The sequence below is a fragment of the Euprymna scolopes genome, chromosome 34 (genome assembly GCF_053919585.1).
Source record: "Euprymna scolopes isolate OS-2025 chromosome 34, ASM5391958v1, whole genome shotgun sequence".
NCBI classification, from domain to species: Eukaryota; Metazoa; Mollusca; class Cephalopoda; order Sepiida; family Sepiolidae; genus Euprymna; species Euprymna scolopes.
The window spans coordinates 27,969,500-28,098,696 of record NC_136515.1 but is presented as its reverse complement, the minus strand read 5'-3'; the positions used below and the strand labels follow the sequence as shown (position 1 = coordinate 28,098,696).

General features: G+C 33.0%; 1 protein-coding gene across 2 annotated transcripts; it reads right to left on the bottom strand.

The window, feature by feature from the left end:
* Positions 1–10,427: 10,427 nt before the first annotated feature.
* Positions 10,428–101,325, bottom strand: LOC145259147 (dnaJ homolog l(2)tid, mitochondrial-like). 2 transcript variants are annotated; one of them, XM_080116850.1, is made up of 13 exons: positions 101,110–101,325; positions 77,270–77,412; positions 63,219–63,302; positions 62,178–62,292; positions 58,545–58,684; positions 57,588–57,740; positions 54,611–54,758; positions 51,608–51,672; positions 50,184–50,312; positions 41,537–41,652; positions 38,674–38,771; positions 17,279–17,437; positions 10,428–10,702 (listed from the first exon to the last, which is right to left on the bottom strand). In XM_080116850.1, exons 1-12 carry the CDS (start codon positions 101,294–101,296, stop codon positions 17,319–17,321), a joined length of 1,497 nt encoding a protein of 498 aa, XP_079972976.1. In that variant the 5' UTR covers positions 101,297–101,325; the 3' UTR covers positions 10,428–10,702; positions 17,279–17,318. The 2 variants fall into 2 exon arrangements, with proteins under 2 accessions (XP_079972976.1, XP_079972977.1); XM_080116851.1 differs by lacking the exon at positions 17,279–17,437.
* Between the last annotated feature and the right edge of the window lie 27,872 nt (positions 101,326–129,197).

Below are 129,197 nucleotides of genomic sequence, written 5' to 3'. Positions count from 1 at the left end.
CGATCCTCATACTTACCTACCAAAACTTTTCTTTTTATTTTAACTAATTCAAAGCTAACACTGTTCTCGGCATCGCGCCGGGAACGTCCACAAGCAATCAACACAATTGCTATTCAATCTAAACAATCTCTTTTAAATGGGGAGCCGGTTTCCCCCCACCATCATCTTGGGGAAGCGAAAATTGACTCGCATTGAAACAAAGTAACAAACCCAAAAATGCTGTCCCGCATTAAATAAAATACTGCTACGTCATCGTAACGCAACCGCGATGACCTCATTTAGCGGCTATCTGTCAATCAAACCTCTTTCACTTGCTTTATAAGCTTTAACTTAACACTAATCAATTTCTCTTACTCGTGGCCTAGATGGTTAAGTGGTTGGCTTTTGTTTCACCTCCGCGTCAAGGCTTCCAGTTTCAATCCCGCCTCCCGACCATAACTATTTTTTTTCTTTTACATCTTTAAACACCCGGGCAACGTTTTTTTTTTCTTTTTACTTCACTTATTCTTTAGTTTACCCCCACCCCATACACACAGCGTTGTTATCCTAAGATTGCAGGTTCGATCCGACAGGGTTATTTATGCCATTTTTTTTCCACTGTTTTTTTTTTTGGGGGGGGGGGCCGATTTTTTTTAACATCATTTCAGGGTTATTACTTACACCCCCCCATACACACTCCTACAAACACCCGGGCAACGCTGGGTACCCCCGTTAATCACATTTAAAACCAACTCTAAACATTGACCTCCATTGTTTGGTCTTTTTGTTCCACAATTAACCATCTTATTTAGTTCCCTTTTGTGTGTGTTGGTAAATAACTTTCTCTCCATTGTTTTGCTGATCAACTTTTTTTCTTTACTTTCTAGAACTTGAAGGTGGGGGAGGAACGTTGATAGTATTACACATATCTACACCACAATGTCTGTGTGTTTGTGTCCCCATAGAAAGAAAAGTTAGAGAAAATCTAAAAGTATATTGTTATGTAAAATTTACCAGGGAAGACAATGGAAGCGTTCCAAATCGTTACGTGTGATCCTAATAGAGCTATGAGGGCACATCATCCTTAAAGCTTCAACTATATTCCATTTTTGTTAAATTTAAATATGTACAAAATTCTCTGAAGAAGGGCAATGAAATTGGTCCCACATCGCTATGTTACCATCTTTGTGGCAAATATCTACATCCCATCCCACCTCAAGTGAGCCAAAGGGAAACAACCCATTTCAAACTTCAAACATATCTGATTTTAATCAAATTCAAACCATATGTAAAAGACACTAATTTAAAGTTTTCCAAATTGAGACAGGCTCGAAGGTGCAGTAAACTGCAAGCTAAATGCACCCAACGGGATAGACACTGACAGCGGTAACATGCGACCGAGAAAAGAGGTAGTAGTGGGGCGGACGACAGGCGTAGAAAAAAAAAAACCCAGTTGTAAACAAAAATAAAAAATAAAAAGGAAAAAAAGGTAGATAGGGCCAGAATGGTATTTGTAAAGGATACTTCTTTTGGCCAAGAGAGCGGTAAACGCTAATTGACCATGACAGCCCGGCGCCAATCGCCAAATACGTGAGTGGTGGAAGGGTACCAATGAAATTCCAATTTACAAAGCGACCATTGTTGGCTGCTCCCTGGTGAGTAAGTGGCCTCTATTGAAAAGGCATGTGGCTTTTGTGGAGTTGGATTTGGTTCATTTTTATGATCCCTCAAAGTTAATTGAACGAGTCCATTCTGGTTTTAATGGCCCGTCAAATTCCATTAGGCACACGCCGGCTGAGATTGGGGGTCCGCCTATTCTACTCGATTGCCAACCGAAGAAGAAAAAACTGCCCCTTTTTTGGGCATAGGCCGCCTGGTGAAGATTTGAGTGACAGCGGTTCCGGCATCCTGATTGGGCCAAATGAGAGAAAAAAAAAAAAGAAGACGATCAGGAAGAAGATATAGTTCCCGCCCCCACAATATAAGCAGCAAATTTTGAGCGCAAGACACAGAGACAGGCAGACAGAGAGAGAGAGAGATCTGCTCCCCTGGGCTCGAACGAGCGAAAAACCGACTGCCTCATCGATTGATCCTGTCCCGTAGCTATTTAGTTTTTATCGAAAAAGAAAGAACTTTGCAGTTAACAAACGGCCAGTCTTTAACTTAATAGCGAATTACGAAACGACGATCGTAACCTTTCTGAATAACAAGGAATTTTGCATAAGAAAAAAAAAACAAATATCGACTTGTCTTTTTAATTTGTTTTGCATGATTGCAGAAGCACTCAACGAGTCTCTTTCAAGTACGGGCCGCTGACATTCTCATTAAGGAGACACGGAGATCAACAATCGGGGACCATTCCACCACTAGACGACACGCGGGTGACGTAAGTGTCACAAAATTATAGTAGTCCATTTTTTATTTTTGAACTTTTAGCTGGACATACAAACACACATACAGATTTATATAAAAGATATTTTTATCATAATCCTATGATTATTTTTTTTTTATTTCGTTAAGTTTCACTGGAAGCTCCAGAATGTCATTACACAATCTATTTTTTACTTCTACCTTAATAAAGAGGCAATCAAGTGGGTCAGTATATTTTGGTATAAGTCTAGATATTCCATAAGCATGACTATAATTATAGTATACGTTGGGAATCCCTATTTTATCCATGAATCGTTAGTAACAAAAATTGTCTGCTATGTGTAAATCAATGAAATGTGATGACTGACAAAAAAAAAAAAAAAATTGCTTCCTTCTGGATTTGTAATTTTTTCTGCAAAAAGTAACGTACAAGATGCGTGAGCAATACGGTTTAATGATTCATCTTCCATCTTATGTGCCGTACAATCAGTAGCTACAATGATTTCCAGATTTGGATTTTAGTGAGTCACTGATGTGGGGATATTTTTAATTTTTTTCAAATGCTTCCTAGCAATTTGTCATTCAGATCCAAACTTTTTTAATAACTGGAGTTGACAAATTGTGCATGTTTTGTATAAATACATGTTTGGAATAAATACAGGCCTTTATCACATCACCAACAATATTTCCAGAACATTGATCCAAACTCAATTGTTTTTCTGGAAATGGTGAGCAACATGCATAGAACATGCCACCAATTGTTATATTGTCCAAGATTGGCATCGATTCTCATCTACACAGCATGTGTAAATTAATGTCGAACACTGCATTCCACCAACATGGACAATAATCTCCAGGAGTGCCGCATTTACATCCTGGTTGAGGAGGAAAGCTGGTACTGATGCCTCAGTCCCAAGATATATTTAAGCATATTTTATGACCCAGCAGAGTTGGACGTATCTGCTTTCTCCTGCTTATTAGTTAATAATTGTACCACTTCAACAAAAGTATGGTTGCAGGTTTTTATGGCAACTGATAAATTCGGTATGTTTGTAACAGTGTGAAGCCGCCATTAAATGACGAATTATGTGCCATTATTATTGTAAGTTGTAGCTTGGACATGACGGCATAAAGATCGGAAGAAAGAGGAGAAAAAGGAAAAAATTGTGTGGCAAATGGAAAGTTCCACTCAACAAGCACCCAAGTCTCTGGCTCTTACCCCTTTGAAAACAAGGTGGCTCGCCTGGCAGCTGTGTCTAAGAGCTGGCCGACATGGCAGTCCTAGATGGAAGAACCTTTTTAAAATAAAGGTTTTCATATTGTCTAAAATATGAAGCAATCATAAATAAAATTATCAAGAGTTCCAAATAGTATTTTCTAACAATGCATACATTTTTAACATCAGATTTGGAAATTTGTATATTTTTCTGGTTTTGTTGAATATAAAAAGACATTTCCATAAATATTTTCATTTTTCCTATTAGTTTTTCTCAGAATTTCACCTGTCAGTTTTTGTTGTTTAATAATATCTAACATGGCACATTTAAATCCTTCCATTCTTATAAGTTATCAACTTTTTTGTGTATTATTTTGACTTTTTATACAGCCGTAACTTTTCTCACTGAAAGATGAATTTTACAAAAAAAAAAAAAAAAGTCTAACTTATTTTTGTGTCCCTAATTAAACAATAAAAAAAATAAAAATTAACAGACCTTCTGTTGTTTTCTTTTTTGATGGTCGAATGATTTAGGTTTTGCTTTCGAACTTCGTTCAAGTATTTTTTTTTACTTACGAAAAATGAATTGTTTAGAAAAAAAACAATATTTGCATGCACATGTCTGAGTTTCTGTATGAATTAAAATATAATTCATATGTGTATTTTATGTCCAAGCAACACTGGCAAGCCTGCTAGTCATATATAAAATCGATTTCATTTATCACAGTTCCACTCAACTGTATCTTTGCCATTGTATGTGGTTTAATGTCCATTTGAAATTTTGGCATGTGTTGGACAGCTTTTTAAAAACTAACCAATCTTATGAATTTCTTTAAGCCCCTGAAGAACTTCAGCATCTAAATATACTTTCAGAGTTCCGACACATAACCTACCAGTGCATGTATTACGCACTGAAAAATATTTGAACCAGACTCTTTCCACAAACTGAGCAGTGAACTTATTGATGACAGTAAGAATTATTCAGAATTTATAAAATGTAATACTCGAATAAACCTTAATTCTGATCAAAGTAACAATGTCAGTAATTTTAATTTTTCATTTGGTCTTTTAGTTCTCAGATTCCATGTGCAATGTTTCTGACAAAAGGGGAAGTATTGTTGTTTTCTGAGTCAAAATCAATGTATCAAAAACTTTCCGACTTTGAAGTTTTTTTTTTCTAGTTCTGTATATCAAGTGGCTTCACGCCATGTCTGGAATGATTTCTAATAAAAAAAATATATAACAAATTTCAATTTTTAAATTTCTATATTTTCCCATTATAAAGTTGTTCTTGTTTTTTTAATTTTCGAATCATTGTAAACACTTGTGCAATGTGCACATATACACAGGCGGCAAAAAGAAAGTCCGCACTTGTAATTTTTTCAAAAACTACAAATTTAAGCTAAATTAAATGTAACTATTTATACAAACTATACCTCATTTGATTCGCTTTTTATTATTTTATAATTTTACCTGTTCATATTGGACTTTTAATTGAAATATTCTAGTGTTCACATCAATTTGAAAAAATAACTTCAAATCAAGAAGGCAAAAAGAAAGTCCGCACAATCGAAAATTGTTATTTAAATGTAACTTTAGAACATTAATGCAACACAAATACAACAGGAACACAATAAACTAGTTAATATTTAGTAGTATAGCCCTTCTGCAATTTGACAGCCTGCAATCTTTTGGGAATTCCTTTGATTAGACTGCAGCAATACTCCAGGGAAAAGGCATCCCACTTTTCTTTAATTTTTGTCCAAAGTTCTTCCAAATTTGAAATTTTATCATTGCATAGTTTTTGCTTGATGTAATGCCATACATTTTCGATAGGATTGAGTCTGGAGATTGTGCAGGCCAATCCAAACACGGAATATCATTCTCTTCCAGGAACCTCTTGACATTGCCAGCTGTGTGAATGGGAGCATTATCCTGCATGATGGGATTATCATCCAAATTCCGACCAAAGTAGGGTAGAAAATGCTCAGTCAACATATTAATGTACTTAGTCGAATTAATTTGACATTGCAAGCGAACTATAGGCCCTGCACCATTGGTACTAATAATGCCCCACACCAAAACTGAACCTTCATCACCTTAAAGCATTGAAACTGAGCACCTAGGATTAAATTCTTCGTCTTTCCTGCCGAACATACTGCCTAGCGTATTGTAGCAAAATGTAGTAGGCAAAAATCAGGAACAAAGATAGGAAATAGTCAGTTTCGCCCTGCACCGCCCACCTCAAGAAGAGAGGGATTTCTTGGCTGTAATGACCGTAGAGAAAGAAGGAGAAGGAGACAGAAAAAGAAAAAGGCAGATTCGTTACAAAGAACAATCCAACTGCCAGAACAACCTACGCACAATTTGCAAAACACTGCCTGACTGCTTCCCAGCGTCCTGCCTTTATAGCAGCCGGGAATTATATATTTGCATAATCGCGCAAGAGCACACGCGATTCTGCAAGAATTACATGGGGTCAAAGCCAATAAAAACCCATGGGCGCCATCTTGGAACTTTCTTCCACTCAGCCCGCAACACAACCACAGACGTATCCAAGGTAAGCTCTTTACAAGGGGCGTGTAATAAGTAATGCCCCTGACCCACTTCTCATAGCAGTAGAGCAACAAAACTTGGCACAGTTATTAGTCTTTCCCTACATAGGAACCACCCAGAGTTATGCATTTCTCCCATCATTTGATGCAGCTCTGGAGACTGTTTTTGTAGAACACCCCAGGTTGGTCCTCCAACCACGATGTGACTTCAGAAATCAAGGCTGCATCATCTGGGAAACACTTTCCTTTCAAAAACAACTTCATGGCTTGAAAGAGGTGAAAGTCAGAGGGTGCAAGGTCAGGAGAGTATGGAGGATGGGGAGGATTACATAACCACACGCCCGTGCTTCTGATCTTGCAACATGCGAGTTGTAGACATGGAGTTGTGGAGCGTTGTCTTGCAGGAGGAGGGTACCTTTGCTGATCTTGCCCCGCCTCTTGATTTTGATAGCTTCCCTTCATTTCCTCTAAAGTGAAGCATAATAGGCTCCTGTAATTGTGGTATCCTTTGCCAGGTTTCATCCTGTGTAATCATTTTTTTGAAAAACTTTGACTCATCTTCTTGGCAAATCTCCAAATTCATCCTCGATCATTCGACACGTTCTCGCTTCTGGAATGGTGTGAGCAACCGGGGAATCCATCTGGCAGACACCTTATGCATATGCAAATGGTCATGTATCATAGTTTCCACAGACCCTGTACTAATCTTGACATCTTGGACTATTTGGCCAAATAGTAATGCACCGATCTTCCAAAATGGCAGTCTCAACTTGACGGACAGATGCCCCATCAATGACAGAGGGGGAGGGGGGTCGACCAAGTCTGGGAGCTGTTTCCACAGACTTCTGGCCATGTTTGAATTCACGATGCCAGCGTTTTACAAGGTCATATGATGGGGCATTATCACCATAAGTTTCTTTCATTTCATCAAAAGTCTCCTGTGGTGTGCGTGCTTTCAAATACAAAAACCAGATCACTGCTCGACATTCAACAGGCTCCATTTCACACCTGACTCAGTTCAAACACCTGTAAAACAGAAACCACAATTAGTTCAGAGCTGTAATTTGCCACATAACCCGTAGAGATATAAATCATTGCACATGCAAAATTTCAGCTACATCAGACAACTGGAAGTGGACAACTAGAAATGGGTCAGGGGAATTACTTATTGCACGTCCCTCGTTCCCCCCCATTTCGGTTATTGCCAATTCTGCTACACCTATTGAACTTGCTTTTGTTGCTAAAAAGCACTTGACCAATATGAAGAGGCATGATCTTCATTGCATCTGATGAAGTCCAGACGGCGCTTTCTGTTCTTTACAGAAGTCATTGGCTCGTGTCTTGCAACATATCCTCGCAAATTAAATTCCTTTAATCTGTTCGTGACAGTAGAAAGAGAGGACTTTTTAACAAGATTGCACTGTTGTTGGATTTGGGGAGCCGTTTCAAATCTGTTTCTTAGGCTGCGGATCTTTATAGCATTGTCTTCCCTGTTAGAGTACGACCAGATTTAGGAGCATCACAAACTCTGCCTGTGTTTTGGTGCTTTTGCAGTCTTTTGTACAGTTTTCTCATCACATTTCAATCTGCAACCGATTTCTCAATTGGATAAACCAGAAAGGTGGAGATTAATGAACTCTTGATCAATAAGAGAAAGTCGTGGCATGTGGACTAAATGTTACGTTGTATAACCTGGAACAACAACAATTATAATTAGAGATGCTTTGTTGCCTGTTGGTGGATATTTTAAACTGATTTAGTGTCGATAATTTAAGCTGGTTTTAAGTGAATTTGTTGCTGCAGACTTTCTTTTTGCTTCCTCAATTTGAAGTTATTTTTTTAAATTGATGTGAACACTAGAATATTTCAATTAAAAGTCAAATATGAACAGGTAAAATTATAGAGGAATAAAAGGCGAATCAAACGAGGTATAGATTGTTTAAACAGTTACATTAAATTTAGCTTAAATTTGCAGTTTTTGAAAAAATTACAAGTGCAGATTTTCTTTTTGCTGGCACTGTACGCTTTTGCAAATGTAACAATTCATTTAGCAGATACAAGTAGATCTAATTCTTTTTATGTATCTTCATAGTTGATTGAAAACAGTCAGGAAAATGGATTTATTTCATCATTAGTTGAAACAATTTTCCTATATAATTGAACATAGTCAACCGAAACCTATTTTATTAAAAAGTATAGGCAATATGAAATTTAGCTCCCTTAGTATTTTTTAAGAAAAGTTTTAGATTTGCAAAGTACAAAGTTGGTAAAATGAGGTTTCTAGTTTAAAAATCAAAAATTGACAAGCAATGTTGACCATATGTCATTTTGACAAATTTTTTAAAACATTCTCCCAATTATAAAAAATAGTAAATAAACTACATAAATATTTTGAAAAAAAAAAGAAGATATTCCAATAACAAAAAGTTTTATTTAACTATTTCTAATATAAATATTAAATATTGGAAATTATAAAAACCAATTTGATTTTCTTGTTAATGATTCAAAAAGAAATGGTGAAAACAAATTATTAAAAAAAAAAAATCCAATCTAAAATCTAATGGGTAACACTTTGATAAACAGCTTGTCTATTTCTAATTTTAAACCTTTTTTTTTCAATTCATTGAAGAAAAAACGGAAATCCGGGTTGTACAAAGAGAAGATTCAAGTCAAATACCTGGAAACCATTGATTTAAAAGACAACAAAAAATATTTACATCTTAATGAATAAAAACATGAAGACATGTTAACACCAAAAAAAAAAAAAAAATTTATATGGTCTACATGGAAAAGAGGAATACCGAGAGCAACATTGCAAGGATATTCTAAACCGACTATAGAATGGTTGGTCAGTTAAATATGAAACGGTTCATTGTTCATGTGTCCAACGGTTAAATGTTTTGACTGTGTATAGAAGAGAAGGAACGAAAGAATTTTTATGCAATCAAAAATCTGAGTTAGGTTCCAATTTTGGATTTAAATAAAATAATCTCGTCTCTTCAAATGAGAGCTCAAACTAAAAATGTAATTTGGAAGAAAATTTACTTTTTATTGACAAACTTTTAAACAATGTTTTTAATAATTGAGAAAGAGAACAGATTTTCTAACCAGACTGAATTTTTATTTTCAACAACAAGAATTTTTCAATAATTTTCACTATCTTTAGGGACCTTTATATATGTATGATATATAGGGTTTATATATTTGTATGATTTACTCTAAATTAACTATCAATTTTGGAACACAGCTGCAAGGTGTAAGAGGTCTGAATGTGGGCTATATCTATTTTAATTCAGTTTTATGGTAAGTGTAAAAATGGTGGAAGTACATTATGAAAATTTAGATATCTCTGATTTTTTTTTTTAACTTTAACACTAGATATATTGGACTAATTAATAAATATCCCACAAATTTCAGTTATTTTAAAGTATTTTAAATATATATTAATATAAAAGATCCCATTTGCTAAGAAAGCAAAATTCCTTGAATTTGAATTTCTTACATATATTAATATAAAAGATCCCATTTGCAAGATACTAAGCAAAATTCCTTGAATTTAAATTTCTTACATATTACTATAATCAAAATAGTGTAATAGATTCTGATCAAAATTCAAAGAAGTGATACAAAAATTTTGTTACAGAATTAATTTTACATTTTGGCCAAGGAATTCTTGTGTGTGTGTGTTATGTAAATTCTAATGCTAATAAGTAACTATTATAATCTGCACAAAAAAAATTTGTCAATTTTTAATTCAAAAAGTTAAAGCACATCATGTTGATAATTACTAAATAAATTTTTTTTTGATAAACATACCAAATGTTATTTCATGTTTAGGAGAGGCATATATCTCTTGCAAATAGTCAGCATTCAAAAATAGTTGCAATTGCATAAAATAAAGCTTAAGATTTTATTTTTATTAGTTAAAAAAAAACAAATTAAGAAATAATTTTTATAGAAAAACATTGTTTTAGATCCAATCTTTCTTGAAAATATTTTAAAATTATAATTGGAAAAAAAAATTATTTTTGATCATAAAATTTCACAGCCGCAACTAATTATGGTTCCATTTTGCATAAATATTTTCTGTTCTCTCTCTTCCATTTAGAAATGAAAAAAAGAAACACAGACCAAACAATCCAATCATATGTTGAAATTTCATATTTCATTTTTATCCAACAAAAAAAAAAAAAAAAATTTCTGGTGAAGATGAAATATAAAATAACAAAGTGACATTGTTTGATTGGTTCACTTTTCCATTTCTACACTGTCATATTTTATCCAAACTTTTTTTTAAAAACACAGCCTTTTATGATTTTTTGCCAAGTTTAATAGTTTAGAATCATTTTTTATCACCTGACCAAGCTTTAACCCGAACTTCAAAATGGCAGCTGAACTCTAAATTTCCCCTGTTTTTGAAAATGGGAATTGCTCATATTTTAAATCTAAACAAAAAAAGAAAACTGCTTTTATCATAGAGCATCTTTTTTCTTCTTTGGAGACTCTCCATCATCATGCAAGTCTTTCACAGCATCTCGTATCCGTGATATCAGGCCATCATCATCATCCATCACCTGGCGCCCTGGCAATACAAGAAAAAAGTGCAATGCTAGAAGAGGGACATGAACAAAACATTCTATGAATGCAATTATTAAGACTTTGATAAACTCAGAAATTATCAATAAAAATTAAGGTAAGAGAAACAGTTTACTTGATGATGGCTTCCAGTTTAGAATTCAGAAATTGACAAGCAGTGTTCCTATTTACTTGTCTCTCTACAAGGGAAAACTTTTTGATGTGGTAGAAAATTCAAATCTCCCTCCCACTCCCCCAAAAAAGGAGCACTTTAGATTGGAACAAAAATTTTAAAAATAAAATAACTTCAGTCTAAAAGGATTTATTCTTCATAATATTCTTCATTCTAAAATTTCAGATTTTTTTCATATATGGCAATAGACATGTTAACATATTGGATCACTAAAGCAACATTAAATCTGACCAGTACCAAACCTAAGTGTAACATTAGAACAGATACTACACTTTTTTCCAAACCCAAAGGTCACTAATTGAAATATTCTTTGTTTTTTGTTGATTCCCATTCAACTCATGAAATTAAATATTCCACCAAATGCTAAGCAGATGAAAACTATGAGGGATTGTTTTCTCATAAGCTACGCTTGTCAATTTCCAATCTTAAAACAGAGAAGCCATAGACAGTGCCTCTTTAAAAAAAAAAAAATTATATTGCAGAAGGAGCTTTTCAGTTTAAGACAGACATAAGTGTTTGGCAATGCCTAATTTTACTTCCTTGGTGTGATGACTGTCATCAGAAGAATCAGCTTTATATTCAAGAGGCGTAAAGTATTCAAAGAACCTTACTGGTTTACGAGCTGGCTGACAACATTCCCGTGTTAAGTTGGAATTTATGATGCAAAAAATTTTGAAGGATTAAACAAGAATTATTTAATCATTTATCAAGACGACTTCATATCTACAAAATGTTGTGATAATTAAAATCCAAGAATCATCCATACTTACTTAGTTATTCATTATCAGAATATATCAATAATAAATAACATTAGAATTTGCATGATAATATGTAAATTAGAATTTACAGAAGAGCAACAACTAGAGATGGGGAGGCAGGATTACTAATGAGTCGCAGGTTCTTATCTAGAATTCTCCTGCAATTTTGAAAAAAAAAAAAAAAAAAAGAATCATCAGAAACAAAAATTCATACTGGAGTTATGTTGTAATGCCTAGGAATTTTCATTAATCGCTTAAAACTGACATAGGTACATCAGATTTTTTTTTGTCTGTTTTTGTTTTTGAATACAGGAAATATTGTGGACAAGAACTAAATTATCACTTATCAAAAAGTCAATGAATGGGTTATTTTGTGCCTAAATCGTCCACATTTTTGTATACAATTGATTTTAATTTTCCGTGAGATTTTTTTGTTACCTTTGGTACTAACCAGGTTCATTGTTGTTTAACTTCAGTGATCTAATGGGAACCAATATATTGTCATATATGAAAAAGTCATCCAATATATTGTCATATATGAAAAAGTCATCCAATTATCTACTTCTGGAGATATTGTTAAAGGGGAGATAACCAGTGATAAATTTTAAAGAGAGACATCATCCTTGCTTAACCATAGCCTTTGATTTTCTTAGTTTAAAAAAATCTACTTGATCAATTTATATGATTTGGGGGAGGGAGGTAATATTTTCATTCTGGTACGTACATCAAAGATTTTTCTGCATTTATTTTTTTTTTCTTTAATTAGATTGAATTCTGGACAAGCTCCAAAACTTTAAAAAAATAATATTCAATACAAAATAAGATGTAATACACATAAACAAAAACTTCTATTTTTTAAAAATTTTATTGCCAAACATAAAACAAGAATTTATAGTTTTATTTCTATCAATTTTTTAATAATTCAGAATTTTAGGAGAAAATTTTGATAAATTAAAATAATAATTCCAATTTGGAAAGAAAACCAAGAGTATTAAAAAGATAAGTGCCAAACATTGCCGAGATAATGAAACTGCATTACATGGTCAGAAAATAATGAAACCATTTTAATGAAAACGAGAAAATCAACTATTAATGAATCAAAGACTGTTGCAAAGAAGGTGGACTCTTTACCGTGCTAGAAAAATACTCACAACTAAGACTATGCTATGCCTCTATAAAACCACTATTTGCCCATGCATGGAATATTGTCGTCACATCTGGACTGGTGCATCTGCTGCTAGTCTCTTCCTCTAAGACCGGATTAAAAAAAAAAAAAAAAAAAAGAGTAATGTGCTCTTATAAACTCACAACACTTGTGCTCCCTTGATGTACATACTCCTGATTAACACGATAAGCAACAAAATCTCATACCTTCATTGTTGAGGTCCCTAGATGCCAGAATGTCTTCTACTCTAATAGTTTTTTCCCTCAGACTGCTAGACTTTAGAATCCCCCCCCAGTTTCCTTGACTGTACTAACATGAAAAAGTTTAAATGTAATGTGAACTTGCTGCTTGTGTAGCCCCCATGATCCTTAATAGTAGCACCTAACATTCAAGTGGCAATACAACTTGTTTGGGGTTAAAAAAACTGTCAAAAAACATTCAATCTTTAACTAATTTTATGCTGGTGTGTTTGTTGTTTTTTTTTTGTTTTTTTTAGGTGATGATTTTCTTGGGGAGGGGGGGCAGATTTTACTATGATTCTCTGAATTTTGCTTCTAAGCTCAAATGAAACAGTGCACACACTAAAACAAGAAAAATGGTAGTAAGAGAATAGAGATCAATTAGCTAAGACAAGAGAGGAGACTCAGTAAACAAATTGTCTTAAAATAAATCCAACTGCAAACACATAAAACGCATTACTGCATACAACCTCTAAAATGTTTATTATACAAAACAAAAAGAAAACCTCACTAAAATCATTTCAGTTATTGAATTTTCAAATGTCAAAATACACTTTGTATATAGACAATAAATTCTTGTTCATGAGAAAGGGTTTCTTCAAATTTTTTTTTCAAAAAACTTCAGAGCTTTTTTGGAATTTCTTGACATTTGTCAGACCTCTGTAGAATTTAATGACATTTTTCTTTTTTCCGAGTTCTATGTTGGGAGGGGGGAGGGGGTGCATCCATATTAAATGTATGTCAGTGATTGCTCAATAAAATTTGTTGTATAAAAAATAAATAGAAAATTTGAAAGTATTTTAACACTAACATTTTTTTTAAGCTTTAAGTATTTTTTTTTTCAAATATTTTTCAGTTACTATATTTAGTGAAATTAATGCACTAAGTTACACTTTTGAATAATAAAAAATTAAAACTAAAAATATTTTTTTTTTTAAATTCATTTTCTATTTAACAAAATGGAGACTAGGTTTACAAAATACATTTGTTGCAAAATAAGCTCTGAGCAGGATAGGTGGGTGAGCAAAGGAGTACATGTATTGTCAGCACCTGAATCTATCATCCTGGCAGATTAAGGAAACAGGATTAGCATCTATAACGGCACTCAACCACCCTCCATCTTTCCAAATGTAAGCAAAACATTTTCAAATTAATTTTCTCTCAGAATAAGTAAACAAAGCATTTTAAAAGAGGTTTGTTTTTTCATTAAAAAATTGAAAAGAATTTATTTCTTAGAATAAAAATTACTTTTTTCTAATATATTGTGCATTTACTAAAAATAAGTCAAGTTCATAACTCTTGCAATGCATGAAAAGATGTGCAACTGATGAAGTACAACTGCCATGTTTTTCCACTCAATTTTAGTTCTGCTGTTGTCAATAAGTCTTAATTTTATTAATTTTTATTAATTAGCTACAAATTGTTTATTAGTAGGTACGGAGAAAACTGGGCAGATAAAGATAGAGGGACCTAGTTTTGAAAGCCGATTTATCAATTTTTTTGTAGGTTTCCAACTACTTTTTTGATTGTATTTGAAAGATTAGAGACTAAAGTTAATTTCATAAAAGGAAAAAATATTTGTACACGTGAAAAAAAAAAAAAAAAAAAAAGTTATGAAAAATGTTTTCACGGCGAGCTAACCAATTCAGCTAAATTTTGAAGTTAAATAAATTTGTTGTAAAAATCCTTTAAAAAGATAATTAGTGTTCTGGGTCTATTTCAAAGATAATTAGTAAAGTCCTAAGATATTGAATTAAATAAAAAATAAAAAAAACTTGTACAAAAATATAGCTTAATTAGCCCTCAAAAAGCAAGTAATTCTGCCGTTCACCAAAAACACAACAAATAAAGGTTTGTAAACAATTATACGGAAACCCAAAATTAGAGCCAATCGAAACGCTGTTTCAACATGAAGACATGATAGTAAAAGTGAAAATATTAAACAATGCTTAATTCAATGGTAATATCGGTAGTTCGAGAAATTCATTTTTTTTTTTTTTTAGTTATATCGAATTCATTAATACGGACTTTAGAGACTTTTTTTGTAATGTTCCTGTAAAAATTAAATAATTTTTTTTAATTTTTATAATTTACGATGCTTCAGTCATGTTTTTTTTTTTTTTTTTACTACAGAAAATTAACTTTATTAAAGGTATTTTTTGTTTAAACAAAAAAATACATTTTCCACTAAGATTTAAATAAAAATAATGGGTTCATTATATTCCGTGATCATTATTTTATAAATACTGAAAATAAAGAGTAAAGGGAGAGCTCAAAATGTTTATACATTTTGAGAATTGGCATTCATTTTGCCCATACCTATTAATTAGAAAATTAATAGAAAATATTTTCAGATCAACATTTCTTTTTAAATAATTGAATAAAAATACTTTTAAGTTAATTTTGTCAAATTGAAATAGAGTGCGTGCGCACACACGAACACTACTAGATGTTGGGTTAAAACCACTTCCTACTCCACTTTGATTTCATGTTAAATTTCATAAACTGTGACATTCTTTCATATTATCCTGATGGAAAATATAGAAATAAAGACACTTATTTTACAATATAATTTGTTTTACAGTGTGTACGAACACAATACATAAATTAGATGGTGAAATAAAGCAATTAAGAAGCGACATTGTTAACACCAATACTTTTTGACTTATGTATTATTTATGAAAGTTGTTTTTGTTTTTTTTCCATAATAAAATATGCAATATTTAAAGAATTTTTTTTTTTTTTTTTTTAAGTAAAAAAGTTTTGTAAATAAAACTGCATGGATTTTGTCTATAATTCCTCCAATATTAAAAATTAAAAAAAAAAAAAAAAAACGTATATGATGTACATACTAGTGATAAAACAAAAAATATACTTCAAAAGTCATGTAAATTGATCAAGTAGTTTTATTTTTAAATAAGAAAATCAAATTTTATGAGTAACAAAATGGCTGTCTTGTTTGCAATTTTGAAAACAATCTTTTAAAAAATAAAAGTGAAGAGATAACTAAATAATTTAAACTTGCAAGATTAATATTGTACTGCTTACGAATTCCCATTAATCACTTAAAAATGATTTTCTTTATAAAAATAACACTTGATCAATTTATGATTTTTGGAATATGATATTTTTGCTTCATCACAGGTATTACATCATACAGATTTTTCCTTATTTTTGTTTTTTTTAATATAAAGGAGAATTCTGGACAAGAATCAATTGTTTTTCAATTTTCATAATCAACTATATACTTTTTTTTTACGTTATTAGCAAAATGTTTTATAAACAATCTGCAATGGTAAAATTATAAATATGCATTGTTCTGTTCATAATAAAACTTGGGATATAGAAAAATGTATTTATTGGGTTGTTGCTCAACAAGATGCCACAAATCCATTTGATCCAATTTATGAGTAAATATAAATTATGTTTCAATTCTCATCTAAGAATACAATTACAAATTACTTAAGCCAGGTCATGGCTAGTGGAATAACAAGCTACACCTGTAGATTATAAATAGTTTCTATATTCCATATAGATTCTGTAGTTCAACAAGATGCACCTCAAGAAGGTCAGCGGTTACATTAGCCAAAAGGTGAGAATAATATCCAAGATGAGAAGAGTAGTCCGAATAACCCAAATAAAATAAATTGATTTGAATTTTTTTAAATGGGGAAAAAAAATGTTAAGAGTTGTGTTTGAAGGCTATGACAATGCAGTCTTGTAAGAAAACATTGTTGGATACAAGAAAAGGCAAAACGAATGACAATATTGAAAGATTTCAAGAATTTTACATTATAATTTATTTATCAACATAATGTGTTGAATCTGGATGCTTATGTGGGGCTGTGTTCTTCGAATTTGAGATATACCTCATCTTCAGAAAGAAAAAGTATGTACAATCATTCGGTGGAGGTGTATTTATGTGGAAAAAACAGTTCTTATTTCTTTTAAATATAGGACAGCATTTGTTATATTTAAATTATTGTTATAATATCAGTAAAAATGTGTTTCACTTAATTTATTTTCACTTAAGTGAATTATAATAATTAGGATGCACATATGCATATTCATCTTGTTTTGCTTTCGTATATAATTTTGAGAAAAATTAAATTTTAAAATACTAATTTTGTTTATGTTGTGGTTTTTGATTCAATTATTAGAAGAATGAAGGTACTGAAGATACAGGAGGAGGGATGATAGAAAAAGAGGATAAAAACTTATGACTAACCCTTGTTTATTGTCAAGTGTAACTGGTCGTAGAGTCTTAATTAACCAAAGATTTTACGTCTCAGTCTCTCTAGCAAACCATCATCATCTGATGATGATGATTCGGATTTGGGGGGCGCTTTCTGTCCCGCAACATTTTCTGTGCTTTCCTCCTTCCTATCTGAAAAGAGAGAGGAAGGTCACAGGTTTATAATATCAATTCCCTTGGGTTTTTGTTTTTTTTATTTAGAAGAGAAGAGTTAAAGCCATAAGCACACGATTTTAGTATGAAAGAATAAGGATGAAAAGGAGAGGACGGACCAAGAAGAGGAAGCATTCCGAATAAGGCCAAGCAAACATTCAGAAAATGGTGGGAAATAATATGTGAGAATTGATTTTTCTCCTGCCTCCTATTTGAAACCGCATTTCATTTGTTAGAGCATCAGGGCAATGTGCATGTGAGTGTGCATGATTAATTTAAATAGAAATTATATTAGAAAACTCGAGCATGTTTTACTATGGACAATAAACTGAAAAGTGGTCAAGAAACAAAGATATAACAAATGTTACCAAAGGCAAGATAAATTACTTTTCTATCTAGCTGGATAAGTTTTTGATGTTTAAACTTATTTTGAAGCATTTATTAAGTATGGACTGCAAGAAGTGCCGAGCATTAAAGTTAAAATAATGGCAAAGTTGACAGACTTTGAAGTTGCCACAAAACGACAGTGCAATAATTGCTAAAAATTCGAAAATAAAACAAAATACTGAAAAAAAAAAAAAAAAAAAAAAAAAAATCCACCTAATAAATATTATGGCTATATTTATTTGATGGATTTCAACCATTATTTTGAGGATGAAATAAAAGAGAAATAAATCCTAATTCTCATCAAAAATATAGAAACAGAAAACTGAGACTTAAAAAAAAAAAAAAAAAAACTTTTTTATGAAGTACCTTTTCATTCAATGAAACAAACTTTTGCTTATTGTTCCTTTTATCCAAATTTTAAATTCTTCTGACCTGACTTTTAATCTTGGGATTAAAGAACCAAAATTATGCATAAGCTACTTTCATTTGTAATTTTTTTTTTTTTTTCATAACTTAGCTTTTTCATAACAAAAAACAAAAATTTTACAATTAAATAAATGAATCAATAGAACTTATCAATTTCATTTCTTTGAACTTGTTTAAATACTTTTTCACAGAGTACAAAAATGGAGATTGATCAGTAGTTGGAGAGGGAAGGCTAAAAGTGAACATGGAACATGAACTTATTACAACATATGGTGGTAACCATTACATAACTTGCACATACACATTATTTACTGCAAACCTATTAGTTTCCTCAAATCCAAGTTAAAAATTAAGCATAATGCTAAGAATAAGAAACAATCGACCATCTTGTATTTTGCTATTTTAAAGCTTTAATCTAGTAATCCTGTTGTGTTTTAACTGTTACTAACGCATCTCAAACAGTAATCATCTTTTAAAGTTTAATTATATTACACATATTTTTAGGATTCCTTTTTCAGAAATTATTGAGATCATCCCAGAAAAGGTTAGTTGGTTTTAAGGCATATCAACCTCTTTTGAGTTATTTAATGCCGAATCTAATAATTTTGGAAAAGATTTTTAAGCTTTAACTTCTTTAGATCTTCAAATATTTATGGTGTTTGGTTTGATTGTTTTGTTGAAATGGTTGTTTGTTTTTCACTTTGCAGAACATGGAGTTTGGCAAAGTGAAAGGAAAAAACAATAACATCAATGTTTGGGGCATTTTCGTTCAGGAAGCCAGTATCTTTAGACAGCCTGATCTGGTAACACCAGATGTCCCAATAGATATTACCATGCCGAGCCAAAGTGGACCTGGAAATGAGGTTTCATCACTGTCATTTAAAATCATACGCAGGCCACATAGAAAAGTATTTAGATTATTTTGATGTTCTCCCAAAGAATTAAAATATTTCTCATATCAGTACAAATAATACGATATTATATTTTCAAACGATCTAATTATAAAGTCACAAAGACACCGGTGTTCTAGAATTCCTCCCTATATTAAAAAAACAAAAATACAGAAAAATCTTTATGATGTACATATGTGTGATGGAACGAACAGATCATATTCCAAAAATCATGTCAATTGATCAAGTAGTTTTATTTTTATAAAAATCAGTTTTAAGCAATTAACAGAAAATCATACACATTACAAGGCTGAACTCATAAGTTTGAATTATTGCAGAGTTATCTGCCATTGTTTCTTCAATATGGCAATGTAAGACGGACCCTTTTTGCTTACTTACAAATTTTGATTTTCTTAGTTAAAATTGTTTTTAATATAGGAGGAATTCTAAACAACCAAAAAAACTATACTAAGTGAATACAGATAAGGGTCACAATTTATATCTCAAAACTATTTTCTTAGTTCATGTTTTTTATGTGAAATAGAGCTTAAATGTATTTTATAGGTATCAATCACTATTTTAAAATCAATATTTAATAAGTGTCAGAATTACTGATAATTATTAAGATATGTTACTTTTGGCAATAAAAAAAAAATTTTTTTTAAATGGATGCAAAAAAATAATACAGATGAAAAAATAGCCTTTCAATGTGTCATTTTTAAAAAATGTGTCATTTAAAAAAAAAAAAATCTATTAATAAATTTAAAAGACAACTATAAATGTTTGTGTACATTTTTCCTCACAAGTGATTATATATTTTATATATCTTATTTAGTATTGAGCAAATATTTATCAAAAATCAAGAAATACAATAGCGTAAAACCAAATTATTAAATTCTCCATAAAAACAACTTGATTATGTGATTAAATCCTCCAGTATGTATTTTGATCTAGTAGATCATTTTAACCTTTGGTTGAAAAAAAAAAAAAAAAAAAAAAATTTTTAATAAAAAATAGAACATTGTTTAAACTGTTTTTAATTTCTTTCCAAATTTATACAAATAAAATTGTAAGTTTTAGAAGAAGTAAAATTTGAAGTTTTACATCTTAAGAGATTAAAGATTAAAAATTAGTTTTAGAAAAATGCAATAACATAACCAAACCACAGTGCAAGGATATTATAAGCAAGGGTGTACTGATTAACCAGTAGGTAATCAGCCTAACTGGCCTCTTTGCCATTTAATCAGCTGATTAATTACTTTTCTCTTTCCTATTAAATTTAAATCATTTCATCACTGCCAAGTCACTTATCAGAGCTTTGACGCATTAACATAGTAACTGCTAACATTTAATTAAGTGTCTGCCACTATGATGGTTTTTTGTCTTTATTAAATAAAATTACAAAATACAATTTCTAATTCTTAAATAAATATAATTAAACAAGAAAAAGAAATTACAAACCAGCTACAAAGTACAAATTATAATTCATTAAGTGAATAAGTTCTGCACCTGCTGCTGCTCTACTTCCTCTTCTATTCTAGCTGCCTGTCTCCTCTGCTCTCATAGTCTCCTCAGTATTTAAAGTTGAATACTTTTAAGTTGTAATCTAGAAACATTAGCCTTTCTCTATTTTCATGACGCAGCCTGTTCCTCAGAGGTTCAAACACATTATCACTCGCCAAGATGATATGGATCATCACTTCTGACGAGTAGTTGTAAAGCTGCATAATGGTCAAGTTTCTTTTGTGCACTTAAGCATAAGGAATTTACTCCTTTTAAGTTTAGACTGTAATTCTTGTATTTCTGTTGTAGTTCCCAGGTTTAACTCCGCTTCTACTCTAAGTTTTGCATTTGTTACTGTAAGCTTATTCAAATCCAATTCATCAAACAGGCTTGAAATAGTTTTACTTTCACATTGATCTTCTTGACCTTCAACAGAGCTTGTGTATCCTGCTGATTCTGCTTCATTATCAGCAGTAGAAAGTAGAAGATGTAGAATCTAATTCTTAGTGTTTTCCATGTCATTCTTTTGAAATTTAAATATGAGTCTTGGATCAAGGAAAGTGGACGTACAAGTTTTATCATTTAGATAAGATGCAAATCTTGTTTCCATTGATTCATTGAATTGTTCAACAGTAGTAAGGATTTCACTAAAGTCAGAAATACTAGAATTAGATTGGACAGCTTTGGAAAGAAATAACCTCAAGGCTAAAATTGTAGGTATTATCGATATGGTTGAAATTCTGTGACTTGCTTCTTTGGTGATATTTTTCAAATGGATTCAGTAACTGAACAATTTTCGTACAAGTCCTCAATGGTAAGTTGTTAAGGTAGAAATCTTAACACACATTACAAGAGCTTTTCATTGTTCTTAATTTATTTTCAGCATATAATATGTTGAATTACACCACGTGGTCACATCTTGAATAAGTTTGTTTTTCCAAATCAAGCTGATCCTGTATTTCAGTTAATTTACTAATTGCTAATAGAAAGCGATTTAAGTGAGAAACTGTATTTCTGTTATGCATGTAATGGTTATCTTTACAGCCTGAGTTACAATGTATGATAGTTATTTGAAATCTCTTTCTGACATTAGCAACTATATTTGTTCGGAATCCTGCAAGACTAAGAAAACTTTAATGAAGATTTTATCCGCATCCAGAAAATTGTGCAATTCTTCACTTATTATTGCACCTGTATGTGTACCAGGGAATGGGAACCACTTTAAGCACAGCTCTGCACTGTTTAAAGTCATTTAAAAACCAATGAGCTGTCAAACTTAGAAAGGGAGCATCATCAGTTGCAACTGTCCAAATGTCTGTAGTTCATAAAATATTGCTAATTTCAGCAAGAAACAGTTGAATTTTTGTTTTATTTTTGTAAATATATTGAAAATTATTTTGCAGTAAAGTACATTTTTGATGAAATGCTGTAATTTGACCAATAATTTTGCAATAAGCCTATTAAATGCAATGTCAGATGTTATAAAATATGGCTTAATATCAATAGCAATCATCAGATAATGGATCTCTTGTGACCTGTGATCATTAATATATTTTTGGCCAATATTGATTCTATAGTAGTTTGGTGTTTCACTGGAGGTTCATAGTTACTGCCACTTGTTCTTGGAATGTCTGTTCCTGAATATTCATTTTGCTTCCTTTTCTATTTGCAACCTTGCTTCTTTTGAACGAACTTTTCTAAACTGGTTTAACATATTTGTTATTGTAAAAGTTTTTTGCTGATTTGCTACCTTTTGATGTGATGGTTTGACATAACTTGCAAGCAGCTGCATTCTTATTCTTGGGATTGACATCAAAATAATTCCAGCAGAAACTGGTTACTATAATGGTTGAAGGTTGTTAATATTTAGCTAATTGTTTATATATTTAAATTACTGTTTGATATCTAATTAGTAATTTATCTCAATAAAATATACATTATCTAAACCAAAAACATAAATATATATATGTAATGGTAACAAGAGCCCAAAAATGAGGAACAAGAATATGACTGATGAAGAATGCTTTATTTTCAGTTCACACGTGGTCACAATTTATTGTACAATTCCTCAACATGAAAACTGAAAGATGAAGTAATAATTTTCTTTGACAAATGATTTAAAGTAAAAAAAAAAAAAAATGAGAATTTGATAGGAAGAGAAAGGATGGAAATTTTTCATATGGTTACATCTAATTGCCTCAAATTCAGTGCAGTTGTAAAAGTCTACATGTTAACAGCGCGTCGTGCCTGTTATTTGATATGTCTCTTCAGTAAATTTTAACTGGCAAGCAAAAGAGTGAATTAACTTCTCTTCCTTTCCCATATAATTAATATTAATATCATTTATGACAATAAAATTTGCTGATGAATTGTCATTAGAAAATCTATTAATCGTTCGATTATCAAAGGTCGCTTAATCAGAAATTGGTCAATTTTATAATCAGTACATCCCTAATTATAACCAAACGACAGCGCCATGAACGTTATAACCAAACGACAGCGCCATGAACGTTATAACCAAACGACAGCGCCATGAACGTTATAACCAAACGACAGCGCCATGAACGTTATAACCAAACGACAGCGCCATGAACGTTATAACCAAACGACAGCGCCATGAACGTTATAACCAAACGACAGCGCCATGAACGTTATAACCAAACGACAGCGCCATGAACGTTATAACCAAACGACAGCGCCATGAACGTTATAACCAAACGACAGCGCCATGAACGTTATAACCAAACGACAGCGCCATGAACGTTATAACCAAACGACAGCGCCATGAACGTTATAACCAAACGACAGCGCCATGAACGTTTATACTAGGGCGATGAGAACAGAATATTCTTATTGTTTTGTCTCGAGTATATATCCGACACAGACAATTAACTGAGAACCACATCACTCTATATAAAAGCATATAAGATATCAACAGATACACACTTGAGAGTCAAAACAATGAAAAGAATATGCTGTTGTCCTAACCCTAGTTATAACCAAATGACAGTGCAATAATTTAACTTTGAAAATCTTATTTAAAAAAGAAAATGAAAAATTCCTGAGCTATGCTATAAAATTAAAGGCGTAATGGCAGGTGTGTAGTAGTGAGTGGAGGATTCCAATACAATTACCGATTCTGATTTTTAAATCTATGAATATTTAGCTTTAGAGTTATTTTATAAACTTTTAGATTACCAGAAAAACTCATGTAATATGTGCATATATTTCCGCAAACATAAAAATACATGGGGAGGGGGGGGGGATATAGTTTAAAATCAATAATTATTTATCATTAGTACCAGCAGTGGAAAACTTAATTTTTAATAAAAACAAAACAAAAATTAAAGAACTGTTGTTTTAGCAACGGAAAATCAGATTGTTTTTCAAAATCAGATTTATTGTCCCAACACGAGTTCATTAGAGCTAATTGAAGAAAAAAGGAATGAACGCTTTCATTGTTTTGAGCATATTTGCTGGTGAATATCAGCAAAGGATGCAAAGGATAAAAAAAGCATCAACTAAGGTTCTAAAACCAAATAGTTTTAAATATTGAATCGCTCCTCTTTTTTTTTGTTTTTATATATACAATTAGAAGATATTTATCTCTATTTATATAAAGTTAGGTTTGTGTTCCAGCCGAACATTATGAATTTTCGAGCACAACAGCTAAAATGTAAGGGTGCATAATTTGGAGGGCAGAAAGAAGGGGTAAATATCTTTCATAAAAATTTAGATATTTCCAATTTGTGTGAAATTTTAACAATAGGTATTAATTAATTCACCATAGTTCAGTTTCTTTGGAATTTTTTTTTAGGAGATATAATAGACAACTTCTCATTTGAAACTTGAAATATTCCAGATTTGTATTAATTGGATCCATAATCATTCTACACAAATTAAGCAAGATTCCTTGAATTTCGATTTATTTTTAAGACACCTTGAATTCTACACATTGTCTAGAATCTAAACGCAGTTAATCAAATTTGCAATTATTCTAGACATAAAATTAATATCATTATATCTTAACTTTAATCTTCATAAAAGTGGTGCAAAACAGTTCTGTGTAGAACAATTAATGTTATTTGTTCCAGGATGAGTATTAGTCTAGTTTTTATACAAAAATGAAAGAAATATCATTTTAAGTAAAAAGTTGTTGATTCTTCACAATAATGCAACCACGCAAAAGTTTTTATAGTCCATTTCTTTTTTTTTTTCTTTGACACTAATAAACCCTAAGAATATTTTTGCATTTTAAAGCATAAAAATGTAGTTTATATCTTAATTTTTATAATACACTAATTCATGTTATGTTTCACCCACATTTTAAAATATGTGATCGTCCAATTGCAAAAGATGAAATGGAATCAAAAAAAAAGTAAGAGAAAATCAACTCGGTATCATTAAAAAAATAATTCTGACTTTGCTCATTTTAAAATGAATTATTCCAAAATTGAATTGTTGTAAAAATCTCTTGAATTCTTTTTATTTTAATACACGTTAGTTTAAAAAAAAAAATTTTAATTACATTTATTGGTTCTTTTCCAGAATTCCCCCCCCCATATTATTAAAAACAAAAATAAAGAAAAATCTGTATGATGTAGGTACTCATGACAAAAATATATTTCAAAAATCATGTCAATTGATTAAGTAGTTTTATAAAGAAAATCATTTTTAAGCGATTAATGAGAATTCATAGGCATTACAAACTTGAACCGAGTTATCTCCCTTTTGCTCTTTAGATTATTTTCAAAATGGCTCTTCTGTTACTTTTGATTTTCTTATTTAAAAAGAAAACTAGTTGATGAATTTGTTATTTTTTGCAACATTTTTATTTCATCACAAGTACAAGCATCATACAAATTTATCTTTATTTTTGTTTGATATAGGGGAGTTTTGGAGAAGAACATTTTTTATTTTATTTAAAGAATATTTAACTGACAAAGAAAATAATTTTATGAAAAAAGACAATTTTTATTAATATTAAACTTGACATTAATTTCAAGGTAAATATCATCTGTAGTAAATTATGCAAATAGATGAAGAAAGTATGAAATGTTTACGTTTCTCACTAGTTTTAAATATTACATGTTGAAAAAAAAAAAAAAAGTTTCTGATTACTAGATGTAGAACAGTTGAATTAGCAGGTTCAGATTACAGGGGAAGGTCAAGGAACACATGGAAGGAAGTAATAAAAACGGACCTGACGAGAAGATAAAGTCCTGGCCAGAAATAAGTTATTTTGAAAGTCAAATTCTTAAAGCCGTTCAATGCATGCCAGCATGTAAAACAAATATTAAACTGAATATGCTAAGATTACATAATGCGTTATGTTAAAACTATGGTAGCACAAAATGCTCATTATTGTGCTGTTTATGAGGCTTCATGAACATTATTATTTGTGTACTAAACCTTAAATGTCTTGTGCAGTCACAATTTTTCATATGCATACAACACAACACCTAGAATGGCATAACATTTTTAAAGAATTGGATGCAAGTAGTCATTGAAAGTAAAAAAACATGTGGTGCTTGTGAAGTATTCCAGGTTTTCAAACATTTCAGATACAAGATTAAAATTGAAATTAGTATAGATTGTTAAAATTACCAAAAATTAATCCCGTAGAAGATGTACTAGATCTAATTTAAAAAGATCTTGATGAATTGCATTTGTTATTTACAACTGCATCTATTTGCATTTTAATCAATTTTTTTCCAGACAGTTTCCTAAATTCAATTTGTTTTAATAAAGAAAATAAACATTAAAAGACACTGAGTGTAGATGGGAGAAGGGGGGGGGGACAGGAAGTGCTTCTTTGATGAAAAGTCACCTATTTAATCCCCTCGTTAATAATTTGAAGTTTTAACTTTTACAGCAAAATCATTATTTTCAGAGTGAACTGTCGTAAAAGGGAAAAGGAAGGTAAGACTAGACAGTGAGAGGAGAGAAGGGAAACCAAAGAGAAAGAAAGCTAAAGCCACAGACAGGAAAAAAATGAAGTCATATAGCAATGAAAAAAATAATGAGATAAAGCTCTAAAACATTTTCAGAAATTAGTCTTCTTACTATTAAAAAAAATAAATAAATAAAAAAATTGAAGAGCTCTATTGATTTAAGCAGAAATCTGCTTATTTCTGGATTAAAAATGAAAAATAAGCAAAATTTCACTAAAAAGTGGAGATCCCATTTCTGTAAAATAAAAATTTATCAACTCTTCGAAACTGCATTTTAATAAAAATTAAGTTTTGAAGACAAAATTTCAATGACAAAAGTTAAAATTAATAAAACTTTGGTCCTTGTCTAAAATTCAGCTTATATTAAAATATGAAAATAAAATGATCTGTATGATGTACGTAGCCATGACACAACAAAAATTATCACATGCCAACTACTTGATCAATCTATGATTTTTAGAATATGATATATTTGTTTCGTTACAGATGCATACATCAGATTTTATTTTTATTTTTTGAATATTGGGAATTCTAGACATGAACCAAAATCTTTTTCATAGCAGTATTATTGTAAAAAATGAAAAAAAATTGTAATTGTTTGCATAGCTGTTCAATTCATATTAGATTTTGAAAACAAGTCTGACAGATTAAAATTAGTTATAATAAAAGTGGAAAAGGGCTGCACAACCATGCAACAATCAAAAACAAAGTTACAAGAGATGAAGGAAAGGAGCAGACTAGGAAAAATGTGTGACAAATGGAAGCAACAAAAATGTGTTAAAAAAAAATGTCAACTTGCATAAAGAAATACTGAAATGTATAACGCACCAAACAAAAATGTTTTTTTAAATGACAGACATACATGATTACTGAATTTCACTGTTTGATTTTTTTTTGGGGGGGGGGGTTGCTTTTCTTTAAAATTTCCGCAGTAAAATTATATATGTGTGATGAACTTGTGTCCATCTGTGGATATAGGTTTAAAAGGTAGCTGCCGATTGGTGATAATGATGGGGTTGGAGTAGTGAAAGATAGCAAGTCAGAATTTGGATTTGTTAGACTAAAAGTGAATCAGGTTAAAGTTATGTTTTTTTCAAACAAATCTGGGTTTGCTGGTTTCTGGCATATAAACCCTTTTAAGTTATTTAATGCTAAATTCAGTAAATTTGGTGATTAGTTTCCAAATCCTGTAGAAATTCACCAAGAGGAGATTTATTTTAAATGTAGCAGCATAAATTATCCATCTCTTTCTCTCTTCTTAAAGAAGAACTAAATGAAGAAAAAGGTTCATAATTTAAACTTGTCTAGGCATTGTTCCATTAATTTAACAACAGCTGGCATTGTTCAAGTAAAGAAAAAAAAATGCCTTTTTTTTGGGGTGATATAATCATTATCATTGAAAGAATAACCCTGTATAAAGAGATTTTTTTTTAAAAGATCCAGAAAATTACAAGCAAAGCAAAACAAAACCAAAATGAAGATAAAAAAACAAAAAAAGTCACATTGGCAAAACAAAGTCCGTTGAATAAAAATCACGCAGAAATGATTGGAAGATTCCTCAATAAGAAATGTTTTTCTTTTTAACTAGAGAGTCACAGTTTATCAAGGCCCAGAGGCTATTTGAGAATAAGAGAAATGAGAAAAGGCCATCCCACCAAATTTCAGAGTCTACAAATATGGAGATTTTCAAAATTGAAAAAAAAAAAAAAAAAACATAGATGGACTGTGGAGCAAAAGACTTTGTAATATCGAAAAATATACTAAAATATGTGAACAAGAGCAGATAATTGTGTTATTGTTTCTATTTACAAAGAGCTGCTACAAAGAAAAATAGAGAAAGAAACAAACTTTACACACTATTACTCCAAGAGGACGAAACAACTATCAATGAACAGAGTTTCATCTCCTCTACTTTTGCTGATTGTAAACATTACATTTGCTATTTTCTTTTATGGCATATCAAACCTTTTTGGATTATTTAATGTTGAACCTGGTCAATTTGAAAAAGTTTTATGGTTAAAAGTTTTTGTATATTCAAATGTTTATTTATAGTGTTTAGTTTGATTGTTTTGTAGAGAAAATTTGTTGTTTTTGCCTTTGCCAACTCGATGCTGACCGACAATTTGCAAGTCTTCTAGATCTTTTTCTAACAAGATACCCTGAACTGTGCTCATCCTCAGTTCAGTTTCCACTAGGATCTTCTGAGGACTCAAATACAAAATATAACAAAACTCCAAAATAATGGCTGACTGTGACAGTTTCCAAACATTTATATTGGAACTAACCCTACGCTATGTTTAAAAAGAATGCATCCACTATAGCATCCAATTTAACCGATTAGTTATACATCAGCATATACAGCTACATCCCCTTCAAGAAATTCCATCTGAAACCGAAGACAGCCATAGTACACCCCTGAATGTGTTGCCGCCATTGGACATAAAAATTACTTCAATCGAATAAAGAAATTGACGTTTTGAAACTAAAGCCATCTTCAAAATAGCCAGCAATCACTGCAAAAAGATTATAGAAAACACAAGAATCATATGCTCAATTTATCAAGTCCAAAGTAGAATAGAGGCTTGGCTCCCACGAGTTTTGGCGAATAGCAAACAAGGTCCTGATCAGATATGCACCTTCTATCCTGACCATCAATGGGTCTGAGGTGATTTTGTCAACATTTGATAAAGCCAAACTCTTTGCTAAGAACTTTACATCACTTAGCCCTATGCAATCAAGGCCACCTACCTCCTGAATTTCCTCTCAAGGCCGAAAATAATCTGAGCAACATCCACATATGTTCATGATGTTCCCACACTCATCAAGAACATGGATGCTAGCAAACCAATTCATCTTGACAATATTCCAGGCATAATACTCAAAAAGCTGCAACCAAAACACATTCTTGGAAAACCATTCAATCAATGCTTAAAGGAGAAATGCTTCCCAACACTACGGAAAGCGTCAGTTTGCCAAATATTCAAAAATATTAGAGATTGGTCATCTGCTTCTCAGTTCAGACCAATTAGTCATGTGTGCCATGAACAAGTTGCTTGAGTCTGCGTTCAATAAATTGCCAAGCACCTCAACAAAAACAACCTACTTAAGGACAAGCAATATGGTTTCCATCCTGCGAAATCTATTGATGTACTGACTGTAACGAATCTATCGAAGAGGGTTTCTACTCTAGAGCAATAGCCTTTGACATATGAAAGGCATTTGATAGGATTTGGCATAAATGTCCACTTTACAAAATTTCCAACTATGAAATATCTGGAAATGTATTCTCAAGCTTTCTCTCCGATAGGTTTTTATAATTGTAGATGGGCATAAGTATCGATGCTGGTGTGTCTCAAGGATCCATCCTGGGCCCAACCCTCTTATCTTCAATTTTATAAATTTTTCTGGCATCTTTCCTTTTTGAAGAACATTTGAAAGTTCAGTCCCACATGCTCCCCTCTTAGTGAATTGGCAAGCTGATCTTCCCTGGGCACCATTTTACAGACACCCAGTAGTTGTACTGCATTTCACACAGAGCAGCAATGTCAACCTGCAACCACATACCATCAAATGGTTTAGTTGACTGCAATGCTTCAATAATGCTTTTATTGTCTACAAAAGCTGTGACTGACAGGCTGCACAGCTCTAGAGTTAAGAGATTGGTTATCAGCTCTCTATAGTATATTGCTGCTTCTAAACCTTCTTGCAAAACTAAACCTGCTGCTGCTATTGTTGGTCTAACAACTCATCTTTTTAGCCTGCCAGCCTATAAGGTAGCAATTTTCAAACCTGTCCTTCAATCATAACAGATAAGCCCCAACACTGCCCTTTCCATCATTCAAGTTTTCAAGAGCAGCATCTATAAAAAAAAACAAAAAATTAAAAAAAATAAATAAATAAAAAACTCCCAATTGTTAGCCTCATTTCCCCTTAGCTGTGCGTACGGTAGGGTGTATTTGATTTCTTTTAAGCGTCCAATTATTTTTATTGCTCGCATCAAGCCATTGACTTATTGCTTGATTGAGCTTAGTGCTCATGTCAACCATTCCAAAAGCTAGATCTGGTCTTGAACCTTGCACGGCCCAGTTTAGTTGACCAACTATTCTTCGGTATAGTGTTTGCTCTTTTGGGTTGAGCTTTGACTGTGCATTCCTAAGGAGAGGAGCTCATTTCGGACACTAAAAAAAATTGTTTTGCACCATCTTTGAGGCCATATAAGCCATGCGTCAGTTTCCAAATGAAACCTTTAGGAGTGTTGCTCTCTACTGGTGGTTAATGTACACAACACGGTCAGATTTCTCTACCTGCAGAAATGCATATCTGTTATCTTGACTCTCCATCTTCTAGAGGCAATAATGAGAAATGTTCTTTTTTCGACTGTTGGGCTATCCTTAGCAAGGAAACAATGTTTCTCAAACTCACGAGCTATCAAACGTACCTTAACAATGCCATCTTTAGAAGTGGTTACCCATCTAGTGGATATGGTATTTTGGCCTTTGTCTCCAATATGTGTGCAGAAATCTAAAAGATTTCGTAATTCTACTTGTTTAGCAGAGTTACACTATGGTAGTTGTGCTTTATATGTGTCCTCTGTAACATGGACAAGTTCATTTTCATCCGGCTCTTCTGAAACTTTCTATTCAACTTTCTGCAAATCTAAACTCCTCTGCTCCCTACTGCTATTATCCTGAACATTGTACCAGTCCTTGTTTTTTTTTCAGTATTCTTTCCAGCCTTCCTTAAAATGGTAGCTGAAACCCAGTTTTCTGAACCCGATAACTTATACTGGATTTACATTTTTTTTTTTTTTTTTTTTTAATTTATTTTCCTGGATTCAACATCCTTGGTTTGGTTCTTTGGAGTTTCAGTGAGCAGGTTGGTGGGTGCCATATGGGAAGAGTTTCTGTTAACACAGTGGCAGGCACCACAGTAGGAGCTTCCTTTCTTTCAGCTACCACCTGATCTTCAGTCATAGATTTTTTTTATTACTTTCCACAGGTGTTTCACTAAGACCTGGTTTCATTTTGCAGAATCTATTTGGTGAAACTCTCACAAGTACTCCATCATGCCTAACGAAAATGACTGTCATCCTGGAAAACTACCTTCCCTGATCCGAGCCATCATTCTTTTCCATCCTGCTTGTAAAATACCAAATCTCCATTCTGGAAAACCTGTTCTGATTTTGGATCTTAAAGCATGTCTAATCCTTTCACCTACTTCAGATTAGATGCAAGCTTTAGGCGTTTCATGTAAAGCTTTCAAATGCTGAAAAAATATCTCGCTGCTTGTTGCGGTTACCCAGTTTGCATCATGTTGGGCAAGTTTGGATTTTTTCTGAATACTTGTTGATGACTGCTGAATCCAGTGTACATTTCTAAGGAGTTTCTTGTCATGTTAGGAGTGTTCTAGGCTGTATTCCACTATTCTCAGCTTCCAATTTTAGCTGCATCATATCGATTATGGCATGTACACGTTAACAGAGTTCATTCTGAAAAGGACTCATTCCAGCTGTGGTGCATACCCTGATGTTGAGGATCGAGGTAACTTCACATTTTCTGAGCTGAATTCCCCACCGTTGTCAGTCATCAATAATTCCATAATACCAAATACTCAAACGCAATATTTCATTAATGCATGAATGACAATTTTTTTTTGGTCAATAAACACTGATACCTGGACCACATGTCAACCATGTGCATTATCCAACAGCCTTTGTACTGTTTGAGATCCATCACAACTTTTTCATTATATGATTTTGCCATGGGCATTGACACCACTGGTCTAGAGGGTGTTTTTGCATACACCTGGCATAATTGACACTTGACATTATTTCCTGCAAGAAATCTTCATATTGGGTGAGCAAACTAACGATGGAACTTCAGGTGAGTTCATTTTCTGTGTCTGAAACATTTAGTTCTCCAAGCTGAATTCACTTCTGGACAGTATCTGTTTTATCAATAGGGATACAATAATGCCCTAATGATGTGAAGTTCAGTGAAACCTCTTTCCCCAAGATCATTGCAGTGTCATTTTCCAAGTCCATCTTAACTTTTGCCTTTTTCATTCAGGACCTTCACAGCAAAAGAGGGATATCTGAATGAACAACATCTGTTCTTATATATTGTTTCTGACCATGTGAACTGGTATCCTATTCAACACAAGATTTAAATTTTTCTCCGTCCCTAAATTTAAAAAACTTTGTACCCCTCTTGATGAATAATTTTGTTTTTATCAGTTCCATCTAAAGAATCCATGTAGCTGTCTATCGTGTTCAGCCACACACTGTACTCGAACATGCACAATCTAAAACTGCACAGGTTATAGCTTCAACACCAAGTTGTGATATTTTCCTGTTTGAACAGTGAACAAAACAGCATTTTCTTCTATAATATTTACCTTAGACATATTTTCCCAACAGTCAGGACATTTAGCTATCATGTCTATAAGACCCACATGATCTGCAAGTAGTCCCCATCAGATCCGATGAGATTACAGTCATCAGGGAACTTTTCCGTCAAGTGTCTATAAGATCCACATGATTTGCAGTTTAAAATATTCCAGTCGACATCTGTAGGATTTATAGGTTTGGTTCCTCTTTGGGAAAATGCAAAACTAGATCCTCAGTTATCTCTTCTAGGGTGATAACCTCTTTTCAACATAGCCAGCAGCCAACAAAGCTTCATTTTCAGCAAGGAAAGCCAGTTCAAATCTGACAATTTTTTTATAAGCACCGTTTTGCTTGCCCATATAGTGTGCCTCTATTTTCATAATCCATACCAGTAAGTACTAACAATTTTTCTTTGTCAGAAATCTTGGAATTTCATAAAAGTTTGAAAGCCAGAATTCTGGTGGAAGCTTCATATTCTTTTTTCTATTTTCCGGTATTTATCATCAAACAGGCCGTTTTCTTGCTTTAACTCATCGATAGATAATCGTGAAGAAACTTTTTCTCATATCTCAGACTCAGGCAGAGAAAGAGCCACAGCAATGCCAGCCCTTGTTTTATGTAATTCCGATATTTCAGACCAAGCCAAAATATCCACTTTATATAATTCATAGGATTTTGACTTGTAAAAAGTAAGACTAATTCTCTTAGTCATTTTGTTTATCTATTTATACCAGAAACACTTTTTTTTTTAAGCAAACCACTTGTTCAGAATTGAAAATAAATTTTTTAAAAAATGGAATTTACGAACTCCCATGTTGAGAAAACATTAAAGTTCCTTGTTTCATTTATTATTTTTTTTTTAAAAGAATGAAACTTTTTTTCCTTTTACGCATGTTTTTTTTCTCTGCTCTTTTTTTGTTTGTTTTAATCCATGCTGACTATAGTTTTTTGGGGGGTTTTATTGTATGCTCGAAGTGTTCGTTATATTTTCTTCACAAAACTACACTCTGCTACCATTTGTTAATCTATAGTATTAAAAGAAAAAACACAATGCTAGGGTTTAGAAACGGACATTTTATTTCCTTTACAACACAACACTATCTCCTCCAGATACTCTCTCCCACTTTACGGGGTTGGCTCCTCCTGATCCACTCTTTTTCTCCCAGCACCTAATTGCAAGTACATAATGTTGTCATTTCCCCTAATGTGCGACTGAAGACCATTTGTGAATTTAATATTCCCTAGACATTTCCTCTTTTAGGAGAAACCAATTAAACCAACCAGGGTGAATGTCATTAATTTATATGTCTTTATTAATAAAATTGTGTGGACATTTCTCAAGCAATACATTTCTTTCATCTGCATGACATTTTCATTTTACTATTAACTAGCGGGGGTACCCGGCGTTGCCCGAGTGTTTGTTTCCGGGACCGGGGGGGGGGGGGGGGGGAGTTTTAAAAAATGTTATGGTAGGTAAGTAGGAAGGATCAAACCCGGAGTAAAAGTAGGAAAATAAAGTGTGAAAAAAAAAAAAAAAAAACATCTGCAACGTTAACAGTTCAGCCACCAAGAAAAGTCCATTCCAGTTGTTTAGGAAAAAAAAAAAAAAACGACTATGGTAGGTCGGCGCGAACGTGAAAATATAATGTGAATTGTCCAGCATGCTAACCACTACGCCACAGAGCACTGCAGCTTAGTTTAGTGATTTTAAATAACTTCACATGAAAGAACTACGAAGCCAAACCGGTGTTCTCTTCTCAACTGTTCCTTGTGAACGATCCCCAAACGGTGTTAAGTGGTGGCAGGGGGAGGAGGAATTTATTAGAGAGAAAATATTTTACCACTTCCATTGATCTTAACTGATTTTGGCCGTGACTTCTCAGCAGAAAAAGTATAGAAATCTAAGATTATCGAGGAATTTGAGAAATAATAAGCCTATAACACACCTCAGATATTGTTCTGCCGTTTGTGCATATTATATTTGCATGAAATATCTTGATTTTTAATCCTATTAAGGTCAAAATCCGATGGGAAAAAATGAGTTTATTTTATTTATATAGAGATAATTTAAATATAAGATGCCGTAGTGCTAAAACTTTTTAAAAATCATTTGTTTACAAAATTAAATATACCACAATGCATTTCGATTTCTTAAAAAATAAAAGAGATAAAAAATAAAAATAAAAGATAAAAATGAATTACTTTGTAAGCCTTTGAAAGGAATTTGGAAGTATTTAAACTGCCAAATACAAAGTCATTTCTGGTTTTCAAATTTCTAGCCCAATTAGTTATAGTTTTATAACAATTTGGGGGGTTCTGTTTAGAATTCCCACATGTTAAAAAAACAAAAATAAAGAAAAATCTGTATGATGTACGTACCCATGATGTAAGAAAAATATATTTTCAAAAATTCACGTTAAATTGATCAAGTAGTTTTATTTTTATAAAGAAAAGAAGTTTTAAGCAAATAATGGGAAATCGCAAGCATTACAACATTAGTCATTATGAATTATTTTTGATCCACCTCCTTTGTTTTGTGATTATTTTTTGTTTAAAACAATTGTAAAATTCATTCTTTTTATTTAAAGCTACTTGATTAATGTATATGATTTTTGGAATATGATATTTTCGTTTCATCACATAATACAGATTTTTCTTAATTTTCATTTGTTAATATAGGAGGAATTCTGGACTATAACTTGGTTGAAGTAATAATTTAATGATCAAACAATATAACTAAATTTGAATTTTATTTTTAAAAATATGCATTAAAGTATTTATAGAATTTAAATTTATATAAATGTTTTTTAAATAACATCTGTGCATTGTTTTATCTATTCAAATAAAAAAAATTTTAAAAAAAAAAAAAAAAGTAAAGAGGGATGATGGAGTAAAAAGGGTAGGGAGGTTTTTTTTTTTTTAATTTTCACCCAAACATGCCACTTTGAAGTAAGGGGCTTCCAGGTAACATCAGATAAGAACAAGTAGTTTTATACGTAAAAACTAGCAATCACTATTTAAGTTACTATCACAATTAATTTAATAAGATGAATAGTTTCCCACTTATATTTTATAAGATAAATCTTTTAATTAAAAAGTAAAAATGTTTTAATTTTCTAAAGATTTGAATAGCATTGTTTTTTATTTGTCATATTCATTACTGATATAAAATGAATTTTAAAATTCAAAGAAAATTGCTGCCCTCATTTTGTTTCAGGATTGTTTTATAAAAAGATCAGTTGAGTTATTTTTACTAAAACAGTTTTGCAGCTTCAGCTCTCTTGTTTAGAAAAAGTTTTGTCAAGTTTTGACGCTGTTATAACAGAAAAAAAAATTATTTCTGATTAATATTATATACAGATGCACAAGCAGGTCACCTAGCGTTGCCTGGTCAAAAAATATGCATAAATTCATGCAGATTTCTTATTATTACACGAGTCAATTATTCTATGGATTATTATCCAATATATAATAATGTGTTTACAAGTTATAAAAATAACTGACTTGAGTATCATCCACTAATAACGAAATGAGAACATTTTGCACTCCAGCCTTAGTCGTTATTTACCTCTCCAGCGTTGTGAGCATCTGAACTAACGACAGATGAATAAAGAAAGGTTAAAAATTAAGCGACTTTGAACTATGAATGTTTCATTTTGCACATGTGCAAAACTAACAGCAGGAATAATGCTTTATTCAACTTACCCTACTAAATTCTAAATATTATAGAATATAGCAGGGGTAGTTGAATAATCTGCATAAATTAAAATATATTTAAGTGTATTTTACAACCGGGCAATGTTGATTAACACCAGGCTAGTACTTACATAATTCCAGTTTCATTTTAAAACTCTACATAAAAAGTCTTTGAAATGATTTTTTTTCAGAATCGTTTTATTCTTTAATAAAATATAATCAGAATATATTTTTTAAGTCCTTATTTTGAAAAAATATTTTCAGAATGATTTTATATAATAAAATATATTTTAAAAGTTTACATAGTCTTTTCTTTAAAATGAAAAATGAAAAAAATTTAAGTAAAAACTAAAATACTTGTAATCAAAATTTTTCTAGTCAAATTTTAAAATTTTTAACATTTCGTTAAAAATAAAAACCATCCTGAAAAAGAAGCATTTCAAAGTAAAGATTACTTTTTACATAGAATTTTAAAATTAAACTGGAATTTACATAAGCATTAATCAGAAGTCTTTTCTTCAGTGTAATACTGGTAAAACTTCTGCTAAACAAAAAGCAGAAGTTAAAAAGAAATTGTTTTAGTAAAAATAATCCAAATTGTGAAAATATTGCTTTTTGTTTTTATGAAAATATAATTCTGCACACGACTAATACGAGAAAATAATGGAGAAAAAGTTGAAAAACACTACTGATGGCAAAACTAATAAAAAGAGAGAAAAGGCAGTGTATTTAATATTAAAGTACTCTAGCCACAAATGGAAAAAGAGTTAAGATTAATCTCTAATAGGAATCCCCAAGAACTAAATTGGGAAGGTGCCAAGAAGCAGAGATCAATTCACATTTATTTTCATCATAAGTCTAGTAAATATCTATATTTATAGAAAAAAAAAAAGACTTTCAACAATATAATGAAAAGGAACAATCAATCATTTAGTCTCCAATTAAATGTTTTCAGAATGTTTTTATTTTGTACATAGAATTCAATTGTTTCAACTCAATGTTTTTGCTAACAATTTGGTCGATTACAGACTGCAATTGGAATTTACCAAAAAATCTGCATTCACGTAAATTCCATAAGGTTGATATCACCAAATTTCTTTAACATCCAAACAACTCGCCTCTTTGTAAAAAGTTGTAAATGTTTGTAAAAATACAAACGTCTAAAATTTTACCGATAATTTTCTGATCTTATAAAATAATTTAATACCTTATAAAAAACTCAAATTTTCAATTCAAATCCATTTGTGTTTTAAAAAATCAAAATGAATTTCTGTTGGTATTTTCCTAATCCAGGATTACTTATTTAACAGTAAAAAGTGCGGAGTCATTACTCTCGAACATTTTTACTTAAAATTATATTTTATTTAAAAAAATACTAAATAAATTAGTTATAGCAAGTTGACTGGAACATATGAAATGGTGAATGGTGAAAGGGGGAAAAAAAAAAATCACCAGCTTTGAAAAATCCAATATGTCTCGGTTGGGTTATTTCCCTTAGTTCGATATTATAATTTCATACTTCTCTCCCTTGTAATCTTTTCCAATTTCAGGATTCCATACAGTTTTTCTAATATGATCAGTTTTTTTTATATTCACCATTTCACATACACTTAGAAATAAACATTATACCGGTTGTGATAGGAGCAACTGACCTAATAAAAATGAATCTTCAGAAATACTTAGAAGCAATCCCTGAAAGACCAAGCTGTAAGAAATACAGATAGCAACTATAAAGGGAACAGTATCTATTCTTAAAAATCGTGACAAAATCAAGTGTTAGCTCCAGGATGATCTCTTAAAATTAACTTTGTTTTTTTACAATAACATTATTTTAAATAAAAAGTTGCTTTGGAATAATACAAAAACTCATTTCACTGTAAATAATTAACACCTATACTACGAATCTTACTTAATCTGACCCTATAATAGAAAGGTAAAACAAAGTTTCTATAAGTAAAAGTATTTACTTACCAGAGGTTGTATCAACCACACCACTAACAGTACCATTAACTTCCTTATCGATTTCGGCATAAGCTGAAATAAGGCTTTTCTGTGCAGGCGTTAAAAATCTGGAAAAAAGGGAAATAATGTCATCTCAAATTTTTAATAAAAATCAATTTTGAAAAATTTGAAAACCACAAAACTGAATTTCCAATAAAAACCAATGTTATTTATATAATTTGTGTTAATTTCAACTAAAACCAATGTTATTTATTTAATTTGTGTTAATTTCAACTAAAACCAACGTTATTTAATTGTCATGTCAATTAGTAACTCATTAGAATATTTTTACATAAAATATGTACTTTCACAATTCCACAATTTGTTCTGAACCATGAGGAAGATTAAACCTGAACAGTATAGGAAGATGTGTACAGAAGAATAAACACTGAAAGAATGGATGAGAGTTTTCGTGTTAGATGAACAGTTGAGGAAAACAGAGTAAAATATGGGAAGAAGCGATAAAACTGCAGAAAAGAGGGATAAATAAGAACATGACAGAGAGAGTTTATTTTGGAAGTCAATTTCTTAAACATATCCAACACAGGTCGGCATGTAAAACAATGTCAAACCGAATACGATGATTGGAAAAGGAGAGAATTTATTGGCTAGCGTGATCATATGACGTAAGAGTTTGAAATCAAATGCAACAAAATTTCAGCCAAACTACATATGTAATGTTCGGATAAAATATAGCAAAATGATCCCCCATTCCGTATAAAAGTAGTCCTAGTTAAAGAATTGAACCACCTTTAGCAAATAAAATCAAGTTAACATTAAAGTGTCAGCATCACATTCTTCAAGAGATACAAGTTCTAAGTCTCAAGAGAAAATCTAATTCCATATTAAAAAAAATAATAATATATATATAAGAAATTCCATATTAAAAAAAAATATATATATATATATATATATATATATATATATATATAAAGAAAAATCTGTATGATATGCACACACAAAGAAAAATATCATATTCCAAAAGTCACATAAATTAATCAAATAGTTTTATTTTTATAAAGAAAATAATGGTATTTTTTTACGAACTGCCCCAGCATAGTATAACCCCCCCCCCCCCCCATGTTATGAACGGTTTTCGGAATAACCCCCACTTCCCAATGTTAAGAACGGCTTTTGAGATAGGGGGAAATATTCCAAAAGTTGTTCTTAACATGGGGAAGTTGGGATGTTTATATTACGCTGGGGCACGTCGTAAAAATTTACCAAAATAATTTTTAAGCGGTTAATGAGAATTTGTAGGTATTATAACAAATCTAGAATAATTTGAATTAACTCCCTTTGTTTCTTGAATTTTTTTAAAATGGTAGATGAGAGTCACTCCTTTAATATTCATAAAATGTGATTTACTTGTTTAAAAATAAAACTACTTGATCAATTTAGGTGATTTTTGGAAGATGATATTTTCGTTTTGACATGCAACATAATAGAATTAGAAAATGAAATTATCTAACATATTTATTAATGAACAAATTTTTTATTAAAAGATTTTTTTTTTAACTTTGTTCGCCCTCCAAATATGGGGGGGGGGTACTGTGAAAGGGCCAGTCTTATAGTGAAGTAAGTGGTGGAGTCTGGAGCAAGATGTTTGTTCACATCACATTTAAATTGCTGCATGTTGATAGTGTTGAGGAAACATAGCAGGATAGAATTCCAAAGGTAAACAGTTCAAAAAAATAACTTTTAAAGTAGGAAATCTGGCACCTAGGAACCTTTACAGTGAAAGGGTGGGACATTATCGCTACTTGGCAGGAGCTGAAACCCATGAACTTCACAGTTGATTAACTTGGATCAATTCTCTTTGCTTCAAAAACAATGAGTTTGTTCAGAAAAAATTGGCAGATTTTTCAACTCCCAATTATGTTGCTAATTTTCTAAAATACATTACAATTGTTCGGCACTATTTAATAAATTTAATAATTTCTTTAGAATACAGTTTTAAAACATAAGCAAAAAATGAAATGGAAAAACGTGTATACTTTCTACTAGAAGTTCGATCTTTATCATAATTTTTCACCAATATCAAGGAAGTGATCAGTCAGAAGACAACCAATTTAGTAAAAATGTGGAATTTCCTTCAATAACTTATAATCTTGAGTTTTGTTTAATAAAATTAATCTTTTCTCTTCATAAATATACAATTCTTTCCTTTGTCCGATTATAAGTTTTTTTTTCAGGTTACAATTTTCAATAATAGACAACAAAGTCCTACATCTGATCGAATTTTTCCGGGTTGTACTCTGAACAAATCCGTCATGGTGGAAATTTTGACAGAATTTCAACAATGGATTTATTTCAAATCTGATGTCTGGATCTGATGCGCTTCAGTAAGCAGCATGTAACAATTTCTGCCTAACAGTTTTTGAGTTGTCGACATTTGCATGATATAACTTTGGAAGATATCTGAAGAAGTATGGCTCAGATAAGATTTTGTTCTATTCTTATGTTGTCAGACAAATGTGTGCAGGTCTCATGCACGGCTTGTGTTCTTGTTCTTTTATAGAAGTAAAAAAAAAAAATTAAAAAAAAACTGGTTATTTTGCCATCTAATTTACATTAATGTGTGTAGTATGTTTAGATACATGTAAATGAGATGGCAATGCTTGCTGAAAAATGAGTCAGTCTTTCTATTTAATAAGGTATTGGTAATTGCTTAGTTTGTATTAGGCTATAAGAATAGTGAACACAAGCTCACAATATTGTCCGACAACAGAATTCAATCTCACAACTGGCTGATTAGAATATAAGGTAATAAAAATTCTGATTGAAAACATTTAAAATCTTTTTAAAGAATGTTGAAAAATGAGCTACTCACCTTGGTATTGAAATCCGTATATGCACATAATGATCTCCAAAACCAGAGCTATTTACTTTAGAAATACCTTTTCGAGATAATGTGATATAATCATGCGATTGGGTACCTGATGGAATCTGAAAGAAAAATATGGAAACGTTTATGTAAGGTTATAAATTTTTCATTTAGTTGTTGCACACATGTTAGGAATATTTTATTTTCTTCACACATAACCATATTAAAAAAAAAAATAGAAAAATTAATAATACAATGTTCCACAGTACTGAATGAAATATTACAGAAATTAATACAAGTCTGTGAATGAAAATTTCAATATTGATGCAAAGAAATCAATCATATGAAGCATCATTTACACTATATTTTATATTAAAAATCAAAACAATGATAGCATTTGAAATGAATAAATTTTTTTTAGGCTAAAAATTTCAATAAATATATTCTAAACGAGACTTTCTTTGTTTCTCTTCATTTTGTTGGTATTAAGCCACATCATGGAGACAGAAAAATGTACGTTAAAGATGATAGTTTAAAGTTTGGGTTTGTATTTTAATAAAGAAATTGATCACATTTTATGAAGCATTATCCAAGTATAAACATTTTATATCAAAAATTGAAAACCTGAATTAATGATGCAATTTCAAAACTTGACTTTAACACTTTGACATATATATATACACAGGTTAATAATAATATTAAAAACAAAAAAAAAAAAAACACAATTTTGGGAAAGTTTTATTATAGCAGATCCCATAATCTGTGAGAGTATCCATTAAGCTAACAAAGAACACTTTACCCATTAACAATACACATGAAAAAATTGAAATTGTTTAAAATCTTTCAAGAGCATTATGATCTAAGAATATTTTTTAATTTTTTAAATCTAATAAAAAATAAAGTTACAACTATTTTTATGCCTCACACATTTATCTTTATGATTATATCTGATAAAAAAACTGGTAGTAGGCAAGCAGGCTCGAACCCGTGATGTGAAGGTGGAAAAGAAAGTGAAAGAAAACCTGACATCTTACCCCTATTCCATGACGCGACCGGAAACGTAGTGTTAACGCAGCCTATATATCTATAAAAGTGAAAATGTGTGTGTGTGTGTGTGTGTGTGTGTGTGTGTGTGTGTGTGTGTGTGTGTGTACATACATACATTTCCCTATCAAATAACTGTCAATTTTAAGTATAGAGACTCAAGATTTGACATAAGGAGTATTAAGATTTGGGAAAATCTTAATCAGTTTTTGGCCAGAAATTTGGCTGTCAAGGGGTCAAAGTTCATCCATTTGACCTTTGAGAGCTCTACCAAACTCCTCCTCCTCCTCCTCTAATTTGGGATCTAAACACTTGAAATTTTAAATGTAGGTTACTTGGACATGGATCAAACTTTATAATTTGGATTGAGCCCCAATAAATGTTATGGGGTTAAAATTGGAGTCAAAGTTAAAAAAAATTGACCTCTGCGGTTTCTACCAAATTAGTCTGCTTATTTCTGGTCTAAACATTTGAAATTTTACATAAAAGGTATTCACAGATAGGGCAAGCTTTTTAATCAGTTTGGGTCGAAAATTTGAGCTCCCAAGGGGTCAAAGATCGAAAGATTTGACCTTTGTGGTGTCTAGCAAACTACTCAGCCAATTTTGGGTCTAAGCATTTTAAATTTATATGTGACATGTATTCAAACATGCGGCAAGTATGGGGGGAAAATTTATCTGTGTAAAAAAGTCAAAGTTGAAAAGGTTGACCTTTGCAGATTCTACCAAATTTCTCCGCCAATTTTGGGTCTAAAACACTTGAAATTTTAGATGTAGAAAACTCTGATATGGGTAAAACTTTATTTTGATTTGAGACTAAAATAATAAATGTTCAAAGTGGTCAAAATTGAGGTCCAAGTTACAAAAAATTTACCTCTGCGATCTCTATGAAATTACTCAGACAATTTTTGGTCTAAACATTTGAATTCTTACATAAAGTGTATTCCCACATAGTTATGCTAGGGCCCGAGCAAAGCCGAACTGCTAGTTAATCAAAAAGATGACTTGCGGAAATGGCATTGCTTTTAAACCTCCCACAAAGATAGTTTTTAATATGGGGGGAAATTAACTCCCCCAAAAAGGGGGCACTCTGGCAGAATCCAAATAAATAGTAATTGTCTCAGTATGAAGGGTTTCTCCTACATTGACCAAGGACCAATTACAGAACAGATACTACTCGGCTGGAAGGCCAGGTACCAATCACTTTCGTTCGATTAGTTTCGCTTTATTTATACAAAAAAGGCAAACACTCGAAATGAGAGAATTTAAAAAAGATAGAAACAATGTGTTTGCAAATCTGAGATATTACGATCAGGGAAGTATTAGAAAATTTTTCCCTGAATCTGCCCGACGCAAAAAGCCCATTTTGCCTTTTATATTATTTTTTACATGTGAACACACTAAAAAGTTTGACGGAAAATGAGAGAGAAAGAGAGATGGATGGGTTATTTAACCAGCATATCAACCTTTGTGGGTCATTTAATGCTGAGGAGGTTATTTTGTTATGTTTGTTTGTTGTTTATTAGGTAATTTGATTTTGCTGGAAAGGTTGTTTGGTTGTATTTTGTTTGTTATTTGGGTTTTAGGTTTTTCTGAAGTGTTTATTTGGTTATGTTTGTTTGTTGTTTATTAGGGTTTTAGATTTTGTTATATAATCTTGTTTCTCTTAGGAATTTCAGGATATTGCCAGGGTCCACTACGTGAAAAAGATCTTTTAGACTACCTTCACGGTAGTACCTCATTCGTATCTGCTGGAGATCCACGCAGTCTATCAGGATATGTTTCACGTGTAAAGCTCATGACATGACACACAGAATGGGTCCTCTTCGCCTTTTAACAGGTATGAGTGAATGATCCTATTTGAAGTCTTGTCATTACTATTCCTTCTCTTCTTGTCTTTTCCCAGCTAGAGGTCCCGCCCTCTGTTCTTTTCCCGAGGTTGGGCTTCACCTGCTGGAGCTTGTTATTCTTGCAGGCATTCCATGACTCCTGCCACTTGGAAGTAATGTATTTGTTGATAAGAGGTTTGTAATCAGTGTGAGGTACTTTTGTATTGCTGATATTCATTTTTAAAATTTTTTTGCTGCTGTATCAGCTTTTTCGTTGCCTTTGAGTCCTATGTGGCTGGGAATCCAGCAGAATACGATGTCAGTGTTTTTGGAAAGGGAGACGATTCTTTCCAGGAGGTTTATGATTAAGGGGTTGTTCAAGTTTTTGTTATTTAATGACGTTAAGACTGAAAGTGAATCAGATAATATTAAGTATTTGTTTGACTTGTTTTTTTGGATGATGTCTAAAGCTAGGTCTATGGCTGTTGATTCAGCACTGAAAATTGAGCAGTTGTCTGGGAGACGTTTTTGTAGTATAATGTTGTTAGATATAGTTGCACTTCCAGCTTTGTTTAGTTCTTTGGAGCCATCTGTGTAGATGTGTGTCCAGTTTTGATATTGTTCTAATATATTATTGAAGTTATTTGTATAAGTTAGGGGATGTGTGTTGGATTTAGAAGATTTTGTTACATTCTTGAGTTTTAAATTTACCGATGGCTGTTTAATTAGCCAAGGTGGAGATTTTGGTTTGAGGGAAACATGGATTTCTGTGGTATCTATTTGGGCTTCTGTAAAAAGGTCTTTTATACGTAGGCTGTATGGTTTAATAATATTTTCTCTCCCATTGAAGAAGTTTGTGTGTTGTGGGTGGAAAACAATTATTTGCAGGGTTTGATGGACATGAGAGTTTTAAGCAGCACTGAAGGGCTAGATTTTCTAAGTGTCAGAGGAGGTTCATTAGACTGTGTATAGGCTTTCCACTGGTGAAGTGGTGGATGTTCCGAGAGCCAGTCTTAAGCCTTGGTGGTGTATTGCGTTTAGTTCTTTTATATATGATTCTCTGGTTGGCCCATATATGAAGCATCCATAATCCAGCTTGAATCTTATTAAGGAACGGTATAGTTTAAGTAGTGTGGTTTTGTCAGCGCCCCAGTCAGTGTGGGCTAGGACTTTGATCAGTTTAATGGCCTTGTGACATTTTGTTTTTAGATTTTTATGTGGAGGTATGAAGGTCAGTTTCCTGTCGTATATTAAGCCCAGGTACTTGTGTTGTTCAATGACAGGGATGATATTGTTATCCAGTTTTAGGATGGGATCATGAGGAGTTCTTTGGAGTTTACAGAAATGGACGCATTTTGTTTTTTCTTTTGAGAATTTAAAACCATTTTCTGTGGCCCATTCGTTTATTTTATTTCGACAAAGTTGCAGTTTTCGTTCAGCTGTGGTTATGTATTTTGATCGGTAGCAGATGAGCAAGTCATCCACGTATAGGGCACAGTTAGTACCAGGGTTTATGTTTTCAATGATTTTATTTATTTTTATGTTGAAAAGGGTGACGGATAAGATGCTATCCTGAGGTACCCCCATTTCTTGTTCTTTTTGAGCTGAGAGTGTGTTGCCTAGTCTTACTTGGAAGTGTCTATTATTTAAGAGATTGCAAATGAATTCTGGCATTCTGCCCCTAAATCCAAGTTCATATAGGTCTTTTTAATGTCATATTTCCAAGTAGTGTCATATGTTTTTTCTAGGTCGAAAAAGATTGTTATTAGGTGTTCTTTTCTGGCAAAAGCTTCTCTGATGAATGTTTCTAATCTGATTAGGTGGTCGATGGGGCTTCTATTTTTCCTGAAGCCTGATTGATATTCTGTTATCAGGTTTTTGCTTTCAAGATACCATGTTAGTCTTTCATTGACCATCCTTTTGAAGGTCTTGCATACGCAGTTGGTGAGGGCAATAGGTCGGTAATTTGTTGGATCTGAATGGTCTCTTTTTGGTTTAGGTATTGGAATTACTATGGCTTCTTTCCAGTTTTGGGGATGTTATTATTCATCCATATGTCGTTGTATATTTGTAGAAGGTAGTGGGGAGATGGTTTTGGTAGGTTTTTTAGAAATTGATAGTGGATTTTGTCAGGGCCTACTGCTGTATCATGAGATTTTTGGATTGCCTCTTTTAGTTCTGTTCTGTTGAATGGTTGGTTGTAATGTTCTTCGTTTTTTGATTTGAAGTTTAATTCTTTTCTTTTCTTCGTTCTGTTTTAGGGTTTGGAATTTCTTTGATTGGTTTTTTGATGAGGAGTTTATGGAGAATTGTTCAGCTAGTTTGTTTGCAATATTTTCTTTGTTAGCAATTTTTATGTTATTGCAACTAAGGTGTTTGATTGGGTCTTTATTGTTTTTCCCCAGATATTTTTCTTACCATCTTCCATACTTTTTTGATTTTGGTGTTCTCATTTATTTTTGATACAAAGTTTTTCCAGGTGTTCCTTTTTGCTTCTTTGATGATTTTTCTTGCTTTTGTTCTGCTGTTTTTAAATTGATCTAGGTTTTCCTTAGTTGGATTCTTTTTAAATTTTCTTAGTTTGGCACGTCGCATTCTCACTGCTTCCTGGCATTCTTTGTTATACCATGGTTTGTTGACTTTCGTAGGGGAAGAACTTTTTGGTATGTTTTCTTTTGCAATGGAAAGGAGTGTATTGTTGAAATATATTATGTGATCCTCAGTCTGGGTGTTTGCTTCTGGTATCAGTCTAGATTTGCAGGAGTTTTGGAATTTTTCCCAGTTTGCCTTTTTTAAATTCTAACGGGAGGGTTTGTCGTCTGGTCCTGGGTTTTTGTTTTCTAGTATAATTGGGCAGTGGTCGCTTCCGCATGTATCATCATGTGTTTTCCAGTTGTAGTCCATAAATAGAGTTGGGTCGCAAATTGCTAAATCAATATCTGAGAGAGTGCCTCTTGCTGGGTGTAGATGTATTTTCTTTGGTGTTGAGTAGGCATAATTGATTTTGGTTAAGTAGCGTTTCGATTATTTTACCACGCTTGTCATTTCTTGTACTACCCCATAGTTCGTTGTGGCCGTTTAGGTCCACCATTAGTATGAATGGTTTTGGTAGTTGTTAGATTAGGGCATTTAGTTCAGTTTCTTTTATTCTTTCACATGGTGGGATGTATAGTGAACAGAATGTTATTGTTTTATGGAATGTTGCGGTTATTGCAACAGCTTGCATGTTTGTTTTTAGGTTTATTTCACTGTGTGGGATGTTTTTGTTTATAAGTAGTGATGATCCTCCTGTAGCTATGTTTGAATTCTTGTTTATGTAGTTATATGAGCAGTAGTGTTTTATATTAATTGTATTATCTTCTTTTAGGTGGGTTTCTTGTAGGGCAATTATGGCAGGGCAGAAAGTTTTTATAAGGAGTAATATTTCTTCAAAGTTGGGTTTTGTTCCTCTTATGTTCCATTGAAGTATTTTATGAGCCATGGTTTGTCTTTTTCTGGTTTTGAACTGTTGGTGTTTATGTCTACGTCCATAGTTTTGATGTTTGCTTAGGTGTTTCGGGTTTCAGATCGTGAATGGGGTCGTGGTGGGTGATGGGGTCCTGATATAGAGGTTGAGTGGGATCTGTTTATTTTGCTTTTATTGGTAGCGATCTTGTAGGGTTCTTTTGGGGTCTGTTTATTTTTTCTGTCGTAGGGGTTGTTTCTATGGATGCTGTTGTTTGGAGTTTAATAGGTTTTTGTGGTTGAGTTTTAGTTTGGGGACTTTTATTTCAGTTATATTCTTTAAAAAATCTTTACTTTCTGTGATGGTTTGTTTCATGGTTTTTTTTTAAGTCTTCTATTAGTTCTCATTTCATTGAGTAATTTCATGAATACTTCAATTTGGGTGTTTGAGGGATTTGTTTTTGTTGTATTATTATTTGGTTCAAGGTTAGGCTGTGTATTTCTTTTTGTTAGCTCAGAGTATTTTGTGTTTTCTGCTAGTTTGCGGGCTTCTTGGAAACTTATGTTTTTGATGTATTTTATTCTGAGAGTTTCTTTTTCTTTTTTCCATTTTTCGCATTCTTTTGAGTTTGTGCTATGAGTTTGATGGCAATTGACACATTTTGGTGCGTTTTGACAATCAGTATGTGTTTCTTTGTCTCCACATCTCATGCAAGTTGGTGGTCATGTACATCGATCTTTATGGTGCCCGTATTGATGACAATTGTGACACCTGAATGGGCTTGATATGTAAATTTCAGTGTTTATTTTTTCATATCCTATTTTTATGTTGTTAGGTATTTGAGGAGTATCAAATGTTAATATGTAAGTGTTTGTGTCTATGATTTCGCCGGATCTTGTTTTTACCTGAATTCTTTTGATATCAATAACATTTTGATTTTTAAGATTATTTTTTGTTTCTTCTAAGGGGCACAGGGCTAGTTCTGGCACCTGATTACACCTTTGCTAGTATTCAATGTTCTGTGGAGGTAGGTTTTTATTTTTTGATCATCGAAAAGTTTCCATTTGTAAATTTCAGTTGCTTGTTTGTTATTTCGATTAACAGTGTGCCATTTTTTTTGTTTTTTATTAGTTTTTGGTTTGATTCCTTTTGATAGTATTCTATTTTGAAAGGAGACATTTTTGTTATTTGTTCTCCTTCAATTGTTTCTATTACAAAAAAATCTTGGGAAGGTTTGTTTGTTTATTTCAGTTTCTGAGTCTGAGCTAGTCAGATCAGAAACTTCTGAATGACTTCTTTTGAGGCTTATAGTGGGTCATTTTTGTAGTTCGTAATTTTTCTTCTCTCGTGCTCCCCACCCACCCGGAGCCCTATATGGCAGGTGTTGGGGGGAGGGGGGGCATTCGCCCCAACAGCAACAGGGATACACGGGAGGTATACTCATCTCGGTGGACCTAAGCACCTGTAGTTCGTCCATTTTTACTAAAAAAAAATTTTTTTTTTTTCAAAAGCCTCTTTTTAGTAAGAATATTTGTTTTTCAGCTGTGATTTGTCCAGCTAGTTGATTGACCCATGAGCCACCGCTTTCTAAATCTGTTTATTGTAAAAAGGTGGGGAGTGCGAGTGGATTTTCTTGTTATGTTAGTCAAGTTTAGAACTTGAGGTGACCAGCCGATTGATTGGATTGGGCCCGTCCAACCGCCCGTCTAGCCCAGTACGAGGCCAAAGTGGAGTGTTGCAACTGATATCTTTGTTTTCCCTAGGTATCAATTACTCAACCAACAGGATCCCTTTCCTAGGCATTACGGGTCGCCACCCACTGCCAACAGGTGGCCCCATTGAGAGGGTTTTACTCTCTGCAGGGGGACAGTTGGTGTATTCTTATGCCCCACCGACGGGGTTGGGTAGTAGCAATAGAAAAAGAAAGGAAAGTGGAGGTGGGGGGAATGGGGCTGTTTTTATTTTTATTTTTGCAGAACATAATTAAGTTTTACGAAGGAGAATAGAAAACAAAAACAGAAAATCGATGTAAGTGCATTTCGTCTAAGGAAGCCAATAGACAGCCTGATCTGGTAGCACCAGAGAGAGATAGAAGTCTTTGCAGTTTGAAATATGAATTATGTCCCTTGCATTCTTTTCTAATTTTAAAAATGAACAAATCATCAATCCTAAGCAACACTGGGTCGCTAACACTGATAGCAAATTTATTCATCATTAGATTTTATTCATTTATGAAAAAATAAATCTGATTAGAGGAGAAGAAATTTCCAGAAAATTCCATCAACTAAAAACAAGGTTATTTAATGCTTGATTGTTCCAATTTCATTTTTACTTACATTGACAATATGATTTGCATAAATTCCAGGAATCTTTATCGTTCCTCCAAGGATTGCTTGCGACAAACTGATATAAGCATCACTATGGATATCAGCACCTTCTCGCCGAAACAATTTGCTTTTGGCAACCTGAAAGATGAAATGGCAAAAACGAAAATATGAAGCAGGAAAATAAATCCTTTTTTATTTTAATTACAACCTAAAATCTTGACAGAACCAAAAAAAAAAGTTAAGCAAAAGGAGAGAAGCAAGCAAGAAAAAAAAAAAAAAAATGGTTTGTACTTTTTATTTTTTAATAAACATTTTCATCCTATATTTTTTGCCATTTAACTGATTTTAGATTCATCTATAATATTTTAGAGTTGTTTCTTTTCTTTTTATATATAGGCATCACCACTTATCAAGGCCTAGATGCCACTCGAGGATAAGGGTTAAAGAGTGTACAGTAGTCAATTGGACAATATAGTAATCATAAGTAATGGAAATTCGGTGAATTTGTTAACTTAAGTGGAATGGCGTTTCAAGAACTTGTTTATGTTGGACTTGAAGACAACCATATTATAGACAGCTGGAAAGCAGGAAAACGGAAGACAATTCCACAGGCGTGCAGTTCTAAGAAAGAAGCTTTGATCATGGAATCTATGTTTAGTTTTAGGCACAGATAAAGAGTGTGAGAAATTATTGATAGTGTTTTCAGCTAGACAAGTGTTTTTCGTGAAAGTTTGGCAAGGGGGGGCATAGATTAGAGCTCAGACAAGCACTTGCCATGAAAATAATGATAAAGCAGAGACAGACTCGCAACATCTCTTCTGTGAGAAAGGTTGCAGGGAAGAGACAAGGGCATCTCCTACAAGGCTTGTCTTGCATCATTTTTTTTGTATCAAGATTTGGAATTTATTTTTTAAACCAATTTGTTTTGAAATTTTTAGACAAGAATTGATGATTTGTATTATTTGGACTATTGTTCTTATCTTGAACTTTATTCCGACGTTTCAGCTGATGCAGCCTCCAACCTTGATCAGTTCATCAAATGAAGGAATTTGTATGGAATTTTTAACAAGACTAATCTGAGATGGTTTCTGTTCTTTCAGCAGTTGTGCAACGGATAAAAGTGTTAAGTAATAATCAGTTCTAAGTCGCAGTCTTCTTGGAGGTAGAGGCGAGATGAAGAATATAATTAAAATTTATTTAAGACTTTCATCCAGTCATAGCTCATTGGAGGGCAATCTACTACCCTTTTGGATTAAATAAAGGGTTCGGTTGGAAATTCCATACAGATTTCAGAGTTCAACAAGACGGACTTAGAGAAGTTTGAAGGTTAGATTGAAACATGGTGAGATTATCATCCAAGATGAGAATAATTCACATTATAAAAAAATTGGTATGCAATTTCTGTAAAGAACTAAACTGCATTTAATGCTTACCTTAAAGGTGATAAAAAGTTCTTGTGTACCAACTGACATTCTCACCGTCTGACCATCTTCCACCCCTGAAATAAACAAATCAATATCTTTCATAAATTGATTTTATAAATCTAAAAATCAGTTAAACGGAAACTACAGACATTCCTGTAAATTACTCCTACAACGGAAACTACAGACATTCCTGTAAATTACTCCTACAACGGAAACTACAGACATTCCTGTAAATTACTCCTACAACGGAAACTACAGACATTCCTGTAAATTACTCCTACAACGGAAACTACAGACATTCCTGTAAATTACTCCTACAACGGAAACTACAGACATTCCTGTAAATTACTCCTACAACGGAAACTACAGACATTCCTGTAAATTACTCCTACAACGGAAACTACAGACATTCCTGTAAATTACTCCTACAACGGAAACTACAGACATTCCTGTAAATTACTCCTACAACGGAAACTACAGACATTGCTGTAAATTACTCCTACAACGGAAACTACAGACATTGCTGTAAATTACTCCTACAACGGAAACTACAGACATTGCTGTAAATTACTCCTACAACGGAAACTACAGACATTCCTGTAAATTACTCCTACAACGGAAACTACAGACATTCCTGTAAATTACTCCTACAACGGAAACTACATACATTGCTGTAAATTACTCCTACAACGGAAACTACAGACATTCCTGTAAATTACTCCTACAACGGAAACTACAGACATTCCTGTAAATTACTCCTACAACGGAAACTACAGACATTCCTGTAAATTACTCCTACAACGGAAACTACAGACATTCCTGTAAATTACTCCTACAACGGAAACTACAGACATTCCTGTAAATTACTCCTACAACGGAAACTACAGACATTCCTGTAAATTACTCCTACAACGGAAACTACAGACATTCCTGTAAATTACTCCTACAACGGAAACTACAGACATTCCTGTAAATTACTCCTACAACGGAAACTACAGACATTCCTGTAAATTACTCCTACAACGGAAACTACAGACATTCCTGTAAATTACTCCTACAACGGAAACTACAGACATTCCTGTAAATTACTCCTACAACGGAAACTACAGACATTGCTGTAAATTACTCCTACAACGGAAACTACAGACATTGCTGTAAATTACTCCTACAACGGAAACTACAGACATTGCTGTAAATTACTCCTACAACGGAAACTACATACATTGCTGTAAATTACTCCTACAACGGAAACTACATACATTGCTGTAAATTACTCCTACAACGGAAACTACATACATTGCTGTAAATTACTCCTATAACGGAAACTACATACATTGCTGTAAATTACTCCTACAACGGAAACTACAGACATTGCTGTAAATTACTCCTACAACGGAAACTACAGACATTGCTGTAAATTACTCCTACAACGGAAACTACATACATTGCTGTAAATTACTCCTACAACGGAAACTACATACATTGCTGTAAATTACTCCTACAACGGAAACTACATACATTGCTGTAAATTACTCCTACAACGGAAACTACAGACATTGCTGTAAATTACTCCTACAACGGAAACTACATACATTGCTCTAAATTACTGACCAAAATAAACTAAAGAAACAAATAATAGCATTATGTTTTTAATTTTTTAACTGATAATTCATATTTTTTGGATTCTTTGGTCTACCATTTTTATCTTGGTTATTTTCACAATGTTCAAATTTCAATGTAGATTTCCCAAGTTTCAGAAAAAGGACCCAGGACAAAGTAGATAAAGTACTTGGTAAAATTCAGCTATAAGTTACACTCCAGGAAGTTAAAAATTTAATCCTCAGTGCGGGCGATACCAAAAATATACTTGCGAATTACTACAGATTTCTACAGCCATGGCTGACAGAACAAGATCAAGTTACCCCCATGGATTAAATAAAGGGTTTCTTTCCAAATTGTGTATGGATTCTCAAGTTTGACAAAAAGATTCCACAAATTTGACAAGATACACCTGAAGTGAAACATACTGAGATGAACATTCAAGATGAGAACAATATGAAGAATCATATAACATGCATTATTTGTTGTTTTTGTATTCCTCCAATTATTACAGTTAGCAGAAGCAAAGAAGAGATGTTTGTTGCAGTCAATGATCAAACACCATACAAGAATTACACATGGTGGCATATTAGTGAATGTTCCTTCCTGGATGTTTAAGACACAAGCCTTGTTCATCAGTTGTTGGTCTATTGCAGAGTCAATTGGATAGTTTCAGTTAGTTTCGCAACAATAAAATTCTCCCTTCAAACAAAATCAAGGTTATTTTATGATTATTACTGACCAGGAATTTACTCATGCAATACATGATTCTGGGATATACCCTAATTGGAATTCTTATTCGAAAGGCATTGCCATAACATGAGAGTGATGGTTCAAAGCATGCCATAACAATTATACATATATTAGAAGGATATTCTGGTCCTTAGTCAGACATAACCTCATAATTCACTTGAACGTCTATCCCATCGCTGCAAATGTCACATTCCTTTGCCTGTTTTGCAAGTACTTTAATGGAATGTGCTCTGATGAACTCATAGCACTTGTGACCCCTTGACGTACATGCTCTCAGCTAAACCCACAAGCAGCAAAATCCCACCCCTTCACTGTTGAGGTTCCTATAAGCTGGAAAGCTTTTTATCTTAGTTTCTTCTCTCAAACTGCTAGACTTTGGAATTCCCTTCTAATTTCCTGCTTTGCTGTCTTCATTTGCAAATAGAAGAAAAGGAACATCATTGTAACGTCATAAATAAAACCTTGTTACTTGTTTTAAAATTGGCGTTGATTTCATTTGAAGGGAAAATTCTTTTGTAGCGGAACTGACCGAGATCATCCAATTGATTCTGCAGCCAGTGTTGGAATCAACAACAAACTTTAGACTAACGACTGAATAACCGATTTCGAATAGTAGCCCTTTATGTCCAAGTGACAATATGAAAAAAAAGTTGGACTTACCAGCCGGAACGGGCACCATTACTTTCTTACGTAATATTGTTTGTCCTTTACCACTGCAATCTGTACAAGGAGTTTTGATGAGAATTTTGGTCCCATGACATCTCCGACAAGTTGTTTGCATCACAAATGGACCAGTACTCACAGTCTCCTAAAAGAAACATTAACATTTTATCTTTCAAGGAAGACAAAACATGAAAGAATTGCATATACAAAATTATTTTATAATCTCACATTTGTAGACATCACTTAAATTACTATGCACTAGTAAGATATCTGTTCCATGATGGGTAAAATTAATTCACTCAACAGAACAGTTTTGCACCACTTTTAGGTTATGAAGATTAAAATAAAGATATAATGATACAGAACCTTATCTAGAATCTTTATCGCAATATTTTTGATTCTAGAAAATCTATAAACTTTAAGGCTTAAGTGGTCTTAAGAAATTGAATTTCAGGGAATCCTGTGTTATTAGACACTGATTAAACAAGATTGTCTGCAATTCAAAAGGATCAAATTTAATGCAAATCAGAAATATTTGAATTTTCATTTACCTTCAAAAAACCCTCTAAAGCACTTCAAAGAAACCGAAATTTGTAGAATATTAATACATATCTGACTTCATATAGAGATTTCATGTGTTTAAACAAACCACATTTTCTTTGTTGTCTGAGAAAATGAAATGCGTTTGTTACTTATCCAAAAAATTCTGGTATTTATGTTCACACACATTGCAAAATCATATCTAAATTAGCAAAATATCTTTAAGTAATGGCTGTGATCTCATTTTAGGTTTGAAGTTTATAAACCTGGAGACTACTGGACGGGAAAAATATTTCAATTAGAAATCAAAAACTTTCCATAATTCTCAAATTTCTATCATCATAAGTCTAGATATAGATTCGACTTATTGAACTTTTTTGTGAAAGTATTTCAAAGACTATCATGTGTGTACACCCTGCACCAGGAAAAAGGAAAAGAAACAAGAAATGAAAAGAAACAAGAAAAAAAAAAAAAGAAAAAAAAAAAGCACTAATATTGATAAAAAGTAACATCTATCTGTGAAAAAGTAAAATTGTCTCAAACAGGAAAGTTAAAAAAAAAACTGTATCAATCGATATATGATGCCTCTGTTCAGTCTCAAGAGACAATGGATATTCCCTGTAAAAGGTAGTTGCGCGTGTAATTGTGCGGCAAGCGTTGCGCAATCCACAACCACACCTCTCCTGAATTGGCACTGCTTAAGTCCAGTGGTAAGAAAAAACAATGCAGAGATAAGCAGAGAGCACATACACCACATGGAATTCCTAAATGCTCACTCATTTCAGTACTGACCAGGCTCAACGCTCATTCACTCACCTGAAGCAAAATGAGTACAATGTTTGGTGCACATAAGCAAACATTTGCATTACGTAATTTATAAATATGTGAAATGTATGTAAATATTTATTTATAATACTACATCAGGAATTGGTATGCATTAGTATTGAAATGATTAATCGGAATTGGGAATCGGAAAAATCAGAAGATATGGGGGTATCAGAATTGGTATCGAAAAATTGATGCCTATTTCCCCGATGTCAAAAATAATTCTTTTGTCCTCTGTTTTTTTGGTTTTTTTTTTATTTTGTTTAAACCAAAATCTTCCATTGTTGGTAATAATGATAAAATAATAAATATTTATTGATTTTAAATTACCAGTAAAGCTAAAATCGATAAATCAACTCCTACAAGTGTATTTTGACGTTTAGGAAAATTTCTGTATATTTAACAGGTGTTTTTACAAAAATCAGGAGAAATAACAATCTTATAGTTAAATAATTAGAGATTTATAAAGAATCGGAATCAGGAATTTAGCATGGAATCTGTAATTGTATCGGAATCGGGAAAAATATTGGAATCGCCCCATCATTAGTATGTATGAATAATCGTGACGCCATACAGTTTAAACATTGAGTAAATAGTACAGTCAGTTCGTCTAACCATCCATTGCGACCTCCCTTAGAATTGTCATGTATAAGTCTGAGACATGGTGCAAACCAGAAAAGAAACTAACTCAACATAAGTCAGTCCATTTACTGTCACAGATTGCTTATTCTCAACTGGCAATGACGTTACAGAATAAGATATTCGTATGTTAGTTATTTTGTATATAATTATTATTCGTATGTTATTTTGTATATAATTATTATTCGTATGTTATTTTGTATATAATTATTATGCGTATGTTATTTTGTATATAATTATTATTCGTATGTTATTTTGTATATAATTATTATTCGTATGTTATTTTGTATATAATTATTATTCGTATGTTATTTTGTATATAATTATTATTCGTATGTTATTTTGTATATAATTATTATTCGTATGTTATTTTGTATATAATTATTATTCGTATGTTATTTTGTATATAATTATTATTCGTATGTTATTTTGTATATAATTATTATTCGTATGTTATTTTGTATATAATTATTATTCGTATGTTATTTTGTATATAATTATTATTCGTATGTTATTTTGTATATAATTATTATTCGTATGTTATTTTGTATATAATTATTATTCGTATGTTATTTTGTATATAATTATTATTCGTATGTTATTTTGTATATAATTATTATTCGTATGTTATTTTGTATATAATTATTATTTGTATGTTATTTTGTATATAATTATTATTTGTATGTTATTTTGTATATAATTATTATTCATGGATGAAATCTCAAGGTGTCAAGTTATTGAATTTGCACACGCATGATGGCTAGAGACTATAAAAGAAAGCCAAATTATGTTGACGGCAGAACGAGGAATATGTCAAAAGGGAAATGACATATTCCAACTACTTAGATGATAAAACAGAGAAGCAAGAGAAAAAATATTTTTGGCATAAAGTCATTTCTTGTTTTTCCTTTGTAATGATCCTGTTTAAATTTCAACCTCCTCTTACCAGAATAACATTAATATTACTTACCATTCCTGTACCATTACAGTGGTGACATCTGATAACTTTTGTGCCTGGTTCAGCTTTGGTACCTTGACATTTAGGACAAGTGTCCTTCACATTGACATTTATGTCCTTATTTATACCGCGTGCTGCCTCTTCAAAGGAGAGATTCATGAAAATCTGAAATCAAATACAGAAGAGAACACTTATCTAAAGTAACTTATACTAAAATGAAACAAAGCAAACTTAAACCTGCAAAAAATAAAATCAAAAAATCCAGCAGTTATAGATTGTTTTTCTTCAAATTTTGTATTTGTAATAGGAGTAATTTTCCAGCCAGAAGTTATCTCCCTTTATTATAATTTATTCAAGTTCTGTTAAAAATTAGAAACTAGGCAGACACGTTATGTTAATAAATTGTTTGGTTTTTAAATCATATTCTTCAGTTATTTTATGACATTATCAAAAAAATTTTTAAATGAAAGTTGGTTTTTCACTCTTGTATTTTTCTGCTACTTTTCTCCCAACCCCCATCGACACTAGAGTAAAATTTGATTTTCTTGAAAAAAATAAAATAAATAAAAAAAACTATTTGATCAAATTACAGAGTTTTTGGAATATTTTATCGTTACGTGACTGGTATGTACATCATACAGACTTTGCTTTATTTTTAATTGTTGCCATAAGTGCCAATTTGAATAAGCACTAAATAGCAAATATCGGTTAACATTTTCTTTTTTCAATGGCCGATTTCGAGGAAAGCAGGGGAGATAAGCCAATTTGTCATACAGAATTGATCGCACAACTCCTGCACATTAAAACATATAAAACGTGTTAATTTGAGAAATTCTGTTTTTTACTTGTAAGTTATGTTTTTTAACTGAAGAAAATTCAAAATTAACAAGAAGTTTTTTGAGAAGCATTTTCACATCAACTGAACATGCAATAAATGAGTAATACTTAAGATTATTAATATATTATTACCTCAGAGGCAGGTGCAAAGCCAAATTTTGATTCCTCAAAATCCTGAAAATCTGAAAAGCCAGACATTCGGAATCCAGCATCACCAAAGATCTTCCGGAACAATTCTTCAGGATTCATTGTACTTTGAAAGTTTTCAAAACCTTACAAAACAAAGACGAATTTCAATTAAATTGTCAAAAAATTATCACAGGGTTAGAACCACATAAAAGTGAGTTATGAAAAAGAGGGGGTTATATATGGGAGTAAGCATCCAAAAATCAGCGGCAACAATGGATTGAGCACTGCCTTTAAACTGTTTGAATAATTACAAATTGACTATGGCTTTTGTCATTTCACAGAAATCCCAACGAAACAAGAAAATCTACCAACAATTCAGTCCAAACCATCTCAGATAGAACTTTTAAGTTTCCATGAAGCCATTTTTGCAGGACTGGTATGAACATTATAGTTATTAAAGGTGAGGAGGAGGAAGCTGCCAACGAGTATAGGTTAAGGGCTTTCAGTTGTTATTCGTAGGAATCTATGTGGATCATCTGCATCACAAACTTCTGTATTCACTAAAAGGTACAAGATATCCTGAATGAGATGAGAGGATAAAGCTTGGGTACTATCTTTCAGAAGGAGTCACACCACAGACATGTATAGTGAGACAATGTAGGTTGTTATAATAACAAAACATTAGATGAGAGCACACTGCAGAACTTATTTACCCTCTGTATGCATTGGACAGTAAGAGTAAAGGATTTAGACTGCATTGTCATCGTACATAAATCATGTTAGGTAAAGAACCAACTAGAAGGTGGTTGCATTTGTTGAGACAATCTTTGACTTAGTGGAAGCATTAACGAATGAACAAGGATTGTCAAAAATAGCCTTTTGGAAGATGCTCTTTAGAAGGTCATTGACAAATACTAGGAACAGCCAGAAATCTAGTATCAAGCCATAACAAATGTTACATAGAAACAGAACCGTCAACTTGTACTAAAAAAAAAAAAAAAAAAAACTGATTCATCTCATTACATATAATTGAAAGCCATAGATTCTAGAGTTTGTAGTGCAGAAGTCTGATTCACTGAATCCAAGGCTTCAACAAGAAAGACAATATTAGCCATCACCACCATGTTGGATCATGTTGGAAATGAGACTTTGCACAGGTGAGCAAAACCGGTAAGTAATTGACTGGATCCTCTAGGTCACTTTTCTTGTCACTGTTCGTCAGTCTTCAGTTTGACAGGATAAATAAATAAAAAGCCAGTGTGAAGGAACCAGTGATACTGTGCCTGAAATATTTTTTTGGATGAAGACAATATGAATTCAGGTCTTATTTGCATTTAGCAACTGAAAAATATAAGTCATGCACGATTTGAGTTTCTCTAAAGAACAGTAATGTATGTCTACCTTTATAGTTTCTATAGATTTTAGAAAAGACTAGCCTGGGTGCCCAGCATTGCCAGGATGTTTAGAGGTGTGTGTGGAGAAAAAGAAAAAAAAAAAAAGCGATAGTAGGCAGCCAAGCTCAAACCTGTACCGCGAAGGAGGAAAAGAATGTGGAAAAAAAAAAGACGTCTTTGCTGTTGTGTCCATCGCCAAACCAGAAGTGACATAGATTTAAACTAAGGCTAGACAATCGAAAAGAGGGGATGACTTTCGAAAATATCAGCAGAAAAACTAACACCTCCCTGTAGAAAAGTACCCAATTGAGGGTGAAGGAATTAATGTTTTTGGCCAATTTTTCGATATTTGTCGTCCGAAGAGTCAAGCTTCAAAACGATACCAATCTCGCAAAAATCCATCACCTCTGTCGAAAGTTTTAGGCAGACATACAAACATACAGGTGAAATTAATATTATAGATGACAACAAAAATAGTGCTTTCTTTTTATGTTAAACAATGATGCTTATTTGCTTTTCAGAACATTTTTTTTTAAACGCAAAGTCATTTATTTGCATAAATGGGGCAAAAGTGTAGCATAACTTATTGTTCTGTTCACCCTTTCCTTTGCTTTCCTCCTCCCAAATCTCTTCCTCTCTCTGCAAGTACATATACAATTCAAGTCAATAAAAGAGAAATCAGTTACTTCCCTTTACATGATAACTTTAAAACGATGTGTTTACATCTTGATAACATTAATAGAAATGATCATTTAACCCCCCCCCCCCACCCGAATAATTAATCATTTTGTTTTTTTGTTTAAATATTATACATCCAGGATTACGCCGATCACAAAATACCAACTTGTTTGTTGTGTATTTTTCAAGTTTTAGCTTTGACATACAGACATTTATATAATAGACTAAACTCGTCAACAACAAATTTGTGGTCTGCATTTTTTCAGCTCATTTAGAAGGAATCGGATGTGCTGAATATAAAAATCACATTGGTTTTTGTTCAATCAGGTCAAGTTTTTGAACTATCGTCACATGTTTTTTTACATTTTTGTTTACATGTATACGTGGGGAGCATTTTAGGAGTTGGTAGAGATAAACTGCCATGTCAAATAATTGTTTTGATTAGACATTATTTTCATAAGAACTATTCAGATCTAATAATTCTGGATGATTATGTCAAACAGGGATCAGTTTGAAGTCATAAAAACTCAAACACTTTCAAAAATTGGTGCTCAGCACACACAAAGGACTGGCCTGTGCAGGAGAATTAGTGCCTTGCAAAGAAAGGGATGTCATCAATAACCCTCTGATGGACATAGACAGAATACTCTTCCCACAGCTGCACGTCAAGCTCGGCTTAAGTAGTTCACCAAGGCTCTGGGCAAGGATGGTGACTACTTGACAGGCTTTTCCTGGATTGATCATGGGGAAGTTGAAAACTGACATCTTTGAGTCCTCAGATCCAGCAGCTCAGAGATCCAGAGTTCAAAAACTTAATGAACAAAGTGGAATTAGAAGCGTGGAAGATATTTGTTCTTCTAGTGAAGAACTTTCTTGGCAACAATAAGACCAGAAACTATGCAGAACTTGTCAACGACTTTTTTTTTCAGAAACCTGGGTTGCAATGTGAGCATCAAGATGTACTATTTTCACATATGAATTGGTTTCCTGAGAACCTGGGTTCAATGAATGATGAGCAGGAGTAAAGATTTCATCAGGACTTGAAAGGCATCAGAGTCACTGGGACACAATCATGATGGTTGACTACTGTTGGAATCTGAAGAAAGGCCTCTCTGCAGCTGAGCATTCCAGTTCGACGAAACAGAAGTTCAAACATGAAGTTTAAACAATGGAATTTACGTGCACTTATTTTTATCAATGTCCGTTATTTAGTTTACAGTAATCAATGTTTCTATCAGGTAATGAATATAGGTTGTTAGCACAACACTCTTTTCTTAAAAACATATTTAGAATAGTATATGTCGACAAAAATCATCTGATAATGCCACAAAAATGTAATCGATTTTATCAAAAGATTTGATTTTTTTCAAATCAACTTGGCACAAAAACCTGACCTGATGGAGAAAAACAGATGTGATTTTCTGATTCAGTAGTGCAAAAATACCCTAATTGTAAGTTGTAGAAATTAAAATTTAAAGTAGAAAAATTGTTGCCCAGTGAAATAGATAAAATATAAAAATCAAATTAAACAGATAAAAAAAAAAGATATCTCTTAAGTGTTTACCTGCACTTGACTGTTGACTGAATCCGTGTCTTTGTTGATGTTGTCCAAAACCAGATTGCTGTCCAGACATTCCAAACAAGTCATATTCTTTTCTTTTGTTTGTATCGCCAAGTACCTGAAGTTTAAAAAATTTTATTTCAAAAATTTTAAAATGTTTATCCTCCTCACATTTATATAAAGCAAAGTTGTGTTCTTGTTCAGGAATCCCTTTATATTAAAAAACAAAAAGTTTGTATGATGTATGTACCTGTAACAAGACGAAAATACATTCCAAAAATCATGTAAATTGATCAAGTACTTATATTTAAGACAAGCACATTTTATGAATAGAAAAAAAGCAGCTGTTTTGTCTGCCATTTTAAAAACAAGGGAAGATAACCATAATTCAAACTTGCAAGATTTATGTTGTAATGCCTATGAATTCTCATTAATTAGATACGAATGATTTTATTTATAAAAATAAAACTACTTGAGCAGTTAGCGTGATTTTTGGAATATATTTTTGTTTCATCAGATACATGATACAAATGTTTTATTTTTGTTTTTTAATATAGGAGGAATTCTGGACACTAACGTAAAAAGTCTTAAACTTTTGTTAACCAGCTGGTGAGGTCCTCAGAGAAAACAAGTGTTACTAAACGAGACCATCTGATCAGTATTTTGATGCTTTGAATTCTATTAAAAAAATCTACCAAATCGTGGTACATTTGTCAATATCTGTGGATGACTACTTTATATATCAATTAAAAAGATATGTAAACAAAGAAAATACTTTTTGTGCTATGATTTATTGTTAGTGATGAGCTTTTGCTTCAGCAAATAAGACACTCAGCTGCTGATCATGTTTAAATGCAACTTGGTGCTCGCATTTAAAGTCTTAGCTTGTTACGTCTAGCCACACTGAGAAGATGTAGATGATAAAATAGCTTTTTGTCGATGACTGTATAAGAAAACAAGCAACAGATTGGGTCAGTTAACGCAGCTTTATTTTCTAAAAGTTAATCTTTTTGCCCTGTAATCAATGAAAAATACATATTTTACCTCATAAGCTTCCGATACTTCCTGGAATTTCTTGGCTGCTGTCGGATCATTTTTGTTGACATCTGGATGGTACTTTTTTGCCAGCTAAAAAGTAAAAAAAATTTTTTTTAAATATATTAATTTATGATTTGGTTAAACTGACATTAAAAATCAAATCATAAAAAATACATAAAATCTGTCAATGTAGAACAAAGGATTTCTTTTTAAATCTCACCACTGAAACAGCATACAGATTGTACGTTTCTGATGACTACATAATTATATATAATCATAATTATTAAAAAGTACATTTGTTCTAATGTGTAATTTTTGTTTTGAAATGATTTTTATCATTTTAGTTCTGTCTGCCCCCCGCCCCCGCATCTATTATTGTTTTTATTTATTTACAAGTTTTAGCCCCCACCCCCCTCACTGCCATTATTATTTGGCGATTTTTTCACTTTGGAAAGGTATGGTCTTTTGATTTTTTGGGCGCGTGCGCAATTTAAAAAAAAAAAAAAAAAAAAAAAAAAAAAAATTTAAATTTGTTCCATTTTTAAAACAAGCGTAAAACGGTGTTCTCCGCAAGTTTTACCAAATTAAAAATTATGAAACAAAAAAACAAATTTAAAATGAACCATGCTGAAATAACGTTATTTTAAAGGCCATTCCTAACATGGGGAGGAAAGGATGTTAGTGTCTTCAACGTAACTGTTTTTTAAATTATAAAATAAAATAGCCAATTTGAAACCATAAAAAGATTGGTATTATTTTTGTTTCGTTTTGTTTTGAAACTTAGTGACCAGAAAAGAAGATAATTCGTTTCTCATTAATTATTATGGTTACCAGCGACACCATTTTTTTTGTTTTATTAAACTCAAATGTTTATTAGCCATTTGGAATATTCTATTTTCAATCTAAGGGATGGTCACGGTGATAACAGTCAAAGCGACAAGCTTAATAATATATAGATCATTAGCTATCATTCCAAAACCAAAAGATGTATTTAATTTCTTTTTAAATCTCATCACTGAAACACGATACATCTCCAACTTCTAACGTAGACCCCTACTACCAGGTCTCCTTCTCTAACATCAGAGGTCTACGTTCTAACCTTCCAGAGGTTGAAAACCAATTACAGGAGACTAAACCAGACATATTTCTAAGTGAAACTGGCATTGGACAGACTATTCCCCTAGGAGTTCATAATTAAAGGATACTCTAATTTAACTTCCAAATCTGACCCCCAAGATCACCATGGGCATGGAATATGTGCCTATATTAAAGATGGCTTTCCATGTGGTAGGGACATCTCCAGAGAAGATCCCAACTTACCCTATATGTGCTTCCGGGTTGCACTTGCTCAAACTACTGCATTTATATTTGCTCTCTATCGCCCCCACAACAGCAGAGTTACTATCTTTAAAAGCATATCTGAGAAAATTGACCACGCCCTATCTGCTTATCCTTCAGCTAATATTCATGTCTGTGGAGACTTCAATGTTCACAATGTGGAATGGTTAACTCACTCAAACAAGACCGATGATGAGGGGAGGTTCTGTCATGATTTCTCCATTGCTTATGACCTCACTCAGATTGGTCACGAACCCACCCGTGTTCCCGATACTGACAGCCAGTATGCAAGTCTCCTAAACCTTTTTCTCACAACTTGCTCTGAACTGTGTTCAGCTTCCATTCTGTCTCCGCTTGGATCTTCTGACCACTCAGTTGTATCAGTTAAGATAAAAATGAAATGTAATAAGTCCCCAGATGTACCTCTCCATCGTACAGTATATCGATACTCTATGGCTGACTGGAATAGCTTCCGCAAATTTCTATCAGATCTACCTCTGCGTTCCATGTTTAAAAAGGATGTGTCCTCTATAGCATCAGATAAAATGGTTAATTGTAGGTATAGATCGTTTCATACTCTCGAAAAAATTCCTGCAAAAACCTAATAGCCAGCCATGGTTTTCTCTGGAATGTGCTGCTGCCATTGCGCATAGAAATCACTTCGAACATAATAGACTAAAGCCGCTTTCAGAACTGCCAGCAACCACTGTAAAAAAGTGATAAAGAACGCAAGAGAGTTATATGCTCAGTCCATCAAGTCCAAAGTAGCTGAGCAGCGGCTTGGTTCCCACCAGTTTTGGCAAATACCAAACAGAATCCTGAACAGAAGCGTGCGCTCTATTTTAACTCTCATAAATGGACCTGAGTTAAGCATCAGACAAAGCCAAACTCTTTGCCAAGAACTTTGCAGCTAATTCTAACCTTTGCGACCAAGGTTACCAACCTCCAATATTTCCTCCTGTATCAGAAAACATGCGATGTGATATACAAATATTTGTACATGATGTTGCCAAGCTAAACATAAACCTTGATTCCAGTAAAGCAACCGGCTCTGACAGTATTCGAAAAGATTCAAAAGACTTCAACCAGAACGTGCGCCCATCCTTACAAAACTGTTTAAACGTTGTCTTAAGGAGAATTGCTTCCCATCACCCTGGAAAATCTCATCAGTATGCCCTGTATTTAAGAATTCAGGCGATCATTCATCCCCCTCTCAGTTCAAGCCAATAAGTCTCCTGTGCGTCATGAGTAAGTTGCTGAAATTTGTGTTAAATAGAGAAGTAATCAACCATCTCAGCAAAAATAACCTTCCTAGTGACATGCAATATGGTTTCCGTTCTGCAGCAGATGTGCTTACAGTTATATCTCATAAGATCTCATAAGATTAGCGAGTCTCTCGACGGAGGCTACCTTTCTAGGGCAATTGCTCTTGACATATCAAAGGCCTTTGATAGAGTATGGCATAAAGGTTTATTTCACAAGATCTCCAGCTACTGTATAGCTGGAAATGTCTTCTCAATTATTAAATCATTTCTCTCTGATAGGTTCATAAGAGTAGTGGTTGATGTGCAGAAATCAAAAACTCTTAGTATTAATGCTGGAGTCCCTCAGGGGTCCATCCTGGGCCCAACTCTCTTTCTGATCTATATTAATGATCTTCCAAATCACATCCTTACATCATTCGTAGACATCTACGCTGATAACACTACTATCTATGGTAGCACATCTAAGACCATAAACAACCAAGTTCTCTGATTCTCTCTCCTCTGATCTTGAGCAAGTGGTACAATGGGGAAAGAGGTGGCTTGTTACTTTTAATGCATCTAAAACCAAGCTTTTATCTTTACATCATCAACGCTCGGATCCCCATCTGGCATCAATTGAAATGAGTGGCTCTCGTCTTGGGGAGGTCTCATGTTTTAACAAGCTTCTGGGCTTGACCTTTACTCCTAATCTTAAATGGAACACATACATTAAATCCATTGCCAAGGCCGCTGGAAAAATGGTGGGATCCTTTTATCGATCCAGTAGATATCTCACTGCTGATGCAATTCTCTATCTATATAAGGGCCAGGTACGTCCAAGGATGGAGTACTGTTGCCACATCTGGGCAGGAGTTGCTAGAAAGGACTTATCCTGCCTTGATAGAGTTCAAAATAGACTTTGTAGCCTTGTGGGGGATGTCCTTTTCTCTTCCCTGCAACCTCTTTCTCACAGAAGAGATGTTGCGAGTTTGTTTTATCGTTATTTTCATGGCAAGTGCTCGGCTGAGCTCCATTCTATGCCCCCCCCCTCGCCAAACTTTCACAAGAAACACCCGTCTGGCAGAAAACACTATCACTAATTTCCCCCACTCTTTATCTGTGCCTAAACCTAAACGTAGATTTCATGAGCAAAGCTTCTTTCTTAGAACTGCACGCCTATAGAATTGTCTTCCGTTTTTCTACTTTCCAGCTGACTACAATATGGTTATCTTCAAGTCTAATGTAAACAAGTGTTTGATGTGCCATTCCATATAAGTTAACAAATTTACCGAATCTCCATTACTAACGGTTACTATATTGTCCAATTTCTACTGTACACTCTTTAACCCTTATCCTCGAGTGACCTCTTGGCTTTGATATGTGGTGATGCCTATGTAAAAAAATTCACCCTTAGTTTTTATTCATTTATTTTTTTATGAGTACATCTTATACATTTTGATTGAATAGCAGAAGACCACTAAACAAATATATGTTCCTCAAAAAAACTGTTAGAAAGTTTTTATATGGAATGAAAAAGAATTTGAAGAAAAAAAAAGGAAATGGAGATATGTAAAGTCTGAAAAAAAAAAAAAAAAAAAAAAAAAAAAAAAATACTTATTGTAGTGTTTATAGGCAACTCCACTCCCCAAAGACTAATTAAATTCAAAACATGGAAAACGTCTTTTGTCGCTATATGTACATACTTTTTATTTTACATAAGCACTGATATGTCGCTACACATTCGGGAGTATGTTTCTGTTAGCCAATTACAAGTAACTAGAGGCCTCTTCAGGCAATATTGCTTATACAAAAGTGAAGTCCGTAATGAAAATTATACAAAAGTTTACAGCACGAAATAATCAGCAAGTCAGATCATGCGATATTCAGAATAAAACATTTAATGTATTTGAAAAGGAAGAAGACAAAGGAAAAAGGGGAAGAATACAAAGTATGTATCAAAATAGAGAGGGGAAAAACGCATTAACCTTGTTAAAACTTCATTGGTTGCTTCATCTCTGGAAAATATTAACTTGGGATTATATACATTAGCAGGCCACCTGGTGTTGCCCGGTCATACAATGCACTTAAATATGAAACTATAATTCATGCAGATTACATATTATAGAGATAATTCCGTATTCATTATTATATTGAACCTAACATATGGTAACAAGATCAAAACTAATTATATATATCAGTGGTGACTCTAGCCTATTATTGCTACTCGTGCCCCCCCCAACACACCCTCTGTCAACTTCAGTTCCCAACCCGTGGTCCGTGGACCCAAAGTAAGTCATCATAGTTGCTATTGCATGATTCTCCATTGTATAGCACAGATTGACTAATGTACCTTGCATGGTGTTTTTTTGTAAACAATCAAGATGCTATATAATTTATAGTCTTGTTAATACAGTAGATAAGATAATTTTTTTCCCTCTTTCAAAAAGTATAGAAGAAAGATGTTCATTTCTATGACGAGAAAAATAATAACTAGCTTTACTAGAATAAAGAAATTGATGACAATGACAACTAAACAGGTTAGCAATTAAGTCGACAACTCTCCAGCTCATTTGTCTCATGGAATTATAAAATAATTAAAAGATTTTTTATTAGCACTTCACAATCGTTTTTGTTTTTTTATTAAGGAATGGTTTATTCATGAATTTTGAATCCTAGAAATCTACAAAAAAATATGGGTTCTATGTCATTTTATATTAATTGTCTGTATTTTTGAGATGAGGTGTTTTCATTTATTGAGATTGTCAGACTGACTTCCTCATCTTGGTTGTTATAGTCACAACATTTCGGCCATTTTGCCTTCCGGCCTTCGTCAGGTGTTTTGTATCGAACTGGGAAACCGTTTGTTAGGAGTCTCGAACCCAACCCTTTATTATTATTACGGGGGTACCGTGTTCGGACTCCAGCTTGGCTCTGGGACATAGTTGCTGATTCTCTGTTTTGAATGTTACTTTTCACTGTCTTCGTTCAGGATTGAACTCAGCACCTTTGGGTAACTGTAAACTTTGATCTAGGACCACTCTGCCATATGTCAGGACAATTCTTAGTTGGTTTTTGTTAATGTTAAACCTATGTTATTAAAGGTTTTCTCTCTATTAGAGGTGTTCAAATTGCATTCAGCTCTACGCTTGGTTTGCTCAGTAGGTTGTTATGTCCGAGCATGTGAGCTGTTTCTTTAAGTTTGCTCATTTTCCAGTGGATCTTTCTGTTTATTATTTTTACTTCATCCGATAGGGGGCGATGGTCCCCCCTCTCCATCCAGACATGGTTGGCTATACCCGATTTTTCCGTCTCCCCTTTAGTTACCGCTTTTTGGTGTTCTTCCACCCTTACTTTGAGGGGGCGGCGTGTAAACCTTTCTGCAACTGCATGGGATGGAGTATATGCAGTTCTTGGTCATGTTCTCCATGCGGGGCTTCACTCATACTAGGTGTCGTCTGAGTGTTGACTTGCTCTTGAATAACGTCCTGATGTTGTAGGGGGCACATATTCTCTGAATCTTTTCAGAGATGCCTAGTATGTATGGTAGGAAGACCGTTGGTGGGTTTGGGGTTTCATTCTCCTCTCTTATACTATTAACACGTCTGGTGGATAGTATGCTATCGGGGTAGTTGTTACGACGGAGGGTATTCTTCAACCTGACCATTTCTTGGTGGTATGTAATGGTGTTCCTACTTATTGTCTCTGCTCGATGTTGTAGGCAGCGTGCAATTCCATGTTTGATATTGTATGGGTGGTGGGAGCTGAAGTTAAGGTATTGTCCGGTGAAGGTAGGCTTGCGATATACGGATGTCTTAAAACCATGCTCTGGATGGAGGGGGGGGGGGACCATCGCCCCCTATGGGATGAAGTAAAAATAATAAACAGAGAGAACTAAGAATTGTCCTAGTGACATATGGCCGAGTGGTCCTAGATGTTGTATCAAAGTTTACAGTTACCCAAAGGTACCGAGTTCAATCCTGAACGAAGGCAGTGAAAAGTAACATTCAAAACAGAATCAGCAACTATGTCCGAACACGCTACCCCCGTAATAATAATAAAGGGTTGGGTTTGAGACTCTTAACAAACGGTTCCTCAGTTCGATACAAAACACCTGATGAAGGCCGGAGCAAAAAACGGCCGAAACGTTGTGACTATAACAACCAAGATGAGGGAGTCAGTCCAACAATCTCATTTTATATTATTAGTAAGAAAAACCTCAAACCTCGGAACCTTCGTAGAATTCTGTAATAGTACGTAAATACTTTTGTAATTTTTTTTCATAAAGATTCTGTAACTTTCTTTGCTGCATCATTTCACAGCTAGTGTTTGTCTATAAACGCCTTTGAATGGGCGTGTCTGCAGGTAAAGCACGTTTTGGGGAGGGTTATCTCATTTGAGCATAAACTCCAGGCGTCTTGGTTTGGCCGCAAATTTTTCTATTACCTTATTGTGCAATTCATTTCTTTGCTCTAAGTCTTTAAGCATTTGCTTCTCAATTGAAATTTGGGATGAAAGTCGATCCTCAGCTATAGTGCATCTCAAAAATGATTGTATTCTGTCCAAGGTTGAGAAACTTCTTTCATTTGAAACTGAAGTAGCGGAAATGGTAAGGAAAAATTGTATCAGTCTCAGATATTGCAGACAAAAAATTGAGTTCATGAAGCATCTCCAAAATAGCTTTATTTGAGGTACATTTTTTGAAATCATTGTCAGAATACAAATACCTAAGCTCACTTGTCAAGAATTTTAGGTAAAAAATACCAGGGTATTTTTTTCTGCAATGCATCTATATGTTGCTTAGGGAATGTACAGGAAAAAACTTCAAACTTCTTCACATTGAGCAATTCAAAATATGAAAAGTCTCCTATATTGGCAAATCGTTCCTTTAGTGATGAAATGTCTTGAATCGTTTCAAAATATACACTTTTGTAGTTGATTCGATTTCCCCTATTTCTTTTTGTGGTGGAGTGTGTGATTCGTCAGATATCTCCATGTTTGTCATCGTTTGTTGGATCATATTTTCATAATGTTCATTGTCACAATTGTTTGATTGAATAAAATCATGTATTTTATCTTGAACATATTTCACGTCGAGTTTTCTGCACTGTAAAATGTCAAATAGTTTCTCTGCTTCAGAAAGAATGACATAAAAACAGTTAAAAAACATGAAAGGGAACTCATTCAATTTTGACAATTGTCAGTTTCACTTAGTGTTGCTTCATCCCATATTTCGCCATGTTCGAGAATATTTTCGAGTGCGTTCATTATTTTTTGACGATCGTCTTTTATAGCGGATACAGTTCTTGATTTATAAAACCATCTGGTAGCACACAAAGATGAGATGCTAATTTCAAATTTTTGGAACACACTCTTCCGTTTCGTACTAGATGATGTGAATTTACTTAAGCTGTGTAAATGTGAAAAAAATATTTTAACGCCGTTAACTTTTTCCATACTTTTACTCAAAGCTAAATTAAGTTTATGGGCATAAGAATGGCTGAAATCGGCGTATTTAAATCCCCTCTCTCGCACTCCGTTCACCTGCCATCACGACTGCTCCATCATAAGTTTGGCAAACCAATTTTGATTTTGCATCATCAAAGGAATTTAAAGAATTCTCGATTACATCAGCTAATCTTGTGGCTCTTGTCATCGCTCACGTCATGAAATCCAAGGAATCGTTCAATAATTTTGCATCCATTCACATACCTAACAATGATCGAAAGCTGTACATGCATTGCACAGTCAGTTGTTTCATCAGCCTGCACTGAAATGGGGGGGGGGGCACTTTAAATTTCAGTGTAAATAACATCAGCAATCACGTTATCAATTGCAGATATAATTTCATTCTGTGGTGTTCTGGAAACACCTGGAAATTGCCTAAAGCGTTCTTTGGCGGAAAGTTTTGATGCAAACGCACTGTCAATTTTAGAGAAACACTGCAATAATTCTCAATAATTACCTTTGTTAAGACTATCTTCCCCTTCATCATGTCCGTGCAATGGTAGTTCTTGTTTGCAAAGATATAATATTGCATTTATCAGGTGTTTCAGATATTGTCTATTTTATTTGACCAATTTTTCCTTTCTCTTTCAAGTTTGGCTGATTCACTAATAGCAGTGACTATGTCATACATGCCAAATGTTTTTAAATGCTTATAATTGTTCAAATGCGTCATTGATTTCGAACGAATTTTGCAGTCATCCAAAATATGCCTATAATCAGTATAGCCAGTATCAGTCCATGATTGTCCTGATTTAGGCGTGAAAAGCAAGCAAGACCAACAATAGAGTTTTTCCTCAGATTTACTCGCACATAACCAGTCAATGTCATTAAACCATTTGGATTGGAACAAACAGGTTCTAACCTTATTCACCAATAAAGGAGTTGGGCATCCAACTTTGATAATTTCTCTCTTCTCGGCTACATTTCTCTGGCCAAACAATCTATCTTTCAGGTCTAACACAATATCCATTTCCATTATATCTAATTTTAAATCCAGATCATTAACAGCAAATGCAATATAACTTTTTTTTTTTTTTTTTAATGTTTTAGAGAATAATCTACTTACCCATGAAACACAAGAAAATTAGTCCAAGTGATGTTATACGCAAAATACAGGGAACTTCCAAAATGTAAATTCCATCTGATGAATCTTGAAACACAATATCTTGACCAGTTGAAGTTATCCGTGGAAACACTGAGAACATTGAAAATTTTAATTTATCCAAAATTCTAAGATACAAAGAATTCGTAAATAAAGTCCATGGTAAAATTGAATGTAGTGAAGCGATTTTCAGCATGGCGATTAAATTTTCCCATAGAAGAAAAGGTAATATTGATGAATAAAGTTTAAATAGTTGTGAAATGATGGATGCAGCAAAAGTTACATACAGGACCTTTATGAAAAAAAAATTACAAAAGTATTTACGTACCACTACAGAATTCTACGAAGGTTCATTGGTTTGAGGGGTTTTTCTTAGTATTAATATAAAATGACTTAACACCCATATTTTTCGTAGATTTCTACGATTCAAAATTCACAAAAAAAACATTCCTCAATAAAAAAAAAAGACAAATTCACTCTCATTCAAAACCTGTTCTTAATTAATGAAACAATAACTTCATCACTAATATTTACAATTTCATATATACGCATGGTTATGTTTACAAACAGTTATTCGTACTACTACATATGCGTTTGCTTGCAGCAGCAGTAGTAATCGTTTTTCATGTGTTTATGCGTACAATGTGTCTATAGATCCACAATATATGCAGACACAGCTAGTAGTTTCAATTTCGCTTAAAATTAAGATTATTTGTTGAAAATGTATTCAAATAAACAAATTTTAGTTATAGAATGTAATATATGCAACATTCATTAAAGAAATACAGATCTGTTAGTGAAAAAACAAACTAAAACACGGCGTTTAACCAAAAGGGATGACGATGGCGGTGGCTATAATCTACACTATGTATGCTATCCTCCTCTCTCTCGGTCCCTCTCCCTCTTCACAAGACAGGCATCAGCAGTTACATTGTGCTCAATTTTTTGAGCACGGTACTTTGACTTCATTTTGCCATTTTCTACGGCTTTAAAGCGAGATATTTCTAACATTACTGTTATTATGACGGTTCTTGTGCTTGGCACGGATTACACGTGTTCAACATTATAGCCGCTTTTATGGGATGTTCAGTGGATCTGACGGTGGCCGGACAAAGACCATCCATTCAAAACAGCATTGTTGTATTATTCCCAGATATATTTATGAACTTTTGGCTATTAGTTACCGAAACTTGAATAGATACGTAATTTAATTGAGATCAGACTAAGTATGTTTGCTTGAAATTAATGGATGATTTCTAATCCATTTTGAATAACATTGACCGAGTTATTGGCGGTGCTAGGCACAAGTGGCACTAGTCCCATCTCCGCTCCTGATATACATGTGCTTTGAAAATACTATACCAAAAAAACTTTACTTTCACTAATAAACTCATCAGGAGTCATTGGTCCATTAAAAGATGTAAAAAACGAATTAAATTGTCAGGCAAGTGCAAATATTTGGGGATATACAAGAAAAAAAAAAAGAAAGAAAAGGTGAATGGGAATTCGTGTTAAATATATATACAATAATATAAAATATATGTACAACTGAGATGGTGGGAGTATGGGAACTATTAAAATATAACCGAGCAAGTCTAATGATTTAACAAATGCTGTTGACAAAGCAAAGGGCTGCATGAAAAAAATTGAGACTGCCCCAAAATTTTTAAATGATTTTGATAGTCAGCCCTGAAACAATTCGTTTTATAGGCATTGGCATAAGCTGGATTTTCAATTAGAAGTTGGACAATGGAAGAGTCAGAGGCAGAAGGAGACGAAAGCAACGTGGTTTGCCCAGTCTAATTTTTGCCGGTATATGTTGGTTGATGCATATCCGCAAATTCAAGGAGGTTCAACCCACATAGTCAGCAGTTCACTGACAATTGAATTCATTAAAAACATTGCTTTGTGTGATGAAAGGTAAACTATCCTTTGTGACCAGGGGAATGCAGATTTTACACCAAAAACCAACTGTAACAACAGATGGGAAACACTTTGTTACAGAACAAACGCCAACACAAATTGAATACTATGAAAAACATTGTCATCCGTAATGGTTATCTGGAGAATTTGATTAATTATACTATTAATAATCAAGTAGAAAAATACAATTCTCTTATAGGCCTGGGTTTGTCCAAGTGTCCGGTTTATTTAAAACTGCCTTGGATTGGAGTTGCTGGTCAGTGTTTGGGCAGATGGATTATTTAGTTTGTAACAAATTATTTCTCGTTTTGTGTAAAGGATCCCTACAGTTTTTCGTATATTATTTTCAAAGCACTGCATTGTTTTTATACTGTTAAAAAGTTTTTTATTAAACCATTTAAAAAGCTAGATTTAAAAAAATACACTATGCATAGAAGTCAAAACTGAGCAACAAAAAGATTTCTATATTCATCCAACTCTCCTAGTAACAACAATTACATACAAGATATGTCAGAAAAGTGAGGGGATGAGCACCACTCGAAAGATGGATTATTTAGAAGACGATGTTCACATATGCTGGAAGTATATTACTAAGCTTAGTGTCCTGAAACCATTGCATTATTTATCCACATGATTTTCTTTATATTTCTTCACCATGACAATGCACCTAATCATAACACTAAGGGCATTCATTAATTCCTGATTGAAAAGAATAATGCCAGAAAAATCATCCTATTCACTTGATCAAGCTACATGTGATTTCTCTTTCCCTAAAACTCAAGGGGATTATCATGATATTTTGAAGGTCCATCAATAAAAAGATTCCAGGATAATTTTTCCAGCTGTGAATAAAATCCTGGCAGAGGATGACAAATTGCATAAGACTGAAATGGAAAACATACAAGTAACCGGTGACCACGTCTGAATTCCTAGAAACCTCTTTGAAGAAAAAAGCTGGCTCAACCCAGCCAGGGTGAATCATCACACCAGTATAAGAGCTTGTGTGTTGCTGACCTAAATTGTTAGTGGCATCAGTCTTGTTTACAGGTACAAAGTGTGTCGGAAATGAATTTACAACGTTCTATACAATTCTTTCATTTATTTCTTGCATTTTTTCTCTTCATTTCTTCTTGTGCTGCCTTATTTTTAGCACTTTATCTTTAATACATTTACATAGCGTGAATTATTTAATACATTTACATAGCGTGAATTATTTAATACATTTACATAGCGTGAATTATTTAATACATTTACATAGCGTGAATTATTTAATACATTTACATAGCGTGAATTATTTAATACATTTACATAGCGTGAATTATTTAATACATTTACATAGCGTGAATTATTTAATACATTTACATAGCGTGAATTATTTAATACATTTACATAGCGTGAATTATTTAATACATTTACATAGCGTGAATTATTTAATACATTTACATAGCGTGAATTATTTAATACATTTACATAGCGTGAATTATTTAATACATTTACATAGCGTGAATTATTTAATACATTTACATAGCGTGAATTATTTAATACATTTACATAGCGTGAATTATTTAATACATTTACATAGCGTGAATTATTTAATACATTTACATAGCGTGAATTATTTAATACATTTACATAGCGTGAATTATTTAATACATTTACATAGCGTGAATTATTTAATACATTTACATAGCGTGAATTATTTAATACATTTACATAGCGTGAATTATTTAATACATTTACATAGCGTGAATTATTTAATACATTTACATAGCGTGAATTATTTAATACATTTACATAGCGTGAATTATTTAATACATTTACATAGCGTGAATTATTTAATACATTTACATAGCGTGAATTATTTAATACATTTACATAGCGTGAATTATTTAATACATTTACATAGCGTGAATTATTTAATACATTTACATAGCGTGAATTATTTAATACATTTACATAGCGTGAATTATTTAATACATTTACATAGCGTGAATTATTTAATACATTTACATAGCGTGAATTATTTAATACATTTACATAGCGTGAATTATTTAATACATTTACATAGCGTGAATTATTTAATACATTTACATAGCGTGAATTATTTAATACATTTACATAGCGTGAATTATTTAATACATTTACATAGCGTGAATTATTTAATACATTTACATAGCGTGAATTATTTAATACATTTACATAGCGTGAATTATTTAATACATTTACATAGCGTGAATTATTTAATACATTTACATAGCGTGAATTATTTAATACATTTACATAGCGTGAATTATTTAATACATTTACATAGCGTGAATTATTTAATACATTTACATAGCGTGAATTATTTAATACATTTACATAGCGTGAATTATTTAATACATTTACATAGCGTGAATTATTTAATACATTTACATAGCGTGAATTATTTAATACATTTACATAGCGTGAATTATTTAATACATTTACATAGCGTGAATTATTTAATACATTTACATAGCGTGAATTATTTAATACATTTACATAGCGTGAATTATTTAATACATTTACATAGCGTGAATTATTTAATACATTTACATAGCGTGAATTATTTAATACATTTACATAGCGTGAATTATTTAATACATTTACATAGCGTGAATTATTTAATACATTTATATTCTGTATCTCTACTCCTATTGTCAGTGTAGACCAAATTCATAAGTTTTGTTTGATTGTTTAACGGCATATCAACCTTTTCAGGTCATTTAATATTGAATTCCATAATTTTGGAAACCGTTTTTAGCTTCAAGATCTTTGTGTCCTAAATATTTATTCATGGTGTTTAGTTTGGTTGTTTTGTAGGGAACATTGTTTTTGTTTTAGATTTTGCATAATATGATGGTACTCATATGAATAAACAAACAAATATTGTTTCATAAATAAGAAAACAGAACAAGAATTACCTGATAATAGGCCTTTTTTATTTCTTTTTGGTCAGCATTTCTTGAAACTCCTAACATTTGATAATAATCTTGTTTATTAAATGAAGAACTTCTGTGTAAAAATCTGATATGAACAAAATCCAGATTTGATAATTTTCCATCTCCTGAAAAAAAAAAAAAAAAAAAAAAAAAATTGTGATTACTAGAAAAAAAAAAGCAGAGAAAATGCATGAAATGCATTAAATTTGGTGATCAATATTTCTTTTGATTTTGAGAATGATAGAATTTATCAAATGATAAAAAAAAATGTGATTATAATATATAACATTACCATTACCCATTCTTTAAACTAAGTATGTGATGTAGGTGTTCAGTTTGCCAGAGATCTAACTGTTCACAAGTGTTTTATACAGTTATCTAAAAAAAATTTCGACATAATTTACATTCATTAAATGTGTGCGTTTATCAAAAGCAATTCCAAAAGTGTCAAAGATTTTTTGGATGCATTTGTATCCAAAAAATCTGACTTGAAAAAAAATAAATACAAGAAAAATGTAATGAGATGAAAAATAAAAAAAAAAAAACGAGGAAATATAAAATGTTAGGTATGTGTATGTATTTATAGGTACAAGATAATCTAATAAAGAAATCATGAATTTTGGAATATTCTCTTTTTAATGGCTATGTAATATTTTTTTAAGTAATGCAGATTCATGTAACTGTTCATTTCTGCAAGTAACAAAAATATAACATTTTTATTGAAAAAGTGTAAAAACATGACGAAACGCATATGGTCGTTTTAAAGATGGAAAAATTTCCAACCACGAAAGTACTAAAATAGTCATAACTTCCCTATTTTTAGATCATCAAACTATGTATTAAGCAATTTTAATTTTTTCATGTGTATTTTTAGTTAAACGCTGGTAATTGGTGAAATCAGCCCCACCTCCCCAAATAAGTGCACAAAAAAAAAATCCAAAAGATTCTTCACTTAAAATGAAGTCTGCATCCAGCACAAAAAAAAAAATTGCATTATATAAAAAACAAGAAAAAAAAAAAAAATGGAATTATTGTTTTTGCATCTTATACAGAGTCAAAATGTTTTGTAAAGGATTTCTAACTTGGTCTGTTGTAATTTGTGCTGCCTAATAAGAACAGATTGTCATCAGCTGATCTCCAGGTCTTGTGGCTTTGGATCATCAACATCAATGTTTAACACACTTTGAGACATTTTCAATGACTGAACAACACGACCATACAAGTTGAGATATTGTGCAATGCAGAAACCTTTATCAGTAGTTTTCTCTAATCTATATATCTATAAAAGTGAATGTGTCTGTCTGTACATTTTTCTATGCAATAACTGTCAATTTTCAGTCTACAGACTCAAAATTTGATATACAGGGTATTGAGATTTGGGAAAATCTTTGTAATCCGTTTTCAGCCATAAATTTGGCTGTTAAGAGGTCAAAGTTCAACGATTTGACTTTTGAAAACTCTACCAAACCCCTCCGCCAATTTTGGGTCTAAACACTTAAAATTTTAGATATAGGTTCCTTGGGCATGGATCTAACTTAACTTGATTTGAGCCTAAAACAATGTTACAGGGTCAAAATAGGGGTCAAAGTTAAAAAAATTGATTGCTTTTTTTATTCTATTTTTTTTTTTTGCTCAACATACACCTCCAAACACCCAGGCAATGCTGGGCTGAAATGCTAGTAGTTAATTAAAAACATGTGGAACAACAGATAAATTGTTAAGTAATAATCAGTTCTATGCGACAGTCTTCTGAAGGTTGAAGGTTCAATTCTCACTACAGGCAACACTAATAAATTGCTTATTGCTGATGGAATGAGAACTACTTCCAAAGATTAAATAAAAAGTTGTTTCGAAATTTGGCGTAAATTTCCAAGCTTGACAGCCAAAAGTAGATAATCATAAATTACGTGAGCCAAAGTACTGAGAATAACAACCAAGATGAGGATATTAGTCTGAATAATCCAAATTATCAATGCTTATCTCAAAAATTCCACAACAGTAAATTAATGAACTGCATTTCTAAAGGGCAATATGCAAATTAGTTAACCTCACAATGTAAATTACATGCATATAAATATATTAAACAGGTATTGTTCTTTTGTGCGTATGAATTTGAGGTTTTAATCTCACTGTTAAAGCAGAAAATGACCCAACTTTATAAATACAGATTGAACGCTCCAAGCATAGAGTTTATGTCAAGTGCAAATGCAGACCCCAATATATTATTGGTATGAATGAATAAATTACAATTTTAAAAAAACTATAAGTTGATAGATAGATATTAGATTTTTTTTATTCATTTAAAATTGCCTAGCTACAAAAATCATTTTTTATGGCTCCTTGGCCTTTTGACCAAGATCAAAGTGTAATATCTTTTCAACATCAGTGCCATTTGATACGAGAAGTTTTCATGTAATTATCTCCTCTGAAAATGAAATGCTAAAAATGCTTTTAAAGCGCTGTCAGTTTTTTTAAAATAAAATTTCTTTAATAGTAATATATATATATATAAAAGCGAAAATGTATGTATGTATGTTGACTTTTTGTGAATATCCGCAAAAGGATTTTTTCCGGCGGCTTCTCGAGACCGTCACTCATTTTTAAAACTTTATATCACGTCAAAATCATAATATCTACAAGTTACGAACGGGGGTGGCGTGTGTATTTAATTTGCCTGATTTTCAAAAGCCAAATATTCAACCTTTTTCGATCAACGCATGTAGATTCGCCTTTTTCGTATAATAAAAGCGAAACTGATACGAAGGTTGTTGCATCGTTCCCAGCACGATCGCCGGAACGTCCAAAAGCAATCAGCTTTGATCAATGCGGTTTTTCCCTTATATCAGACAATTGCTATTCAATTTGGACAATCCCCCTTTCAATGGGGAACTGGTTTCCCCCCCCTCCCATCATCTTGGGGAAGCCCAAACTGCCCCGCAGTAAATGAAAAAAACGATCCCGCAGTGAAACAAAGTAAACAAACGCCAAAAAACTGCCCAGTCATCGTAACGCGACAGCGATGACCTCATTAAGCATCCACCTGTCAATCAAACTTCCTTGACTTGATTCCCTTTAATCGCTCTTACATTAATATTGCTCCGAGTTCGAGCCCACATGCCATTATCCCCCATTTTTTTTTTTTTCCCTTAAAATCGCTATCATTAAGTTTCCTTTTTGTTCTGATTTACCCCCCCCCAAACACACACACACACACACACAAATACTCAGGCAACGACGGGTCCCCCCCCCCCGCTAGTAATTATAAAAGTATAGTGTAATGAAATTGTGCATATTCAATATTTGTTTTTCATTTGTAAAAGAAGTTGAGGTATTCTTTACCATAAAAAACAAAATACAGTGAAAGTGCCAATTATAAGTGAATATATGAACATGCCTAACTTGTATAAGCAAGCACACAAAGAAACAGAGGCACACATTTAGATTATAGATATTGACTATTATATATTTTAAAATAACTTCTTGTGCAAATGATAAATTCAAGAGATTGTATTTAGCATGTATAATGAAAGTAATTTACACATTAAATATTTTATCTTTTCAATTTGATATAATTTGCACAAAATGTTCTTTCCATTAATGGAATCAGTTTTTCTGATTGATTTTTATTCCTATCTGACAAAAAAAAACAAAAAAAAAACGGAAAACTGCCAAATTGATGCAATTGACCGTCTCAGTTGCATCATCCAAATACACATTTTTCAGGGGAAAAAAAGTCAGATTTCAAAGTTAATCCTTTTATTAGCTGCATCCTCACAATTGAAAAGCCTCTTGGGTTTTCTTTTTCCATCAAGTTTTTCCACCCCCTAATATAATAGATAATATTTTTAAAATGACACTATGGTCAAGCTTTCTAATTCGTGTATCATTGTGACAGCAATCCTGAATGTTGTTAAAACTTGTGTTAGATTTACTAAAGAGTTTGGAATGCAATTTTCTTTAGTCTCTACTTGCATCCCCCAAGAGGGCAGGGTTAGAAAAAAGGTCTTTTTTTAATGTGAGGAAAATCAAGCTTCTAATAAGAGCCACTGAATTGGGACAAAAATAAAAATTTCAGCCCGAAAAGATTTCTTTACTGATCAAGGGCAGAAAAGATACTACACTTTGCTCCTAGTGAGATGACCAAGGATATATTATTGCAATTATTTTAGTCTTGAGTTTAAAAATATTCTATAGCATATTCTAAGGCATTACGTTTGTATATCAGCACATTTTTACAAATTAGATCACTCGATCAACAAAATTGAATTATTTCCAAATCAAATCATGTTGCAATAACTAAAAAACAGTCTCATTTTAAATGCATTTTAAGTATAGTGTTAAATACATTTTTAAAAAACAGTACCATTTTAAATACATTTTAAGTATGATGTTAAATACATTTTTAAAAAACTACCATTTTAAATACATTTTAAGTATAGTGTTAAATACATTTTTAAAAAACAGTACCATTTTAAATGCATTTAAAAAAAAAAAAAAAAAAAAAAAAAATCAGTATAATTTTGAATACACATGAAACAATATAAATTTTAAATACATTTTTTAAAAACTGGCATTCATTTTATTGACAATTATTTTATAGTAAGAAAGAATATTTATTGTTCTACAAATTAAATTGTTTAAATGTAAAACATTGAAAAATATTTAAATGTTATGAAAGAATAATTTCTTCTTTCAAAAGGAATTAAATGAAGAGTAACTTTTAGAGATTCATGGAGAAAGCGCCACAGAATTTCCAGTGTTCCACTTGTAATTTTATAATTAGTAGATTTATATCTACTTATAAAAAAAAAAAAATTAATTAATTATATCTTCAAATATTTATTTGTAGAGTTTGGTTGCTTTCTTTTACGGCATATCAATCCCTTTCGGGTTATTTAATGCTGGAAATTATTTTGAAAAATGTTTTTATGCTTTAAGTATTTTATATCTTCAAATATTTATTCCTGATGTTTGGTTTGTTTATTTTATAGAAGAAAATTGTTTTTGAAGAACCTGGTTGATTTTTGCAAAGGGAAGATAAAAAACAATAACATTAATGTTCGGTGCATTTTAGGTCAGGAAGTCTGTTAAAATATTTTTGACTCCTAATGGGGATATGACACCAATGATTTCAACGATCGTTTCTATAACCACAAGTTATAATAACCAACCAATGAGAAGCTTCCAAAGTTACTATGAAAATTGTTGAATTTCAATCAGTTTGGCGCCGTCCCTGTCACGAACCTGCATTTGATTCTTCGCCACCATCTTTGTTACTAGGAATTACTTAACACTCAGGATCGGAACTGCACTGATTCTCCACCTCCATCTTTGTTCAACATAATGTCTCAACACTTAAAGCCGATATCTTCAAACAACCTGATCTGGTAGCAATAGATAGCAACTTTAGATCTAACAGATTGAGCATAAAACTGTTTTCTATAACACATTTGCAGCAATTGCAATTTTGAAAGTGGATTTAGTTTCAAAGCATCTATTCTGCTAAGATTGAAATAGTGATTCTTGTGAACAATGGTGCTGTTACACTGAAATTCATTTCAGGTGGTAGGGAGTTGTCTGACTTGCTATTTACTTTCTTGCTTCCCTCACACTCAAAATGGTTTTGTTCGGTGGCTAGAAAATTTTTGTGTGAGAGGACAGATTCATATTTATACAAATAAATACAATTTATCAAAAGTTGACCATTTTATTTATTTATATATATATATATATATATATATATTAGCGGCCAAGCAAAAAAAAAAAAAAAAACCTAAACAAAATTCATCCTGAAGCAACAAAATTGAAGCTAGCCTGCCAGGACACTGTATAGGCAAATTTGGGCATATTTTTTTTGGTTTGAATATATAGCTTCTTTTTTTTGTCCTAAAATACTAGTATAAAAAAGCTTGCAAATTTTCATGTAGTTTCGTCCCATAGAACCAAACATATGAGCATTTCAATATTTAGTTTGGCTACCAGTATAGATATAATATAAAGCTGAATGTGTGTGTGTATGTGTGTGTGTGTGTGTGTGTGTGTGTGTGTGTGTGTGTGTGTGTGTGTGTGTGTGTCTGGTTACGAATAAGCTCCTATATGGTTGATTATTTTTAAAAAACTGATTACATATAATGATAGAAGATGTATCGAGATACAGGAATGGGTATGTTTGATCTGGCAGAACAGTGGTTCATTAAAATTGTGGGGTCTGCGTTCACGCCTGGTCCACAAAGTATGGAAATAAAAAATTTAAAAATTAAAAAAAAACGTTTACAAGTGTTTTTGATATAGATGTACGTAATAATACTTTGATAAGTATGTTTTAACTTAAATAGGGATGGTATAATAAAATTGTGGGGTCTGCATTCGTGCCTGGCCTACATAGAATGGAAATAGGCACAAACTTTAATAAAGACTCTTCATATCTATCTGCATAAGTATACTTTGATAATTATGTTTCAGTTTGAAGAAATATGGTATAATAAAATTATGGGGTGTTCGTTCGCACCTGACCTCTATAGAATGGAAATATGTCACAAAGTTTAACAAGGTTTTTTAATATATATCCACAGAATATTGTGATAAGTGTTTCAGTGTGAACAGGTATGGTATAATAAATTACGGGGTTTATCCATTTTATTTTTACTTTCATCATATTTTGCTTTGGTTTTGATACCCCCAAATTCAAAGCTATCTCTTTACAACCCTTCCTTTTCATAACCTATCATCTATATATATAAAAGCGAAAATGTATGTATGTATGTAGCAATACAAATGAAAAAATTGAAATAGCTTGAAATATTTCAATATTTGTATGCATAGAAAGAGCTTGATGAGCTAAGAAAGAATCTTTTTAAATCTTTAAAATCTGATTAAAATTAAGGAAGTTATGGCTATTTTTGTGCCTCACACGTTTGGATATTTTTCCCTCTTTAAGACCATATGCGTTTCGTCACATTTTTTACACTACTTTTTCAGTAAAAATGTCATATCTTTGTTAAAACACAAGACTAAGAAATGAAATTTACCATATAAGTGTATTTGCAGCAATTCCTTAAAAATGCTATGTATCCATAAACAGAAAAGAAGTTGGAGAACTCAAAGTTGAATTGTAATGTGCTTTATGTACAAAAAACTTAAATCTAAACATAAGACCATTTAAAAATGAATATATTGCAATATTTCTTTGGTATTATTGTAGATTAACACCTTCTGTTTAACCCCACTCAACTCCTTCTGACCACCCCTCCAAAAATCGTGATTCTACCTTTTTAGGAAATTATGTATAAAATGCCATGAAAAACTTTAATGAAAGATAAACAAATTATTTTAGAATTGAATGTAAAATAATTTCCTATTACAGATCACTCTAGCATTTTAGGGCAGTTAACTGGGATTTTTTCTATGGGAAAATATGCATGCTTTTTTTAAGATGATTATGTGTAGTTTTAAGAGGGTTTCTATGCAATGAGAATATGGGGAGGGTTGCCATTCGGACTTTGAATTAATTGTAGGGCTAAGGAAAATTATGTGTGAACATACTGAAAACTTGACAGAGACAAAGCTAACAAAAACAATATTAGAGGGGGAAGCGGTTAGTTTCACAAAAATTTAATGTAAAATAATTCACTATTTCCTGACCATTCTAGCATTTTAGGACAGTTAACCAATTTATTTTTATGTGTATTTTTCTTTAAGGAAGGATCTATTTTTTGTTTGTTTGTTTTAGATGCTTGTATGTGGCTTACAGAGGTATTTTGTTGGGGGGGGGCTTGCCACTCGAACTTAGTGTTATTGTTAGGATTAAAGAGTGTTTTAGGAGGAGACTTGCCACACATAATTTGGATTAGAGGTGAAGTCAAAGAAAATTCCATAAATTTGTTGATTTCTATTTTCGAGGTTGAAGGTGTTAATTCCATAGGCCGTTTATACTACGCTGGAGCAGGTTGTAAAAATATCTTTCGCTTAATAAGTAGAAAAAAAAAATAACAAAATTCCATGAACAAAGCTTCTTTCTTAGAACTGCACGCCTGTGGAATTGTCTTCCGTTTTCCTGCTTTCCGGCTGACTACAATATGGTTGTGTTCAAGTCTAAGGTAAATAAGTTCTTGATGAGCCGTTCCATATAAGTTATTAAATTTACCAAATTTTCATTACTAATGATTACTATATTGACCAACTTCTACTGTACACTCTTTAACCCTTATCCTTGAGTGGCCTCTGGGCCTTGATAATGTGGTGATGCCTGTGTAAAAAAAAAAAAAATAAATAAAAAAAAATAAAAAATAAAAAGCTTCCTAATTGTAGTTTGATGTGTTTTCTAACTGCTTTTAAAATTTCAAGAATATTGATATAGATTTTGAGGGTTTGTATTACTATACACAGATTCGAAAAAGTTGTCAAAAAAACAAATATATAACAAATAAATGTTATCAAAAGCAAGTTACTTTTCTACCTAACTGGATAATTTTTTTAGTGTTTTTATTTAATATAACATGTTTATTCAGCTTGAAAACAGTGTTTACCGATGTTTTGGAAAATTTAAAATGGCGCCCGACTCTCTTGAAACGGTAAGTTTGGGGAAAAGAGTTAAAAATAAAAAAGTAGACAAAATACTGCTAGAAACTCGCTCAATATATGCTACCGTGACATAGGCTGACATATTCGGTGAGTTTTTAACAGTATTTTGTATAGTTTTTTATTTTTAACTCCTTTTCTCAAACTTAACGTGTCAAAGAGAGTCGGGCCGGGCGCCATTTTTAATTTTCCAATACATCGGTAAACACTGTACGTTTTTCGAGCTGAATAAACATGTTACATTAAATAAAAACACTAGAAAATTATGCAGTTAGGTAGAAAAGTAACTTATCTTGCCTTTGATAACATTTATTTGTTATATATTTGTTTTTTGACAACTTTTTCGAATCTATGTATAAACGAGATTTTGATACTTATTTTGATTTTGAAAATAAACATTTGTGGCTGTTCGCAGTAAAACATTGTTTTAATTCGCTGTTCAAAACTAATTTAAAGAAAAGTGCATGCAAGCTATATATATTATTTTGTTTTTTTAACCATGTTTTTAAATTTGACGAGAAATGTGAGAAATTGCAACAGATTCATAATGCCGAATTGGTTGGGATTGTTGTTATTATACATTCTGAAAACCGAATAGTTCTAAACTAATGTTATTCTGATAACAAAATAGCTCTAATTAAACATAAGAACATTTATATTCATATTTTCGTGTTTTTCTTAATTCGTTCTTGAATAAAAATTAAAGAACGCGTGTTGTTTACACTGTGCTATCGCTGATTCTACAGGCTGGAGCTGCTGCTGCTGCTGCTTCTAGTAAAACTAACTTCATTTGACCAAATTCGAGAAATAGAAACAATTTTTTTTTTCGGGTAGGTCCTTTTAAATTATCAATTACCGCGGTCCTACTCAACATAAAATAATACTTTTAATTGATAAAGATAGTAAAAAGATTGATTTACTTACTACTGGGTGTCCGAAGAATTTTTTTTTCAAAATGTTCGATACTCGTCATATTAAAGTCTTATTTTTAACACAACAAAAAAAGAAATGGTCAAAAATATTTCGGACACTTGACAGTATTAAGATTAACACCTCTTCTGATTGTTTCCCAAATTTCATGACGAAATTCTTCATACAATCACGGTACGGACCTTTAGAAAACAGGGGGGGGGGGGTCATTACAAAACCTTACCGAAAGCGCCATTTTATGACGTTCACATTTTTATCACTTTATTTGCTTAAAACTCTTAAAATATATAATGTACATTCACATTTATTAATTCATTTGAAAGTATATTCATTTCCGAACAAAACAGTAGTAATTTGAAGACTTGAAGTGCTTTGGTTTAAAAAATATGGCTATTTTAGTAGAACTACCTTGAAATCTGTGATTATCCAAAGCGTTTTTTCGTCCGTGTGTATTAATAATGTATGTATGTATGTATGTGTGTTTGCTTTTTCTGTATGTCAACAAAAGGCTTTTTGCAGAGAAGCGGTCGCTCACTTCACAACTTTTTAAAACTTTTTATATCACATATAAATCGTAATATCTCACAGTTAACAACGAAGCTCGCCTGTCTATTTAATTTGCTCGATTTCGGGAAGATAAATATTCAATATTTGTCGCTCGCCGCATGTGGGTTAGTCTTTTTCCTAAAGCATCTTGGGGGGGAAAAAAAAAAAAAAAAAGCGTTCAGCAGTAAATGAATACTATCCCGCAGTCAAACTTGACCTCATTAACTCATTAAAACGGGCACCTGCTTTCAAACGTGTTTCCGTTAGCATCTCGCGGTGGGGCAATGGTTAACGTTGCACTTTTTTTTTTTCACACTTTAATTTACAACTTTGCCTCAACGGTTCGGGTTCGATCCTCATACTTACTTTTTTTTAACCCCCCCCCCCCCCACACACACACCTCCAAACACCCTCGCTAGTACTTTCATAAATCAGAGTCCATTTTCTGAAGGCTGTTTTTGAACCCAGTTAACGACAGGTACTTTTGCTAGTATATATAATTTCCTCAAAACCTCTGACCTTGATGGAAGGGAGACTAAAACTTACTATGGTTTCAAATGATCTGAAATAACAGCAAGGGGAAACTTGATTCCAAAATATTTATATGTTATATCTCCCCTCTTTTGGAAATAGGGTGCAATTATGAATATCCCCAGCATCAAACAATGCGTATACACTGTGAAATTTACTTTATGTATGAAAATAAAAGAGGGTAGATAGAACATACGAGAAACATTTGGAATGAAGGTGAGATTTTGCTGCTAATTGGATGGCATTTTGTTTCAGTGCACGGGCAGCAAAATTTACCAGAACACCATTGTAAGACAAAAACAGTGATGGGAGAGGATCTGCAGCTTGGTAGCTAGTGTAGGATCTATTATAAAAGAGAGAGGGATTGATGCAGCAACCCACTTCATGTATGGGTGAATAGTGACAAAGATATAGGATACCGGTAAATGTAAGAAATTTTCTAGCCTAGTAGAAGGAGCCTACATTCTTTGCAGGCATGGCTGCTTCTCATGTGTATTCCAATGCATTTCATGTTGTCTGAAAATGTTGGGTCAAGGAGTTTGAATGCTAAACTCTTGGGAACAGGTGCTATTGGCCATGACAATCGGTGGTGTGAATAGTTTCTTATAGTTATTAAAAGAAATGAGTTTTGTTTTGATAATACTTAATGTGACCATCCATTTTTGGTCTCATTCTATCAAGTTGGTGCAAAAGTTTTTGCCGGTTATAGAAGCGGCATCTTAAAACATTATAATTATTATATTATTATAATATATATGATATATTATAATATATCATAATATGCATTATTAAACATATAAACACGATTAATTTATAACTTTTTCTTTCAGATTATTAAAACATCATATTTTTCTGCAATATTCTCACCCATGTTCACATGAAAAAGATGTTTTTTAGTCACCAGAATGCAAGTCATCTTCCATTTTAATAATGTTCGCACTTATACAGCACTACTAACCAAAAATAGGAGAATTAGGTTGGGAAATTCTATCCAATCCTGCATATTCTCCCTCAGATTATCACTTTTTTTTAAAAAAGATCACAAAACTATTTAGATGGTCTTAGTTTAAGATCATGCAAGGAAATAGAACACGAGTTAGCTTCATATTTCAAATCAAAATCTAAAGAATTTTACAAACAAGACAAAATCATTGAAAGATGGAATCAAGAAAGTGTTTGGTCAAAATAGAATTTGAAGGAGGGGGGAAATCTGGCATTTTGTAGTTAAGAATACTGGTAGAAACCCATCTAATGTCACCAACTGTGCAGAAATGTAATATTCAACCAATATTTTGTTTGCTTTTCGATTTTTGAGGGATTGACTACCCAGATAAAAAAAAAGGACATCATCTCCCCAGATAAAGATAAAGAAAAAGGACATCATCTCCCCAGATAAAGATAAAGAAAAGGACATCATCTCCCCAGATAAAGATAAAGAAAAGGACATCATCTCCCCAGATAAAGATAAAGAAAAGGACATCATCTCCCCAGATAAAGATAAAGAAAAGGACATCATCTCCCCAGATAAAGATAAAGAAAAGGACATCATCTCCCCAGATAAAGATAAAAAAAAAGGACATCATCTCCCCAGATAAAGATAAAAAAAAGGACATCATCTCCCCAGATAAAGATAAAAAAAGGACATCATCTCCCCAGATAAAGATAAAGAAAAGGACATCATCTCCCCAGATAAAGATAAAGAAAAGGACATCATCTCCCCAGATAAAGATAAAGAAAAGGACATCATCTCCCCAGATAAAGATAAAGAAAAGGACATCATCTCCCCAGATAAAGATAAAGAAAAGGACATCATCTCCCCAGATAAAGATAAAGAAAAGGACATCATCTCCCCAGATAAAGATAAAGAAAAGGACATCATCTCCCCAGATAAAGATAAAGAAAAGGACATCATCTCCCCAGATAAAGATAAAAAAAAGGACATCATCTCCCCAGATAAAGATAAAAAAAAAGGACATCATCTCCCCAGATAAAGATAAAGAAAAGGACATCATCTCCCCAGATAAAGATAAAGAAAAGGACATCATCTCCCCAGATAAAGATAAAGAAAAGGACATCATCTCCCCAGATAAAGATAAAGAAAAGGACATCATCTCCCCAGATAAAGATAAAGAAAAGGACATCATCTCCCCAGATAAAGATAAAAAAAAGGACATCATCTCCCCAGATAAAGATAAAAAAAGGACATCATCTCCCCAGATAAAGATAAAGAAAAGGACATCATCTCCCCAGATAAAGATAAAGAAAAGGACATCATCTCCCCAGATAAAGATAAAGAAAAGGACATCATCTCCCCAGATAAAGATAAAAAAAAGGACATCATCTCCCCAGATAAAGATAAAAAAAAGGACATCATCTCCCCAGATAAAGATAAAAAAAGGACATCATCTCCCCAGATAAAGATAAAGAAAAGGACATCATCTCCCCAGATAAAGATAAAGAAAAGGACATCATCTCCCCAGACAAAGATAAAAAAAAAGGACATCATCTCCCCAGAGAAAGATAAAGAAAAGGACATCATCTCCCCAGATAAAGATAAAGAAAAGGACATCATCTCCCCAGATAAAGATAAAAAAAAGGACATCATCTCCCCAGATAAAGATAAAAAAAAAGGACATCATCTCCCCAGATAAAGATAAAGAAAAGGACATCATCTCCCCAGATAAAGATAAAGAAAAGGACATCATCTCCCCAGATAAAGATAAAGAAAAGGACATCATCTCCCCAGATAAAGATAAAGAAAAGGACATCATCTCCCCAGATAAAGATAAAAAAAAGGACATCATCTCCCCAGATAAAGATAAAAAAAGGACATCATCTCCCCAGATAAAGATAAAGAAAAGGACATCATCTCCCCAGATAAAGATAAAGAAAAGGACATCATCTCCCCAGATAAAGATAAAGAAAAGGACATCATCTCCCCAGATAAAGATAAAGAAAAGGACATCATCTCCCCAGATAAAGATAAAAAAAAGGACATCATCTCCCCAGATAAAGATAAAAAAAAGGACATCATCTCCCCAGATAAAGATAAAAAAAGGACATCATCTCCCCAGATAAAGATAAAGAAAAGGACATCATCTCCCCAGATAAAGATAAAGAAAAGGACATCATCTCCCCAGATAAAGATAAAGAAAAGGACATCATCTCCCCAGATAAAGATAAAGAAAAGGACATCATCTCCCCAGATAAAGATAAAGAAAAGGACATCATCTCCCCAGATAAAGATAAAGAAAAGGACATCATCTCCCCAGATAAAGATAAAGAAAAGGACATCATCTCCCCAGATAAAGATAAAGAAAAGGACATCATCTCCCCAGATAAAGATAAAGAAAAGGACATCATCTCCCCAGATAAAGATAAAGAAAAGGACATCATCTCCCCAGATAAAGATAAAGAAAAGGACATCATCTCCCCAGATAAAGATAAAGAAAAGGACATCATCTCCCCAGATAAAGATAAAGAAAAGGACATCATCTCCCCAGATAAAGATAAAGAAAAGGACATCATCTCCCCAGATAAAGATAAAGAAAAGGATATCATCTACTAAGTTTCAAAGTCAGTTCTGAACTTTATCAAGGCTGGACGGCATGTTAAGCAGCTCCTGATTAAATGTGGCATCAGTACTCCATTTTAGTATGTACCTGGCTCTTATACAGATAGAGGATGGCATTGACAGTGAGATATCTACTGGAGCAGTAGAGTGATCCAACTATTTTTCCAGCGATCTTTGCAACAGATTTAATGTATGTGTTCCATTTCAGATCAGGAGTGAAAGTCAGTCCTAGAAGCTTGTCAAGGGATGGAGTTTCCCCAAAATGAGAGTCATTCATTTCAATTGGGGCCTGATAGAGGTCAGAGCAATTATGATGAAAGGAGAGAAGTTTGGTTTTCGATGCAGTTACATTATGGTTAGTTTAAAGTTTTGGTAAGAAATGGTTTATGTAGAAGTACTGAAATATAATAAACATTTAAATGCCAGATAAAAACCGACAGTTAATAAAAAGTACTCATTAAGTAATGTCGTAATCTTTATAAAATTATGAGGGGTAAACCACTTTCAATACATTAATAAGACAGAAATGACTTTCTACTCAACAGTTTAAATAATTCAAAAATCAATTTCAAATTTTGAAAGTTCATAAAGTAATTTAGTCATTTTTTTTTTTTAATTAAGTCAAAATGGCCGACTTGTTTATGAATTGGTATTTTTGACTCGAAATAAAGGGTAGTACTTGTTTTGATATTGCATTTCATCATTTCTGTCCTTGGTTAGCGAAAGAGGAAATTCCTTTAGAATCAGGAGTGCTTTTTTAGAAGAGTCTAACTTGTGAAGATGCAAATAAGTAGAGGTTTAATTACGAATAAATTGAAATGCATTATAGTGGATTTAATTCTATAATAAGATTTAGTTTGGTGCAACAATCACATAAATTGATCAAATAGTTATATACATAGAAATCATTTTTTTTTTACAGTTTTAGTGATTTTAATAGTAAACTATAGTCACTACAGGACTGATTTTAATCTCTACTTCAAATCGAGTTTTCTCCCTTTATTAAATGTGGCTGATTAAGAGACTGCTTCCTCATAAAATTTGATTTTCTTAGTTAAAAAAAAAAAATTATCAATGTAATTTTCAGAATATGACATTTTCGTTTCATGAAAATTTTTCTGTATTTTCGTCTTTACATTCAGTTGAACTCTAGACTTGCACCTTTTGTTTTATATAGAATTTTTGAAATCCTGGTTTTTTTTTTTAAGTATAGAATAGGGTGGACCTGTAAAATTCACTCTTCCTATATTTTTTATTTTCGTCTTTTTTTTCCAATTTTTTCAGTAGATTATTATTAATTGGACATTAATCTACTAGATTATCTGAAAATAAAATGCAAAACATTAAATATATGAAGATTATTGGGGGTTGCTCGGTTTTAAATACGTTTGAGTAAATTGATCCCCCATTTTGAAACCAATTGACGTTTGAAGGCTAAACTGGTGAACTTGTTCACCCGTTCTTTTCAAAACAAATAAAAAAGTATATTTCTTTTTCCCACAAATTTTCATATATTTTTTTCTAAGTTCTAGTGATGTAAAAAAATCAGTTCTCTAAGTTCATTACAATGTGTTGATTTTTAAGGTATTCAGGTCAGTTTTGAATAAATATCACATTTAGAATTGTCGCTGACAAATAGTTTTTATGATATTAAGACATTTCAAACATGGCGACCAGTGAAAACAGGGAATACATTGGATAATGTTTTATAAAAACTATTAGTCTGCAACGATTTTAAATTCATTCAAAACATACCAAAATAGCCCTAAAAATCAAGTTTTTAAAAGGTAAGTCTTTAGTTGGCTCTCCAGTGCGCTTTGACCATTTAATAATGCTAAAAACAATTTCAAAACGATAAAACAATAGCAATTTATTTTATGCAAACAACAATTAAATATGTGATTTTTTTTATCTGACATTGCTTGCTGCAGACAGAGTCATTTATTCTTCTGCATCATCAGAACTTGTAAGAAATGTATGAAAAATTTGTGGAAAGAAATATACTTTGTATTTTTTTTAAAAGAATGTGTGAACAGGGTGTGAGAAATTCTATAATTATAAGCAAGCTCTTCATTGGCTGTTTTGGCCACCCACTGTCTTTCTTTAAATCAATTCAAATTGGTTGCTGTTTAACCGCCGAGCAATGTGCTTGAAGTTGAATGCTTCTTTTTCAGTTCTAGACATGCAGTCGAACAAGAAAGAAAGATGGAACTCTATGTATATGAGGCATTTGGGCGCCTCTACACTTCGTCTCCTTCAGATTTTAATTTTAAGCCTAAATGAGTTGGCAAAGTATTTATTATGCGTGTCTCCTGCTATATTTGTGTTTAATCGATAATAATCTGAAAAAATTGAAAAAAGACAAAAAGAAAATGTAGGAGAACACCCAGAATAGTTAATAGTTGAGAACTTGTAAATAAAAATTAAAAACAAATTTACAGAAAAAGTCCTAAAATTAAATTTCTAACTGATCCATATACGTTTTAAATGTGGGACTAAGATTTTCTTTTCTTTTTAATTTTAATCTTGATTTGATCCAGCTGACTTATCGACAAACAAAAAAATGGCGATCAAAATTATCAAAGTGATGGCTCAACTTAAGTGATTAAGTGTGGTTTTATGAAGGTTTTTGTTTGAAGAGAGAGAGCTTGTCACTCAGACTTAAGGTTAGTGATAGAGTAAATAATTTATTTTGGTGCTTGTCTATAATTGTTGATCTTATATTTCCGATAGGTGTCGTCAATAGCGTATCAATCTCAAACAAGATGGCGTGAAGCAATTCTTCACTAAAACGTGTAATAATATTTGATTTTCTTAAATAAAAAAAAAACTTGATCAATTTACGTGATTTTTGGAATATGACATCTTCATGCAGTGACAAGTACATACATTATAAAGATTTTTTTTGTAAAAAATTTTTTTCGCCCCAATTATAAACAAACACCCTTTTTTTTTACTATCTTTTTAGCATGAAGTCAATGGATCAGCTCCTGTCGAGAGATCAGCTTAACGTAAAAAAACTCTGCACACTTTAAAAACGCATGCAGATGTATAGATAATTTATTCTGCTGCATTTGGTATAAATTATTTGGTTTTCTTTTAACGATTTCTCGAATATTAACTATTCTGAATTTTTATGTAAGCATTGCTTATTATTTTTAATATTTCATTACTATAATAAATAATTGCTTGATGTACATGAGTGCTACTCCTCTAGCGAAATACGCATCAGCTCTGTACACAGTTCGACTTAGGGAGCAATTATTATTTTTTACAAGGAAAGAATTTTTGCGTGCATGGCCTAGTTTTTTGGGGTTTTTTTTTTATTTATTTATTTTGGCTTGAATTTTGCGCTTTGCAAATTATTTTGTTATGATTTTTTTCTATATTTTTGGATGGATATTTTTTTGGGCCAGAGATTATAGTTATAGGTAATCATTAACAGGAAAATTGGCACAAGTCCAAATCAGCACTTGTGGCAATAAACAAAAAGCTTTAGCGTGTGTACCTACCTCTCATGGAATGTCGTCAATCGAAACAGTGAAATGTTATTTGATCTACGTTATTTTTTAAATAGTATTTTCAAGTTTAAAGTTTTACGATACCCGTTTTTACTAAATTGTTAGGTGAAAGTACAGAATAGGTACACAACACCCTCCCGTCCCCATGTTAAAAATGGCTTTCTAAATAATAATGTCATTATTTCAGCACAGCTCAATAATGAGTTGTAAGAAATTTCTTTTCCACACACCCAATTTTCTCCGTGCAGATAGCAAATGAAATTCCACAAACAAAACTATACCTTTAAACTCAAATTTTATTCACAATGTATCAGAAATGAAAGTTCTTTGGTTACAGTAAGTCCTTTGCAAAAACAGTGGCTGAATTTGCTATTCATACGCATGGAGCCTTTAGTTTGATTCCTCAGTTTTAAAAGGATCCTTGTTGTACATGGTGAACACGGTGTGAATGTTGGTGCCCAATACAGTATATTTTGGGACCTCATGGTTTCTGGAAGAAATAGGAATAAATTCCTATAATCAAATATATCATGCCGAACACAGTAGAATATCCTCATTGGAAGAATAAGTTCAGCAATTATGTTGTCTCTGTATTTAGAGAAAGGTCCTTCGTTCACCCACTGCTTGGTGTCCATAAAGGTAAAATTGTGACTCTCTGAAACAGAGCGCCGCTGTTATGAGTCCGCTATCTACCGTGTTCATTTACAGACTGAAAAAATAATACATGAATACAAATTGGCACCAAGACAAGATTTGCCACATTCAAATTAAACCAATGACAGACAGGCTTACAAAGCATGTAGGCGGCCAAAGACAATATGGTGGTTGTTCGTGGAAAATTTCTCACAGAGTGCAGTACCTTTTATTTTCTTGAATAAAATAAAAACTACTCGAGGAGACTACTACTGTTTTTGTTTTAATAATTATTTTTTCTTTTATTCAAAAATAAAAATTTCAATTGTTCAAAACATGTTTTTCCCAGAGGTTATTGGGGATTTGGTAAATTTTTAGTTTACCGACCTCTCAGCATTCACCTTTCATAGGTTTTCGGGTATGCTGAGGATGAATATCGTATTTATTTTTTGCGCAAACACGGAGTTATCTTTATTTGAAGAAATTTTAAAAAAGCTAAATATAAAACATGTAACTGGAATCCCCTCTTCCCCACTGCCGGCGTTGGCGCAATAAAAAAAGTTTATTGGAGGGGGGAAGGGGCAAATTCCAAGAAATCTTGAGCGAAAGGAAAGAACGTAAAGAAAAGACCACAAATTAAAAACCATATTTAGATTTAATATTTATTAAAATAAATTTAAAGGTCAATATTACCTTTCGCTACAACACCGACCACTAATTTTTTTTTTTTTTTAGGGATATTCGATGTTGCTGGCCACAAATCTGATAATCAAATCCATTGCAAATTTACGGTTTGCATGGTATTAACCCCTTTTAATTGATCAAAAAAAAAAAAAAAAAAAAAAGAAAAAAGTTTCCACGAACAGTTTACAAAAGCATATTTTATGTTTATGGTGTTCGTTCTTTTTTCGGGGGGAGGGGGGTACTCAATTATAGAACTTGTGTAGTTTAACAGGTGCTTCTGCAGTTTAATCAACCGTTTTTCCATAAGTAACATGGGTAGAATACTGTTTAATATTTCACAGAAATTCCGTGTTTACATTTGGGGAAGGTGGTGGCGGGTGTGTTGAAGCACCTGTTAAACTACACAAGTTCTATAATTGAGTACCCTCTCCCCCCAAAAAAGAACAAAAAACATAAAATATGCTTTTGTAAACTGCTCGTGAAAACTTACTGACAGCAATAGTTTTACTATTAAATGAGGTGAAAACTTTATTTTATGAAAAATAGTTGTCATTTAAAATGTCCGCCATGTATTCATGCACTTTGTGAAACGTCAAGTGACTACGCGCTTGCGCGCAGTTTAGTAAGAAAGTGAGAAAAAGGAATATAATTAAGTGAAAAAATTAATGTAAGTGAAAAAAAGATGTTTCGTTTTGATATCGGGAAGCGGAAAAGTATCCGGAAGGATGCGTGAAGGGGGGGGGGGGGTTATTTCGGCCTTGAAGCCGAAAAATGTTTTTGGGGTCATGTTTTGGCTCTTTTTGGCGTTTTTTCCTAAATGGGAAGCAAGATGGCCGCCAGCAAAAACAATAGTGATTACGTTGGATACTGAAGGACTTCAAATATGGATAAGTACTTGTTTGCGCAAAAAATGAACGCGATATTCGTTCTCAACGTACCCGAAAACCTTTAAAAGTCGACAAATTAAAAGGTGAATGCCGAGGGGTCCCTAAACTAAAAAAATACCGGGTATTTTTTTAAATTACCATATTTTTCATGAACATGCGCTAAAAATGTTTCAAAATTATCTAATATTTTTTCACTTTTCATGTTATAAGCCTCTCTGTACATGGTCTCATCGACATGAGACCATTTCATTTCTCTTCCTGATCCCGATATGTATTTAAAAAAAATAAAAAATAATCAAATCATAATAATTCGCAAAGTTCAAGCCAAAATAAAAAATATTGGTAATTATGAAGAAAGACAGAGCCTGTTTCCTCCGTTTGACTATAGGTGGTGTTAATGTCTGTCCACCCAGTTACGGAAGCCCAAAATGTATATAATGGGCACCCTTGAAATAAAAATAAATGTTTTTGTTATATTTTAATTTTAAACAAATTTTTTTTTGTTTTTGCAAACATATTTAAGTTTTATTTTTTCAAACATATTTACGCTTTGAAGCTTGTTTATTTTCAAACATTTACGCTTTTTTTTTTTCGTTTTTCATATTTACTTTTTTTTGTTATTTGTTTTGGAAATATTTACGTTTCTTTTTTATTTTTACGGACACATTTATGCTTTTTCTTTTTTTGCAAACATATTTTTTGTTATTTTTTAATTTTTTTTATTTTGTAAACATGCGCAATTTATTACGCACTTTGCCGCCAATTAACCCTTGCCAAACCACATAATGGATGCAATTGTTGATAACATTTTACCTCTAAGTGACATGTGTTTTCTTGAGTATTCCTTAAAGGATGTTCTCTTAGAAACGACAGACACTATCAAGACGTTGGAGTGGCTGGCCAGGCATGGCCTGATTGGAAATAGCAGTATTTGCAATCCATGTGGACATTTGTCGAAGATGTTCTTGCAGAGAAGAAATATCGCCAATTGCAGAGACGGCTACTGTTGGGTTTGTCACAAATGCCGGAGAAAAAACTCTGTACGTGTGGGCTCTTTCTTTGATCACGCGCATATAACGCTAAACGAAATCATCGAGTTGATTTATTGGTGGTCAATGGAAGAGCTGCAAGTCAAGGCAGCAGAACAAACAGGTGTCAGTAAAAGGAGTACCCTTGATTGGTATAGTTTTTTACGCAAGATTTGTGGTATGTGCCTGATTGACAATCCTGTGGAAATGGGTGGTCCTGGTCGAACTGTGGAAATTGATGAGAGTAAATTTATGCATCACAAATACCACCGTGGACGATATAAAGACGGACAATGGGTTCTTGGTATGGTGGAGAGAGAAACAAATATGACAATGATGGTACGTACCAGTTGAAAAAAGGGATGCAGAAACTCTTTTACCAATCATTCAGCAATATGTTCGACCAGGATCACGGATTATTACTGATGGGTGGCAAGCATATAATGCTCCAGCAAACCACTTTGTGGTCAATCACAAATATCATTTTGTGGACCCAAATGATCCAACAGTACATACCAACACTGTTGAGGAAACTTGGAGTCTGTCTAAGGTTAAATTCAGAGCGATGAGAGGCACTAGTTCTGAAAATTTCCACAGCCACTTACATGAATTCCTGTGGCGGCGGAGATTTAAAAAGAACCACTTCATCAATATAATTTATTGGATCCGTCATTATTATGTTGTTTGACTTTAATGTTTTTCGGTAAATGTGCGGTATCTTACCACCCTCCAAAATCCTTTAATTTTTTTTTTTTTTGGCTTTAATCTTTTTTAAGTAAAAAAACAGTTGATTTTTAGGGGTATTTGGGTCTGTTTTTAAGGAATATTACATTTAAAATTGTTCGCGACAAGTAGTTTTCCTCATATTGATACCTTTATTATCCAGTGTATTCGGTATTGTTTTCACTGGTCGCCATGTTTTTGTGCATTTGTGCGTGCATTGCACAAAAATTGAATGCACGCACTCACAAAACATGGCGACCAGTGAAAACAATATCGAATACGGTTAAAAAAAACAACAAAAAACAAAGATAATCTTCCCCCCTTAAAAATGGCCTGAACGTAGTGTTCATTTTCATTAGTCAACCCCCACCTCAATAATAAAAGTGGCTATAAAGTGGGTGCTCACTTTAAGATAAATATAGAAAAGTGATCCCCTAGTTTCTTTTTAACTAAAATTTCTTCATTTGCGTTTTCAGCACAGTCCTACACAAGTGATAATTTTAAAGGATTTTTTCGGGTGTAAAGATACGGCACATTTGTTTTAACATTTTATGTGAAAAAATATGCGATATAAAAAATAAATTGATAAAAAAAAGTTGACGTATTTTTGTATACTTTTTATAAGGAGGTGAGGTGAAAAATAAAAACGTTGATTTTGTTTTAAACATAATATTGATTTTATGTCCAACTTCAAGGTAAGAGAAATAAAAACTTGAATTAAAAATAGCGCGGTACACGATAAGTAGGTACCGTTTCTGCACTTTCATCTAAGAATTGAAATAAAAAAAACGTAAATGTTTGAAAATAAACAAGCTACAAAACGTAAATGTTTGCAAAAACAAAAAGAAAACGTAAATATGTTTGAAAAAAAACATGTTTAAAATTAAAATATAACAAAAACATTTATTTTTATTTCAAGGGTGCCCATTATAAACATTTCGGGCTCCGTAACTGGGTGGACAGACAGTAGTAACGCCACCTATAGTCAAACGGAGAAACAGGCTCTCTCTTTCTTCATGATTACCAAAATATCCATAAAAAAATTTTAAAATCAATCCGAACAAGCCAAAAAACATAATAAATAAGAAAAACTAGGCACTCCCCAAGTCGAACTGCGTGCAACATCGGAGCCGATGCGTATTTCGCTAGAGGGGTAGCACTCGTGTACGTCCGCCACTTTTTTTTTTTTACCCCCCCCCCCAAATTAAATTCAATTTTTACTGAATCTTGTCTTAGGTGAAAGTACAGAATAGTTAAAAACGTGGTAAGAATGGCTTTCTAAATGATAACGATATTTCAGCACGGTCTGTATTGTGCGTAAGTATCAATAAATTTAAGTACTTTATGGGAAATTCTATAAAAATATTATGAAACATCGTTTTACAAACACTTTGTTTGGGTTTCACGAAATATTTACAACATCGTCCTTGGATGTCATTCGTTTTTTGTTTTTGTAGATTTTAGCAGTAAAAAAAAAAAAAAAAAAAAAAAATGGACAAAAAAGAAATTAAAAGAAATACACATCTGTGTTAGTTCAGCAAATTTTTTAAATATCTCGTTTGTTTCTTGGGTCAAAGGAGAAGGAAAAGAAACGAAATTGTTCAAGGTTAAATAAAATAAAAAAGAGCAAATTTTCGGATTAAATTCTTATGCGGAATTGGGAATCAAAATTAACTTTTTTTTAGAAAAAAAAAAAATGGACGTTTTGTTTTTAGTAAAATTAGAAAAATGCCGATGCTGTAATTTAATTATTATTTTTAACATTTAAAGCAAAAAAGACAATTCTTTTTTGTGAATTATTTTCGTAGAAAATTACGAAAATGGCTTTGTAATATTCATTTAGAAAAATGAATAAAATAAAAACCATTTTAAACAACAGAAATAATAAAATTTTAGGAAATAAAAGTTTTTTCTAAATTTTTTGTTTATTGAAAACTTTTTGCGTGTTTTTGTAAGACAATTTTTTTTTGTTTTTGTTTTTTCATTTAAAAAAAAACTGTTCAGATTTTCTCGGGTTTTCATTTATGAATATTAATTGTAATTTATGTTAAATCGAAAAAGGTATACAATTTCTTTTGCAAAAAACGTTAAACATGACTTAATAAAAAAAAAAAAAAAACTAGTAATCGTCGTTAAAAAAAAAAAAAAAAAAAGAAAAGGGGGGCCGTTTGCCGGTCGAACAACTTACCAATTGGGGATGAATTTCCCTTGGATTCAACAACTTTTCTGAGAACACTAAATCGTCTAGCGGCACCGGGAATACGATAGGCGCATACAGAGGGTCGGTGGAAATGTTGTAAAAATTGACAAAATGGTGTAGATGTTGAACTGATTTGCACAACGCACCACCGACATGCTCCTCTGAATGACGCCATTTCTGCCAATGATGTTAGATGAGGAAGAGTGAGAGAAGGAGGAGGCTAAGAATGGAAGTTGCACTATTAGCGGGGAAAGTGATTGGTTTATGCAAGTATGGATGCGCATAAGGGGTACTTTTACTATGACTTTTTTTTACAAGGGAATCGCCGCTTATCAATGACCAGAGGCCACTCGAGGATAAGGGTTAAAGAGAGTACGGTGGTCAAAGGGACAATATAGTAACCGTTAGAAATATAAATTTGGTAAATTAGATTACCTAAGGGAAACAACTCATCAAGAACTTGTTTACGTTGGACTTGAAGGCGGCCATATTGTATTCAGCTGGAAAGCAGGGAAACTGAAGACAGAAGCTTTGTTCACGGAATCTACGTTTAGGTTTAGGCACAGATAAAGAGTGGGGGAAATTATTGATAGTGTTTACAACCAGACGAGTGCTTCCTGTCAATGTTTGGCAAGTGGGGGGGACCATAGATTGGAGCTCAGACGAGCACTTGCCATGAAAATAACGATAAAACAGAGACACGCTCGCAACGTCTCTTCTGTGAGAAAAGAGGTTGAAGGGAAGAGAAAAGGTCATCTCCCATTAGGCTATGAAGTCTTATCTGCCCGCCAGTGAGAACAGTTAGACACAAGGTTGGTTTTATGGGGATAACTCAAGCTCCTAAACAAGGAACGCTTTGGATTGAGACAAAAATAAAAATGTCCTCAGTATAGAAATTACTAACTGAGAACAGAAAAGATGAAGTGTAGTTTCAGAAGAGATAGTATGATACCATATCAGTTTGACAACTCCTCAACTTCAAATAATAACATCTATATATTAGAGCCGCCCGTGATCTGCTGAGTTACAACCACTACCACTACTATTCTTTTTCACCTCAAACAAGGCATATTGCCACTAGGAACGTAAAGGACTACTATTTGGGATCGTGTTTACTAAGGGACAGTAAGTAGTTGAGCAGCGAGACGTCTGTTCACATTACATTTAAATTTCTGCAGGTTATTACAGTCAGAGAAACAGAAAACAGGGAGGGAATTCGAAAGTCTAGCAGTTTGAAGAAAGAAGTATAGTAATTTAAGGGAAGCAGTTTGAAGAATTCCAAAGTCTAGCAGTTTGAGTGAAGATTAGAAGGCTTTCTGGCGTTTAGGGACCTCAACAGTGATTGGGGTAGGATTTTTCTGCTAGTTGGGTTAATCAGGAGTATGTATGTCAATGGGGCACAAGTGCTATGAGTTCATCAAAGCATTTCTGATAAAGTGCTTGTAAAACAGGCATTGCGACGATTGGACAGAGGTTGGAACTTGGATGATATGGAATCTATTAGATTTGAGTCTTTTGTCTAAAAGTGATAGATTAGTACTTTTTAATCTACTTTGATTTTATTCACAAATTGTGATATCTTTTGAGATATTCTCCTTGTATAACTAAAAATATTAAATCTCTTTAATTTCATATTATTCTTATTATTTGTTGTAGTATTTTATATACAAGAATTATTTTTTATTATTTTATATAGAAGTATAGACATTTTTTATTTTGCCATCTAATTTACATATGTGTTTATGGTGTATGCAGACAAATACATGTAAATTAGATACCAACATTGAAAAGGAGCGATTCACTCTTTCTCTAAATGACCACAAAGATATTTAAAAACATTAGAAAGTGGTTGAATAAACATAGAGTGAGAGACCCTGAAAGAAACACATAGATAGCTAAGAGAGGGAGAGAGTGAAAGTGTTATATCCCGTTTTGACGGTATATAATAACATGACAAAATACGCTGAGTGGAATGCGTAACAAAAAGGTTTATTCGTACTTCGAAATAATACACAATACAAAATGGCTGCTCGCCTTGAAGTTGATATACGCGTAAATGAAGGTAAAGGAAAAAGGTAACTTAACGTGTGTGAGCGGAACGCTCGTCCTGGGAGCTTGGTTAATCCTGACTACACTTGGAGAGTGTAAGCCGCGAGACGGTCGGGCTAGTGCGTACCACTGAACTGACTCCAAGACAATTCAAGACGCTCTTTTATACACCGTTTTGTATCCGGTGCTATCCGTAATTATGTCCCTTATAACACCTCCCCCTGAAGCTGAAATCTTCCCGATTTTAGCTTTAATATCGCTTCCGTTTAGGATCAGGACTTAAACGCCTGACGACTTTCCTTTTACGTGTGCTTTTCCTTTTGGTCAGAGTTTCCTTTGGTAAAGAATTCTGTTCAGCCCGTGCGGTATGTTCAGGGGATACATTCATGGGTCCATGTATACCCACCGGTTTTGGAATGTCAAATGTGTCGCACAGCGTTTCCATTGGGATTTCCTCTGTATTTTCCGAAATTCTGGAACGGATTTGATTAATATGTCTTTTACAGACAAAATTGGGACCTTGAATAGTATAGACCATGTTCCCAATTCTTTTCTTAACAATACCGTCCACCCAATGATTTTTTCCATTCTGAAAATTTTTAAAATAAACTTTATCTCCTGGGGAATAGCACTTTACATTAAAGTTTTCTTTTCTGGTAACTTTCTTTTTATCCGGTAGAAGTCTATCGAAAATGGATCTAATTTTTCTGGCGAACATAAGTTCTGCAGGGGATGAATTTACATCATTGTTTGGATTTGGGGTTACTCTGTAGATCGCTAGAAATGTTTGTATTGTCCGCTCATCTGTGTCAATGTTCATGTTTTTCCTTAATGCCCGCTTAAACGTGTCCACAAATTTTTCTGCCAACCCATTCGACCTAGGATGGTAAATAGGCGTCGTGATGTGCTGTATATCCAGTGAGTTGCAGAATTCTCTAAATTCGTAACCTGTGAATGCTGTACCATTGTCACTCACTATGGTCTTTGGTACACCAAACCGGCTGAAAATTTCGTCAAGTGCACTAACAGTATTCCTTGCTGTTGGATGTCTAATCTTGAATATCTCCAGCCATTTGGAGAAAGAGTCCACTACAATTAAGTAAAAAAAACCTTTCAGGGGTCCGGCATAATCAATATGCAGTCGTGACCAGGGCAAGTCCGTCTTTGGCCACGGGGTCGTTTTTACAGGCGGATCTCGGGCTGCTAACTGACATCCTTTGCACGCTTTGACACAGTTTTCCACCTCTTTATCCATACCAGGCCAATACACGTAACCTCTTATTAGGGATTTCATCCTTGAAATGCCAGAATGACCTGTGTGAAATTCGTTTAGCATTCTTTTTCGTAATACCTGTGGAATTACGATTCTATCGGCATACATAAGCACATCTTCGCAAATGGAAAAAGGTGTAATTTCTCTTGCCATCTTATTTCTTTCCGTCCGTCCTACTTGATTTTTCATTTTCTTTATAAAAACGTCTTTTGCAGCTTCTCTTTTAATCTCTTCTAGAGTTACCGGGAGTTCATGGATCATATTGCATATTGCATTTGAGCATTTGCTTTCATCTTTAAGAGCTGCAATTACCGTCTCTTCGAAACTTTCATTTCTTTTTGGAATCAACCTTGACAGTGCATCCGCGTGTCCTAACTTTTTTGATGACACATGCTCCATCTTAAACTGATAGTTTAAGAGAGTTACAGCCCATCGCTGTAGTCAATTTGCAGTATGCGTAGGTATGCCTTTCTTCGATCCAAATATCGTGATTAGTGGTTTATGATCCGTCTGTAATATGAAGTTTCGTCCATGGAGAAAACGGTTAAACATTTTGACTCCAAATATTATTGAGAGAGCCTCCTTTTCAATCTGGCTGTAGTTTTTCTCAGCTGCAATCAAAGTTCTTGACGCATGAGAGATTGCTTTTGTTGTTCCATCCTCATACTTGTGGAGTAATGCAGCACCAACTCCGTAATCACTGGCGTCCGTTGCTAGTACAATCTCTTTCTCTGGATCGAAATGTGCTAATGCCAGATCTGATAGTAAACATTTCTTAATTTTCTGGAAAGCAGATTCACATTCCTTTGTCCAATTCCATCTACTGCCTTTTTTTAGTAGCTCGTTAAGAGGAGCTCTCAAATTATGTACATTAGGGATGTATATCGCATAGTATTGTACCAATCCCAGAAATGACTGTAGTTTTGATACTGAGTCTGGGGCAGGCATCTTATCAATTGCTTCGGTCCATTGTGGATCTGGCCTTCGTCCATCTTCGTCAATTATTTGACCCAGGTATTTGATCCTTTTCATGAAGAAATCACATTTCTCCGGACTCAATCTGAAACCAAACCCCTCTATTCTCTTAAGTACTTCTCTCACGTGCTTCTTATGTTCTTGCAAATTACTGCTCTTTATCAAGATATCGTCAAGGTATGCCATCGCAAATTCCAACCCTGCGAGCATCGTATCCATTATCTGTTGAAACAAAGCAGGGGCGACCTTTAAGCCAAAAGGAAGCCTCTTTAGCTTGAAGATACCCTTGTGCGTATTAATGCACAGGTACTTTGAACATTCATCATTGACCTTGATTTGCAAGTACGCGTCTGAGAGAAAAAAATTTTTCCTCCGTTTAGTTTTGAGAATAGATCTTCTGCCGACAGAAGGGGATAATTGTGGTCCTTTAAACAGTCATTAAGGTCTGTTGAGAAGTCCGCACAGACCCTGATTTTGTTTTTTTTTTTCTTCACATATACCGTCGGGCTGGCCCAATCCGTATGGTCAACTTTTTCAATAACGTCTAACTGTTGAAGTCTTTCCAACTCCTTCTCGATTGCGTCCATCGATGAAAACGGTACATTTCTTTTAGGTTTGAACACTGGGGTGGCATCTTTCTTCACTTCAAACTTGGCTTCTACTTTCACACAATGTCCAAGTCCTTCAGCAAAAACCCTTGGAAATTCTGCTTTTACATCGTCCAGAAAATCTTCCACTTGGTTTGCTTTCTCTGTGTTCAACCTATTACAAAAAGAATTAACTGGTCGCTCCCATAAGTTAAACAGGACAAACCAATCCACTCCAAACAGATTTGTGTTCCTTCCTGGAACCACGTACACTTTGGACGTGCGTGTCTGACCATCAAATGTCACGTTGCACCTCAGTTCTCCTTTAAATTCCAACTTTTTGCCGCACACACTCCTCGCCATCTTGCTGGTTTCCATTAGTTCGGGTCGACCGATCCTTCTCCAGATATCTTCATCTATGATGCTGATGTCCGAACCACTATCCAGGAGTAATGTTACAGGATGTCCATTTATGTGAACACTGACATACTTACGACTTTCGCAACTTTTCTCTTTCCTTGTGCGAAGCGCATTCACTTTGTCAGTCTTTCGTTTTTTCTTCTGGTCACAGTACGTTCCCTTGTGGCCTTTGAACCCACATTCGTAACATATCTTATTCCTGAACCAGCAGGTCTTTTTGGTGTGTCTCGTACTTCCGCAACATTCACAATTTTGGTACTTGTGCATTCTAGGGGTCCTTTGTTCTTGGGTCTTGTAAGTTCTAGGGGTCCTTTGCCTTTTTACATGTTGTACCTTGTAAACGCTTTTTTCTTCAATGCGGGTGTTGTCTCTCTTGATATTAATGAGACGTTGACATTCCTCTGTAACTTTTTGTAAAGTTATATTTGGGTCCGACTCCATAATTGTCAGGATCCGGGATCTGATATCTTTGTCCCTTGGTTCTGTGAGTCCCTGTACAAAGATTAAACATTTAAATAAATCCGCAGAAATTTCATTTAATTTAAATGATTCACATAAGCAATTTACAATACAAGCATACTCTAAATAGTCTTCAGATTCCGATTTCTGTAAATTCAAACATTTATATCTAGAGTGGAAAAGGCTATCTCTTTTATCAAATATTCTAGACAACGTATTAATTGTCTCTTCAAAGGTCACTTCCTCCGGTTTTTTGGGTAAAATTAAGTTAGCGTACTTAGTGTTTTCGTCAGTACCCAGTTTTTGGAGCAACAGCGTGACTTTTTCTTCGTCGGTCCAATCCGAACACTTCTTTGTAAAAACTGTTTCATACCTTCTATAGTATGCTGGAAATGTAACGCCAGTATCGGGAGAGTAGTGAAATTCCGACAAAGAATTTGAAATACCTTCTGCAGAAAAATTCGTTTTTTTTTTCGGTTGTCGAGGTTTGAATTAATTTTTCCAAATTCTTTTGTTGAGTCGACATTTGGCGTTGAAGTATTTTTGTTTGTTCTTGTTGTGCCTCTAAAGTTTTTTGTGTCATTTCTTGCTGTTGTTGTTGCAGCTGTTGTTGTTGCGCTAAGAATTGTTGTGTCATTTTTTACTGTTCCTGAAAGCTAAGAGTTAGCACTTTCGTCAACTCAGCCAATTGTTCCATATTTAAAAAAAAATGTCTTTCTAAAATTTACAACAATGATTCCACAAAATTTCGTAAGTATACGTTTTTCGCCAATTAGCAACAAGTCTTGCAAGAATAAATGTTTCCACACAGTTCATACAATTTAGCAATAGTAATTCTGCCTAAACGTAATTTTACACAATAATACTTTTCAAATTTACACAACGAATAATGCCCGAAAATGAGCAAACTGTTTTTCAACAAAAATACGGTTGCACGAAAGAAAAAAAAAAAATTAAATTATAACAATAGTCTGTTTAATTTAGAGAAACAAAAAATCGTAAAAGTTCTTTTTTTTTTTCTCCCAAAAACGTAATCCAAAGGTGCCGGGTTCGAATTCCGCCTGCGTTCCTCACATATTTTTTTCTTCAAAAAATATAAATAAAGTTCACTTTACCTTGTCAATATCTTTCAAGTACAATTCTATTACCTTTCCGTGAGTTCATATCGAAGAAATCCGTACTTTATGTAAGACAATTTCGAATAGTTCGTTGCCGTACGTGTTCAGTAACGAAATCCTTGTAAATTTGAATAGTACACAGTCCTATTAGTACGGTAATTTATCTCTGTTAAGAGATAAGAATCATCCTTGTCGCCAACTGTTATATCCCGTTTTGACGGTATATAATAACATGACAAAATACGCCGAGTGGAATGCGTAACAAAAAGGTTTATTCGTACTTCGAAATAATACACAATACAAAATGGCTGCTCGCCTTGAAGTTGATATACGCGTAAATGAAGGTAAAGGAAAAAGGTAACTTAACGTGTGTGAGCGGAACGCTCGTCCTGGGAACTTGGTTAATCCTGACTACACTTGGAGAGTGTAAGCCGCGAGACGGTCGGGCTAGTGCGTACCACTGAACTGACTCCAAGACAATTCAAGACGCTCTTTTATACACCGTTTTGTATCCGGTGCTATCCGTAATTATGTCCCTTATAACAGAAAGAGATAGATGAATTCTTCAGTTAATTATAACGTATTGTTAATTAGGACAGTTAAAACAGAATTATTTTCAAACATAACTCAATCCCAGAACTAATGTATATTTTAGCATTTATTTTGTGTTATTATAGTCTATAGGAAAAAAATCTTTAAAAAAACAAACTTTGATTATCTCACATTTATTATAATAATAGATATATTTATAGTTCCTAACTGTTTATTTGTTTGTTCAAAAACTCCTCTTAGGGGTTTTTAAGATCATCTTTCATGACCACATATATATTCCAAAATTACACAGGATCACATATTCGGATTAGTATATTTCATTTTGATCAAAGGTGAGGTGCAACATTATTGTGAGGGTCTATATTTGCGCTTGACACCCATAAAAAGGAAATACATTTTATTTATAACTCCAAACTTATTTTTTAATACTTAAGTTAATGAGGAGTTCAAGAGTTGAAACATGAATGAGTACATAAGTTTGCATTAATCTCAGAGAAATGTCAGATGTGCTTCGGAAGGAGTTAAAGACTATCAATTTATTCCAATGATTCTCATTTTGTTTAGAACCAAGCTATCCTTGAGCCTCACTCTAAAATCTGAATTCTCTGTTATACTTCTCATGAGTTTGTATGTATTTTTAAATAAATATATTGAATTACAAAGTATATGTATAGTAAGGTCAAAAGATATGTAGACATTCGACTATCTGTCTAATTTACATCGCTTCTTTTTAAATAGTTTGTAATTAATGTTTGCTATTATCCATTTGTAATTTTACTGTGTTATTTTCCCTATATATATCTGCAATAGTTTCATCGATATTAATAGTAATTAATTGCAGTAATATAATATGAAAGAATAAATTACAAAACTTTTTTTAAAATATGCTCATTATCAAGGGAGATAATTTAAAAAATTAATGTTTAGTTTGCTAGAAAAATATGCTGATGAGTTATACGAGTTAATAAAGGAAAAGTTGACTACGCTCTCTCTCTCTCTCTCTCTCTCTCTCTCTCTCTCTCTCTTTCTGTTCCCCTCCCCATTTCGCTGTTTATCCATCTCTCTCTGTCTCTATATTTCTTCCTCTTTAACTCTCTATGTGGGAAGGTAGCTTTTTTAAAAATAATAAAAAAGAAAACTTGGCATTGTTCTCCTTTACCTATTCTTCCTACTTTTTCTCTGGTGACAATAAATTTTCTTTTTTTTAGTGTTTATGAAGCACATGGTTTTATTTACAAAATAAAATCTTTTGTGCAAAATTTCCAGTTACATTCCATGATTCATTGTTTTAGGCCGCCTACACACAATTCTAGTAGACAGCTTGTGATTGGTTTATTTGTATGAGCCAAGTTAATTACTTGGCGCCTTTTTTGTAAACATTCTTTTTTTTCAGTCTACGATAAAATGCTCGGCAGGAAAGACTCATCAAAGGGTGGCTCTGAGAAGAATGCCTTATCCACAATGGAGCCGCCACAATTTCTTCACATTATATCACCCAAATGTTTAGTGAAAAAGGGACTTGAAATCTCTACAAGTAGAGACACCTTTAATTGTGCCGAAGATATCCCAATTAGAGGATGGCATAATTTGAACATTTTAATCATGTTTATATCTACTAAATATTTGAACTTTTCTCAAGTCAATTAGAGTCCCAAGGGACTCGATTTACACCTAATTAAAGGCACCAGAATTCTTGGCGAGAACACCATGAATTATCATGGACCTTTTCAAGGAAAGCAAACTACCACTCCACAGAAGGAGTTAACTACTGGCTCCCTATTTAGGAGGCCAAACTGGCCCACAGTTTTGCAAGAACTGTACCAGAACCAATAACTTTTCTTTGCTGTTATAACTGAATAAATTTTGAGTTTAAAGGTATGGTTTTGTAATTTGTGGATTTATTTTGCCTCTGCCAGGGAGTATTGGGTTTGTGAGATTAATTTTCTCACACCTTTACTAATTAACTACTCATTATGAATTTTATGTATGTGCATATGTTTATGAACAGGATTCATGCATAAACTAATTAGCTGATCATTATGAATGTTTTATATATATATATATATATATATATATATATATATATATATATATGATTAGTTTTTTTTGGAAAAAGAATTCCAGCAGAGTGCTCAATTAAAAGGAAAATTCAAATTGTAAGAGCATATTTATATTTTGTGTACAGAAAGTTGTAAGTTGAGACAGATCATTGGTACCGTCGGTTTCAAGCCCGATAATAAGGCCCGTTTAAGGTATCCTTATCAAGCTCTCTTCAGCCAACGAGAGACGAATATTGGCTGAAGATAGCTTGATAAGGATACCTTAAACAGGCCTTATTATCGGGCTTGAAACCGACGGTACCAATGACTTTCTGTACACAAAATATATATATATATATATATATATATATATATATATATATATATAAAATAAAAATATAACACGGAAATTACATAATTGTCGATGCAATAATTAATTCAACCTTATGGTATTTTCAAGCATCTAAACTAGACAATTACATTTTTGATACTGAAATAAAGAAAGAAAAAGAATCGGGCTTCGACCGTCAAAAAACCAGAGGGGGTGGTAGTAGCAATCCACTTAATACATTTTATAGAGAGGGTGGGAGAGATTTAAAAAAAACAAAAAAAACAACAACATTATGATACTTATAACGGTTGTCCGGTAGCTCGACGTAACAACAGACACACACACACACACACACACACACACACACACACACACACACACACACCCCTAAATAGGCACGTTCTTACACGTAAATGCCTTCACACGCGTTTACTAACCTAGGAAGAAGAGGGAGAAATATACGGATATAGAGAGAAGGAAATAAAATAAACTGCGTGTAAGGGAAAGAGAAGAAGAAAGAAAAAAGAAGAGAGTGACCATCCGCTGCCTGTCATATGGTTTCATTAGTCTAGAATCTCTGAGAAAGAGAAGGGAAAGAAAATGGAGATTAAACGCGCGTCATAGAGTTAATTGAGTCATGGAAAGTAAGTCTATTAAAAGATAAATAAAAAAAAAATAAAAAAGTTTATATACAAAGTTTTAAAACTATCTGTGTGTTATCATGTTAAAATTAGTTAGAAATAAATATTATCTTATAATACATTTAAATATTGTATTTGTAATATATTACTATGAATTCAAAAAATTGAGTCTTATGTAGTTAATATTTTATATATTTTTATGTAATTAATTTTATTGGTGATTATAGCAGTCGTTGTAATTTTGCTCACTAATATTTCACTTCCTAATTGATTAAGATGCAGAAAATTGCATTATTAGTCGCCCCCAATTCCATAGGACGTATATAGTTTCGGTTAATATATACTTTTATTCATTCCGTACACAAAAGTACTTTCATGCACGCATAAAGAAATAAATAAAATAGTTATTATTTTAAAGTTTTGTGTTAATTTATATTAAATCTAATAATGTCTAGTGGTAGTATTTGATCTTTTTGACTTAAATCAGTTTAATAACTAATGTATTATCTGCAGAGAAAAATTATTTTCTTAAAGCTATCTCATTTATTTATAAGTAATTTGGATAAACAGGTACTTCGGAATAAGTACACCCAACTTAGATTTCGGACAACAAATATCATCAAGTCGTTATTACTGAGTATATACCAGACAGCACAATAATTGCCAGTGGGTTGGGGTGGGAGGGTTTATCGTAAATAATCTAGTGGTATTAAATTCGGTCTCTTTACCGTTATAGAATTATCTGTTTGTCGGATCTGGAGTTATTGGTTATTTTAAATTTACATTTATGTCTACATCTGGCCATCAGTTCATCTCGTTTATTTAAGAGATTATTGTGTTTGTACTTCAGGATTCTTATTTTTTCCTCGAGGCATAAACTGCATCTCTGCCTAAAGCCGTTAAGAACATCTGAATAACATGGGATTGACCATGAAACCACTGGGGATCGGTTCTCATTTTTTAATAACCACCATTGTTTAGCTAACTCGGTTTTGTTCTTAAGTTCTAGGTTATTGAAAGAATGTTTATGGTCATAAAAACGCTGTTTCCAGTTTCCGGCGGAGATACCGAAGTAAACTTTTTTGTCCCTGTTATTATCTTCTGGGTGGATCATCATTGCTACTACCACCCCCTCTGGTTTTTTGACGGTCGAGGCCCGATTCTTTTTCTTTCTTTATTTCAGTATCAAAAATGTAATTGTCTAGTTTAGATGCTTGAAAATACCATAAGGTTGAAATAAATTATTGCATCGACAATTATGTAATTTCCGTGCTATATTTTTATGTTATTGCTCTGTTTACCACATTGAGCTCTCATACCCGGATTTCCTTCTGGAATTATTCCATTATAACACTATATATATATATATATATATATATATATATATATATATATATATATATATATATATATATATTATGAATTTAGATGTTTTTATGTGGCTATGTATTTTTACAAAGTAAAAATTACACAATCTCAAATTAATTTAAAATATAAGATGAAGAAAAATTCTGTCAACACATTCTCAATGCAATAAGGTTTCTCATTTTATTAATAACTAGCGGGGGTGCCCGGCGTTGCCCGGGTTCTTTGGAGGTGTAAAAGAAAAAAATAAAGTTTTGGAAGGAAGCCTTGATGCTAAGGTGGAAAAGAAAGGGAAAAAAACTGACATCTTACCTGCTCGGCCACGACATGAGAGGAAGTGAAAACTGTTTTATTTAACGATTAAAAAGATAAATGACAGGTGCGTGAATTTAATAAAGTCAAACATCACGTGACTTAACTTTGGCCCTGCAAGCCAATTTCTGCATATGTGTTTGTTTCCCCCGCCAAGATATTGGGGAAAACAGCTCCCCTAAAAAGAGGAGTGTTCAAATGAATAGCAATTGTCTGATATGACGGGAGAGGGGAGTTCCTAGCATCGATCAAACCTTATTGCTTTCTGGACTCTCGCCACAAAAGGTCGAGAACAAACTTTGATGACACAGTTTTGCTTTTTTATCCTGAAAACCCAGAGAAACACGCAGCGAGTGAAAAAACTCTCGAAAATAGCGTGTAAAAGTTGCCAAAATTAAAGATACACGCAAGCTCATTTCGTAAATCTTAGATACTATAATCTACAGAGCATATAAAAAGTTTTAAGAATGAGTGACCCCACCGAGCGCCCCCCCCCCCCGCCCCTGAAAAAAGACTTTGCCGGACATACACAAAAATGCACATACACAGACACATATACACATTATGCCTTTTATATATATAGACTAGCGGGGGTGCCCTGCATTGCCCAGGTGTTTGGAGGTGTGTATGTTGTAGATCAAACAAATATGATAAAATAAAAAAATGATGTTAAACTTCTTTATAAAATCGGAAAAACAAAAACAAAAAAAATAAAAAAAAAGTTTTGGTAGTGTTATTATATTATTGTTATGGCTTGCAATAAGCCACAAAGAAAACAGAACAACGGAATAGAGTTTAAACAATGTATTACTGGAACAACAACGTAAAAAGTTTACAACTAAAAAGAGTAGTAAACGTTACCAAGCAGGCGAGGGTCGCTCTGGTGTTTAATCCACACCTGGGATCAAAAGTCTATGGTTTATATAATGGATAGAACAGTCCATTTGAAAGGTGATTCCCCAAAACAGGTAGGTAGGTAGGTAGGATCGAACCAGAAGCCTTGAGGTGACGGTGGAAAATAAAGTGTGAAAAACCTGACACGTTACCACTCGGCCAGCAAGAGAGAGTAACAGAAAAACGTTAGAATTTAAGAATTAAAAACTCAATTGACAGTGAATTTAATGAGGCCAAATATTACGCCATGAAATCCCGCACTTAAGTTTTACTGTGAGGCAGTTTTTTGGGTTTGTTTACTTTGGCTGGGAGGTAGTTTTTCTGATTTTGTTTCCCTAAGATGAGCAGCTCCCCATAAAAAGGGGAATGTCCAAATGAATAGTAATTGATATAAGGAGTTTCCCTGCATTGATCAAAGCTTTATTGCTTTCTGGACGTTCCCGGCCCCCGTGCTTCCCCACGAGAGCAAATTAGGCATGAGGCCGTTTTTTAATGTGGAGAGAGGGGGAGGGGAAAGGGGGGGCAGCTCCCCAAGGGAGGGGAGGGGAGCTGGTAGTGAGAGCCTCTTGGTATATATGGACCAGAAACTCATTGCCACAAGGACAATGGTCTTTGATTGTCGGAACAGATACAACACGAAAGTGATTTGAGATAATAAATCTTTTATTCAGGCTAAAATTACAATGTAAGTTCAAACTGAACAAAAAACTTAGGCACAAGGCCAGCGCAAAAGGGGGGAAAAAATTGGGGGTCGTTGGTCATTCTTGTCACTCCAGAACTAAACAAAAGTTTTTCTTAGCTAGTATTTTCTTTCACCATAATACCGAATTCGCTCTTTTATAGAGGGGGACGTCCTACTTAGGGCCCAATTGTTTAAAACATTTTTTATTTATGTGTAAAAACAAGTGATTTGATCCTGGCCAAAAGGCCGGGGAAATTGTCTTTGCTTCAGATTAGTTTCGCTTTTATATGAAAAAGCCGAATACACATGAGGGGAGCCAAAATAGCAAGAATTTTGTAAAAGTCGATGCAAATAAATCTAGATGCGACGCACATTCTCAAATGGTAGATATTACAATCTACACGATATATAAAAAGTTGCAAGAAATAGTAACCCCACGGGGAACCCCCCCTCCTCCGAAAAAAAAAACCTGTGTTGGACATACAAAAAATGTGCACACACATTTTGCCTTTTATATATATATACTAGCTGGGGGTACCCGGCATTGCTTGGGTGTTTAGAGGTGTGTGTGCTCGGGCGGTGGGAGGGGGGGTAATCAAAACATAAAAATAAGCGATGTAAATATTTTTAAATATTAAATTATTAAATATTTTATATTAAAAATTGTTAAAACTTTAAAAAAATCGAAAAAAACACAAAAAACTAACGAAGGCAAATGAACGATATTAAATGTAAAAATCGGAAAAACAAAAAAAGAAAACGTGAATGTGATGGGAAAAGAAAACAGAAAAAAGAACGTTTAAACTTCTTTAAAAAATGTGAAAAGTAAAAACAAAAAAAACATAGAACGTGAAAAATCGCTTAAATAAACCTGTTTTAAAATTTAAAAAATCGAAAAAAAAAAAAGCACACCTCACACCACAATTCGAACTTACAAACTTTAGATAATGGTGCCACCCTCCAAGCAAGTGAGCTAAGATGCCGTTGACAAAATCGGGTTGGTTTTTTGTAATATTTAAACTAAATCATGTTCTGACGTCATTTGCGCATGCGTAGAAGCGAACTTGTCATGAGAGGATGGTTTTTGCTACACCCTCCCTGTAGAAAACTGATGATTTTAGGGTGAAATTATTAATGTTTTTGGCCAATTTTTTTATATTTGTCGGGTGAAGGTTCGAGCTTTAAAATGATATCTATGTGGCGAAAATCCGTGGCCCATGTCAAAAGTTTTTGCAAGACACACACACACACACATTTTATTGCCTTTTATATATATAGACTAGCGGGGGGGGGACCCGGCATTGCCCGGGTGTTTGTAGGTGTGTGTATGGGGGGGGATGTAAGTAATAACCCTGCTTAAACATTATAAAAAAGACAATGTTAAAAAAATCGGAAAAACCAAAACCAAAACCAAAACGGAAAAAAAAAATGGCATAAATAAACCTGTCAGATCAAACCCGCAATCTTACGATAACAACGCTGTGTGTATGGGAGGAGGAGGTAAACTAAAGAATAAGCGAAGAATTAAAAAACACGTTGCCCGGGTGTTTAAAGGTGTAAAAGAAAAAAAAAATAATTTTGGTCGGGAGGCGGGATTGAACCCGGAAGCCTTGACGCGGAGGTGGAAATAAAAGCCAACCACTTAACCGTCTCGACCACGAGTGAGAGTAATTGTTAAGTTAAGTCTTATAAAGCGAGTGAAAGAGGTTTGATTGACAGGAAAATGCTAAATGAGGTCATCGCGGGATGGTTACGATGACGTGGCAGTATTTTTAGTTTTCACTTCCCCCAGATGATTGGGGGGGGGGAGAAGCAGCTCCCCATTTAAAGGGGATTGTCCAAATCGAATAGCAATTGTCTGATATACGGAGAAACTCCACATTCATCAAAAGCTGATTGCTTTCTGAACGTTTCAGTACAAAAGCCGAGAACACAAACCGTTTGATTTTAGTTTTACTGTATTTATTACTAAAAAGCAGGACAAACAGGGGACAGAGCGAAATAGCGCGAATCTTATAAAAGTCGATGTAAATAAATCTAGACGCAACGCACATTCGCAAATCTTTGATATTATTATCTAGGGGTATATAAACACTTCTAAGCGATAGTAACCCCCCCCCCCAAGAATGACGGCGAAAAAAGCCTTTTCGAGACATACAAAAATGCGCGCGCCGCATTTGCCTTTTATATATATATAGAAGATATATATATATATATATATATATATATATACTAGCGGGGGTACCCGGCGTTGCCTGGGTGTTTGTAGGTGTGTGTGGTGTTAAATAAAAAAGAACCCGGGAGGCTAGAATCGAACCCGAAGCCCTGAGGCAAAGTTTGAAAATAAAATCGGCCAGCCAAAATGAGTTAGTGAAAGATGTTTGAATTTATTTAAGTAAGAACGAAATTGACAGGTGCGCGCCCGGAAGTCGTCGAGCGTTACGACGACGACGATGTCAATGACCAGGTTTGTTATAACAATAAGCGAAGTAAAAAGAGAAAACAACGGTAACACTTAAGCGGGAAAAAAACACAAAAAGAACTAACGTAAGGCAAACGAACGATGAAAACAGAAAAAGGAACACGTGAAAACTGGCTTAAATAAGCCTGTTTTGATATTAAAATTTAAAAAATCGGTGGGTACCCAGGTGTTTTTGGGGTGTGGTCGGGGGTGGATAAGCGAAGTAAAAAAAAAAAAAACCAACGTTACGTGAAAAATGGCTTGAATAACACTGGTTCAATATTTAAATTTAAAAAATCGGAGAAACAAAAAAGACATCTCACACCACGATTCGAACCCAAAACGTTTAGGTAATGAACCAACGCGTTAATCAACTGACCTAACGTGACATACATGAAATTTGTTCAGTTTTTCAACTATTTAAAGTAAATCAGGTCATGACATCATCTCACGCATGCGTAGAACCGGTAGAGAGGGCCGTTTTTGTTGACCCCCCTGTCGAAAATTGTCAATTTCGGGATGAAAAAATGAACGTTTTTGGCCAATTTTTCGATATTTTTTGAGCAAAGGATGGGGCTTCAATATGATACCGAGTTTGTGAATTTTTGTTGTGTCTGTCGAAAGTTTTTAGCAGACACACAAACATACACACACACATACATACATTTTCGCTTTTATATATATATAGATATATATATTAGTCTGTTTATCCGTTCTACTTTTTCTCAGAAACTACTCGGCCAATCTAGTTGAAATTTTGCATGATCTTTTGTTGTAATAAGGTGCAGCAAACTAAATATTATAGTATCCATTCTATATACAGTTAAGGATTAATAGGAATCAGTATATAATACTAAAATTAACCCAAATAAAATTAACATATTATCTATAATATAAATCTCAATCGTCAGTTTGTATGAATGTATGTATATATGTATGTATTTATGTTTGTATGTCTGCAAAAACTTTTGACAGACGCAATGGATCCTGACAAGATTGATATCATTCTGAACCTCAACGTTTCGGATGACAAATATGGAAAAATTGGCCAAAAACATTAATTCCTTCACCCTCAAATGGCCAGTTTTCCACAAGGAGGGGTCAGATTTTGCGTCATCATTTTCGCAAGTCATCGTATCGGTTGGATTGACTATGTTTAATTTCAACGTTCAGAACTTTCGGTCAGGCGATGGAGACATCGGCTAAGATGTCATGCTTTTTAAACCTTTTTTCTCCTTCGCATTACGGGTTCGAACCTACCTGCCTACTGTTGCAGGGCTGGTCGTCCGGGGACAATCGACCCAACAACTAACAAGGTAGACACGGGCAAAAAGTAAACAGCAAAAAGGCAAAGGAGGATGACAGACACAGGTTGTTTGGTTAAAGACAACGGGTTCGCCTTTTATTTGCAAAGGAAGCGAAAAATCGTATGATCTGGATGCTGGTTGTCTGGGAGGTCATATGCACCGGAGGCTAAGGTATGGAGGTCTGAAACAGATCCACTAGATGTAACATGGTTCAGGGTTGCTCGCTGGGTCTGGATGATCGGTTGGCCGTCAGGGCGATCCAGAATGGACGGTGGACAATGAGAATGCGGGTGTCAGTGTTTAGGAATGGATGACACTGAGAGCGTAGGATCAGTGTTAAGGAACAGACAACATTGAGCACGTGGTATCAGTGTTAAGGAACGGGCGACACTGAGAACGCAGGGTCAGGAATGTACGGTCAGTAGGGAGCCAGGTACAGGCGAGGGTGCAGACCGAAGGAGCAAGGTGCATGCAAGGTCGCAGTTCGGAGGAGCAAGGTGCAGGTGAGGTTGCCAAAAAACTGCAGAAGTAGCTGGGATCACCAAGGGCTGGGAGGCTGTAAGAGTGAGCTGGAGGCACCAAGGGCTGTTTGAACTGCTGCTGACAGATGGTGTCACTGGGAATGCTTCGGCTGGTGTGTTCGGTTGACGTCCCAGTCGGGGGTGGCGCCTGCCGAAACTTGCCTGATTGGGCCAAGACTGGCTGTATTCATTTGGCCAGCATGATGTTAGAGGCGTTGCTCCCAATAAGACACATAAATAACTCTAATTAATTCCTGAACAAAATTTATGCAATCAAAAGTAGCTTGTGAGTTTATTAATTCCATTTAAATTAATTTAGTCTAAGAAGTAAAAAGTCCATTGCCTGAATTATTGCTATTTTGTTTGATATATTTGAATTCCAACGTGCGTATCAAAGTTGATGATGAAAAGAAAGAGAATGTGAATGTATTCACTGAACCCAGATGTGTTCATACGTTTAGCTCTCGTTTAGCCTATTGCATCCTTTGTTTAAGAGAAGGAAAGGTGAAGAGACAACGGGGGTGGATAAAGAAGGAAAAATGGAGGCGGTGATTTTGAACCGCGACACTACTACCACTTTTTTTCAACACTTCTGCTTACTGTTGTTTTGATGCCCCCCCCCGCTAGTAATATATAAACCATCAATTTGGCATAAAGCATGCATTCTTAATCAACGGTTATAACTTTTGCCCGTTTTTCACATGCAGAAAGTTTAGTATTATATATTGTAAAATATAAGGAGGAAAAAAGATAATCTGATATCTTATAGGAGCTAATCTTAGCATGGACTGTAAGACAAACTCCTATAATATTGTGAAACTGATCCCCCACTCTAAATTCTAATGTTGTCAAGGGGGGGGGTCGGCAAGTTTTTCACGGTGTTTACACATAATCGTCTTAAAAAGTAGAATCTTATTTTCGTTGGGATGGGGAGGGTAGTCAGGAGATTCTTATATTCAAATAAATTACATTTCATCAGGCCTTATTTTATTTGGTTAGACGATTAAGTGCAGTTACTGATTTAACATTGAAGAGTTTCAAATACTGTATAATTATCATTTGTTGTGTTTAAGAGCTTCCGTACATTTTGGGCGATCGATCAACTGAGAACGTTCTACTTGCTCAATTGAAAGTTTACAAAATGCGTAAAGACACGACAAGGAAGACAAAGAAATGAATAATAATTACGAGATGTCATGTGTAATCTCAACATTTTTAATCGTAATGATATGGAATTTCTCAAATTGTATGTTTACATGTGGATAAGAGGCGCAGTGAAACTAAAAAAAAAAAAAAATTTAACTACACATGTTAAAGGGAGATTACTCTATTTGCCTGCGCCAAGTTCGCCCTTCACTACATTGTCTTCTTCCTTGTTAGCTTTTAATAATTCATTAGTTTTCACCTATGGATTAAATAGTAAGATAGGCTAGACCTCCAAGCCTTTATTGTACAACTTAGGAGAAGGAAAACTCGTGAATAGCACATGTTTTTCTCTGCTTCTTTCGCTGCCTTTGTTTACAGTCATCCTTTGGCACTAACCTAAAGCCATACTTCATGTGTTAACGATATGGCCTGCTCGTTCTACAAAATTATTTTCAGTTAGGATATTGGCAACCTTTATGTTTTCCTTCCCATAAGTACCCGATGTCTTTCTAGAAAGAATTCTCACTTGAAAAATATCGGGGAAATCAATGCCAACAATAAAATCATTATGATTCATACGATATGAATGATCTGATTCCGGTTATCATTGTAATTCCAGCCAAGATTCGCTTTGGTATAATTCTACCAACTTATAGGCTGACTTGAACTATAGGACCTGTAGGGTTGTAGAAGGAAGGGCATGTTTCATTTCACGGTCGGGTGTCACCACTTTGAAGTTTAAGTGAAATTAAATCTCTCTGCCCCTAACAAAATAATAAAAAAAAGGAATAAAGCAAAATGACACCTCCTTCTAATTTAAAGTGCACCGCATTTATTTTTCAACAAAAATAACAAGATGAACAAGCAAAGGTCTGATCAGTAAAAGTTCTTGAGAAATCATTATGATTAGAATGTTAGATGAAAGTCCTTCGTTGAATTAATAAGATTAGAAGGTGAAAGTCTGGTGTGAAAATAATGTCCTTATTTCAAGGTTTGTGTTTTAACTGGCGAAGTTTGCCTTATTCAAAAGTCCCAGGAGGATAGTAATCCATTGTTATTAATTCTTGTAGAAAATGTATGGAAATGGGTGTGTGTGTGCATAAGTGTGATTTTTGAATGCCGTGTGTAATTATAGTTTCGACGGCTTCGAAAGCGACGATGTTATGAAAATGAGAGGCATGTTCTCGTGTGATGTCGAAGCGAGAAGGGAAGAAAGAATGGTTGATACGTTTAAATACTTTTTGGACCGACTCCAAAATAAGATTGCTACTGCTGATATTTTGATTTTTGGAAAAGCGCTAAAAAGAGAATCTTCTAAATTTTCTCATTGGTCATTTGTGTCACGTGATACTGTCTTCAACTACGTCCGCCAGAAATATGTCCATTTTACTTTTGTTGTGAGAAAAGCATGTGGGCATATTTAAAATAATGTCGTTGCTGGAAGAACTTATTTTTGTGCAAAATGCGTGGGGAAATTGAAATGAATAAACGTTCGTTTATTTGCGCGCGAGTGTGTGTGTGTGTGTGTGTGTGTGTGTGTGTGTGTGTGTGTGTGTGTGAGTGACAGCACAGACTCTTCTCTGTTGAGTCGATCCTAGAAAATACACCTTTCAAGGCAATGTCCCCTCTTTTCAGAAATGTGAATGGAGGAGTTATTTCCAATCGCCTGCGTCACCACAGGTTCGTTTATTACTATTTTTGTATCACACAGTGTGTCATCTCAGTGGAGCTGGTCATTTTGCTGTAGTGGGAAGCACATAATGAGGTTGGATGTTATGCAATGTTTGCTTCATTATAAATTTTCAACTACCCTTAATGGTGGCATCAAATGTCTATTAAGGCAAAAAGCAGGCCAACAACTGACATATCCCATGCTGTAAAAAATAATGAGCTTCAAAACAATACTAAAAATGGGTGAAACAATACAAATTTACAACAAATGACTTCTGTTAAACGCAAGAAATTTTGATTTTTGGTCAACTTACATATAGCTATTCAGTTTTGAAACTTCTTCAAGTTTTTCTCATTTCAAATTTATATCAGCGCCCCAGAGGTTTGTAAAAACAAAATAGGTGATCATGTGATGTGTAAAGCTTCAATATAGTGCAAGGTATTTTAAAATAAATAATTTAGTTCTTCAGTAATTTTCAGTAAATTAGTAATTTTAGTAAATTAAAAATATACAGATCGGTTGAAAGTTGGTGATAGTTATTTGGTGTATTTTTGTTTCATTTTTCAGTTCAGGGATAAGGGAGTTAGAGGACTTTTGTTTCATCAAAGAATGACTTCCTGTCTCTTTTCCTGCCACATGCGCACTTAGTCTTTTTCTCTTAATTTTCACCTTCTTAGTTGAAACTGATTTGAGTTGTTTTTTAAAAAAGTTGTTATTGGTGCTACCCTTTCTACACACACGCATACCAGTGTCATGCCTCGTTAAGTCAGAACGTTCAATTCAATTTCAGCTTTTTATGGCCATTGGTTACGCATATCTTTGTAATTAGCATAGTTGAACTTTATCACCTATAAATACATATACAATAATCCATGATTGCATTAGCATGTCTGCTAAATGAACCACATACTTTGAACATCAGAACAGTGTCACTTATGAAAATCTAAGGGTTTATATAAATGCATATATTTCTATGTAAAATGCTTTTATTACATCATATGGTTCAATGTCCCCAAATCATCATATGGTTCAATGTCCCCAAATCATCATATGGTTCAATGTCCCCAAATCATCATATGGTTCAATGTCCCCAAAAGAATCTTTATACAAAAAATGAGGCAAAAAAAAAAAAAGTCAGCAAACCAATATTTTTTTTATCATTCAAAATGATTAGTGGAGTTCAAATACAATTATTAAGAAACATATTTTAAAGTAAATAAGAAATTAGTTCAGCTGTTCATTGGAGATGAAAAGAGTCTGGGTGATGAGAATAATAAACACAAAATACTTAGTTGATAGAAATATACGATATTGAAATAAAATGTCCAAAAGAAATATTAAAAGTTCTTCAAAAACTCGGTATACGACACAATCGGATATAATCCAATCTTCAGTTTTATGTCTCAGGGAAATTGATATTGTAATGCCGCAATGGGTAGTTCCATTGATTTCATCTTTGATGAATAACTCCTCATGATGTGGTGAAAGATCAGTTCTTTTACATTCGTTGCACAGGAGTAACATTCTTTGCATCCATGTGTGATGCAGCAACATCTTGTTTGCATCTTTGTGCAGTGTGATGAATTTCTTCTGCATCTCTATGCAATACAGCAACATCTCTTTTGAATCCCCATGAAATATGTAAATATGTACATACACCTTTCATATCGATATCAGTTTGTGTTATAATATGAATAAGCATATGTTGGTGGGAAAGAGACAAACAAACAATATAAACTTAATTTTAATTTTATATAAATTTTATATAAATTTAATTTTAATTTAAAATTTAATTTTACTTTTATATAAATTTAATTTTAAGCGATTGATAGCTTAATTGTTTATTTTAAAAATAAACTTGAGAAAAGCAAAGTAAAATAAAGTGTTCTTCAGGTTTACAACAGCTGTTAAGGTTATTCATTTCAACATAGTCTTTATCGTTTATTCATTTCAACATAGTCTTTATCGGTTATTCATTTCAACATAGTCTTTATCGTTTATTCATTTCAACATAGTCTTTATCGGTTATTCATTTCAGCATAGTCTTTATCGGTTATTCATTTCAACATAGTCTTTATCAGTTATTCATTTCAGCATAGTCTTTATCGGTTATTCATTTCAACATAGTCTTTATCGTTTATTCATTTCAGCATAGTCTTTATCGGTTATTCATTTCAGCATAGTCTTTATCGGTTATTCATTTCAGCATAGTCTTTATCAGTTATTCATTTCAACATAGTCTTTATCGGTTATTCATTTCAGCATAGTCTTTATCGGTTATTCATTTCAGCATAGTCTTTATCGGTTATTCATTTCAGCATAGTCTTTATCGGTTATTCATTTCAACATAGTCTTTATCGGTTATTCATTTCAGCATAGTCTTTATCGGTTATTCATTTCAGCATAGTCTTTATCGGTTATTCATTTCAGCATAGTCTTTATCGTTTATTCATTTCAGCATAGTCTTTATCGGTTATTCATTTCAGCATAGTCTTTATCAGTTATTCATTTCAACATAGTCTTTATCGGTTATTCATTTCAGCATAGTCTTTATCGGTTATTCATTTCAGCATAGTCTTTATCGGTTATTCATTTCAGCATAGTCTTTATCGGTTATTCATTTCAACATAGTCTTTATCGGTTATTCATTTCAGCATAGTCTTTATCGGTTATTCATTTCAGCATAGTCTTTATCGGTTATTCATTTAAGCATAGTCTTTATCAGTTATTCATTTCAGCATAGTCTTTATCGGTTATTCATTTCAGCATAGTCTTTATCGGTTATTCATTTCAGCATAGTCTTTATCGGTTATTCATTTCAACATAGTCTTTATCGGTTATTCATTTCAGCATAGTCTTTATCGGTTATTCATTTCAGCATAGTCTTTATCGGTTATTCATTTCAGCATAGTCTTTATCGGTTATTCATTTCAACATAGTCTTTATCGGTTATTCATTTCAGCATAGTCTTTATCGGTTATTCATTTCAGCATAGTCTTTATCGGTTATTCATTTCAACATAGTCTTTATCGGTTATTCATTTCAGCATAGTCTTTATCGGTTATTCATTTCAACATAGTCTTTATCGGTTATTCATTTCAGCATAGTCTTTATCGGTTATTCATTTCAGCATAGTCTTTATCGATTATTCATTTCAACATAGTCTTTATCGGTTATTCATTTCAGCATAGTCTTTATCGATTATTCATTTCAGCATAGTCTTTATCGGTTATTCATTTCAACGATCTTTATCGGTTATTCATTTCAGCATAGTCTTTATCGGTTATTCATTTCAACATAGTCTTTATCGGTTATTCATTTCAACATAGCCCTTATCGGTTATTCATTTCAACATAGTCTTTATTGGTTATTCATTTCAGCATAATCTTTATCGGTTATTCATTTCAACATAGCCTTTATCGGTTATTCATTTCAACATAGTCTTTATCGGTTATTCATTTCAACATAGTCTTTATCGGTTATTTACGTTTTTCTTTCTATATGTTAATATTTGTTATTCCTTGTTTTTTTTGAATATCGAAGAATAAAAGTTTTTGATAACAATATTGAAGGATAAAAGTTTTTGATAACAATATTGAAGGATAAAAGTTTTTGCTAACAATATTGAAGGATAAAAGTTTTTGATAACAATATCGAAGAATAAAAGTTTTTGATAACAATATTGAAGGATAAAAGTTTTTCATAACAATATCGAAGGATAAAAGTTTTTGATAACAATATTGAAGGATAAAAGTTTTTGATAACAATATTGAAGGATAAAAGTTTTTCATAACAATATTGAAGGATAAAAGTTTTTGATAACAATATTGAAGGATAAACGTTTTTGATAACAATATTGAAGGATAAAAGTTTTTGATAACAATATTGAAGGATAAAAGTTTTTGATAACAATATCGAAGAATAAAAGTTTTTGATAACAATATTGAAGGATAAAAGTTTTTCATAACAATATCGAAGGATAAAAGTTTTTGATAACAATATTGAAGGATAAAAGTTTTTGATAACAATATTGAAGGATAAAAGTTTTTCATAACAATATTGAAGGATAAAAGTTTTTGATAACAATATTGAAGGATAAAAGTTTTTGATAACAATATTGAAGAATAAAAGCTTTTGATAACAATATCGAAGGATAAAAGTTTTTGATAACAATATTGAAGAACAAAAGTTTTTGATAACAATATCGAAGGATAAAAGTTTTTGATAACAATATTGAAGGATAAAAGTTTTTGATAACAATATTGAAGGATAAAAGTTTTTCATAACAATATCGAAGGATAAAAGTTTTTGATAACAATATTGAAGGATAAAAGTTTTTGATAACAATATTGAAGGATAAAAGTTTTTGATAACAATATTGAAGGATAAAAGTTTTTGATAACAATATTGAAGGATAAAAGTTTTTGATAACAATATTGAAGAATAAAAGTTTTTGATAACAATATTGAAGGATAAAAGTTTTTGATAACAATATTGAAGGATAAAAGTTTTTGATAACAATATCGAAGAATAAAAGTTTTTGATAACAATATTGAAGGATAAAAGTTTTTGATAACAATATTGAAGGATAAAAGTTTTTGATAACAATATTGAAGGATAAAAGTTTTTGATAACAATATTGAAGAATAAAAGTTTTTGATAACAATATCGAAGAATAAAAGTTTTTGATAACAATATTGAAGGATAAAAGTTTTTGATAACAATATCGAAGAATAAAAGTTTTTGATAACAATATTGAAGGATAAAAGTTTTTGATAACAATATTGAAGGATAAAAGTTTTTGATAACAATATCGAAGGATAAAAGTTTTTGATAACAATATTGAAGGATAAAAGTTTTTGATAACAATATCGAAGAATAAAAGTTTTTGATAACAATATTGAAGGATAAAAGTTTTTGATAACAATATTGAAGGATAAAAGTTTTTGATAACAATATCGAAGGATAAAAGTTTTTGATAACAATATTGAAGGATAAAAGTTTTTGATAACAATATTGAAGGATAAAAGTTTTTGATAACAATATTGAAGAATAAAAGTTTTTGATAACAATATTGAAGGATAAAAGTTTTTGATAACAATATTGAAGGATAAAAGTTTTTGATAACAATATTGAAGAATAAAAGTTTTTGATAACAATATCGAAGGATAAAAGTTTTTGATAACAATATTGAAGAACAAAAGTTTTTGATAACAATATCGAAGAATAAAAGTTTTTGATAACAATATTGAAGAATAAAAGGTTTTGATAACAATATTGAAGGATAAAAGTTTTTGATAACAATATCGAAGGATAAAAGTTTTGATAACAATATCGAAGAACAAAAGTTTCGATAACAATATCGAAGAATAAAAGTTTGTTTATTCAATGGGAAACGTTAAGGGAAGCAACTTAGCAGATTTGTCGTTTACTTTTATGAAAACGTTGTTCTTCTCACGTTTAGATGGAACGTTTATTCAGTTATGCTTCACAGCTTTGTTGTTCCTAACATGGTACGGATTAGTTGTCTGCCAGTCAGCTATATTGAAACTTTGTCTGCAGCCGTCTCTCCCCTTGTGAAAGCTGTCAGGTCTCCTGGTGTATGTGATAGCATCCTCAAAGATTTGTTGATCCTTGTGTTGTAGTGTAAGATATGCGAAAGTGGCTAGAGATTTGACCAGTGGTCTGGTATGGAAGTCAGAACTGGCCAGTGGTTGACTAGTGAAATTGTAGTACTTCTCATCTCTTGGTGTTAGTCGAGACCCATGGCCAAACTGGCCAAGGTTAAATTTGGTTGTTCTCCTTGGTCTTGGATTTTGATTCTCAATTGACAAGGATTCATGTGGCATGTGCCGTGCTCTATCAAGTTAACCTCCTGATCAGCTTGGCTCCTCTCTATTTAAACATAAACATAGCAGGTTCCCGGCTCCCACAGCAAGTTTTTTCTGATTGGTCAAAGTTGGATTTTGACAGCCAATCAAACTGTTACAAAATACCAAAATACTTAACTAATCAGAGTTGAGTATTTTGGTATTTTGTAAAAATTTGTAAATATTGTTGTTTTTAGCTGCTGCTGTTACTTTTGTCATAGCTGAGGCTGTCCCTTCTAATTCCATAATGTATTTGCTGCTACTGCTAATTTATTGTTTTCTTTGCGAGAAAGATTCATAAATCAAAGTGAGATCTCGCATTCAACTTCGTAACATTTGGAACTAAGCATAGTTTTTAGAAGTCTTTCCTTTATTTTGCTAGATGGAAAAATCTGTAGGTAGCTTTGATTCTTTCTGTTCCACCCTAGTGTTATACATATACATTTATATGTGCATTCGTTTATATCGGTCTGCATTCAAGCATAATTTTTAGAAGTTTGCCTCACATTTCATTGCAATTAACTGTTGAATTCGAGAGCAAAACAATTTCAGTTTCTCTTTACTTGCCATAAATTCATACGTATTGCTAAAACGTTTGGCTTTTCACATTTTTACAGGAGGCCAACTAATATCTTGAATGAATTTCTTTTTGACATTATCACCACACACACATCGTTTTTTTTCCATGCTAAAATTGATTTTCTTCATTTCTGCTCACTTTATGGATGGCGTAAGTAAAGGAAGATATACACAACGCAACAGGAGAATGGATGAGCCATTTTTTCTCTCACTTAAAAACCTGATGTCATCCATATTGTGATGTTTCCTCTAGGGAGTTTGATCGTTGCTTTCCATTTCATTCATGTAAAATGCCTCTGGGTACACTCTGGTCACCCTAAGATGTACTAATGTAACCCTTGCCAAAATTCACACTAGCTAACTTAATGGTGTAGGGTTCCTAATATATAACACTACTAGTGAATACCATCAGCCTGCATGAAGGTTTCTCTAAAGCCATACCCACATAAAATCATTTTCTAGTTCACTGCTAACACTCCAACAACATGCAAAAGACATCCTCATTGTTTGAATCTTGTTTAAAACTTTACAATGGTTGTCAAGTTTGAAATATGCCCAACCGTTTCAAGAACTCGATATCTCAGCTAGCTTTGACTTTTCTACATCGATTACAATGGCTTTTTTTAAGGATGTAATATCCTATTAAATTGTTTATATCCAAACCCATTTCCAGTTTTTCAGAATTGAGCAAGAATCCCAGCACAATATGCCTTTCTAGTAGAACCTGAATATGTTTTTCATGTTTGTCTTTATTCACGTTAAGCAATCATTAAATATTTTTTTTTACATAGGCATCACAACTTATCAAGGCCAAGAGGCCACT

Coding starts and splice junctions, on each gene's coding strand:
- LOC145259147 (XM_080116850.1), bottom strand. CDS start 101,296: ATGGCGTCATTCAGAGGAGCATGTCGGTGGTGCGTTGTGCAAATCAGT. Junction 77,413..101,109: donor GGGAAATTCATCCCCAATTG/GTAAGTTGTTCG, acceptor TTTTTTTTTCAG/GAGATGGAAAATTATCAAAT. Junction 58,685..62,177: donor CAGTCAACAGTCAAGTGCAG/GTAAACACTTAA, acceptor TTGTTTTGTAAG/GTTTTGAAAACTTTCAAAGT.